We start from the raw sequence: 144,179 nt of genomic DNA on the forward strand, positions 1-144,179 counted from the left end.
TCATCAAAGCGCCTGAATTTTAGTGATTTTAAGAGTAAAATTTAACCATATAATTAGCCTTCATAGGTGAAGTTACATCTCCTCTTACAAACAGATACACGCCTTTATCAACACTACTCAAACGAGGCAAAATTTATCATCAGTAAATTTCTTTCTAGTCAAACTTATTTGCTCGTCATTGAGCTGTGATTTGAGTCCATCTATTTGTATTTCTTGAAATTGAATCCCCCCCTACACACAACTCATAGGCAGATCCAGGAATTTGTGAAAGGGGGTGGGGGGTCCTAGCACTTGATCGATCTTTTAGCTACTTTTCACGACCTCCAACCCCACCCATTTACACTTTTTTGCTTGTGTGCATAACATTTTAGGGAGATCTTGAGACAGTTTATACATGCAAATGATTTCGTTTTTACTACTTGTTTATCACGTTCTAGTCATTTTTATCCCTATACTCAGATCTGATTTTAAATCTATAAAAAGAAGAGCTGATTTAAAGGTTACTCCCAATAGGTCAGGGGTCTGGGGACAGCCTAGGCCCCCAAAAGCTCTGCGGTAAATGGTGCAAAATCCTGCATTCTGAGCATTTCCTGGCACTTCTTTTTCACTTTTAACGTAGTTCCACACTCCTGTGACGTCATAGGATTTTGCAAAGTCAATGATTTAATGTCAGGAACATAAATTTTGTTGGAATCTTTTTCAATAGTTATTGTAAAAAATCTTGTTAGCCATAAAATATTTTTAAAGTCTTAGTTATATTTGAATAGTCAATTATATGTTTCAAAATATTGAATCCAAGGACAATAACTCTGTTTTTATTAGATTATTTATCAAGTCCATAATGCGATAGATTTCCTTTATTTTTGACAAACATTTTACCAAGGTGATAAGGAATCATTATCTGTGTCTTTTCATGAAATTACATAAAATGTTAATCCCGAGTAATTTTAAATAGCTCAGCTGTATGGTTCCAGCTGTATGGGGGTATACATATTCTGGAAGCTATAGATTTGAAATTATTAAGGAAAGGTATGGATTTTTCCCCATAAATAACTATAACAGATGTAACTTTACTAATATAAACAGAAAAAATGATATGTAAACCATGCTATAAGGAAAATGCGTCCACATTTGTTTGTTTTTTAACATTTTGGAGAATAACGCTAATTCAATAATTCTGCACTTATTATTGTAAAACTTGATGAACATATTGAAAATGACATGTGTTTTAGTTATTGACATGTTTCCCGATAAATAAATGCAATTCAAAAAATATTTTGTTGTTTTTATATTAAAATTACAACAAATAACTGTTTCCAATGAATTTCATAAAAATCTACATCGGGGTACATGACTTTAGTGGTGTATGCAATGAAAATTAGTATGGAAATCCTTAACTGTTTTGCCTTTTCTCATATCTCTGAATGTTAATTTATTGATTCCAAACAAAAAAATGCTACCTAAACCCGAAAAATCCAGGACTAAGGACCCACCTTAAATTGTCTGCTTCTTAAACAAAGCTTTTACGTTACATATACTTTTCAAAGAATTTTAAGTGATATTTGTATCTGACGAAAATATTGTAAATATTTATCAGTGTTTCGTCTTATTCATCGTGGAATTAAATGATATACTGATGTTGATAAATTTGAATGATGCTATTACATGCAAGTATCCACCTTTCATATCATTTCGACGCAAAGTCTCGTTAAAATTGAATAACTTAAATTTTGTTTTGGTCCGCAAAAAGGGTTTGCACCTTTTCATTACATGTTACGCCTCTTGCCTCAACAGATGTTTCTCGATTTTGAAATAAGAATTGTAGATTTTTAAAAAAAAATTATAATAGCCAATAAAAAGTTAATGCATGATTTTGGGGAGGGAAGGAGGGACTGCAATTTTTTTTTTACCAAGGTATATACATGTATAAACAATTCTCAAGAAACGCATACCAGTATTTCTATTGAAAAAATATAATAATCTCGGAATCTCTATACAGTTATTTATATATGTGACAATATTAGAGCAAGATATAATGCTTATTTCTCCTACTTATATATGTAGGCCTAAAATACGGAGTTAGGGACTTTATGTATTTTGACATTCACCTTTTAGAATCAATTATTATAGATATGATTTGATTTTCCCTCTTTTTATAGTATGCACTGATTTGTAACCTAAACTTTGGAAATTTTAGGGGGGGGGGGGGGGGGGGGGAGCGTGCACCCCCCACCCCTCTAAATCCGCCAGTGCCTGTGAATAATATTTGTTAAGAAAATGCTGAAAATTTGTCAAGCGGAGATAACACACGAAAAAGTATACGAAAAATGTTCATATAGTAAACCATATAAGTTTAATCATCCGAAGTGGTGATTTAATGATCATCCAACGCAAGGAATATACAGAGTGAATCTGATCGAAAGAACTTCAGTACGAGTTATCTAGCCCCAGAGCAATGGACTTGTCAAAAAATTATCTGCTATGATGTAAACTTGTTAGAATCCCTATATTGGTAGCGTATTTAGCCAGATTGGAGGGAACCATGGACAGGTACAAAGCCCAGAGACTGAAGAAACACAGGTTTCGGCGGGATAAGACCGAGGTCAGCTGCTGTATGAAATACCTGATGTTCGGATTTAACGTATTGTTTTGGGTAAGAAAGGAAATTTATCTTAACTGGCTAATGAAGTATTAATAATTTATGTTATGAGATTTAGTCTTCCCATCGAAGTTGCCTGTGTGAGGAGTATGTATACGTAGTTATATGGATTATATGTTGATAATATTCTTTAGGGGGTACAAGATTTTCTCCTTTGTTTTCTTAAATTTGATCTTGTACTAGGCTAAACAGAAACGCAGGTTCCATATGTTGGATCTTTTGTTATTTGTATTTTGTACGGTGCATTGTAGTAAATAGTAGGAATGTGTTGATTTTAAGGCATTTGTCATAAACATATATAGATTACAGTGATAAACAACACTTTCTCTGATGTATTTACCCTTTACACCCTGATCTCATTTCAATGATTTACCAGTCTGAACAATAAGATATACAGTTGCCTTTTATTGTTCAAATTTTTTTATGGTCAAAACCTTCAGACTGGCCAATTTCAGAAACCTTGGAATTGGAATCCAAGAACTTAAAAAAAATTAATGTCCGAAAATCTGCTGAAGTCGTCGATTTGGCTGAGTTTTATGTCTCCTTCTGGTTTTGCCTTTATATTAAATGCTCTGAAGAAGTGATATCCAGAGACGAGAAAAATTAAAAACAAAAAAATTCGTTAGTACTTATAAATCAAAGTTAAATCATCCTAATAACGTTTAATAATTCTGTTTGATAATTTTATTGATTGAAGCAAATTTTCCCGCAATTTTCATATCTCATTGAATTGTTTGTATTATGATGTCACAAATATAACATCACGATTTAGATTTGATCATTCCATGAATTATTTTGTAATGTTACTTTGCTACTAATGTTATTTATAATTTAAAAAATTGAAAATGAAAGGTTTTGCCTTTCCTGTGTTATATATTCTCGTTTTACATATATGTACATGTCTGTGTCTCTGTCTGTCTCTCTCTATCTGTCTCCCTACAATTTGACACGTATCGTGAAATGTGCTACATGTAAATGAACAAAAGCTATTTGTTGCATACCTTATATAGATTTATGGCACACTTTATATATATATATATATATACACACAATGCTTCTTTCTGTGTTTCTTCGTGAAAGTTCCCTTACTGTAGTGAAATATTTATGTGTTGCCTGTAGATGTACAGATGTACAGGTAAATGCAGGTAAACTGTCTACCTGACAGATATATATATACACAGAACAGAGACAACTAGAAATCCCTTGCCACGTGAGTCACACTCGACTCCATGGAGACAATACAGATAAACAAGATAAAATAATCTTATGATCAATAAAAGGAGAATGATAAAAGAATATCTATCTTTCATTATTAAAAAAAGAAGTAACAGAATTTTAAATTGACAGGGTCAATGTTCCCATAATTTACTACAGTGTCAGTTTGTGTAAGTGTTTTACTTGTAATATGTAAACAGAGGTCTGGTTGTTGTTCCTGTATATAGATTTTTAGCAATTTTATGGATGTATGGAGATTGCTGAAATTTTTTTTTTGGTGTAAAAGTATATTTAAAAGAAAATGTGATCATTAAGTATTTTTAGTACTAAAGTAGTGGTTCACAATATTTTGTTGCCGACAAACATGTAAAAATAACATGAATAAAATGCAAGGATAATATGCACAAACATTTCAGCCTGCAAATGATGTGCATTTAATCAATTAATTTCCATCTATGTTTGTAGATTTAATCAATTAGAAGATCAATACAAAACACTTGCAATTACTTACCATCTTTTATTACCTGTGAAAAATAACAAAATTATGAACTTTTAATTGTGTAATATTTGTGTGCACTTTGAAATCAGATGATTCAATAATATGATAATAATGAAATTAAACTTGCTATATATAAACATAATTATTGTTGAGTGTATATATTTAAGGAATGAAAGTAATTTGTGTTTTTATTTTATACAATATAAAGTAAGTTGGGGCAGTTTATGCATCATAAACCGCTTCGCAGTTTATAATATTGTGTAAGCTGTCCAAACTTACTTTATATCATATAAAACAAATATTCCTTATAATTTAATTTAGTCAACCTTGTTTGATATTATTTGGTAAATAATTCTAAAGAAAATATCAATTTTATATGACGCGGACCAATATCGCTGTAGCAACAAAATGGAAACTGAACGTCCTAACATTTTGTGACGTCATTCCTATAACGTCATATAGCGGGACTAAAGGGCAACTTTGTTTATACGATATAAAGAATGTTGATAGAGTGAAATGAACCAATCAAATTGCGTGTAACAAGTAAAATCAAATTATTCAACAATAAACAGAATGGTAACCTATGTGTTAACATTAGATTTATTTTTCATTAATTGATTGATTGTATCTTGTTTAACATTCCTCTCAAGAATTTTTCACTCATATGAAGACGTCACCAATAATGGCGAAGGGCTTCAAATTTAGGCCTATGCTCCGTGCTTACAGCCATTGAGCATTGAGGGTTTTTTAGCGTGCCCCACCTACTGCGATACAGGATATTCATTTTTAAGGTCATCTCCTTAAATGTGACATTCATTGTAGAAAACTTGTAACCTGAAAAATCAATAGAGGTCATCTGCTAGTCATGACCGACCTGCCAATGAAGTTTGATGACCAGTGTTCAAAACTTCAATCGATTTCTAATAATTGGACAACATATTATGTCTGCCAATTGATAAATGTAACACTATATATCCCTTTTCTTCAAAGAATGATAAATTAACAAGTTTTTGTTTAACTAACTGCCTCTATTATCTCAGCTTGATTCGAGTATTTGTGCAGACATTCAATGGATTTCATTCTGATTTGGTTTTATTTTAGCTGGTTGGTGCAGGGCTTTGTGCAATAGGACTATGGGCTTGGACAGAGAAGGACATGTTCAACAACATAGGGAAGGTCACCAGTATGACCCTTGACCCTGCCCTGGCATTCATCGTCACCGGTGGGGTGATGTTTATCATCGGATTCTGTGGCTGTATTGGTGCCCTCAGGGAGAACACAGTGCTCCTTCTGATCGTAAGTCTGTCTATCTGCCCAAATATAGATAACACTAAATGACTACAGGAATCATTACATCAGTAGAAATGGGGCCAGCTTGTATTTTCCCATCAACCTGCGTCTGTTTATGTAATTAACTTCTGTGTACTTCAATTTCATCTTTCTCTGCAGCATGGGAACATTTTTAGATACAAGCAATTCATCAGGATTATATTTTTCAGAAGCCCACATTCTGGTATATGTATATTAGGACAGAGAGATTACCATACAATATATTTCCTACATGCACTACCATCCATAGATGTATGTCCTGTGTTTACACCGAGTTATAGAGGAAACATTGATTACATTTATTTGCATCAGGGAAAAAATTGGTTAATGGAGAAAAATAAATGCTATTACACTGGAACACAATTTGTATGACAAACAGATCTATCAGATCTAAAGTAGTACTTGTACACAATAGCTTTTTAATAATTTTTTTAAAATTCTATAGTCGAATATCACTTTAGACACAATTTTGTTTTGATTTACATTTTTCTGCCCTTGAGGCACCAGGTATCTGTCCTATCAGTCTGCTACTTTTGTGTACTGACTTGCAAAAGAAATGCAACCTCCAATTTGTGGTAATGTTGTTATTATTTCTGTAAAATGTATCATTCAACTTTTTACAACTAATGGAAGATACACAGAAGAGTCAACCATCAACACTTGAGCAAAAAATGTTAAGCCTGGAGAGGTGTTACCAGCCATTGAAAGTTTCCTACTTCAATTACAAATATGCCACATCCTCCTTAGCATTTGTTGCTCAGAGATGTAGCCATTTGAATTTTCCTACTTCAGTAACAAATATGCCCCCCCCCCCCCCCCCCCCCACCTAGGCTTTTGTTGCTGCTCAGATTTTGAGATTTATAGAGTTTGTTACACAGTTTGTTTGTACCATAGGGATGTTCTAGCATTCCTCCAGAAGTGCTTAATGCAAAGTGGGTAGAGAGAGAGAGATTTAGACTGTATGGAAGGTAAGGTAGGGTGTTGACATTTTGATGAAGATAGTCCATTACTTATTGTGCCATGTGACAGTTGACACTGTTGAAAAATTGAATTGTGCTAGTGGACAAATGGCACAGGAACAGATTGTAGAACCACTGAGCTGTCAAATTGCCTTCGATAATGACCAGGTGGGTTTTACGGTCAATACAGATCCCACACCAAAACACTACCACCACCAAATTAACTGTTGTGAAGGTCTAAATGTAGAGCGTTATCCCCACATGCGGAAGGTCAGGGTTCGAATCCTGGTCGCAACAGACCTAAATTGTTAAAACAGGTAGTGACAGTCCCATCGCCAAACACTCGACATCAGATGTAAATGTCAAGGTCCTTGGAGATGACCTTACAAATGGATGTCACAGTAGTTGTGACACGCTAAAGAACCCTCACTGCTCAATGGCCGTAAGCGCCGAGTATAGACTTAAATTTGAATCCCTTCACCGTTATTGGTGACATCTCCACATGAGTGAAAAATTCTTGAGAGGGACGTAAAACAAAACACAATCATCCACCACCAAATCTGTCACATTCCACCCTGCAGTTATCATTATAACATTCACTGCGACAGTGAAAAACACACCAATACTCATCTGAGCAGTGAAGTGGGAATCTTGACTTCTCAGAGAAAAGTGCACAGCACCATCTTTGCATAGAAAGCATGTATGTATGATGTCATCACAATCATTAGAGTCTGACTCATGTTGATGATGATTACCACTGCAGCAAAATGCGGCTTGTTACCGTAAGAACGGAGACACCTCAGCTCAGTATCTCGGCTTTTCATGGGACCCTAGTGTCTCATTTGCAGTTTGTTGTGCAGTTATAACCCAGTTGCACAAACGTTGCAACCTCATGAACCAATCCTGATGAAGTCTTTGTAATCTTCAGGCTGATTGTTTGAGGACAGTCAGCAGTTGTATCTGTCAATGTAAGATATTTGTAGAGATGAAATATTGTGCTTTTGTGGACATTTGAAACTCTTGCCACAGCGTTTTGGGTGTTTTCAGCCAACAGTAACTGCACTGCCCTGTTGCGTGCATCATTTGGTAGCCTAGGCATCCTTTACACAATATGGGAAACGGATTTCAGTATTAGATACCTGAAGGATAACAACATGTCTAAGATGCATGAAATGCTGTCGCATGTATCCGTGTGCATGCTAATCGAGGAATGTATTGATGTCTCCTGGATGTTAGATTGCATAGTGTAACCAATTTCAATCAAGTGTGAATTGCTCGGGAATGTGTATGATATTATACAATTCAAAATTGCTAGCAGTAAATAATGATTGAAGTTGAAGTTGTTTTTCTTTTGCATGTCAGTATATTTGGTAATAACTGTTGAACTGTAAGAGATACAGACATCATATTTACTTCCTATAAAAGTTTGTCTCTGGAGTGACAAGGTCAAAGGGTGTGACCTGTTACTAAAATTAGATTGTTGGTTTCAGAAATTTTCCAAAAAGGATGTGTTCATATTTACATCACTGGTTGGTATAATGAAAACATTGAGCAAGATAGCCTTTTGGTGACAGGTCAAAGGGCATGACCCCTTTACTAAACACAGTGACATCACAACTAAAAAATGATATTTTGTCTCTCAGGAACAATTTGAAAAGTGTGTGATGTTAGATGTTAATATTTTGCACCATGTTTTGTCTTCTAAAAAGGTTCTCGATCTGTGCTTTCCTATGGGGTTGTGAAGTCAAAGGGCAAGCTATGTTACTAAAAATAGATAATAGATATTATGATGTGACCTTGTTACTCGATATCCTGTTGTAATCTTAAGTAAAAATACATGTTGCTATTCTCTAAAAAAGGAAAGATGTCTTCATCCCAGAGGGGTTGAAATATTGTGAAGTGAACATCAAGCTGACATCATACCTTGTGTTATCAACAATACAAAATGGACAAGTGTTATAGAGTTCTTTTATGGGTAGATGGTGTAGTCACCTAGATAATCAAAGTGTTACTGATCAATAAATCTTGCATTGTAGTGTTTGCTTTGAAGACTGTCGGTTACAATTTATTTTTTTTGAAACCTTTTAAAAGTCAATGCTACATATTGATTTTGCAGACAACTCAATCGATAATGATTTGGTAGAGTACTTTCCATATGGATGTTTTTCTAGGTCCTACATAATTTATGGGTCATGGTGACTTGAACTTTTTGTTTGTGAGTGTTGTTTAAAGGGCTAGGACTTTACAAACCCCTACATTCCAATCTAAACCAGTGGATATGGAGTATTTTATATGTATGTAAATTTAACAGTATCCATACAACAAGCACTCTCAGATAAGTAAGGGGGAAAAGTGTCCAAATACTCTGGTTACATACATGTAAAACATGTAGAAGTCTATTTTCAGCTCTAGGTTTAAAGGGACAGGACAGTCATATAATGACAGCCTTTTGTATGTAATTTGCCCAACTCTATAATTTTGTATTGCTTTTAGTTCTCATCGTAGCTAGCCAAGGGTTTTCGGTCCGAAAACCCTTGGCTAGTGAAGATGAGGAGTTATGAGAATTACCGTTGTTTGTTATCTTCACCTTTCATTCTTTTATATTTTAAAGTTGCTCAAATAACTTCCATTTTAAAAAAAATTCAACTTAGTTGTTTATTGAACTTGATATTGATGAATTGAGAGACAGTCAACATAGAAAGTCATACCAAAGTCAGACAATATGATCTACGTTTGAACATTTCACCAATGAATATTCATAACAGAATATGAGTTGAAAATGTGTGATGTGTAAATTCCATGCTCCAGATCATTCATAGATGTAGAAATATACTTTTGTTTGCAAACATGACTATGTGATTAGTAGTCATTGTTCAAAGTGACTCCAAAATTAAAGCATTGTTAATTTCCTCCTTTTGAGGTTGACCTGGAAAAAATACCAAAGTTCTCGAAATATTTTCAAATACCTATAAAACATTTAGAATTCAATATTTTGGATGGACATATTTTGCAATATGAGTGTTGCTCTTGTTCGTCTAGAAAACAGTTGAGTGCAGGCTTGGACAAACTTCTTATTTATATGTATACCATAAATTTATCATTTTCAGTGCCCATATGTGAGAGTAAAATTTTGTTTCCTGAAAGAAAAAACAGTCACAACAAATAACATTTTCTCTGACAGGGACCAATTATATTGCACTATATTGGACATAATATCTTTCTGAAATAAAAAGGTTTATTTTTTTTTTTAAAGTTTTAAATTTTTTTGTTTTATAGGGGCCTAAAAAGACTTATCCTGCATAGTCTTCACTATCTAAATGCATCCAGTTTAATATTAAATTTAATAATGATCCACATACTGGTTTCTTCCAGTTAGGAAGTGCTAAAGATTTGTGCCAATTAATGCACAGTAACAGTTATACAACTCAACACCTCTTCTTGAAAGTCTACATATAATTTATTAGATGAAGGAAATATATGCACAAAATTCTTTGATGAAATGAAAATAGGTCAAACTCCACAGTTTCTCAGAGTATGTTTTACAAATTTGTAATCCAACTGCAGTTTTCTCCCTTGTTGCATTAACAATACATGTAGTATTAATTTTGTGGATGTGGTTAAAGTTTTTATATATATCATATTGCATATTATTCTTGTATCTGGAAACTTTTATCCCTCTATTTAATGTATACTACATGCATATAGTTTTATTAGGCAGTATTAGATTTTTTCCTTATGTCCATATACATTAAAGCTCTGGTTGCCAATAATAAATAAATCATTATTTCACAATGTTTCTTAAAATATATACTTTATTAATTAAATGGATTTAATATCATATGTCAAACTCCAATTTTGAGCAAAGCCACAATCAAGTGATCAACAATGAACATTGTTATGAATGAATAAAAGAAAGTTGTGCATGAATTAACAGTCCAACAAAATTGTATTATTTTAAAATTATTATTTTTATTTATTTATTTATTCTGTTTTATATATTTTTTTTTTGATGTTGGAAAAACCATGAAATTTTGAAGCCCATGAAAAGTAACAAAACCACAGCAACTTTCTTTCATGGGTTACTTTCGAACATATTATCAGCAGTAAATGAATTGTAAATTTTAATGTCTGAAATGGGATCGCAAGTTTTACCCAGTACGACAGTTACAACAAATTATTCGTAAGGAAGGTGTGTTCTAAAAACCATGGCAACTCAATACCATGAAAATAAATGATTATGCAATATACAGAAACTCACTTTAATGTGTTTGTTTATGGAGAAATGTAAATTATATAAATTTTATGTATTCATTTTCAGTTTTCTGTGTTAGTTGGACTGATTTTTGCAGCAGAACTTCTGTTTGGCATCCTCGCATTTGCATACAAAGATTGGGTAAGCAGATTTATATCATTTTGAAAAAAAGATTTATTTTTTTTAAAAAAAAGAAAAAAAGTAAGAAAAAATAAACATCAACAATAAGATTCATATTGACAGGAAAAATGTTAATAATTGTTTATTAGATGATTGAATAATTTTAAAATTCCAGTTACTAGAGCTTGCAAAATGTTACCTGGGTGGCCATCTCTGTATACAGCTAAACTATGATACACAGTCAAATGATTAGAGGTGCTAGCTAGACCGCGATACACAGTCATGTGATTAGAGGTGATAGCTAGACCACGATACACAGTCATGTGATTAGAGGTGATAGCTAGACCGCGATACACAATCAAGTGATTAGAGGTGATAGCTAGACCATGATACACAATCAAGTGATTAGAGGTGATAGCTAGACCGCGATACACAGTCATGTGATTATAGGTGATAGCTAGACCACGATACACAGTCATGTGATTAAAGTTGCTAACTAGACCGCGATACACAGTCATGTGATTAGAGGTGATAGCTAGACCACGATACACAATCAAGTGATTAGAGGTGATAGCTAGACCACGATACACAGTCAAGTGATTATAGGTGATAGCTAGACTGCTATACACAGTTATGTGATTATAAGTGATAGCTAGACCTAGCTGCAGAACTGTAGCTCTCTGAAAAAATGTTTTGACATAACAGAGAGCTACAGAGCCACCCCTTATAAAAACCTTAGATTTACGGCGCACAAAAAGCTGCGCACGGTTTAGGCCTTATATCGTTGTATTCTTGAGTTGCTGTCTCATAAATTTAATATAAAAAAATTCTTAACATATTTTCCTACTATACTTGAGTCTAAACATACCTTCAAATATTCATTAAAGCCCCATACGACCTGAAAACTCCAAGCTTCAAATGATTTCGTTTGTTGACGTAGCCATGTTAGGTAGCCGGTCAATTCGTACCCTGTTGTTGTTGGTATATATTAATAAAATTCGTTATATGTTATGTATTTGCTCTTCATTTATTATCAATACGAATAATTTATAGAAATTTAAAAAAATAAAGTTTTTCTAAAGGTAAAATAAGCTCTTGATTCATGAAAATGCTACTAAAGTCCTCAACACTCGTGTGGCAGGGATGGCGACCGGACCAGACTAATGAAAGCCGCATTGCCGTGAGTTTAGCTATTTGAATAATTATTATTTAAAGGCACTGGGGTGATATATTATTTAAAATATTTAGCAAAAATATTTGTGGGGATATTAGTTCACATCTAGACGTTATTGTGCAAGTATGGAAATTAACCAGGATTCGAATTGACCAGCTACCTAACATGGCTACGTCAACAAACGAAATCATTTGAAGCTTGGAGTTTTCAGGTCGTATGGGGCTTTAATGAATATTTGAAGGTATGTTTAGACACAAGTATAGTAGGAAAATATGTTAAGAATTTTTTTATATTAAATTTATGAGACAGCAACTCAAGAATTCAACGATATAAGGCCTAAATCGTGCGCAGCTTTTTGTGCGCCGTAAATCGAAGGTTTTTATAAGGGGTGGCTCTGTAGCTCTCTGTTATGTCAAAATATTTTTTCAGAGAGCTACAGTTCTGCAGCTAAGCTAGACCACGATACACAGTCAAGTGATTAGAGGTGATAGCTAGACCGCGATACACAGTCATGTGATTAGAGGTGATAGCTAGACCATGATACACAATCAAGTGATTAGAGGTGATAGCTAGACCATGATACACAATCATGTGATTAGAGGTGATAGCTAGACCATGATACACAATCATGTGATTAGAGGTGATAGCTAGACCGCGATACACAGTCATGTGATTAGAGGTGATAGCTAGACCATGATACACAATCAAGTGATTAGAGGTGATAGCTAGACTGCGATACACAGTCATGTGATTAGAGGTGATAGCTAGACTGCGATACACAGTCATGTGATTATAGGTGATAGCTAGACCACGATACACAGTCATGTGATTATAGGTGATAGCTAGACCACGATACACAGTCATGTGATTATAGGTGATAGCTATTATTTGATATATGACTAAATAATTTCACACATCAAAACTGGTGACTAGAACACTTAGAACTTAACAAACGATACATGATTGGTCATCTTTATATCAGACTCAATGTTACCATAATTTAACAATTGTTACTCTGGTTTGTAATACAAGTCACCCTATTCTTAGATTTTACAATTACAGTGCAAGATATCAAAAATGAGCAGAGATGTGAGTTTTCATTGATTGATAAAAAATAATATTTGATCATAATTATCAATTTTGAAATTCCCAATCAATTTTTTATACGTCCCGTCTTAGACAGGTGAAAGAAATCTAAATACATGAAGAAAAATGAAATATGGTTATTTGAACAATTGAAGATATTATATATTGTTTTAAGTCAATTGTTGTACCAAGGTTAACATGATTTTGACCCTTGCACACTCATCTGTTTATGATCATAATACACAATTAACGGGTCTATCATGTGCTGTTGTAGTGCACTTTAATCCTCAATGTTGGAGAAATCAAACGTTTCATTCACCGTGAAGGCACGTGCAGGAGAACATCATCGTAACCTATTTTTCCTACACAGAATTATTCGCGATATTTGTAGTTGAGGAAGTCTGGGGGAAGATTTTGATTTCCAAACTTTCCTGGATATGATTTATTGTAATCTTTAAGCAATAACCAGAATGTACACTTAAATAAATAGATTACTGCAAAATTCAAGTTGATAAAGTTGTTACTATTTACACCTTCACTGAGGAGGTCTCTGTGTGATTATATAAAGCTACGTAGTTCATTTACAAAAAGATAAAAAGATATGGGGGGATTACCCTTCATGGACCACTATCCTACTTCGTTAATTTTAAAGAAAGGTAGGGGATTTGATATTGACTATTACTTTATCATTGTTCTTACAGATAAAAAATCAAATAGAGTCTCAGGTGCAGAATATGATCATCAACTACAGAGAAGACTCCGATTTAGAGAACCTTATAGACTGGGTCCAGCAGGACTGGGTAAATGCTCCATTATCTCTCACAGACTCAGATTTACAGAATCTCACAGACTTTTACATCACACAGACTCAGATTTACAGAATCTCACAGACTTTTACCTCACACAGACTCAGATTTACAGTACCTTATAGACTTTTACCTCACACAGACTCAGATTTACAGAACCTTATAGACTGGGTCAAGCAGGACAGGGTAAATGTTCCAGTATCTCACACAGACTCAGATTTACAGAATCTCACAGACTTTTACATCACACAGACTCAGATTTACAGAACCTTATAGACTGGGTCCAGCAGGACTGAGTAAATGCTCCATTATCTCACACAGACTCAGATTTACAGAACCTTATAGACTTTTACCTCACACAGACTCAGATTTACAGAACCTTATAGACTGGGTCAAGCAGGACAGGGTAAATGCTCCATTATCTCTCACAGACTCAGATTTACAGAATCTCACAGACTTTTACATCACACAGACTCAGATTTACAGAATCTTACAGACTTTTACCTCACAGACTCAGATTTACAGAACCTTATAGACTGGGTCCAGCAGGACTGAGTAAATGCTCCATTATCTCACACAGACTCAGATTTACAGAATCTTACAGACTTTTACCTCACACAGATTTAAATTTACAGAATCTTGTAGACTTTTACCTCACACAGACTTAAACTTCAGAATGTGATAGAATTTGTCTGACTTCCATTATCTTTCAGCTAAAATGTTGTGGAGTAAAGAGCTATGCGGACTGGGAATTGAATCGTTACTTTAACTGTTCCTCTAAAGGCAGTATAGATGCGTGCGGGGTCCCATTCTCGTGCTGTAAACCCACCGGAGTAAGTAATTATTAATACATATGTACCGGTCTGTTCAGTAGCTCTCTCTTTATCAATTCAATAACTAGACCTTTTAGCTCAAGTGAGCTTTTCTAATCGAAATTTGTCCATTGTCTATTGTCAAATTTGTTCAGATCATGACCCAGGGGGTAGGTTACAATAGGGGATCAAAGTTTTACATGCAGATATACAGGTAAATCTCCAGAACCACTGTGCCAAGTTCAATCAAACTTGGAACAAATCATGAAGGGGATTCAAGTTTGTTGAAATAAAGGGACTCTCTTTAAAAGAGAGATTATCACAAAAATGCAAAAATAGGATGGGGTCATTTAAAAAATTTCTTTTCAAGAACCACTGGGCCAGAAAAGCTGAAATTTACATGAAAGCTTCCTGTCACATAGTGGAGATTCAAGTTTATTAAAAATAATATTCCCTAGGGGTAGAATGGGGCCACAATAGGGGATCAAAGTTATACATTCGAATATATAGGGGAAATCTTCTCAAGAACCACCAGGCTATAAGAGTGGAGATTTAAGTGAAAGCTTTCTGATAGAGAGTAGATTAAAATTTGTTCAAATCATGGCCCTCAAGGGTGTGGTGGGGACACATCAGGGGATCAAAGTTTTACATGCTGATATATAGGTAAATCTTCTCCAGAAGCACTGGACCAATTTCAATCAAACTTGATACAAATCATCCTTAGGTGAAGGGGATTCAAGTTTGTTTAGAATAAGGACTATGTCCCCTTTAAAGGGGGAACAATCACAAAAATGCAGAAATGGAATGGGATCATTTAAAAATCTTTAAGAACCACTTGGCCAGAAAAACTGAAATTTACATGAATGGAGGTTTGAAAATGATAGATTTCAATTCTTTCATTACATTTTTTTCTTTGCTGTGTAATGGGAAGGACATCCTTGGAAAACTATTTGATTTTGGAGATACATTTGTGCCACAATACTTGTACAGCAGAAACAATTCTTTGTGGAAGGATGTTCTAGATTCATGGCTATGTTTTATGACGGTATTGGATAAACAAGAAAATTTTAAAAACAATTTCCACATATCCCTGTATGGTACAACTCCAATGTTAAAATTGCAAATAAATCTGTATTTTTCAAAACTTGGTATGATAAAGGAGTCAAGGTTGTACAAGATTTTTAGGTCACCTGAATTCATTCAGGTGACCTATTGCTATCTGTTTTTGTCCGTCGTCGTGCGTTAACATTTGAACATTTTCAGCTTCTTCTCTGAAACCCCTGAACCAATTTCAACCAATTTTGGCATATAGCATCTGTGGGTGAAGGGGAACAGAAATTGTGAAATTCGTAGTCCCTGCCCCCCTGGGGCCTGAGGGGTGGGGCAAAAACCATCAAAATGAGTGTAATTTTAAAAAATCTTCTTCTTTACTCCTGGACATCAAGAAGCCAAACTGTGGGCATAATTATAATGAGCGTTGAGCCCTCTACCAAAATTGTGAAATTCATGGCCCCTGGGGCAGGGGTTCTTGTGTTAGGGTGGGGCTCTATTGGTCATATAGTGAAAATGTAGAAATTCTTTGAAAATCTTCTTCTCTGTCTCTGGGTATTAAGTAGACAAACTAATAGCATGGTAATGATGAGCAAGGATGCCTCTTTATACCCCCCGCAACAAGTTGTGGGGGGGATATACTGGAATTGGGTTGTCCGTCTGTCCGTCCGTCCATCTGTGGACGCAATGGTTTCCGGGCTCTAAAGCATTATCCTTTCCACCTACCGTCACCATATCATATATATGGACTACCCATGGGATGAAGATGTTCCCTATCGATTTTGGTGTCAAAAGGTCAAAGGTCAAGCACACTGGACATCGAAGTAGCAATATGGTTTCCGGGCTCTAAAGTGTTATCCTTTCCACCTACAGTCACCATATCATACATATGGACTACCCATGGGATGAAGATGTTCCCTATCGATTTTGGGGTCAAAAGGTCAAAGGTCAAGCGCACTGGACATTGAAGTAGCAATATGGTTTCCGAGCTCTAAAGTGTTATCCTTTCCACCTACAGTCACCATATCAAACATATGGACTACCCATGGGATGAAGATGTTCCCTATTGATTTTGGGGTCAAAAGGTCAAAGGTCAAGCACACTGGACATTGAAGTAGCAATATGGTTTCCGGGCTCTAAAGCGTTATCCTTTCCACCTACAGTCACCATATCATACATATGGACTACCCATGGGATGAAGATGTTCCCTATCGATTTTGGGGTCAAAAGGTCAAAGGTCATGCGCACTGGACATCGAAGTAGCAACACTCAGAAAAGAGGTAGTTTATACCTATTACCAACACCCTTTGGGAGATTGGGGTAAGCGGGGGAGTATTCTTAGTGAGCATTGCTCACAGTACCTCTTGTTAAAAATTGTGAAATTCATGGCCCCAGGATCAGGGGTTCTGGTGCTAGGGTGGGGCTCTATAAGTCATATAGTGAAAATGCATTATTTCTTTGAAAATCTTCTTCTCTGTCCTTGGGTATTAAGTAGACAAACCAATAGCATGGTTATGATGAGCAAGGATGCCTCTTTCAAAATTGTGAAATTCATGGCCCCTGGGTCAGGGGTTCTGGTATTAGGGTGGGGCCCTATTGATCATATAGTGAAAATGCATTTTATTTCTTTGAAAATCTCCTCTGCTGCTGGGTATTAAGTAGACAAACTAATAGTATGATAATGATGATCAAGGATGCTTCTTTCAAAACTGAAATTTATGGCCCCTGGGTCAGGGGTTCTGGTGCAAAGGCGGGGCTGACCACATAGCTATTCAATGTTTCTTCCATCCAAAAGTAAAATTCTTATATTTAAATACAAACCTAATTCAAACATTGGAAGGTTGTTACATGATACTCAGGTGACCTATAAGGCCCCTGGGCCTCTTGTTTAGATGAAGATGGCAATTTTTTATCCTGTGTTGTATTTCAACATTTACATAATCTTGATGATTTCTGTACTAGGAAATATAATAGCGTTAAATCAGCAATTTCAAAATATTTGAAACTATTGTCCATCGACAAAACTTCTATCAGAAGATTTCCTATTCCATGTTTGCTTATATATTTTGAACCTACTTTAATGGTAGAAAAACGTTCCAAGATCATTTACAACTTTTTGAATGTGAAAGATGTTAATCCAGCTTCTATAAACAAATGGAAGCAACAATTAATTGTATATGGAGTAAATACTGTTTCACTTAAAGATATTTTTAAAGTTTGTTTTAAAACAACATGTGATTCAGCTGTACAGTGGTTGCAATTTAGAATTTTACATAGATTACTCCCTGATGGGTATTACCTAAAGAAAATAAGTATTAATTCCACAGATTGTTGAAGATTTTGTAAGGAAAATGTGGAAACAATTGTAAATGTTTTTACTTTTTGTGAAAAAACTCCACCATTATGGAGTGAGTTGAGCCTTCACATTTACAGAAAGACGCATGAAAGAGTTGGTTTCAATGTATCGAACATAATTTTTGATGAAATTCCGGTATCTTCTCGTAACAAAGTCATTAATTGTATTATTCTCTATGCTAAGCAATATATTTTCATTTGTTTATTGCAAAATAAAATGTCAAATCTATATGGATTATTATGTCATTTAAAGATAAAATATAAAGTGGAAAAATATGCTGCAAGTCAAAATTTTAGATTGAAAAGTTTTGAAAAACAGTGGTCATTGTTTCAAAGTATTTTGTTATTACACATATTTCATTCATTACTGCTGTTATTACTTTTTTCCTTTTCATATAGTGTATAGACTTTGTTATAAACAACGCAAGTAACCACTTAACGAGATCTGTTCTTTTATGTGTACAGTATGTATGCACTCTTTGAAAGTGTTCAGGTGTAGAGAGTCAAGAGTGAGGGTGGTATGTGTGTGTGTGTGTGGGTGTGGGTGTGTTTTCAAAACAAATGCTATTGATATTGACTTCAATGTTTGTTTGTTATTATGAAAGAAAAATAAAGAAATTACAAAAGAAATTTTTTTTACATGAATGCTTCCTGACAAAATGGAGATTCGAGTTTGTAAAAATCACGACCCCTGGGGTTATAATGGTGTCACAATAGGGTATCAAAGTTTGAAGTGCGAATATATAGGGAACCAAACTTGGCACAAAGCATCCTTAGATGAAATTTGTTAATATGAAAGGCCATACCTGTCTACAAGGCCATATGCTAATGAATTTATAGTCAAGTTTAATAATTAAGTTTCATAATTAATGAATTTTTAGTCGTTACCTTTGAAAAGTTTTTCTGAATCTGTGATTCGTTCGTCGTATGAAGTAGTTCATTGGTTAGATGCTATTTGAGGAGCATCTATCCATTTACTGATAGTTTTGGTTTTTATTTGTAGGATGTGATAAAGAATCGTCACTGTGGATTCGGAATGATCATTGTAAGTATTCAGTAACATTACAGTTCCTCTAGTCATGTGTCATTTTACACTTATTAGTTACAGATATTGGTTGCTTCTGTACCTACTAATTACACATGTAATGTTCAAATGACATTCTCCAGTCTTTGTTTGATACCTAAATTTTGGTCCCAGGGCCATAAAAATTTGACAAGCTCACTTTCAATCTCAGTCCCAAGTGAGGCTTAAATCATATGAAAAGTGAACTCATCTAAGTGTCATGGCCCTGGGACCTGATGTGGTCTTAGAGGGAGGGCTCCTAGTTTGTTGGTCATTAAAGGGAGGGCTCCTAGTTTGTTGGTCATTAAAGGGAGGGCTCCTAGTTTGTTGGTCATTAGAGGGAGGGCTCCTAGTTTGGGGGTCATTAGAGGGAGGACTCCTAGTTTGAGGGTCATTAGAGGGAGGACTCCTAGTTTGAGGGTCATTAGAGGGAGGGCTACTAGTTTGAAGGTCATTAGAGGGAGGGCTCCTAGTTTGAGGGTCATTAGAGGGAGGGGTCCTAGTTTGAGGGTCATTAGAGGGAGGGGTCCTAGTTTGAGGGTCATTAGAGGGAGGGCTACTAGTTTGAGGGTCATTAGAGGGAGGGCTCCTAGTTTGAGGGTCATTAAAGGGAGAGTTCCTAGTTTGAGGGTCATTAGAGGGAGAGGTCCTAGTTTGAGGGTCATTAGAGGGAGGGGTCCTAGTTTGAGGGTCATTAGAGGGAGGGGTCCTAGTTTGAGGGTCATTAGAGGGAGGGGTCCTAGTTTGAGGGTCATTAAAAGGAGAGTTCCTAGTTTGAGGGTCATTAGAGGGAGGGCTCCTAGTTTGAGGGTCATTAGAGGGAGGGCTCCTAGTTTGAGGGTCATTAGAGGGATGGGCCTTGGTGGTAGAGTCCTTAGAGGGAGATTTCTAGAGGCAGTATTTTCCTCATAAATCTTAAAAGCTACCCTATGTGCTATTGATTTGAGAAAATCACTTGGACATTGGGAACATTTTAATGTTGAATCCTTCATAGATAGAAAAATTATGTAACTATATATTTTTTTTTAACTATACTTTTTGGCTCAACTTTATCACATAATACTTCAAAGATATTTGACATGCCACATGTGTCATAAAATTAACATTATACAAGGTCCCAAAACGCTTCATTAAATGATAAAAATATCCTTCACTGTCTAATATTCTCTCACATCAAGAAGCAATAGTAGGTCATGCTTAAAATATTCGTTACAAAATTAGTTTCATTAAGTTTAACTAAACCTTTAATCTAATCCTTGGGAAATTATGACACCATTATAGGGAATTTTTGTCAATTTTTGCGAGGAGAAACTCCCTAAGTTCTCTACTAATTCCTATATAAGAACACTGAGAGGCAGGAGTAGGTTCTTAGTGGAGATATGAGAGGGAATAACGCTAAAACTTGCCACTAAATAAACAGTAATTAGTAGTAATGTTGAATGGCAAGTTGATATGTATAGATTTACCCCCGTATCCTGACTTATCACGTCGTGTTTTATTAGAATACTGACAGGGAAACAAAGATTTACACCGAGGGTTGTATCCCCTCAGGGGAGAAGTGGCTGGAAACCAACCTCATCCCTGTGGCATCTGTGGCAGTGGGCATTGCTGTTCTGCAGGTTAGATTGTCCAACAGTGTTGATGATTTATCATTATAAAGCAACTTGAAAATTGTGTAATTTAACAAGCTTGTTGTTTTGAAATAAATGATATTAAGATTTAAATGTTTACTTTGCAGATACTAGGCATCTGTTTTGCATCGATTTTGAGGTGTGATGTGAAAGCCCAGAAAGCAAAATGGGGTTACGATGAATGATAGTCAGCAGCTATTCACAAAACATGATTCATTGAACATTTAGCACTGCAGGACTCTTTGTACTAGGTTACTAGGAAGCCTAGTCAGATGCATTATGGGATTGCAGTAGGTTAGGTTTGTGACCTTTGTGACTCATTCCTTTTTTATATATAAAAGTTTGATAATTTATTACAAAACCAGATTTTACCCAATACTTTAGTAGAATTACTAGTCATTTACTAGTTGATTATTTACTATATTTAGTACATGTATATTGTTTACTATACCAGCTAATTTGTGAATTACTTGTTAATTATTTTTTTTATATCTGTATCTCACGATCCTAGTCTTCATTGTGCATTTACCCCAAAACTTTATACATACATGTTTTAAGTACTTAATTTTGTATAGAAACAGTGCAAATTTTTAACAGAAACAGAACTGTGTGTAAATGAAAACAAGCAAGGGTTACCTACCTTGATTTCTGGTTCCTGTCCATTAATCATCAGTCAGCAATTTACAGTTGTTTTCTTTGTGTGCTTTTTCTTTCTGTTTTGAGTTTATATATCCAATTAAGTACATGGTTGTTTATTCCACTATACATACATGGATTGCTTCCCTTGGATAGATATGGTTTTATATTTATAATTTTTATTTTGTTATTTGACTTTTATACCTTGACATTTTTTTTTTTTTTTTTTTGGAGTTAAGTTTATAACCATTTTGTTTTTGGTTGTAAAAATCAAAATATCAAAAACTAATTTGTGTTGTGCTTTGTACATATAGGAAAAATTATTGTAACGATATTTACATCCTTGTTTGCATGTGCTTTTTTTTTTGTCATGCAGTATGTGTAATAATAATGCACATATGGTTATTTACACAATGCAGAATTAGGGATTTAAGAGCTCAGACTGTAGGACTGGCAGTCACTCTGTGGAGGCCCAGCGAGCAGAGATTCCGCTCCGGAGATATTCCGTCCTCCCGGTTCTACAGTGTTGAGGCAAAGTGTGGTTTTTAGCAATTCTTTACATTGCATTTTGTATACACTCATAGAGACATACAGTCTAGTCCACTTATATTAAACTTTCTGTTATACTGAATATTGAAGTAAAACATAAATCCTCAGTAACATTATTTATATGGTTTAAGATCGGTATGTTGAACTATGGATATAATGAACAAATCAGGTTGGTCACCTGAATTTCAATATATCTGGAGTAGACTGTATATACATACATATATATAGTTATATATACACACACACACACACACAAAGCACTAAAATTACCAATGACAAGAACAAATAGAAGGTCAAATTTTCGGGACGATCTGTCTGTTCCTCAGGACAAATGAAAAGGTTTACATAAGTTGGCTAAAGATATACAAAGGAAAAAACACTAGCACTAAAACTACACTAAATCTACAAACGTACTTACAAAAACAACACTAGCACTAAAACTACACTAAATCTACAAACGTACTTACAAAAACAACACTAGCACTAAAACTACATTAAATCTACAAACGTACTTACGCTGCAGATTACACAGTTGTGGATCAGCCCATTGGACAAATAGGATGTGTCCTTACACGCTCCTCAGAAAACATTGATTAGCAAGTCAAAAACAACAAACGTGTAATTTGAATATCTAATTGTTCCTGTCATAGGTCATTTTAGTGCTTTGTATAATTCTTGTATTTGACCTTGTATCCACGTTGTGGATCCGACACTTGTTGGTATCGGGTGTTGTTGGAATCAGTGCTTATATACATATATGTACATTGTATATATGTTAACCCTTGATTTGGTAAGTGAAATCGTGTTGGAATTTGAAGGTTCACTTTTGTAGGTACAGTCTATGTACCATGTATTGAAATTGAGTGTTTCAAATCTTCAGGAAATGGTATATTTTACTTGTGTAAGTAATGATACAATGTACATGCATATTGTAAAATAAAAGTGATTAAGTTTCTAAATTTTTTGGAAGCAGAAAGCCTAAAGTGGTATGCACATCATTTTTGAACAAAGGTCAGAAAGTAGTAATGCTGTCACTGATAGTGTTTCTGTGTTCCCACTTTGTACATATATATGTTTGTATGTATAATGCATGGGTGAAAAAATTCTCCAGAGCTCTGTAAAATTCTTAATAAATATTCGGATATATTTTGTACATATGTGTTTTTTTCACTGAATTCTTTATTCGCTGTTCATGGCATACTCCTGCATCGTCGGATACCCACGACTGATAATTCCTCTCTCCAGTGTGATCCACCGTGGGTATCCGACGATGACCCTCCTGCTCTACTCCACAACTAGACAAAGATTCATGTAAGATGAGGTATGTAAGGAACAACAGAGCGATAACCAAGGCTCTCTCTTGTAGGAGTCTGCTGTCCACCCTTCGGTCTCTTTCGTTGTGAGTTGGAATGCTCTGTGGGCGTGTTTTGGAGTTAACTCTGCTGCCATTATTAATTCATGGTGACAATTTAAAACCATTTTGTCATGTTTTGTTTGTTAACATCTGTCAGATCAGATTCTCAACTTTTTGTTTACTACAAAATTGGCATATAATGTTATTGGGTTGTCAATTGGGAAGGGGAGGTGTCACAGTCCCTAAACAAAATAAATACATGTTTACCAAGATAGCTCGTCGGGACGAATGTCCAGAGATCTTGTCAGGACTCCAGTGCCGGCTCTACCTTGGCTATATCATTTGAACTAAGAAGGATAGGGCTTTGATATTTTGCATAGATTTTCATTTATAGACTCCTCAGGACCGTATAGGAGTGCCAAATTAACATAAACTCAAATGAGATATCTTTCATTATTTGAAGATGATCTCTTCCAATGATTGATGAGATCTTCCATTCTGAATAATTGCAATCATTAATTGAATTATTTAGTCTGCTAAATTGATGCAAGCTATAATTAAATTGTTGCTATCATTAAATGAATTGATGATATCAACAATTGAATCATTGCTCTCTTCAGTTGAATTAATGATATCATTAATTCAATTGATATGCTCAGTACACTGTAATTGAATTAGTTCAATTATTGCTCTCTTCAATTAATGATGTCTTTAATTCATTTGAAGAGAGAAATAATTCTTTTATAGCAACTATATAATTAAAGATATATTCAATTCAACATCCACAATTGAATTTATGATCTCTTATCGATATGTTGCTCTCTTTTAAAGAATTGATGTGCGCATTAATTCCTTATACAAAAGCATAAAAAATTGTAAATGATTAAAAATGTCTTCAATTGAATTAAAAAGAGATCACCAAATCATTTATACCATGCTCTAAATTAATTTTTGCAAACAATATATCCCATGGCATCACATTGATGCTCTCATCAATTAAATTGCACTATCAAATCATTAATTATTTGAAGATATCATAAATTCAATTATTGTTCTCATTAATCGAATAAATGCACATATCATTTGAATTGATGAGAGCAATAAAATTGAATTGATGCACGCTTGGAGTTTTATATGAGCAGTCAAAATCTGAAGCAAAATCTCAGTCCCAAGTTTCTTTGGAGAAATCCAGGCCAGACTTTTATTTGGTACCAAGACTTGTAACCTTTTCAAAAACTCTAACCTTGGCTATATCTTTTGAAACCAAGGGGGTTAGAGTAAATACAGTCACAGTTGTCTGTTTAAAATCATCTTTAGCAGACAGACTACATGGTCATGATGAGCAAGAATGTGAAATGTATGGCCTTTACGTCAGAGGTTTTTGCCCTAATACCAGGCTTTATGACTCATAACACTAAATGTTTTGTTTTATTTTCTGGACTCCTATGTTCATAAAACTTTATAAGGAAAGTGACCTCTTCCAAAATTGTGAAATTAAGACTCCTGGGTAAGGTGTACTGGTGCGGGGGGGGGGGGGGGGGGGGGTTACAATGTTTTTGCCTTCTGGACACCAAACTGAGTACATAATAGTAAGAATTAGGACGACGGCAGTAATTTTTTTTTTTTAAAGTACAGATCGTGACAGGTTAATGGATTTTTTTGTGTGTGTGCTTCACCTCCTATTTGAGAATTAATGCCATAGTGGTGAGGAGCGGTTAGACGGTTTGCTTCGTGGGTTCGAATCCCGTTCCTGTCTTGGCCGCATCCGGCCTATGTCACTTCCCTCCCCTTCGGCAGGAGCAGTGAATAGTAATGGAAATGTTAGTCTGAACCCGTTTACTGAAGGATAAACTGTGCCCCCCCCCCCTTCTTGGATTCTGAGGTTTGGGCAGATCTTTCCCTCATTTTTGTCTTGAAAAGAATTCCCAGACAATGATGAAGTTAAGTTCTTCTCCGGTCCCCCTCCTCCACTTCGAAAAACAATGCTACGTGCCTAAATGTTATAAAATACATGCGATTAAGTTAATTATCACGTATTCAAAAACAATTTACTTCGTACTGTTCAGTGATCTGCCAATACATCTTATTTTGCATGTGAAAATAACGGGAAATGGACGTTGTTAAAAACGCGCATGGAGGGGCATCCCCCTGGTCCTATGGAGCGCTCAGAGAATTGAAGATATATTTAATATTTTGAAGATATCACCAATTTAATTATTGCGCGAAATGACTAAATTAATGCGCGCATCAATTCAATTGAAGAGAGCAATATTTCATTTGATGTGCGCATTAATGTTCAATTTATGAGAGCAATAATTGATTTCATGCGCACATCAATGTTGTAGAATTATTGCTCGCATAATTGCATTTGGAGCTCGGTATAAATGACTAGATGATTGAAAGAGAGTAACATTTCAATTAAAGAGATCTGGATCTGCTTCTTCAACAAAAATGGAAAACGGAAATATTCATACCTAGTGATCAGTCATCCAATATAGTATTTTGTTAAATACCACTCCGATTCCACGCAAGAGTACCCTGAAGTTGAAATAAAAAATATGCTCATTGAAAATTATCTTCGATCGTGGTCTTTAGTGATCAGGTCTTCCAATAGTCTTCTGGAATTGCCATGGACACGAATTGTGCTCCTTTGTTAGCGGACTGTTTTTATATTCACACGAAGCGAATTTATTCAAAACTTCTACATGAGAAGAAAAAGTTCTTGCTGTGGCCTTCAATTCGACATTTAGATATATCAACGACGTTTTATCTATCAACAATAATAACTTTCATTCATATGACGATTCTATATATCCCTGTGAGTTCGAAATAAAAGACACCAAAGTCGTCCACTTCTGCTTCATACTTAGATATTTTATTAAAAGTATATATGAACGGCAAACAAACAACTCAACTTTATGACAAACGGTATGATTTCAGGTTCTCCATCGTCAACTTACCATATTTATGTAGCAATATTCCATTATCACCTGAATATGGTGTTTATATCTTTCAACTGATTCGAAGGGGGGGGGGGGGGGGGGGGCTCCGTAGCCGAGTGGTTAGAGCATTGCGCTTAAAATCACACGGCCTCTCACCTCCGGTGGGCGCGGGTTCGAATCCCGCTCGCGCCGGTAAGTGAGAAAGTTTCCCAGTTTACTTTCGGAAGGTCGGTGGTCTCTTCCCAGGTACATTGTATCTGAGCTCTCTCTTCCACCAATAAAAACTGGACGTCAACAGATACCTGAAAAATTGTTGAGTGTGGCGAAAAACAGCAGAACTCAATCAACTGATTCAATACGCAAAAGCTTGTTCTGTGTATGGTCAGTTTTTAGATCGAGGCAAGCTACTGACAAACAAGTTGATGATACAGGGGTTTCAACAGTTTCCTGTAAAGTCAGCCTTTCGCAAATTCTATGGTCGTTATAACGATCTAGTTTGCCAATTATATACAACCTATCATTGGTTCAAATGCTGTCTGACGTGTTTCATACCGTTCTTTGCACACTGATTTTGACTACGGATAATTCCGTTTACCTGTCGTTAAGGGGATGTTTACTCCTCTCTGGCACCTGATCCCGCCTCTTGTTTGTCCAATGGCCCGTGTTTGCCCAACTATCTATTTGTATTGTTTATAGGAGTTAAGAGGTTGATCACGGTTTGTTATCTTCACCTTTCATCTGGATATGTTGAATTAAAGATATATCTAATTATATAAATGCTGTCTCTAAAAGAATTAATTGTGCGCATCAATTGAATTAATGGTATCATTAATTCAATTGAAGAGATATGTAGATTCAATATTGTGCGCATTAATTAAATTGATACTATATCCTATATATACAGTATATGGTTGAATAATTCCGAGTGTTTTGATTGGCCAAGATCCAACAAAGTAAAAAAAAAAAAAAGTATGTTATTATATTCACCTTCACGAGCATGTGCCTTCGACGTGAATATAACATTTGATTTTTTCCAACATCGAACAAAAAAATGAGTTGGGGATACGAGAGGTTATTATTTTTCAGTTGTCTACTGTAAACTTTCGCTACTCCCGAGGTACAATGGGAAATAAACTATTGTCTATTGTAAGGAAAAGTATTCGAACATGTTATATGATAAGCCCCACTAAGTACTCACATGTAAATATTTAATGACGCCACCACACACTAAGTACTCACATGTAAATATTTAATGACGCCACCACACACTAAGTACTCACATGTAAATATTTAATGACGCCACCACACACTAAGTACTCACATGTAAATATTTAATGACTCCACCACACACCTTTCGTATTGTTTTGATGATGCTTGCGTATAAATAAATGATAAAGAGAGGTGGTGGGTCGCCTAACATCTCTGTAGTTGCAGATGGTAAGGAAACAGAAAATATTACGCCGATTGCCCCCTGCTTAGTCAGCAGAGGAAACAACGTTTTCAAATGTGCAAAATTCAACTATATATACTACCATCCCCACAACGTCAGAACCGCTAAACTACTTTTCCGATCGAATGTGCAATATTGAACTACATGCATATACCACAAGCAATTATATCGCCTGGGTTCCAATTTACTATTAAATACTCTTTAATGATAGTAAATTAAAACCCAAGCGACATAACTGTCTGTGCTATACACGACTATCCCCACCACGTCAGGACTCCTGAAAATGTTATATAAACGACAGTACTTAACGACCCCCCCCCCTAAAATTTTCAAATTTAAGGTAAATCATGGTATCTTGTGTAGAAAAATATATTATAAAAAACGATAAAAGAGGCCATAATTTCTTCCATTCTCAGAGAAATAAATGATAAAATCTTTTGATTTCATGAATTACTTTATTGGGAGAATTCATTCCCCCCCCCCCCCCCCCAACCCTTAAAATTAGCTTCATTTTACTAATTTCACCATATTAAAAATTATAGAAAAATAGTACAAATGACTTAAATAGGAGACATATTTCAAGCCCATAAAGAACAATATCATAGAAAAAAAAATCATAACCAAAGTTAAAATTGGTAGACTCTCTCTCTCTCTCTCTCTCTCTCTCTCTCTCTCTCTCATATCTTTGAATATAGAACAGTCATAGATAAATTATGATTCGTCTTCTAATACAGATTTGCAAACATTGACAATATCGAGACTCCATGGTATACAACTAATACAAGATTTCAAATATCCACCAGTTCAATTTCTATTTAGAAATTAGAATGTAGATGTATAAAGGATGTTACGAGATTCTAAGTTTTGTTAAGTGATCTCATAACTTTCTTGATCGGGAATTTCAGATACTCTTGGAGTTCATAGTCTTTCCTAATTTGACTTAAAATTTTGTGTAAATTGATATTGAAATCCAAATAGAGATTGTCATTGTTCACTGAAACATCACATATACAATATATATATATATATATATATATATATACATGTGTATATATATATATATATATATATATATATATATACATACATACACACACACACACACACACACACACACACACATATATATATATATATATATATATATATATATATAAAAGCACAAAAACCCAACAACACCCTACTTTCTTAAAGTGTCGGATCTGAGAAGATACAAGGCCAGTAAAGAAATTTATAAAAGCACTGAAAAGGCCACGACACTGTTGGTTATTTAAAACTCAAATTTTCGACGCAAATGTAGTTTATCGATACTTGTCGTTTTTGTGTGTTATTTGTTTATGTAATTTATGTCTCTTGATAAAGACGCGGGTTGCGTCGAAAATTTGAGTTTTAAATAACCAACAGTGTCGTGGCCTTTTCAGTGCTTTTATATATATGTGTGTGTGTGTGTGTGTGTGTGTGTGTGTGTGTGTGTGATATAGGAGCCTATATATTTTAGTAATCACCATATGGCGCAACGTTCGAAATATGGTGCCCAATGCATGTAAAAAAATTTTTAGGACTTTCAAAAATCTCATCACTCGGGGTTTATTTGTTTGATAGGGGGAAGAGGTTAATGGAGCTTGTGTGTTTGTGTGTGTGTGTGTGTAACGGGGGGGGGGGGGGGGGGGGGGATGAAGCAAAATTATTCAGTACGTGGTGAATACAGGATTTCTTAAAAGGAGGTTGGGCCGAGTTTTGAAGTTGCTTAATTCGTGGGTTATTTTATCTACACTTTATGCAGTATAAAATCGATGAATAACAACAAGTAATTGACTTGTTTGTATGCTTAATCTTATGGTATGGTACTAATTTAGGGGAGGGGGTGTACAAAAAGGAGGCGCCCCATTTAATCCGCCACTACTATCAGATCTTGTAAAAAAAAAAAAAAAATGAAACAAATACATCCAAATGCACTTCCATGACTTCGGCTACCGAATATTGATAATAATTATCTAAGTTCATGAACATGAAGGTGTTGTTGTGTTGAATATGAGAGGAAGTTGTAAACATTGCCTATGACGATAGTCCTCGAACTTCGTCTCTAAGTTTCACGTTCTTTAATTGGCTAAATTTATCGAATGTTAGACACACCTAATTTCGCATTATCCAATCAACAAGAGTGTTACATAGGTTGTTTCAAGGTTATATTGGAGGAAAGTGAAAGAAGCCGTTTGGTTGTGAATTGTGACATTAAACGTCGAGAAAATGCTGCGATCGGTATCGACGGAGGCATTGAGAACTGTTTCAAAATGGGGAGGAAGAAGTAATCTGGCAAATTCTGCCGGAATTTTGTCACAGAAAGGTCATTACAGTACTGGAGTTGATGATGACAGTTTAACTTTCTCACAAACGGTGGACAAATTTTATGACAGAGCATCGGCATTGATAGAAAATGACTTGGCAAAAGATATGGGAAGCCGTGTTTCAATGGAAGAAAAGATTAAAAAGGTACAGGGCATATTGAAGATTATTAAACCTGCAAACCACATGATTGAAATCACCTTCCCTTTGAAGCGGGACAATGGCGAGTATGAAATCATTGAAGCCTGGCGAGCACAGCACAGCCAGCATCGTACACCCTGCAAGGGAGGTAAATATCCTTCTAGTTATTTATAACAGAGACTGCAGTGTGAATTAAGGTAGTACTCTACATCGTCATAATGGCTGACTTCCTGTAAAAACATGGATGAAAAAATCGATATCAGCAATATTTGACTTTTCCTTTTCATTTTCAATACCTAGCCAAGTAGCTCAGTAGGTTTGAATACCGACTGCTGAACTGTAGGTCACAGGTTCGAGTCCAGCAGGGGTTTTAATTTTTTTCCAGATTACTTTCTACTAAAACTGTATTTTTTGACAAAATTAAGTAAATTTGAAAATTTTTAACTTCTGAATATTGTTGTACATATCCTCCACTTTTCATCCACATCAAATTTCTCTGGTGTAGCATACATCCTTAAAGCACTTTATATTTAAATGTTATTGTTTGCATGGTTTACTACAAACTACACGAGAAATCAAATTAAAAATGGCAAATAATGTGTAGATTTATCACATAATGCCACAAAAGATCTAATTTATTTAAATCATGATTTGGTGGACAGTTGATATGAAAAGTTCATATTTAGTTCAAGGGTTAAAAACTTGGAGTATAATAACCGTAGTCTCTTATCTTCAAATTTGTAGATATCAATGTTGGTATGTTTGCAAACTGACTTTTACCAGCAATGCATTAGCAGAGCAGATAAAATGGATGTTTGTGACCATCAAACTAGCATTACCATCCTTATCGCAATTCACCTTTGAATTAGAACGCTTTGGCCGATATAGTATTGCGTTGTGTGACGATTCAATTGAATCCGTTTGTAATACAATTGCGAAATGCAACAGACACTCTCATTGGTTCATATGTATAAGTCCGCCCAAATTCCCTTATACGGGAGTAGTCAGCATTTGAAAACATGACGGCCAGATGCTAGATGGAAAAAAACTTCAAAGGAAGAAAGAGAAAAAGTTGTATTCTTGTGTTGTTATCTCATGAATTTAATATAAAAAAAAAAATCCTAACATATTTTCCTACTATACTTGTGTCCAAACATACCTTCAAATATTTATTAAAGCCCCATACGACCCAAAAACTCGATCACAGCTTTAGATGATTTCGTTCGTAGACGTAGCCATCTTTGGTAGCCAGTCAATTTGAATCCCGGTTCATTTTCATACTGGCACAATAACGTCTAGATGTGTACTAATACTCCACAAATATTTTAGCTAAATAGTTTAAATAATATACCACCCCAGTCCTATTAAATGATAATTATTCAAATAGCTAAACTCACAGCAATGCGGCTTTCATTAGTCAAGAGTGGTCGCGCCGGCCGATCTCCATCTAATGGGCTTATGTAGCATTTTCATTAATCAAGAGCTTATTTTACCTTTACAAAGACTGGTACAAAAAATGTTTTAATTTCTATTAATTATTCGTGTTGATAATAAATGAAGAGCGAATACATAAATTACAACCGATTTTATGAATAGATACCAATAGCAAGAGTTCGAATTGACCGGCTACCTAACATGGCTACGTCAACAAACGAAATCATTTGAAGCTGCGAGTTTTCGGGTCGTGTGTGGCTTTAATGAATATTTGAAGGTATGTTTGGACACAAGTAGATCTATATAGTAGGAAAATATGTTTAGATTTTTATGTTCCCCAAACAAAGTTTGGGAACATATTGTTTTTACTCTGTTTCTTATTATGTTCCCCAAACAAAGTTTGGGAACATATTGTTTTTACTCTGTTTCTTATTAAGGTCTTCCGTCTCCTGCGGAAGACCTTACTATTATTGTTCGCGTTCTTCTTCTTCATTAAGGTCTTCCGTCTCCTGCGGAAGACCTTACTATTATTGTTCGCGTTCTTCTTCTTCATTATTATTATTATTATTTTCCTTGGTAGTACACGCGTTTTTCTCAGCCATTTCTCGATCGATTTTCACGAAATTTTCAGGAAAGATGTGTTTTGGTGACGAGACTTTGCTTGCAAAATTTCGTGCTTGACGTCACTTCCAGTCAGGAGTTATCTCTCTTTTAGTGACTTTTTGAAGGGCCTTGTTGTCCACACATCTCCTCCGTTAGTTTTGAAGCTAGAGTCTTGAAATTTCTACACAAGATAGAGTAAACATTTTAGAAGATTTGTGGGGGATTCGATTTTACCGGAGGCGATTTGCCTAAACGCTCGCCTGGACCTGAAAAAATGGATGCCAAAATTTATCGCCGATTTCGGCGATTTTTGACCTTTGATCTCCAATATCTTTTTTCTTGCAAATATTTTGTTAAGACATGTAGAACAAAAGTTATGCACATTTACGAGATCTTTTCGAAAATATGTTTAGGGGCTAGCCCCTTAAATTAGGGATCTAGAAGGGCTCAAAGTCTAGATCAAATATCTCGAAAATCCTTAATATTTTGGTATAAGTCAAAGAACAAAAAATGTTCATCTCAACAATCCAAATCTATTCATATAAAAATTTAGGTCATATGTTACGTAATAAGGGATTTTAAGGGCCAAAACCATAAATTTTTTACCCCTTGTATCTCGAAAACGACAAATATTTTGAAAAGCAATAAAGAACAAAAGTTGTTCAGAATGATGATCTGAACAATATGCATATTTCGTTTTTACCCTATGTGGCCCCGTTAGGGAGCTACAGTTTGGCCCCTAAAAATTACTTCTAGAAATAACTCGAGAACGGTAAAGAATTTCTAAATACTTGTTGAACAAAAAATGTTTGAAATGTCATGACCTTTCTTACGATATCAAGCAAAAGGGGCTGACCCTTTACATTAGGGGCCCAGAAGGGTCCAAAGGTTTATGAGAATATCTCAGAAACTATTAATATTTTGTAATAAGTCATTGAAGCGGAAATGTTCATCTAAACGAGCTTGTTCTTATCAAATCAAAAAGTAGGTCATATGTTACGTAATAAGGGATTTTAAGGGCCAAAATCATAAATAATTGACGCCTCATATCTTGAAAACGACAAATATTTTGAAAAGCATTATTGAACAAAAGTTGTTCAGAATGATAATCTAAACAATATGTACATTTCGTTTTTTCCCTATGTGGCCCCGTTAGGGAGCTACAGTTTGGCCCCTAAATATTTCTTGTAGAGATAACTCGAGAACGGTAAAGAATTTCTAAATACTTGTTGAGCAAAAAATGTTTAAAATGACAAGGCCTTTCTTACGATATCAAGCAAAACGGGCTGGCCCTTTAAATTAGGGGTTCAAAAGGGTCCAAATGTTTTTGAGAATATCTCAGAAACTATTAATATTTTAAGTTGTAGAAGCGGAAATGTTCATCTCAACGAGCTTGATCTTATCAAATCAAAAAGTAGGTCATATGTTACGTAATTAGAGATTTTAAGGGCCAAAATCGTAAATATTTGACGCCTCATATCTTTAAAACGACATATTTTTTGAAAAGCATTATTGAACAAAAGTTGTTCAATGTGTCATAACCTATCGATCAATATCAAAAAATGGGTCTGTGGGCCTCATGGCTCGCCTGTAGAGTCGATTTTTGTCGATATCAGTCGATTTCAAAAACTTGTAACTGGTAAATATTTTGTAAGGACATATTGAACAAAAGTTGTTCAGTTTATCGAGATCTATCGATTGATATCAAGAAATAGGCCTATGGTCCTAATGGCTCGCCTGTAGAGTCGATTTTTTGTCGATATCGGTCGATCTCAATAACTTTTTACAGGTAAATATTTTGTAAAGACATATAGAACTAAAGTTGTTGAGTCTATAGAGGGCTAACAAATGACATCAAGAAATAGGCCCGCGGGCCTTATGGCTCGCCTGGAGAGTCGAATTTCAAACGAATTTCACCGCAACTTTGCTTCAGAAGCTTATGATATGAAAAATTGATTATATCTAAAGTGTCTTAAAGTCGGAAACTAAATTGGGACTCATTTGTCTTTTTTTTTTTTTTCTTTAACTCCGAGTGCATCAACAAATCGGACGGAAGACCTACTCGTTGCTCGCAACGAGATCGTGTCTAGTTATTATTATTATTATTTTCCTTGGTAGTACACACGTTTTTCTCAGCCATTTCTCGATCGATTTTCACGAAATTTTCAGGAAAGATGTCTTTTGGTGACGAGACTTTGCTTGCAAAATTTCGTGCTTGACGTCACTTCCGGTCAGGAGTTATCTCTCTTTTAGTGACTTTTTGAAGGGCCTTGTTGTCCACACATCTCCTCCGTTAGTTTTGAAGCTAGAGTCTTGAAATTTCTACACAAGATAGAGTAAACATTTTAGAAGATTTGTGGGGGATTCGATTTTACCGGAGGCGATTTGCCTAAACGCTCGCCTGGACCTGAAAAAATGGATGCCAAAATTTTTCGCCGATTTCGGCGATTTTTGACCTTTGATCTCCAATATCTTTTTTCTTGCAAATATTTTGTTAAGACATGTAGAACAAAAGTTGTGCACATTTACGAGATCTTTTCGAAAATATCAAGATTTAGGGGCTAGCCCCTTCAATTAGGGATCTAGAAGAGCTCAAAGTCTAGATCAAATATCTCAAAAATCGTTAATATTTTGGTATAAGTCAAAGAACAAAAAATGTTCATCTCAACAATCCAAATCTATTCATATAAAAATTTAGGTCATATGTTACGTAATAAGGGATTTTAAGGGCCAAAACCATAATTTTTTTACCCCTTGTATCTCGAAAACGACAAATATTTTGAAAAGCAATAAAGAACAAAAGTTGTTCAGAATGATGATCTGAACAATATGCATATTTCGTTTTTACCCTATGTGGCCCCGTTAGGGAGCTACAGTTTGGCCCCTAAAAATTACTTCTAGAAATAACTCGAGAACGGTAAAGAATTTCTAAATACTTGTTGAACAAAAAATGTTTGAAATGTCATGACCTTTCTTACGATATCAAGCAAAATGGGCTGACCCTTTAAATTAGGGGCCCAGAAGGGTCCAAATGTTTTTGAGAATATCTCAGAAACTATTAATATTTTATAATAAGTTGTAGAAGCGGAAATGTTCATCTCAACGAGCTTGATCTTATCAAATCAAAAAGTAGGTCATATGTTACGTAATTAGAGATTTTAAGGGCCAAAATCGTAAATATTTGACGCCTCATATCTTTAAAACGACATATTTTTTGAAAAGCATTATTGAACAAAAGTTGTTCAGAATGATAATCTGAACAATATGTACATTTCGTTTTTTCCCTATGTGGCCCCGTTAGGGAGCTACAGTTTGGCCCCTAAATATTTCTTGTAGAGATAACTCGAGAACGGTAAAGAATTTCTAAATACTTGTTGAGCAAAAAATGTTTAAAATGACAAGGCCTTTCTTACGATATCAAGCAAAACGGGCTGGCCCTTTAAATTAGGGGTTCAGAAGGGTCCAAATGTTTTTGAGAATATCTCAGAAACTATTAATATTTTATAATAAGTTGTAGAAGCGGAAATGTTCATCTCAACGAGCTTGATCTTATCAAATCAGAAAAGTAGGTCATATGTTACGTAATTAGAGATTTTAAGGGCCAAAATCGTAAATATTTGACGCCTCATATCTTTAAAACGACATATTTTTTGAAAAGCATTATTGAACAAAAGTTGTTCAATGTGTCATAACCTATCGATCAATATCAAAAAATGGGTCTGTGGGCCTCATGGCTCGCCTGTAGAGTCGATTTTTGTCGATATCAGTCGATTTCAAAAACTTGTAACTGGTAAATATTTTGTAAGGACATATTGAACAAAAGTTGTTCAGTTTATCGAGATCTATCGATTGATATCAAGAAATAGGCCTATGGTCCTAATGGCTCGCCTGTAGAGTCGATTTTTTGTCGATATCGGTCGATCTCAATAACTTTTTACAGGTAAATATTTTGTAAAGACATATAGAACTAAAGTTGTTGAGTCTATAGAGGGCTAACAAATGACATCAAGAAATAGGCCCGCGGGCCTTATGGCTCGCCTGGAGAGTCGAATTTCAAACGAATTTCACCGCAACTTTGCTTCAGAAGCTTATGATATGAAAAATTGATTATATCTAAAGTGTCTTAAAGTCGGAAACTAAATTGGGACTCATTTGTCTTTTTTTTTTTTTTCTTTAACTCCGAGTGCATCAACAAATCGGACGGAAGACCTACTCGTTGCTCACAACGAGATCGTGTCTAGTTATTATTATTATTATTATTCTTTTTCTCCGGTACTTTTTTGTCCGGTAGTGTTCTCAGAAACTACAAAAGGGATCGATATGAAACTTTCCAGGATGATAGTATAGCGTTTGTAGATGTGCATAGTGATAGTCATTTTGTCTGCACTTGCATGCACGCGCACTCACGTGCATTGCAATTTTGGTACAAAAAATGGAAAATCAGAATATTGAAGGAAGCGATATAAAACCTAAATAGGATGATAGTATATCATTTGTACATATGAAAAATAATAGTTATTTTGTCAACACGCACACGCATGCGCGTGCATGCGCATTACGAAATTTGTACACTAACTTTGGAATCAGTCTAACTTTTTTGTTGTTCATTGAAATGGCTTGAAATTCATATCATAGGTAGATATTGAGACCCTTAACTGATTTGCATGGTCAAAATTACCAATTTGTACTCGCATGCATGTGCGCTTCATTTTGATTGGATAATACTAAAACGTTTGTAACTATCTTATCTATGAAGCGAATGAGATGATATTCACAGCATACGTAGACAATATGTGTATCTATATATTGGTGTAGCAAAAAAATGCCCACGCGCATGCGCGTGCAACGTTTTTTAAATGTTCAATTTTTAAAGGACGATAACGTTTTTGTTTTTCATCAAATTCTATTGATATTAATGGTTTAAATGTGTCTTGGTACTCCTTACAAATTGCTGTGGTTAGAATTACTGCTCAGCACGTGCATGCACGTGTACTGAATTCTGATTGGACGATTTTAAAATCGCTATAACTTCCTTATATTTGGTGGAAACGTTATGAAATTCACACTGTGGGTATATGATACACATGCCTGTTGAACAACATCAACAAAAATTCGGATTCATACACGCGTGCGCGTGTATGCGCGTGCAACGCTTTCTTTCATTTTTTTGGTACTGAAATGACCATATTGAACGTACTACATGTAATTAAAGGCTAAAATAAAATGATTTTTTCCTATAGATTCACAAGTACATCACTTTTTAATTGGGGGAGGTTTGGGGAACATATGTAACGGTCCCCGTTACAATTAGAACTAGTTATTATTAAGGTCTTCCGTTTCCAACGGAAGACCTTCTAGTGATTCTACTGTTTATTATTATTATTATTATTTTTTTTTTTTTTTTCCCTTTCGTCTCCTAGACCGTTGGATGGATTTTCCTGAAACTTTCACAGGTTATAGACAACGATGGTACCTCGAGGCATTTTTATCATTTTTTCAAAATTCACTTCCGGTCGCAAGATATGTCCAATTTTCGTCTTTTTACAAGATATCTTGTCCAGCGTTTTTCTCAGAAACGGTAAAAGATAGAGTCACCTAATTTTCAGAGTTAATAGATCTCACTTCGTAGGCGTGCAGTAGGGGGTTAAAAATGTCGGCCGTCACTTCCGGTCGTCACCGGAAGTGATTAAAGGAATCATGAATTTCAAACTTTTTTCTTTCAAATTGAAACCTATTTCGGTTTACTATATCTCGTTCTAATTCTCAAAAAATGTTGACCCCACCGGAAGTTGAATCTTCAACTTCCGGTTATATCAAATAAAGACTATTCATTATATCATTTTTCAGTGCCATAAATCTCGGTCATGAAACTAGTTAATGAGTTGAGTTTTACATATATTATAGTCACTATAAATGTCTAGAGTAACGTCAAATATTTTTGTAAAATTTACTTCCGGTCGGCAAATACGGCTTATTAGCTGTTTTCGTTGTCCAGCGTTTTTCTCAGACACGGTAAAAGATAGTCACCAAATTTTCAGAGTTGATAGATCTCACTTTGTAGGCGTGCAGTAGGGGGTTAAGAATGTTGGCCGTCACTTCCGGTCGTCACCGGAAGTGATTGATGAATCATAAATTTCAAACTTTTTTCTTTCAAACTGAAACCTATATCGGTTTACTAGGTCTTGTTGTAATTTTCAAAAAATGTTGACCCCACCGGAAGTTGAAACTCCAACTTCCGGTTATATCAAAGAAAGATTATTCATTCTCTCATTTTTCAGTGCCATAAATCTCGGTCATAAAACAAGTTAATGATTTGAATTTTACGTATGTTAGAGACAATATAATTGTCTAGATTATATTTAAATATTTTTGTAAAATTCACTTCCGGTCGTGAGATATGGGGTGGACATATTCAAACCTTGTTTTTTCAGTTTCTCAATAATGAATATAGATAGACGTTTGAAACTTGTAGAGTTGATCAACTAGCATTAGTCCATTGTACACATACATTCAATTTTTTCCTCCGTCACTTCCGGTCTATACCGGAAGTATTTGAAAAAATGTCGATTTTCCAATTTCTTCTAGTGATTTCTCAGAGATGGCTGGATATATTTTCTTGAAATTTTCAGGAATAATGTCTGATGAAATGACCTTGCTATAGGTATTTTTGTTTTACAAAATTCACTTCCGGTCGGAAAATAGGGCCGATTTTCTGTTTCTCAAAAGGAATTTTGTCCAGCACTTTTCTTGGAAAAGGTAAAATATAGGTTCATCATATATTCAGGAATGACCAATCTCCGTTTGTAAGCGTGCAGTAGGGAGTTGAACATGTCGACCGTCACTTCCTGTCGTCACCGGAAGTGATGGAAAGAATCGCAAATTTCAAACTTTTTCTTTTAAATTGAAACCTATACTAGTTTATCAACTCTCTTTCAAAGTGTCAAAATAATATTGAGTTTGTCGGTGGTCAAAACGACTACTTCCGATTTCTTGATAAAATATCTTTTTACTTTTCGTCTCTTTGTCCCCATAAATCTCGCTTATATTTGAAGTCTTTCATATGATTTTCACATGTCTTAATAAAAGTATAAACTTCTAGAGTTTTGATAATTTTGTTTTTCAAAATTGACTTCCGGTCGGTAGTAACCTGCTACTTTTTCTTTCTTTAGTCTACTTGTTTTTGTTAAGAACTCTTTCAGATAGAGACGTGAAATTTTCAGGGAATATAGACAGTAAAGAATCGATGTCATTTATAGGAAAACGCATCTGAATAGTACTTCCGGTCGTCACCGGAAGTTACGAGAAAGGAGTAAAAAATTCGATAATACATTTCTCATTCATTGTTAAGGCACATTTTCTGATACATTTAAATGGTTTTCGTAGGAATAGAAAGCTCTTTACCGGAAGTGGTCTAATGGAAGACCTACTCATTACTAGTAATGAGTGTCTAGTTATTATTCTTTTTCTCCGGTACTTTTTTGTCCGGTAGTGTTCTCAGAAACTACAAAAGGGATCAATATGAAACTTTCCAGGATGATAGTATAGCGTTTGTAGATGTGCATAGTGATAGTCATTTTGTTTGCACGTGCATGCACGCGCGCTCACGTGCATTGCAATTTTGGTACAAAAAATGGAAAATCAGAATATTGAAGGAAGCGATATAAAACCTAAATAGGATGATAGTATATCATTTGTACATATGAAAAATAATAGTTATTTTGCCAGCACGTGCACGCGCATTACAAAATCTGTACGCTAACTTTGGAATCAGTCTAACTTTTTTGTTGTTCATTGAAATGGCTTGAAATTCATATCATAGGTAGATATTGAGACCCTTAACTGATTTACATGGTCAAAATTACCAATTTGCACGCGCATGCACGTGCGCTTCATTTTGATTGGATAATGCTAAAACGTTTGTAACTATCTTATTTATGAAGCGAATGAGATGATATTCACAGCATATGTAGACAATATGTGTATCTATATGTTGGTGTAACAAAAAATGCCAACGCACACGCGCATGCGTGTGCAACGCTTTTTAAATGTTCAATTTTTAAAGGACGATAACGTTTTTGTTTTTCATCAAATTCTATTCATATTAGGGGTTTAGATGTATCTTGGTACTCCTTACAAATTGCTGTGGTTAGAATTACTGCTCAGCACGTGCATGCACGTGTGCTGATTTCTGATTGGACGATTTTAAAATCACTATAACTTCCTTATATTTGGTGGAAACGTTATGAAATTCATACTGTGGGTATATGATACAAATGCCTGTTGAACGACATCAACAAAAATTCTGAATCATACACGCGTGCGCGTGTATGCGCGTGCAACGCTTTCTTTCATTTCTTGGTACTGAAATGACCATATTGAACGTACTACATGTAATTAAAGGCTAAAATAAAATGATTTTTTCCTATAGATTCACAAGGACATCACTTTTTAATTGGGGGAGGTTTGGGGAACATATGTAACGGTCCCCGTTACAATTAGAACTAGTTTTATATTGAGTTTATGAGACAGCAACACAAGAATACACCGATATCAGGCCTCAACCGTCCGCAGCTTTTTGTGGCCCGTAAATCGAAGGTTTTTATAAGAGGTGGATCTTTTCAGAGAGCTATGTACAGTTCTCCAGCTACACTAAATCCGCTCGAGAAAGTGGGCGGGCTGTAATCGGCCAATGAAAACTCTTGTTGTATGACATCAAACATGTCATTCAAATTGTTCAATCGTCTCATTCAATTGTGTCGTCACACAATGCAATACTATATCGGGTAAAGAGTTCTAATTCAAAGGTGAATTGCGATAAATCTAAAGATAAGGACTGTACTAATGATCATTCTAATGCAGGAATTTTGCTTGATGTTTACCTCTTTGTTTGTTTTGAGGCGAGTTGTGACAAAGCTTGGTGAATGACACCTATATATCACCCTCACAATGTCAAGGTTTTGTGATTATGTACCTGCGGAAGGAATGTAATCACAAAACCTTGACATTGTGAGGTTGCCTGTATATGAATCAGGGCTCAACATTAACTTTTTTTCTTACTTGTCCGAACTTCAACTTCATTTGTCCGAAAAATTTTCAAAAAAGATCTAATAACTGTATTTAATTTACTTAAGATATAGTCCATGTTTATACCTGCTTGATTGATTTTTGATCTTATTCTCTTGATAAAAAACAACAAATGCATAAAACAAAATTTTATCTAGACTTCCTGTCTTGAATCAATGAGTTCGTAAGATCAATGGATGGTTGAAAGCAGTACGGAATAAGTGAACACCGATCCAGATCGAGTGTGACTCAATTACATAGCGATTGATATCGGGATCGAAGTTCATTTTTCATGCATTACTTCTGACTCTGAACTACCGATAAACTTTTCACCAAATTGTTTGAAGACTTCTTTACATAAAAAAGCACTTGTCCAATCGGACAAGTACCTATTAATTAATATTTACTTGTCCGAAATGTTTTTCCACTGGTACCGGACAAGCGTTAATGTTGACCCCTGTGAATCCCTGTGTCTGTCTGTCGCCCTGTCATGTCTCACTATTTTTTGTTAGGGCAACACTTTGTAATGGAATTCAAAGATTTTAGAGGCTCATATATGGTATTTAGGTTGTGTGTCATGACTCTGACCTAAAGCTATTTGGCCAAAGCCACGAGTAAAAAGATTTTTTCTGGGACATAACTTTGTGATGGAGAAATAGCGGAAGTTCATACTTGGCACAATGATTGTTTAGTCTCCTTAGAATTGCCATATTTTCCTTATTCTCTAACAGTTTTTGTGTCTTGTGTCTATATATAAGATTTGCTTTTTTTTTTTTTTTTTTTTTTAATACATCACATAATGTTACATTTCAATCTGATTAAAATCATCTCCTAGATCTTCTCCTTTCTTCTTGTGTTGTAGGAACAACATTAAAATAAAGGACCGGATCAAGCTGATTTTAATAATATTGGTTACATTTTGATTTTACATCACTCTAGTATGATGTCACCCCCCCCAAAAAGAAGAAGAAAAAGAACTATTTTGTCAATGCTCATTTAACTGTCTCAAACCATAGTGCAAAAACCAGTCAAAATGCAAATTATGAAACAGTTGCATTAGAATGAATTCTAATGGTTATTTGAGAATGTGTAAAACAATTTGCAGTCAATTGTTAGGTCTGCCATGCGTGCAGCAAGCCAGTTACCTGGAAGGGAGCCCACTGCTGTGGAAGATGCACCTAATCCTGCACGTTAATCAAAATGATGATGATGATGATTTGTGATTTTATTAATAGTGTTATTGTTTGAAATACGTTGTTTATGTTGGAATATAGGTATAAGGTACAGCTTGGATGTATGTGAGGACGAGGTAAAGGCTTTGGCCGCCTTAATGACTTACAAATGTGCTGTGGTGGATGTCCCGTTTGGTGGCGCCAAGGCTGGTGTCAAAATTAATCCTGCCAACTATTCTGAAAAGGAGCTGGAGAAAATCACCAGGAGATTGGCTGTAGAGCTAGCAAAGAAAGGGTTTATAGGTTTGTGCCATATAGAACAATAATCTGTAGATAGAATAATATATTAATATTGCATGTAGTTGAGGGTAACATTGAAAATTTTCACCCCGAGAAAACCATTGTCAACCGAGGCGTAGCCAAGGTTGACAATGGTTTTTCGAGGGGTGAAAATTTTCAATGTTACCCTCAACTACATGCAATATTTGTTTTATTATACTGAATGCTATATAAACAACAAAGCAGAAAGACTTAAGTCTGTTGACATTTGATCAATCACTGTCATGTGATTTTTCGTATATCGATGCGGGTATTCGTGTTTATTACAAACGCTCAAACGACGTCGTCTAACAATCTACGGCGAACCGAACGTGCATAAATTTGACGCATGTGATAATTTTTATAATATCACCCGTTATCAAGTACTGTTACCTGTTAAATTGCTAGATACTATCACCCTGGAGGGTGTGCTTTCTGTTCTCAAGAGGGTAACAATATGTTTTTTCCAATGCTTCTCGACCAATCGGATTCGAGTATTTTACATGAAAGTATAATAACCTATAATGACAATAATCTGTAGATAGAATAACATTGATGGGAAATTCTTGTATGCTATTGATGTTCCACTGATGGGGAAACGTTTCAATTTTCCAGGTCCTGGTATTGATGTTCCTGCCCCAGACATGGGGACAGGAGAACGAGAGATGAGCTGGATCGCAGACACGTATGCTAACACTCTAGGTATGAAACATTGGATTTTGGATTTTATGATTCTGAAGTTTTGATTCATTATTAGTGGATGTTAATACTATGGAATAACGTTTGTGTGTACAAAGTGTGAAAGATAATAAATTTTTCAATTTGTACATAACATATTTATGTACCCAGTTTAATATTGTTCAGTATGATAATATTATAACCATTCAGATTTTTGCTAGAATGACATATCAGCCCATTTTCTCTTTATACAGGTTTTAATGATATTAATGCACATGCCTGCATCACAGGAAAACCAATCACACAGGGAGGAATTCACGGTCGTATTTCTGCCACGGGTCGCGTAAGTGCCATTACAAATTTCGTACACAAAGTTCTGGCCAAGTCATTGATTTGGACATGAACAGTGTGTCCTCTTTCATAACATCATAATTTATCCATCTTTTGATTTAATATAGGGGGTGTTTCATGGAATCGAGAACTTTATAAATGAGGCCAGTTACATGAGCATGATTGGTCTCATGCCAGGTTTTGGAGAAAAGACTTTCATCGTTCAGGTACAGAGAGGAAAATGTCATATCTTTTTATAACAATTTTTTGTCGAAATAAGAAGTTAAGAAGAAGCATATCTTGATATGTATACAGCACAGATTTTTATGTGGCACAAATTGATAATAAATTTGAATTTCAACATATTGACTTGAGCATGGAGAGGCTATTTGAGTATGCCAACTTAAAATCGGAACATTTATTGACTGTTCAGGGATTTGGTAATGTGGGACTACACACTATGAGATACCTGCATCGAGCCGGTGCTAAATGTATAGGTGTGAAGGAAATAGATGCCAGTATATACAATGCAAACGGAATAGATCCTAAGGAGTTAGAAGACTACAAACTGGTAAGAAACTTCAAGCTTCAAGGTCAACTATGTTGTGAAGGTCATTTTATTCACTGCAGACCTGTGATGTCTGAAATTCTTTGAATCTGAACCCAATTATGTTTTGATCAGGAAAATGGCACCATAAAAGGTTTCCCCAATTCTGAGCCTTATGATGGTGATCTTCTGTTAGCTGAATGTGATATCCTGGTGCCTGCTGCCAGTGAGAGACAACTAACCCAGGATAATGCACATGAAGTCAAGGCCAAGGTATTGTTATCTGAGCAGCACAATAAACATTTATATGGTAATTTGTATTGTTATGTTTACATCTTGTCTACTGATTCTAATATGTATTACATATGTACATGTATGTGAGTAGAGACAGTATGAATAGTCGATGTCAGATGATATGAACTCTGTAGAGTACTCTGTACATGTACGCCCCACTTTCAGATTATTGCTGAAGGCGCCAATGGTCCAACAACAATGGGAGCAGACAAAATCTTCCTGGAGAGGAAAATCCTAGTTATTCCTGTAAGTGATCTGTTAGTCTAGACATTCAATGATAATTGTAATGACTATTATTACATACCCATCGATGTTTCGTAATTAAATTGATCGAGTTGATTTCGCAGAGTGTGATCCAATTTTCTGGATCACCACACTGTGGACTCTGAAACTGAAGACGTCACAATGCATCAACGCAACGTTTTTTGTTGAAAATAGCGACCTTGTCACAAACAAAATGGTGTACACAAAAAATAATTTCACTGTATTTCTGTGTTTTTGATAATTTTGAATACATTTATTATCTAATAAATGTGGATTTAAAAGTACGTAAGGGGGTTTATAATAGATTTATCATTACTACTAATATCGATTAAAAGAAAATATCGCTCCAATATTTGATAACAGAAGCACACAATTGTAATCAACCTAATTTTCACTATCATTTGAGCGAATGAGTCACACGACTCAAAACGAAGCTCGACAGTTTGTTAAAATGTTTTCAAGAGACTGTTGTGATGAAAGAACCCATAAAATCGATATCAGTAAGTACAAGAAGCATTGTTTTATTGATTAATTATGATTTTAATATTGAATTCGGCTCGCAAGTTATTAAAATCGGCCTGAGAATGCTGCCTCCAACTGGAGGCGACGAAATTTTCAGTTAACATAATGGTGCCAGTTCTTATGTTTTCCTGGCACAATAAATATCAAAATCATAAAAAAGCCAGGAAAACGTCATTTGGACTAGGAAATAGTATACCATAAACAACACTGTTTCCTTTAACCATGTATGTATATGTCCCCAGCTGTATGATTATCAATGAATGTTCTTTGTTTTAAATTTCTCTCTAGGATTTGTACATCAATGCAGGTGGTGTGACTGTCTCGTATTTTGAGTGGCTGAAAAATCTGAATCATGTTAGTTATGGACGTCTGACCTTTAAGTATGAGAGAGATTCTAATTATTATCTACTAGGTGAGTTTTATTCTTTCATCTGTGCATTTTTATATATATCTGGTCTGATTCTATTTTTTTTTTTTACATCAGGTAAAAATTTTTAAAAGCTACATGGTAGGAAATAAAAAAAAAATTAAGAATTCTAAAAACTTAGAGAATGAAATATGTGTTTAGTGTGCGTCTTAACAAACTGATGAAGATGTAAAATAGCTTTGTTGATGCTAACCAAAAATCCCAAAGGAAAGATAAAGATAGTATTTTTACCAACATATCACAAACAAATAAAGCTTGTATTTTCAAAATACTGAGAAATTTATTAAGGACTCTCTCTCTCTATATATATATATTGAAAGAAAGAAAATAACACACAAAGTTATAATTCTAACGTGAGCGCTTTCATTTTATAATCCTCAGGCGTTAAATTAAATTTGTTTGAAATACATGTAGTCTGATGCCATAATGGCATTTTGACATTTCACCTACATGTATGTAAGGACACCATAAATGAATGAAAGGAACAGGTTTTTTACGTAAAGCATATTATGAAGTCATAGACGATAAAGAGTAAACAATTTCACAATAAGCTATTGAGAGCAGTTTCTAAAGTCTGAATAAAGTGTCTTTCTTTTTCTCGTTGGGAAATAGTATTTTCTGTGTAAAGTTTATAATGCTTACTGTGAAATTGTTTTCTTCCCTTCATTCTTTTATGACTTCTTTACCTCAGTGAAATGTTGAAACGCCATTATGACGTCAGACTATTTCAAAGCTAATTTAAGATGTAACGCCTGAGGATTATAAAATGAAAGCGCTTGCGTTAAGAATTTTAACTTTGTGTGTTATTTTATTTTTTTTCAATATCTTATACTGGACTCTGTGTGTGTGTGTATATATATATATATATATATATATATATATATATATAAACTGGAATTGACATCTTGAATATAGCTTACTGAATATTTCTTCATTTAATTCAGTATTATATGTGCCATGTTTGTAGTTGATATGAATTAAAGTAATGTATTCAATGTTCTCTTGTACAGAAAGTGTTCAGCAGTCTCTAGAGAGGAAGTTTGGGGGAGGAAAGAAAGAATCGGTGCCTATTGTACCCTCTCCAGAATTCCAGAACAGAATCTCTGTAAGTAAGACACCCCCCACCCACCACTTAATAGGTAAACAGTGAAGTAGGAAGTTTCAGATATGAATCATTACTTTTTCTTCTTGATTTTAGGGAGCATCAGAGAAGGACATAGTACATTCAGGATTGGAATACACCATGATGAGATCCGCTAGGGTAGGTAGAATTGACTGAACCAGATTTATAGTACACAATGATGAGATCTGATTGGGTAGAACCAGGTTAGTACACAATGATGAGATCTGATTGGGTAGAACCAGATTAGTATACAATGATGAGATCTGATTGGGTAGAACCAGGTTAGTACACGATGATGAGCTCTGATTGGGTAGAACCAGATTAGTACACAATGATGAGATCTGATTGGGTAGAACCAGATTAGTACATGATGAGATCTGATTGGGTAGAACCAGGTTAGTACATGATGAGATCTGATTTAGTAGAACCAGGTTAGTACATGATGGCAAGGTCTGAATGGTGGAATTCACCGAATCACACGAGGGAAAAGTGATGCAAAAGGTAGGGTACCTAGGAATGTGGACTGTAAAGGGTATTTTTGGAATGTTTTAGCAGATACAAAATTCGAGATAAACCAAATTCGAGATACAGATATTTTACTGTATGTGAATTGAAAAAAAAAAAGTCTTTGATGGTGTTGACTTGTATTTAGGACATTGGAAGTTGTACATTTACATGCTGTATATCATTCCTCTTGTCATGTTAATTTTGTTCTTGTAGATATTGATTTAACAAATAGAAATATATTATTGCATGGATGTTATAAAGTGCGAAGTTCGATGGATCAATTTTCTTGCAGTATGTTAATGAGTCAGTGTCTTTGCACTAACCTCATATTGTGTATTGTTCGTTGTTAATGGATACCTTGAGCGAGCACGTGGTTTCTGTTTCAGAATATCATGGACACTGCCATGACCTACAACCTCAGTTTGGATCTCCGTACAGCAGCCTACATTACCTCAATCAAGAAGATCTTCAAGGTCTACGAGAAAGCTGGTCTGACCTTCACCTAGACACAAGGCCATTCAGATGGGCATTACATCATACTGTGGCCTATATTACAGAGCTTTCATTCATAACATTTGCATTTTGCACAGATATTTTGTCTTGTCCTCTGTGACCCTTTGTATGTGTTTGTGAATGGTAATGCTATGTTATCAGAAGAGGAACTGTTGATTTATGTGTTGTTATACAATGGAGGGACTATAATTCTAGAAGGAAGAAATTTTCCATGGGATATTTAATCATTAGGTTGCTAGAGTAGTTAGACAGTTTTTTTGTTGTTTTTTTTATTAATTATTATTATTTAGATATGCATTTTTTATTTGCCACAAATTAATTAAGAGCCTGAACACAATATATGTTATCTTAATAAGTCACTTGTATACAGACTTGTATGAGTCATAGTAACAAGCATTTACTGATAAACCATACAGTTATAGTAAATGTACTGTATTTTTCAAAATGAGATGATTGTACTGTGTAAAATGAAAATCTATGGGAATATTGGTAATTTACAAGACACCGAGAACTGAGGGGACTCAACACAGAAGACTTTTCTGGAAAAGCTGGCAAAAGAAAGAAATCCAGAAAAAAAGTGGAGAAAAAAAACGACTAGCAATAAACTAATACTCAGTTATAAGTGGAATCTGAACAGGCAGCTCAATTCTCCAAATTGTCCGGAATATCTCCATTACTTATTGCATAGAATTGCTGTGTACGATCTGCTTTTTTTAAATAATGTGTTCTTTTATCACAGAATTTTATTTTGCAATTCATGCCTGTCTCTTTAGAGTATTTTCAAGTGAGTGGTGTATGCTGATGAAAATGATATTTTCTTAATAAGTTTTTTTTATCTGTTTTGTTTTTGCACAAAGCCTAGTTACACTATACACTTAGCATATAAAATGATAATTTTGTGTTTTTGTTTTTTGTTTCACTTGACATGTCCCTGTAGCACATCCCAGATAGAAATGGAGTGTATTGAAATAAAAGTGTGAAAGATTATATTTAATGAATTTTGTGGATGATGCAATACATGTAGGTAAGAGTTGTCCATTTTGAATTGTATTCTCAACTGATTGATATGCCATTATAAAGATTTTACAAAAAATGAATAAGCAGTTGTGTGTTCACTTGAGAATGATGCAAATATTTATAAGGATTTCTTGTCTTTGGAACACAGTAACTATGGTTTCATGGTCCTTCAAGATTTCTGGAATACATGGCGATTTGTACATAAACAGACATGAAGTGATCTTTTAGAAGCTGCTTGCAGACACACTGTGACTTTCTAACTTGCGTGTTACTGATTTTATGCACCGCTACTGAATTCATTTGATTTTCTTCCTTTATGGGTAATGAATTTTGAAAGTGGCTGCTGATAAACATGTGATTCGCAAATTAAACCTGATGTAAAAAAAAAGTCAAATATGCACAGGTCACAACACAAAGAGTACCATGAACAGTACATAATACACCCAACCAAAGCTTATGTAGTATGTTGCAATGGAGCTTGTTTTCTATGATATTGGTTGGCACACGTGGCAAAAATGCCACTAGTTGGAGAACTTTACTTGGGGTAGTATCAGCAATCATTAAGCTGTGATGTACGTTCTTTTACAATGTATCAATGAAAAGTCCTGGTTAAAAACTAGTTCTAGTGAATGAGGACTGCAATCTAATACACAACTTCCGAGATATCAGCTCTTCTGTGATGGAGGTACGTTCAGTGTTCTGTTGAATGCTTGGGTGGGTACAAGATGTATACATATACTATAGACTAGCTATGTCAATACGAATAAAAGTAATGAATGTGTAAATTTTGCTTATATCAGCCGTTGGTATACATTAAACTGACCATATCAAGAATAATATTTGTTTGAATTAGGCCATTAGATTAAATATGAAATTATTTTTTTATTTCCTACTCTGTACGAGTGATATTTTAATCAAAGAACAAGATGTGTTTGTGAAACACAAATGTCCCGATAATGGCCAATTCCGAAGATGGCCAAGGTCACGAGGGCAAATATTTTGGTACCAGTAGAAAGATCTTGTCAAAAGAAATGCTCATGTACAATATGAAAGCTCTAATATTTACCATTTAGAAGTTATGACCAATGTAAAAAAAATTTTAAAGTAGGTCAAATGTCAAGGTCAAAAGGTTCAATACCAACAGAAAGATCTTGTAACAAGGAATACTCATGTGAAATATCAAAGCTCTATCTCTTACTGTTCAAAAGTTATTAGCAAGGTTAAAGTTTTCAAAAAGTAGGTCAAACTCCAAGGTCAAGGTCACAGAGTCAGAAATGTTGGTACCCACGGAAAGGTATTGTCACAAGGAATACTCATGTGAAATACCAAAGCTCTATCACTTACTGTTCAAAAGGTATTAGCAAGGTTAAAGTTTTCAAAAAGTAGGTCAAATTCCAAGGTCAATACCAACGGAAAGATCTTGTAACAAGGAATACTAATGTGAAATATCAAAGCTCTATCACTTACTGTTCAAAAGTTATTAGCAATTAAGGTTAAAGTTTCAGACAGAATGACAGAATTATAGAATTACAAAATGACAGACAGGACAAAAACAATATGCCCCCCGATCTTCGATCTCGGGGGGCATAAAAATGGTAATTATCGATTTTTGTTTGAGCTAATTTATTACTAAATACCAATAAACTTAATAATATTGTGTTTCCCTGCAGATTGGGTGGTTGCATGATGTCTGATAATCGGCCTTTAGGCAATATATGAAGGCAGCGATAAGCATTTGTACCCACCGCGTGTGGACGATAGTATGTTTTGCGTCTCACTGTGCGTAAGAATTCCACAAAGGGAAAGAACTATTGGGCAACTCGGAAATTGCGTATTAAAATCAGACTTCTTAGATCCACTCCGTATACTCTGCGTAAGAAGATCTGACATAACCCGACTAGGAGTCATGTTCAATTGAACTTTATGTTAGCCAATCAGCACGTCGCCAGTGAAATTGTCGGTGTTCACAATTTAAGGAAAATGGATGTGATTGTTTGGTTTAAGGTTGATCGATCCTCATGTGATGTCAGGTTTTTGCAAAATCTTCATTTAATTAAATTTTGCGCATGATAGAAATATATCTTTCAGAGGAATTTCATTCACTGAATAAAATAAAAAATTTGGTAAACTTTTGATACTGAAAAAGTTTTTATTTTCCATAGATAATCAATTATTTATAATTTTAAAAATGTTGTCTAGGGCAATAACTCCTATGCTCGAATTTCCTCTACTGCATGTCTATGACACAATGATTTCCCCAATATCCACAATTAATTTTTATATATCTATGAATTAGCTGTTTTCTTAAACTGTTGACATTTAAAATTTGTCATTTCAGCAAGTTTTTATTAATTTTCATTATTCTGTTTAACGAAAATGTGTGATTTTTTATGTTGATATATATATATATATATGTTTTTGTATGTCTGACATCTTTAAAAAGGTGGCAACATACACATTTTCTTTGGTTATTGATTAAATTAAACTATATTGAGTGGAAATTAATACAGTTTTTCCACTTTTAACCATTCATATTGATAAGTCACATGAGGATCGATCCACCTTAAAAGAAAACACTTCGCAGCTAGATGTGATGTCACAATGCACCGTTTAGTACGTAGACTGGCGTTATATTCCTCGCGTTTAATTAAGTAAACTATCTTGAAAACTATTCAAATCGTACCCATTCCTATTCATACATAAATCGCAATTCACAATTAATTTGATTTGGGTGTATTTTATATCGTACTTTTTGTTTGTATGAACGAAATAGATTAGGCATTATTGCGAAAGTTTAAAATTCCTTATGTGAGAATATACAATTTTATAGTGTGAAATAAACTTCATGAGAGGGAGAATACTGCAACTTATTTACAAATTGCTGGGAACCGCTTAAATAGCCATCATTGTCTGTATGATGCAATCTTGAAGGGCTGATAGTTCTCATGAATATTCCAAGCGAAAGGTCATACGGACGTGACCTATGGGATTATGTCAGATCCTATTGTAGTGATTGTGAGTGTATCTTAGGATCTGATTTTAATTAGATTGATTAGGACTGTTATGGATGTTCCCCAAACACCACCCCCACCATTTAAGTTGTGTCATTGTGCTTCTGCATTTAGGCTTTCAAGTGACTTTTTGTGCACCCAAAACATGTTTTGTAAATACGTTGCAGTATTCTCCCTCACATGAAGTTTATATAAAATTGTATATTCTCACATAAGGAATTTTAATGGAAACCAAAAATGTTATGCTCCTTCAAATGACAGTGTAAGTGTGTGTGCATTAAGGCATTTCTATTATACCAATCTATAGATATCTACTATGCTGTGAATATCTCATTTGCTTTATTCATAAGAAATTATGAACATTTTTTAATGATCCAATCAAATTGAAGCACTGTACGTGCATGCACATGCAGAATACTAAATTTGACAATGCCAATCGGTTAAGGGTTTCAATATATACCTACAATACAAATCTCAAACAATTTTATTGAAAAACGGAAAAGATAGATTGATTCCAAAGTTAGTGTACAAGAAATACCATGCACATGCACGCATGTTCAGACAATAAGACATTAGTTCTGCACATCTACAAATGGTATACTATCATTCTAACGAGAGTTCTACAAATGGTACATCATAAGCTCGTCGGACAGTGATGCCAATATTTCGGAGCATATGCATCCATGAGAAAATGTCCAGGAAACTATTTGACCTACTTTTAGTCCTAAAGTAGATAATGGTGCACCAAACCAGCTGAAATGCAAATTCAACTTGTATTCCTCCGAGAGGACGCTTGTGACTGAATTTCAGGGCAATATCTGTATCCGTAACGAAAAAAATTAAGAAGTGTTTGACCTACTTTTAGCCCTGAGACTAAATTTCAACGTTGGACATGCATCTGTTATGGAAAAAAGTCTGGAAAACATGACCTCAAATGGTCCGATCCAACTGAAGTGCAAACTGAATTTGGATTTCTCCGAGAGAAAGTTCAGGGCACATCTATATCCATAACAAAAAAGTCTGGGAAACTGTTTGGCATACTTTTAGCCCTAAAGTACATGTAGGTCATAGTGCACCAATCCAGCTGAAACTCTTATGATTCTTGAGGAAGAAATTATTTCAACACTATACATACATCTGTTACAGAAAGCAGTCCGGCAAACATGACCTCAGATGGACGGACAGTGCCATATACGTAATGCGATCCGTCTGATGACAGGCTTATAGAAAGGATTCATTTTAATCCCTTGTGTACTTTCAGAGAACAGTCCTGGATAAAAAAGAACAATATTTGTTGAAGTTTGGGGAACATAAATAGAATATTGTTGGGAATCAAAATCCTTGCAATGAGCACATATTCAAGTTGTATACAAAGGTCTTGGCTTTATTTTATCAGTGAGAGGAGTTACATGTGAATAGACAAACCATGTACTCACTTTGTAAAAATTCCTCAAAACTGACCTCAAAAGTTCAACACACCATTATTTTATCAAAAATTGAAGAAAATCAAAATTCTTGTCATATGCAAATGTTCGATACCCATACAAACACTTTGTAAAATAAGAATTCTAGGTCCTAGCCTGAAAACTGCACATATGACACTGGAGATTCTTACAACCCCCGAGTAATATTAAACATTTGTTAACAACTACAAGACAATGTTAGACAGACAAATCATGTACCCTCCGCATCACAATTTCAAATAAAGGAGTAAAACTGCAAGAAAGGTTGAAATGGATCAAAATTGCAACACACAAAGAAGCTACACAACAACAGCTTGATGTGAGGCAGGGAAATGAAAATAGGGACAGAAAACCCAAACAGATGGACATGCAGATATTGCTGAACCATAATAAAGTGGACAATTGATGGGTCATCTATAATAAAGTGGACAATTGATGGGTCATCTTATAAAGTGGACAATTGATGGGTCATCTTATAAAGTGGACAATTGATGGGTCATCTATAATAAAGTGGACAATTGATGGGTCATCTATCATAAGTGGACAATTGATGGGTCATCTATCATAAGTGGACAATTGATGGGTCATCTATAATAAAGTGGACAATTGATGGGTCATCTAATAAAGTGGACAATTGATGGGTCATCTATAATAAAGTGAACAATTGATGGGTCATCTATAATAAAGTGGACAATTGATGGGTCATCTGATAAAGTGGACAATTGATGGGTCAAATAATAAAGTTAACAAATGATGCATCATTTAAAGGGACTGATTCACGATTTTCCCCAAAATTATGTTTTTCACTTTTAATGATCAAAATCTATTGTCTAGTGTGTTTAAAAGATATCACCATAAAAATTAAGGTTATACATCATCACAGAAGCTCATTTTAGAGAGTTTATTATTTGGTTTGTAAACAAGGATTGCAGTATGTTATTGTTTACGAAATTTTCAAAAGAAATGGATATCGATTTGAGTTTATCATATCTTTCACATTTCAAGCATTCTTTGGGTAAAATGTGTCATCTCAAAGTTAAAATTTGTGCCTATGCAAAAGTAAGATGCTTTATATTACAAAATTAACATTTCACTGGTTAGTTTGTATACATGAAAAGACTCGAGTCTTTGTTTACACAACACAGATTTAAGGCTAAAATATTGCTTTTATTCTTGTGTTCAGAAGGTCAAAAGTTTGGCTGACAACACTAAATCAGTTATATTTTTAATGTTTAACACCAAAAATGAAAAATATTTTTTTCAAAAATCGTGAACCAGTCCCTTTAAGTGAAAGGAAAGAATTTCAGTGAATGAAAGGTGGACATTTGAGAAGATGATTTTTAGGACATCTGAACATATCGTTGGAGGAGATGCTGAGCATGTCTTTAGGACATCTGAACATATCGTTGGAGGAGATGCTGAGCATGTCTGCAAGCACTGATAAAAAGAAGCTAGACAGGTGCCACAAAATATTTCAAGGTCAATGACAAGAAGCTAGATCTCAGTTTTAAAACGAGGTACCATTCCTGAAAATTGGATAATAAATGTAACATACACATTATAATAGACAATTTTGGAATTTCCATAATCCAGCGACCTTGGCCTTGAAAATGAAGGAATCCTGATCTAGGCACAAGGTATTTTTCCTTAAAATGTTCTGATAAAAAAAAAAAAACACATTAGAATCTAGTATCCCCCCCCCCCTTTTTAAAAAAAAATTTTCATGGTAAATTGTTCATATTACAACCAAACTAAACCAAATATGTATCGCTCCATGCATCCATTTTTTTCTATCAAGTGTCCTAAATGAAATCCTGTACAGAACAGAACAAATGAATTAGCAAGTTACTATAGATTGTACCATCGCAGGTTTGTAGCGAGGGGATAAGAGAGACAACATTGTAATATACCTGAATATCACACATCTTTAATTAGTCAGCACATAACAATAACACAATACACATGTAATCATTCACTATTGACTTGCTTCCAGTTTCTTTTTTGTTTCAGTATCTTTTTGTGGTGTTTGTTTAACTGTTTTCACAAAACGTCTCAGTTCCGCGTCTTGTAACTTAAGTTGTTCTGGACAGGGCGGTACCAGCAACCTCGCTGAGGTCACAAAATCCTCTGCATGAAACAAATCACATGACTTTACATAACGTTCACATGTATTTTTAAAAACACATCCAGGTATTTATCGTCAAAAGAAAAGTGGCTTTTTATTCTTATTTTACCATGTGTAATCGTAAACTTGTCTTACGACTTCTAGGGCATATGTTACAATATCAGATTATGAAAGTCCATTTCAGTGTTTTAATTAAACAACAAAATGCTTTCTTTGTTGTTTTATCAGGTGATGAAGGTAGCAAGCATTGCGAAAAAAATTCACAACCCACAATGTTATTGGCAATGTTCTAAAATATGAATAAGTAAAATCATTTACCTCCAGGTTTGACCTGTGCTGCCTTGGGGTTGTTTAACAAAGTCAGGAAGAAGAAATCAAAATTCTCTATTATCTTATCTATTCCCATACTCAGCTGAAAAACAAACCATTATTTCTAAAGACGTAGTTATTGTGTTCAGTTAGAGATCGTGGACAGGTCCTTCAGTAATACCAAAAGTGGAAGACAAAATAAAGTACATGCAATCCTATATGTTGTACAGTAGTGACACAGGTGATCACATGACATAACTACATAGCCTGAATGATGACGGCCTTCAATTTGATGAAAAAGTTCACTGGACTGATGTAACAGCCTCACTGGATTAATGGAACAACCTCATTGGACTGATAGAACAGCCTTACTGATCTGATGAAACAGTGTGCCTACCTGTATGATCAGTTTCTGTATCTTACATGTATCAGTAGTTTGTTTACCTGTGCTATCAGGACCTGTGTTATATCAGTAATGCATTTACCTGTGCTATCATGACCTGTGTTATATCAGTAATGTATTTACCTGTGCTTTCAGGACCTGTGTTTTATCAGTAGTTTGTTTACCTGTGCTTTCAGGACCTGTGTTTTATCAGTGATTTGTTTACCTGTGCTATCAGGACCTGTGTTTTATCAGTGGTTTGTTTACCTGTGCTATCAGGACCTGTGTTTTATCAATAATTTGTTTACCTGTGCTATCAGGACCTGTATTTTATCAGTAGTTTGTTTACCTGTGCTTTCAGGACCTGTATTTTATCAGTAGTTTGTTTACCTGTGCTTTCAGGACCTGTGTTTTATCAGTGGTTTGTTTACCTGTGCTATTATGACCTGTGTTTTATCAGTGGTTTGTTTACCTGTGCTATCGGGACCTGTATTTTCCCTAGACTTCCCTCTTTTTTACAGTTATAAAGGACACTATCTTTCTGTTTCAGCATCATTTTCTCAATGTCTGCATCTAATGTGACTGCAAAAGCACAAACAGTACAGTTACCAGGGACGTAAAATTCATGCTTCTTTACTCGTTAAATATGACCAGATGACAGCATATTTCATCGACTCACATGTCTCAGTTGAAGGGTATACATCTCTCAATGCGTTACGCCACGGAAGTAGGGCCTCCTGCATTTCTGGGGTACAGAGAATGATGTCAAAGTCATTTCTTGTCAAATCTCCTTTTTTCCGATCCAACTGCAAAGATACACAAAAGTAACAATGGTAATCAGACAGTCTACAATGAGTTACTGTAAGCAGCCTTATATTTCACCATTAGTTTAATTTTTGCTGTATTCATCATAGACAGCTCATGCTGTGAAATCAAAATTGCAACAAATACAGTCTGACTAAAGCCAGCCTCATCTATTTTACTGCATCTAGTACTAACACAGTGAAACAGTCAGAAAGCTGAATCTAAAATTGCATTAAAAGAGAAGACACAATGAATATGATCAGAGCTTTAATAATGGATACAGTTTATATGACAAAGGCCTGAATTGACCCTTAAAAATATAAAAATTCATGTGAAGTTATCAAAATCTGCAAAAAATGACTTTTAAAAAATTTATGATCATTTTCATGCTGTTTCTTGTCATCTGTTGTCAGAAATGCAGCATTCTACAATTACCATCTGCTACCATATAATCATCTGCCATCATTTTTCAATACAAATGTCACTTTTAACGCTGAATTACAAAAACATCAAGTGTGCAAGAGAAAATTTTCCCTCTTTCAATATTGACCTATTTCCAGAGTTATACATCAGAGGTAACAAAATAAATCTTATTCTTTAAGGTGATTTACGCTATAGAAAGGTGAAGAAACTGTATATAGCTGTACTTCATAAAAACTTACAAAATCACAAAAGGTTATATATTTATGATGTCATATCATAAGATCCCCAATGTTTTGCTATAAATATCATTTTATCATGATATCAGAAAGTTGTGTGTACGATCTTCATCTGAACTTAGCTTCAAAACATCAAAAGTCTTTTCACAGGGCCAAATTAGGTTTCTACTATACATCTAGTTCTTCATGCATGAATTATTAGTCTTACCCGCTGTAGCAGTTTAGTAGTCTTATGTCCCACTGTAGCAGTTTAGTAGTCTTACCCGCTGTAGCAGTTTAGTAGTCTTACCCGCTGTAGCAGTTTAGTAGTCTTACCCACTGTAGCAGTTTAGTAGTCTTACCCGCTGTAGCAGTTAAGTAGTCTTACCCGCTGTAGCAGTTTAGTAGTCTTACCCACTGTAGCAGTTTAGTAGTCTTACCCGCTGTAGCAGTTAAGTAGTCTTACCCGCTGTAGCAGTTTAGTAGTCTTACCCGCTGTAGCAGTTTAGTAGTCTTACCCACTGTAGCAGTTTAGTAGTCTTACCCACTGTAGCAGTTTAGTAGTCTTACCCGCTGTAGCAGTTTTTCGTCCCCTGCATACACCGCCCCTAATCTCTGTGCTGTTAATGACTCTTCATCTGTCTGAAATAGACCACATGTGTATATTACATACATCATACATCACATGTGTAGTGTTAAAAATCTAGGATCTAGAGAGGGCACACATATCATATGTTCAAAAGGGCACTTTTCGTCGTGGCAAGACAATTTCAGGGCACTTTCATTGTATCATACTATGATAGTAATAGAATAATCATTTAACCTCTTTAAAAGTTAATACCTGCTGCCTTGATTTTAAACTTTTTAATCAATCTTGTGAAATAAAGAACAATTGTTTATATTAAAATTCAGTTCCTCACTGACTGTCCATTCTATGTTGAAGAGAGAAATATGTTTTTTAATGGTATATACATGTACAAGCTCAACAATTTTTTTTATCTATTTAACAAATAAGGACAAATTTACTTGGTTGATGATTAATGAAGACAAACCAGTAATTGTCAAATTGAGCGAATATTTAGTTCAAACTTTCAGGAAAAGAAGTGATGCTTTAAAACTGCAAAAATCATTATAGTTTATTATTCATATGTTGGTATAATACTGATATTGTCCATATACTTGTGTATACACCTGATTAGCAATTCATATATGTATGTACTTGTTTCCCCAACATGCTGCATCCACATGCAGTTTGCAGTCTATGTAACCTGTAGTTAATGTTGTAAACTTTCTTCCTTTTTTAAAATTTCCTTCTTTATTATCTGTCTTGCTTTTATGCCCTCTGGGCCCAAAATTGGAATAAAACTTATCTTATCTAACAAATATTTTAAAAAAAATTTATAGAGAAAAAAGGGCATGGTGCAATTAAAAAGGGCATGGCACCAGCCAAAAAGGGCATGGCGTGACACCATGCTAGTTTGCTTTAGATTTAACACTACATGTGTAGTATATTGATCACACACTCTACTCCGGATATATTGAAATTCAGTGGCCCAACTTGAATTGTTCATTATATCTAAAGTTCAATATCACTGATATTGAACTACATAGTTACTGGGGATTTATTTCCACTTCAATATAAGTGGCTTCAGTATAAGTGGCTTCAGTATCAGTGACTTCAATATAAGTGGCTTCAATATAAGTGACTTCAGTATAAGTGACTTCAATATAAGTGACTTCAGTATAAGTGACTTCAATATAAGTGGCTTCAGTATAAGTGACTTCAATATAAGTGACTTCAGTATAAGTGACTTCAATATAAGTGACTTCAGTATAAGTGACTTCAATATAAGTGACTTCAATATAAGTGACTTCAGTATAAGTGGCTTCAATATAAGTGACTTCAATATAAGTGACTTCAGTATAAGTGACTTCAATATAAGTGACTTCAATATAAGTGACTTCAGTATAAGTGACTTCAGTATAAGTGACTTCAATATAAGTGACTTCAGTATAAGTGACTTCATTATAAGTGACTTCAATATAAGTGGCTTCAGTATAAGTGACTTCAATATAAGTGACTTCAGTATAAGTGACTTCAATATAAGTGACTTCAATATAAGTGACTTCAATATAAGTGATTTCAATATAAGTGACTTCAATATAAGTGACTTCAGTATAAGTGACTTCAATATAAGTGACTTCAGTATAAGTGACTTCAATATAAGTGACTTCAATATAAGTGGCTTAAATATAATTGACTTCAATATAAGTGGCTTCAATATAAGTGATTTCAATATAAGTGGCTTCAGTATAAGTGACTTCAATATAAGTGGCTTCAATATAAGTGGCTTCAGTATCAGTGACTTCAATATAAGTGGCTTCAATATAAGTGGCTTCTGTATAAGTGGCTTCAGTATAAGTGACTTCAATATAAGTGACTTCAGTATAAGTGACTTCAGTATAAGTGACTTCAATATAAGTGGCTTCAATATAAGTGACTTCAATATAAGTGGCTTAAATATAATTGACTTCAATATAAGTGGCTTCAATATAAGTGGCTTCAGTATAAGTGACTTCAATATAAGTGGCTTCAATATAAGTGACTTCAATATAAGTGACTTCAATATAAGTGGAGCAGAGTGTATGTAGTACATGTACAAAACATACTTACTCAGATTTACATATGTAGCACTTAGGACCACATGTAGTACTTAATCTATTTATACATCACTGTGTACCTCTTGATCCACACCTGTGTCATATTTTATACATCACATGTGTAGTACTTGATCCACACCTGTGTCGTATTTTATACATCACTGTGTACCTCTTGATCCACACCTATGTTGTATTTTATACATCACATGTGTACTACTTGATCCACATCTATGTCGTATTTTATACATCACTTGACGTGCAGTACTTACACTACATATATGTGTTGTGTATAATACTTAGACTACATACACATGTATGTAACATTTATGCCTTGTTTACACGGATGCGCATTAAATTTTACTTCACATTAAATCTAATGCAAAGTAAAATAATGCACATAAAATCAATTACATGTATACGATTTAAATAGTGTTCACACTGTGGTAATGCAAAGTAAACTACCGTAATGCGCATCAAATTTGTACGCATTTCTAAATAATCGGATGCGCTAAATAAATATAAAGAAATAGACTACATTGATAAAAAATATTTTTATAGCTATTTAAACAAGATGTACTGTGAGCAATGCTCACTAAGAATACCGCCCGCTTACCCCAATCTCCCAAAGGGTGTTGTTAATAGGTATAAATTACCTCTTTCCTGAGTGTAAAAATATGGTATGCATTTGTAGAAGAAAATGGAAGATATAGTCCGAACACAAATCCATGGCATAAACCTATAATTTTGACCTTGAGATCAAAGGTCAAAGTCATAAAGAGGTCATGAATGTACATGACACATCGTCTCATGGTGATACACTCATGTGTCAAATATGGTATGCCTATGTCAAAGAACAAAGAAGTTATGGCCCGGACACAAATCCATTGTAAAAAACCTTTAATTTTGACCTTGAGGTCAAGGATCAAGGTCATATAGAGGTCATGAAGGTACTTGACACATCGTCTCATGGTGATACACTCATGTGTCAAATATGGTATGCCTATGTCAAAGAACAAAGAAGTTATGGCCCGGACACAAATCCATTGTAAAAACCTTTAATTTTGACCTTGAGGTCAAGGTCATATGGAGGTCATGAAGGTACATGACACATCGTCTTATGGTGATACATTCATGTGTCAAATATGGTATGCCTATGTCAAAGAACAAAGAAGTTATGGCCTGGACACGAATCCATTGTAAAACACCTTTAATTTTGACCTTGAGGTCAAGGGTCAAGGTCATATGGAGGTCATGAAGGTACATGACACATCGTCTCATGGTGATACACTCATGTGTCAAATATGGTATGCCTATGTCAAAGAACAAAGAAGTTATGGCCCGGACACGAATCCATTGTAAACAACCTTTAATTTTGACCTTGAGGTCAAGGGTCAAGGTCATATAGAGGTCATGAAGGTACTTGACACATCATCTCATGGTGATCTACCTGTGTGCCAAATATGGTATGCCTAAGTCAAAGAACAAAGAAGTTATGGCCCGGACACGAATCTGCACAGACAGACAGACGGACGGACGGACAGACGGACAGACAGACAGAGTGATTCCTATATACCCCCCAGAACTTCGTTCGGGGGGTATAATGAATATTGTGTATACATACAGAATGTTTTGTTCAAAGCACTGTATGGCGTACTACATATACATGCTTACAATGTTCACGTAACTGATCTACACACAACGAATTTATAGTGTTTGTTTTTGTAGGTTTCAAAGAAATTACTTATTTCCTCGGACAACCAGCATTCAACCAAAACAATATATTGCTTCTTCGTGAGCCTAGTTAACACCTCGGAACGTCTCTATCACCATTCTGCTGACTAATGTTGTCACAGTGATGTAATTTTTAATTACAGATATGTTTTAACAAACTTGAATCTGCACTATGTCAGGATGCTTTCATGTGAATTTACTTTCCTGGCCCAGTGGTTTTTAAGAAGATTTTCAAAGATTTTACCTATATATTCACATGTAAAATTTTGATTCCTTATTGTGGACCCATCCAGTGCTTCTTGAGAAGATTTTTAAATGACCCCATTCTGTTGATATGCAGATTTAAAAGCTTCTAATATTGATTAATATTTTCTAACAATTCATTCCACAGCTGTGAGACATATATATATGTGTCTCACAGTTGTGGAATGAATTGTTAGAAAATATTAATCAATATTAGAAGCTTTTAAATCTGCATATCAATAGAATATATATGTAATTGTAAAAGATCTTCTAAAACACTGTGTTTCTGCCCTCAGAATATATACACGGCTTTCACTTAATCTAGTAGGTCTACCGCTAATTTCACGAACATATTGAAAAACATCTAAATAATCTAAATGTAATTAAACCCTTAAAAACGAGAATGAGAGTCCTATAAACAAAATGCTTGGCTAGGAGGATCCATTTAAGTTGCTGTAGCATTTCTGACGATCGTCTACATAAGGGTGTAAAATTTCCCATTTAAGGACATGCAGGACGATGTGGCCAAAAATAATTCGTCAATGAATATTTGTTCTTTTTTTCAAGAAGCACCATCAAGATGTCCTTTACAATGTGTATAAATTTCATGGCCTGAACTTTCTAGGTATACAAGGGAGATAATACACTTTGAATTACCCCCCTTTTCGAAAATGTGAATTTTACAAGATCATTCTTTGTGCCTGATTTGGAATACATTGTTAGAAACTATATTTGTTTTGAACCTATCGAAATATTTAGAATTTTCATGATTATGGTACAAAAATTGAGTTAATGAAAACAAATTAAGATTTTAATCTTTTTTTAAATATACATGTATATATTATACATGACTTTGGACAAAACGTCTAGCTCTACAATTCGTCTTCCTTCAAACCACGGGGTTAGATCTAGTTAACGTAAGTATAAGCTACTACTTTGTTTACAAGATCAACAGTACTTCTGCGGCCAGGGTAGCTAGTGTCGCTTATGACTCGGATTGTCTCCATCCTATTTTTCAAGGAATTCATGTGTCGCACACGTTGTGACTTTGCACTTTTTTTTTTTACACGTCTGCTTCTCGCTTTCCGACGTGTATCATATTTACTACATTAGTTACCATTTTCGCAGCAGTGTTTCGTAAAGTTAGTAAAAATAATTTGTAATATAAGATAGTTTGAGAAATAAAGCATGAAAATGCTTGGGAAATCAAACATTCCTAGCATGGACATTAAGATTTGACAAAAAGTATCGACCTTCGGCATATGGGGGGTAGGGGTGGGGTATTTTTCGCAAACAATGATCGATTATAAAAGCACCAGACTAGTTCATACGTTTCCCAAGCAAGATTCGGTACCAACAAACGATCATCATCTTACACTTGCACCGGGTCATTGTTTACGTACAATTTACTTTCTTTTTGTAAATGCCTAGATTCAAATTGCATGTACATGTAGGAGCTATATACTATCAAAATTACTGTGGCGCATACTGTATTCATAATATATACAATGTATATGAAAAGGAAGACTTGTAATCAATCATCCTCACAAGTCAAGGTTTTTGTGATAACGTACTCTCCACACTCTGTGTAATCACAAAACCTTGACTTGTGAGGATGGTAATCAATATGAAATAGAAATGAAAATTATCATTTGACAAGAATTCAATCAACAGATTTACACATGACACTTGGCAGCGGTAGCAAATTACGACAAAATATGATGACATTTTCAGCTGCGTACAACATCGTGACGTACTTTTTTATTGTGACGTCATATAGTGTGTCTGTAGAGCATTGTGATTTTTCTCGGGAAACTTTAACTACGCTGCGTCCGGTTCTAAATTTATAATAAATTCGCAATCATCATGTGATCATCGTCCCGCATATCCTTAAGATCACTTTAGTGGCTTGCTTATGAAGTTTACATAATCTGCCAAGAGCTTGTTTTTGTTTTCCATTTTGCCCTACACAATATTAGCAGAACATGAGGAGAGACAGTTGTATTGAGCTCAGTTGTCATGAGTGAACATAATCTAGACATTACATCTATTTTGCTTGCAATTGTTTTTTTTTTAATAGGAAACAAACATATTCAGACCAGGTAAGACACCTGTCAATATAAACAAGTAGTTTTTCAATAACAATACTACCCAACATCTTCGCTAGCCAAGGGTTCCCTACAGAAAAGTGGAGCAGACCGTAAACTCTTGGCTAGCGAAGATGACAACCCACTTGTATGGATAAATTTCTACAATACCTTCCTTAACATTTGTTCCATACCAACAACCATACACTGAGCTTTTTAGATTGATTGTAAGCTTGTCTTATATATCACTGCAATAGCCAGGTCAGATGCAATAAAGTGTGTGTTGTTTAACCAAGTTATAAATTGCTTTGTTGTAATTAAGTTCTAGTGTGACTGTGCCGAGAAAATCTGATTCATTAGTAGGATTTATCACTGTGTATTGCAAGAGACAGGTCTGGATTAATTTCTTGGTGGCGGGACAGTTTTCCCCCTTATCAAATTCAATTACGGTAGTCAATTAACACATACTCCATTGTTTTGATTCACATCTTGACCAGTGAACAGCGAAGCTAGTCATTTGGTATTGGGTTAGTACATTTTGACAAGCACTAGTTACAACCATGTACAAAATGCTGTAGTAAGAAGACTCATTTTTTCTGGAGGAATTACTTTACAAATGGGAATCGTTAACTGCTGAAAATGTGAAATTAAATCACTATGAATCTTGTAACATTCAAGTGCTGTAATATTCAAGTACTGTATTGTAATATTCCAGCATTGTAAAATTCAAACAATGAAACATATTGAGGTCAAGTACTGCTCATGCCATGGCAACATTAAGTCCAAGACATAAATCTAGGTATTGATTGCTCTTTGCCAAATGCCTGGCATTCGGAAGTGAGAATCTTTTAGATATATGACCTTGAAAACAGAAGTTCCATGTCACAGTAGTACATGGGAAAAATTCTCAAACAGATGTATAATAAACAAAAGAAATAATCAACTACTATAATATTCAACTTTAAGTTACTGTACCATAAAATTCAAGGACTATAAAAAAGTACTGTAAAATTCAATGACTGATATTCAAGAGCTGTTTACCTTACAGATAACAAAACATCTCCTTGGACATTCAACTTCAAAGGTGTGAGGGAAAAATAACCTTTCAGAGAACTCTGATATAAACCTGGTCTGAAAAGAAATAGTTTGAAATTAATACATGTATAAAATCAATGTTTTAATATAATTGTATTCATTTTTATTGAACCATACATGGACACAAGTGACAAATACTGCATACTCCTAAATATACAAGAGGAATTTGTTATTGTCACGTAAGTTAGCAAGAAACATCACTCCCAAAATAAAATTACTTTTTGATATTGTTGAAATACATAATATGTAAACTCTTGATCAACAGCCCTCTTGCGAATTCATGTTCTTGCAATTTGATGTCTTCCAGCCATTTTATGATATCAAATACTTGCATAAAATAGGAATATACAGTAGTTATGATTGAGAGTTAATATACACACTGTATATACATATATATATATAATGCATGAGAGAGAAAGAGAGAGAGAGAGAGAGAGAGAGAGAGAGAGAGAGAGAGAGAGAAGGGATTTTTTAGGTTCTGTAGGGGGCTGAAATAAGGCCCCATTCCCAAAGCTAAAAAGCAGGTATTTTTCCCAATTTTTGCTTTGAAATTCCAAAAAATGAAAACAAATAAAGCAGGGTAACCAAATCATTCATAAATCTTCTTCACAGGTCCACAGATTACAATTTTTGCTTCAAAGTTCTTAGGAAACCTAATTTTTGGCCTCTGCTTATTTGAATGAGGTAAGCTTTGACCAAATTGAAAGTAAGAAGGAGCCCAATTATACCTTAAAGCACTCTGAATTGGGTTTTTCCCTATTTCTTTGTATGATACATTTTCCCCTATTTCAAGCAAATGTTGCTATTTTTCCGAACTGGAAATGCCCTGGCCCTTGAAATCAAGACCTTAAAAAAAAAAACCTGGAGAGAGAGAGAGAGAGAGAGAGAGAGAGAGAGAGAGAGAGAGAGAGAGAGAGAGAGAAAGAGAGAGAGAATGAATAATGTATATAATAGCAAAACATAGTTCATTGTGATAACTGTCATTGGTTTTTGTTTCACTTTGTATTTTGTAAGAGATGTTTTAGGGTTTCTCTAGGATTTCGTCAACATATATCCTGACCAGTCTATTCATTTTTGAAAAGGTTAATGAGTCCCAAAAATGTTTGACGAGTCCCAGTAAATTTTGCCAAGTCCAGAAGTTAAAATGTCCATATATAAAGTAGCCTTGTCAGTACAATTATGTTGATTTATCATGTTTATGACTATGCGATGAATCAATACCCAAATAATGTTTTCAGTTTTTTGCTATGGTTCAAAATCATCATTTCAGCAGAATTTTTAGTAAGAATCTAATTTTGACATTAACAGCGAAAGTGACGAGATCACTAAAATTGAATATCGCTAACAATTTATTTCATATCGAGGTAATGGTTACCTTTCCTGAAATTATAAAGTCACTAAAATTAGCTCTCACTACATATATACAATGTACACCCATTTTTATGGGAAAATTGCTAATTTTGTGTCTCGCTAAAAATTCCACTTAAATATAATACAGTAATATGAATGAAATATTGAGATAAGATTGTGAGAAATGGCTGAGTGAGACATTGAGATAAGATTGTGAGATTTGACTGATATATGGAGATAAGATTGAGAAATGTCTGAGATATTAAGATAATATTGTGAGAAATGACTGAGATATTGAGATGAGATAGCTTGTGATTGAATGTCTACCTGCTTCTTTGTTTTCATGTTACAGAGGATGTCAAGATAAACCACTCCTTTCGCATTGTTGAGAATCATGGGATCCGCATAATCTTGCTGCAGTTTAATGGCATCCTCTACGGAGAACTCAGTTTCTGGGAAGAACTCCATGAAATAGATGCTGTCATCAGGAACTCGCATTGTGAACTCGCTATCCTCTTTTTTCTCCTCAAAAATCGTTTTCTTCATTCTGTATATAGATGAGACATGAAATATTTAATTTTTTATTATATTCTAAAGTCCTCCCCAAAATACATGCCATTTTAAAAACAATTTTAATCTTAAAAGTCATTTTGAATTCTTCCCCAAAATACATGATATATTTTCAAATGCATAAACACAGGCATTCAAACAGAAAATAATACACAGTAATATGAACATAAAAAAACAACTGAAGTTAGGAAGATCTGATCAATATAAACAATGCACAACTACTGTTACATAATCCTGCAGCAGGGAAGATGACAGAGCAATAAGGCTCCAAATATTTTATGTCTTTAGAAAGTCATCATGAATTTTTAATTTTTTTTAATCTTATTTTCTATTGTCAGATATATGTTAGTCTTAGAAATCTTAATGCAGTTATCCTGATTATATGACATCATAAATATTACCAAATATATTTCTCTGTCAAAAAAATCACAGTCACTATGTTGTCTGATTCGCTTTGGTTTAATAAATTCATTGTCATCAAAAAAACCAATCATTATTGTTACTCTCTGAAAGTAACAATGATAATTTCCTTGAAATATTCTTCATAGAAATTTTGCTAAAATGATAAAAAATTGATTGAATTCTTATATCATAGTTCAGTTTTCTTTTGGGAATTTTATGGGCAATTTGGGAAAATAAATGGTGTTTTTGATGGGGAATGGGGTTTTATTTTCGGTCTGCAATTCTATACAGTGTGAAAAATAGAATTGTAGACAATGTCCTCTTTCAAATTTGGCATAGAAAGGTAAAAGTTCATAAAATTTATATACATTTACTCATTTTCTCAAAATCACTTTGGTAGGAAGTTTTGTAAACCTGAAAATAAAATTTTGAAAATACCTCAGAAGTGTTTGAAGAGAATTCTTACTTTCTGGTCCATATTTTCTTGCCGTCCTGTTCTTTATAAGTCTTGACCCTGGCTTTGCCTTTGCTTCCCTTGTTTAATGAACATGAAGGCACCACGCCTGGGATCGTGGCATTCAGGAGTTTCGAAATGGACCGTACACGAGATAAATTGTGCACTGAAAATAATAAATCTATCTTTGCATTCTGTCCACATAATGTGTTTACACAGTACTATTGGAGAATTGAGGAAATGTGTGCCCTGAATAATTTCATGATTATATCAATGTGCATACTGGAATTTCCAATAGTCTTGTCATAGTCAAGATGTAATTGACTCAATTAAAGCAAGAAATGTTTTAGAAACATATATATACCCCTACGTGGCAATAGTAAAAAAATTTAATGCATGAAACGATAGCAAAAATATAGGTTATCTACTAGTCAAGGGTAACCACAATATGAAATTTGATCTCTATCGGGCAAAACGTTCTAATTGAAAAATATTGAGTGCACAATATTTTCTTATGTCCAAAGTAGTTTGACCCTTGAACTTTGTCCCTGTAACCTGAAAAAATGAATTGGGATCATCTATGTTTTGTAGGATGAACCTGAGTGTCAATCAAAGGGTTCTCATGATATTGTGATCTTCCTGAGTGTGTTTGAGATCACTGTTCCTGTTGTTCTCGTGCTCAGCTCTTCGAGTCGAGAATGACGAGAACAAGTGTACATGAACATGTTCTTTGTTCTTCAACCACACTACCTACAGAAGTGGTGTGAGTTCTTGTGATACACACTACCTACAGAAGTGGTGTGAGTTCTTGTGATACACACTACCTACAGAAGTGGTGTGAGTTCTTGTGATACACACTACCTACAGAAGTGGTGTGAGTTCTTGTGATACACACTACCTACAGAAGTGGTGTGAGTTCTTGTGATACACACTACCTACAGAAGTGGTGTGAGTTCTTGTGATACACACTACCTACAGAAGTGGTGTGAGTTCTTGTGATACACACTACCTACAGAAGTGGTGTGAGTTCTTGTGATACACACTACCTACAGAAGTGGTGTGAGTTCTTGTGATACACACTACCTACAGAAGTGGTGTGAGTTCTTGTGATACACACTACCTACAGAAGTGGTGTGAGTTCTTGTGATACACACTACCTACAGAAGTGGTGTGAGTTCTTGTGATACACACTACCTACAGAAGTGGTGTGAGTTCTTGTGATACACACTACCTACAGAAGTGGTGTGAGTTCTTGTGATACACACTACCTACAGAAGTGGTGTGAGTTCTTGTGATACACACTACCTACAGAAGTGGTGTGAGTTCTTGTGATACACACTACCTACAGAAGTGGTGTGAGTTCTTGTGATACACACTACCTACAGAAGTGGTGTGAGTTCTTGTGATACACACTACCTACAGAAGTGGTGTGAGTTCTTGTGATACACACTACCTACAGAAGTGGTGTGAGTTCTTGTGATACACACTACCTACAGAAGTGGTGTGAGTTCTTGTGATACACACTACCTACAGAAGTGGTGTGAGTTCTTGTGATACACACTACCTACAGAAGTGGTGTGAGTTCTTGTGATACACACTACCTACAGAAGTGGTGTGAGTTCTTGTGATACACACTACCTACAGAAGTGGTGTGAGTTCTTGTGATACACACTACCTACAGAAGTGGTGTGAGTTCTTGTGATACACACTACCTACAGAAGTGGTGTGAGTTCTTGTGATACACACTACCTACAGAAGTGGTGTGAGTTCTTGTGATACACACTACCTACAGAAGTGGTGTGAGTTCTTGTGATACACACTACCTACAGAAGTGGTGTGAGTTCTTGTGATACACACTACCTACAGAAGTGGTGTGAGTTCTTGTGATACACACTACCTACAGAAGTGGTGTGAGTTCTTGTGATACACACTACCTACAGAAGTGGTGTGAGTTCTTGTGATACACACTACCTACAGAAGTGGTGTGAGTTCTTGTGATACACACTACCTACAGAAGTGGTGTGAGTTCTTGTGATACACACTACCTACAGAAGTGGTGTGAGTTCTTGTGATACACACTACCTACAGAAGTGGTGTGAGTTCTTGTGATACACACTACCTACAGAAGTGGTGTGAGTTCTTGTGATACACACTACCTACAGAAGTGGTGTGAGTTCTTGTGATACACACTACCTACAGAAGTGGTGTGAGTTCTTGTGATACACACTACCTACAGAAGTGGTGTGAGTTCTTGTGATACACACTACCTACAGAAGTGGTGTGAGTTCTTGTGATACACACTACCTACAGAAGTGGTGTGAGTTCTTGTGATACACACTACCTACAGAAGTGGTGTGAGTTCTTGTGATACACACTACCTACAGAAGTGGTGTGAGTTCTTGTGATACACACTACCTACAGAAGTGGTGTGAGTTCTTGTGATACACACTACCTACAGAAGTGGTGTGAGTTCTTGTGATACACACTACCTACAGAAGTGGTGTGAGTTCTTGTGATACACACTACCTACAGAAGTGGTGTGAGTTCTTGTGATACGTACTCGGCAATCGGGATTGGCAGGAATTTGTACACATGCAAGAATGGTGGTCTCAAACACATTCCCTATGTCCAGAGTGGATTGACCTTTAACTTTGTGACTTCAAACATCTACTTTTTATGGGAAATCAGTATAACATTAAGTGTAACGTCTGTCAAGAAAATGGTTCTTAAAATACTGAGCAGACAAGACATGATCTACTGACTGACCAATTGACATACTGACCAACAGGTGCAAATATGCCCCCCCCTCCCCCTTTTTCAACTTGGTTATGAGACAAATCGATCTTAATAGTCAAGGGTGAAAAATCAAATTAATTTGTAAATAAGTGATTTCTAGTATTAGAATGAATTTGTGTGTAACACGAGATGATGGAGACGCTATATAATTTATTTTCCAGAAATTATGTGTAAAATCATACATTCACAAATTCCATGTTAAGTAGAACAATTAACAAGTAAACAAAGAAAAATTAAGTGATTATACATTCTAAACTTGCTATAACTCTTAGACACTTTACAACTGATTAATATGTTGACACTGTGCCATCATTGTTCAGGGGACTTTTTTTTTTAAAAATTTGAATTAATATGAGAAAATAGCAGATATGGACAGGTCAATGCTAGCAAAACTCTGTATACTGCGCTCAAGCTTCCTCAATATCTATAGAATGACTGTTACTGTTATAACATCATAAATTTCACAATCAGATATCAAACAATAATTTGCACATTAATTTCTAAAACTAGTAGCTTATTGAAGTAATTTATATCATTGATTTATGATAGCTCTATATTTATTAAAGAAATTATTCATTGACCCCAAAAAATACCCTATGGTTTCTTCATGGATCACTGGATGTGGGTGGAGCTCATCTATGGTCATTGTTATTTACCTGGAATTTACTTGGCAAATAGAGCAGGGTGTTGTGTATAGTTTTGATATACACAGGACTCAGTGCTGTTTGCAGAGTTTCTGTGGTCATAGTAATTGTATAATGGTTGTATTCCTAAGGTAACTAACACACAGTGTACAATCACTCTCCCCTTTCTTTCTCTCAGTCATTGACTCAACATGCTCAATGAATAATTTCTTTTATAAATATAGAGCAATCTAATTAAAAGTAGATGTTAGATCCGCTCGCGTACTCGTATGCGAGTACGCGAGCGGATCTAACATCTAATTTTAATTAGATTGAAATATAGAGGTATCATCAATTGATAACATAAATTATTTCATTAAGTCACCATTTTTAGAAATTAAGGTGCAAATTATTCTTTGATTTCTGATTGTATAATTTATAATACTATTATATCAAAATTGCATTGTTCAGGGGTCTCTTTCAAAATTTTGAATTACAAGAAAGTAGCAGTTGTGGAGAGATCAATACAATCGAAACACAGACAGTCACACATAGGATCAACATATTCTTCCTCATTAAATTATGCAACCACAGGACACACTGTGATAATGACGAAGTTCGCGATTCTGAACCATCTCAATGTTTCGGAGACCCCATACTACACTACAATAGTTCAAAAAGAGCTACACAAATTAAGAAAAGTTTCGAAAGTTGAAATTCCTAGGTCTTTGTAAAAACGAATTTTCGAGACAATGGAGTCATTTCTGACGGCACTCGTCCTGTTCACACTTATGCTCCCCTTTTCTCTTAGTTGCACAATATATTGACTATCACCAAGAGATGTATTGCAAATTCAAGTGTTCTATCACTACCTGAAAATTAAAAAGTCGATGCAATTCACTTGTGAAGGACAAATGCCCAACGCTTGACTTACTAACTCAGCTGGAAATTATACTCATGTATGTACAATTAAAAGCTAAGTTCAAGGCCGTTCTTGTCATGGCCGCATCAAACCTAAGATGCGATTACTCTCTCACCAAACGCTCGATATTTCGAAGTGAAAACCATGGGTCTTTCGAATATGACCTTTAAAAACGGAGATCCCATGTCGCGACAGACGTTGGCACGTTAAAAATCATTACAAGTCGTATTTCACCTACAACTACAAACATTACATAAACGTTTGAAGGAGTATTAATTGATAAGAGATACGTTTTTGTTGTTCTTATGTTTTTGCGACATTTAACGCTAAACATGATCAACTTGCAATGGCAAAAACTGCTTTCAATACTTTTTTGTTTTGTTGTTAGCGAGAGCTTACATATTAATATGATATTTTTGATTTGGAGAGAAGTTAGACTCCAATATTTTATATTTTTCAAATTGTAGTTCTTTGATAATATGATCACTTGGATTTAGATGCTTTGGAACCGATGTCTGTAAGAATCAGACATAATATGGATAGTATACATAGAATATCATATAACGTTGAACTTCATTAATTAGCTTTTATACAACGTCAATTTTTTTTCGTATGAAAATGTAATTAGTGGTCAAAAATTAGCACATGCCTGAAACAAACTAGCGTTTTAGAGGATGAAATTGACTTACCAGTATATATGCAGTACTACAAAGAGCATCTACATAACTTCAATTATCTCCCTTGTAAACTCTTCTGCGTCTATGGAAGCCATGCCGTAACAAAGTTTATGCTATGAAAATGTGCTAATTTAAATTAGCAAATCGACGACTTTCCCCTCTCTCGATTTTTTATACGATCATTATAAGCATATTCCACTACAAGTTTCGCAAAAACCATTTCTGTTGCAATTAGTTTGTGGTAAAACAGTAGAATGACTAGACTTAACTTTCATTGTATCATATTATGATAGTAATAGAATGATCATTTAATTAGCCTCTTTAAAGGATAATACCTGCTACCTTATGATTTTAAACTTTCCAATCAACCTTGTGAAATAAAGAACAATTGTTTAAATAATTAACAGATATTTTTTAAAAAATTTATAGAGAAAAAAGGGCATGCACAGCGGGGTTAAGGTGTCCCGAGTAAAATAACAAGTAATAACAGCATATTCATATAAAAGTAAAATTCTTTCAAGCGTCGCATATTTTTAGTAAAAATCGTTTGTCAATAAATAAACAAACATCGTATCACTTGGGGAAATCCTTTGCTTAACTATTACGTCGTCATACAAGTGACGTAGAGCTATTTTTATCCGCTAGACTTTTAGTTGTTTATCACCTCGGTACAGAAGAAAGATGCACTCAAATCATTTGCAGTTTGGGCTTGATATGTCGACATTGATATGGTAAATTTAAAGAGTGATACGTATCAGTACAATATCCTCTCAAATATAGCAATTTCCATTTATATCTCAACTCAAATGTTGGGCATTTTCCACATTCAAATCCAAATCGTATCTAAACGAGGCAAAATATTGTACCTTCCGTATCAAAATCCTAAATCTGCAATTAGTTACCTTTCTGAATATGCCTTGATCGAAATAAAATATCGTCATCTTTCACCTGCATGAAGTCGATATGTACATGCGTTGGTTTTCTTTATTCCAAATAACTATACACATCGGGGACGATATCAAGGCCACAAAGTGATGTAAAGATTACTTTACAGTCTTTCGTGCACATACTATATATAAAAATATGAGACTTATATATTATCGAAGAAAACTGGGGGAAAAAATCATCTGACAAACAGATTTAAACACATACAGCTTGAACACTAGATAACGGCAATAAATAGCAAGAAAATATTATGACATTTTCCCCGCGATACAACTATAGACCTGTACGTCGTGACGTACTTTTATATTGTGACGTCATATGTAGTATGAAGTACACCGAGGTACAGTTTATGATGCTTGTTTTAACTTTACTCGGGACACCTTAACCCTGCTGCGTGGCACAGCACCATTTCAGTTTGCTTTAGATTTAACATTACACATATATACATGTTTAGGCCACATCAATTTGTAAAATAGTTCTTCGGATTTCAAACAAAAAATTTGAGGCGAGAAGGCGAAATAATTTTACAAATATTATTTTTCATTTTGGAGATAAAAATTATGAGGCTAGAGAATACAAGAAATATATATATTCTTAAACGAATTAAGTGTGATTTTAAAAAGCGAGCCCTTAAAATAAAGACCTAAAATCATCAGATATCATAATTTTGGCACATCGGAGTCGAAAGGTCGGTCGAAGCATAAACCGTCACCGACTCCGACATTTACACGTTTTTCAGAATCAAAACATGAATGCTTGCGAAGAGAAGTTGATGAAGGCTATTTTTACCTACTTTTTCCTTTATTTGCATTTCGTGGCCAAACGCAGGCACTGCGCAATATGGTGTATACCAAATTTCTTGATTCACTTCCACTGACGATGAAATTTACCAAAAAAATATTTGAGAAAAAATTATTACTTTCTAACTTTTCAAATTTGCATCAATAACTGCACCCAGTACCATTTTCTAGGAGCTAAACGGGATCACAGCTACTTGATAAAAAGTCTAGAATGTCTTACAAATCTGTATTAATTTTAAAGTTTACCTTCATGCATTTTTACATTGAAGGTTTTGGGGGAGATTTTTCATGCATTTCCTCTACATTCTCCACCCTCATTAAGTACTCTTTACACTCTGAATTTTGCACAACATGAATACATAAAACAACTGACCTGTTTAAAAGATGTGTCATAATTATTATTTATTTATATTTTTAAAAACAGGTAAAAGTAGGTAGAAGTAGCTACTTTAAGTACGTTTAAATACCTAAGTAGCTATTAATAGAGGGCAAAGCCCTCTCATGGCCCAAAGGGCCATGAGAGCGGAGCTCTCCCTATAGGTAACACGTATATGTATAAATGTTTAAAAGGAAAATATAGGAAAATAATGAAAATTAAACCATACCTATGGAGCTTGAAAATTTTGGTCCCAATGGCGTCGATTCGAATTTTAGTGCATGGACATGTATTCCTCTATTTTGAATCTTGTCTACCCGGCTAGTTCACGTCGTTCTGAGATATGTTACATAAAATCCGTAAAAGCATGTAAATCTTATTTCTTATAAATCATATATATAGGCCTAATCATTCCTCGATTAACGCCATATCTCCTGTGTTTGTAAATTTGCTAAATAACGACGCTGAATATGACGTCATAATGTACTGCTTACATCAATATTGCGTTATATTTCCAGCGTGCAATATATAGGCGGATCAAATGTCCAAAATTAGGATGCTTTGATACAGCTCTGTCCTCATGCTAACTTCTGGGTTTTTTTGGGTCCTGTTTTGGATATAGATACTAATGCCAATACCTTTTTGCTTCGCCCTCAAACACGGTCACGCCATAAAACATATTATTAGCTATCAATAGACTGGACCTGTTAAAAATGCATGGGATGGAACCACTTCCATGAAGCCGGATATTTCTAGATCCATTTATATGTTCATGTGCCTGCGCTTGTACTAGCAGTAGCTCCGTCAACATGTTACAAAAGACGGGCATATCGAAATAAATTAATTGATGGGAAACTGTGCACTTATTTTAAGCTTAAGGAGCACTTTGGTTTTGAGAACTATCTTAATAAAATTAAAAATTTTGATATTAGAAGATTTATTTGTAAGTTACGGATATCAGCTCAAAAATTAATGATTGAAGTTGGTAGATATTCTGGTATTACTAGGAATGAACGAATATGTAACAAATGCAACTCTGGTTTATTAGGTGATGAGATTCATTTTTTGATTAAATGGGAAAAGTTTGCTGATGAAAGAAAATCTTTTTGTGGTGCTATAGAAAAAAAAACCAGTTAATTTTTTTTTTTTTACCAAACTCAATGATGAACAAAAATGCATTTACATACTATGGTCTGAAGAGCCATCCATTCTAAATATAACTGGAAAAATTATTTTGAACAATATATGACACTGTATTTGTATATAAGTTAACTATGTGTTATGTAATCACTTCTTTCTTTACTTGTATATGTATATTATTTGTATGTATTTTCATGCTGCCCCTTGAGGGCCCTTGATTGGAAATAAATATAGTTAGTTAGTTATAAAACTAATATTTTTAAGATTTCGAATTTCCTCAGATTGTTCTTTGCAACTGGTCTTAATGGGTACAAATAATAAATCAGAACCTAGCGCATCAACATTAGAATGTGTACGTAATAATCGTAATTTTGTTTTCAAACTGTTAGCAATTTTTCTACAACTATAGGTAAATATATCTTTTAAAAAACGTGGCATATTCTTGAAAAATATCTACAAACCTATGGAGGCCGCCATTTTAATCTCTGAATTACTTCGATCGTAAATCAATTCTCTTCATATTTGGTTTGTTTGATTTACATAATTCACGAGACAATTCGTATAAGAATATTAAGCATGCTTTATAATGGGGTCTAATTCAAAATCGGAAATTTCTGAAATCAAAGGATATACCAATCATGAATCGCGTGTAATGACAGAATGTCGGTCAATCCGGCCCTAAGGTCAATTCGGCCCCAGTCGATCCGGCCCCTGTTGATCCGGCCCAAAGTAATTCCGGCCACAATTACCGTAGTTAGTCCGTCCCCATATACGTTTTATAGACATTTTCTGTTTATAATCTATGTAATGGGGTGGGAAGTACATTTATGTTTTATAAATGATGAAACATTGTTTAATATGATAAATAAAAAATGTATCAATTCATCAAATTTCATTTAAAGCAATACAAGTTAAATTTATTCAAAATAAAAGATCAAATAGAATAACATAGACAATTCTATTGACAATTAATTCATTATCAAAATTTCATTTGAGTGGCACGTTTGCTATTTATTATTTCCTCATACTTTTAATACTCAAAATTTACATGATGTAATATTTTAAAACAAATAAAATGTGTAGGCATGAGGATTATATTAGTCAATAATTGTTGTATTATATTAGTCATACCGGGGTGGGTGTAAATGTAGTCCGGGACATATGTCCCGCGATGTCCGATATTGATGTTTGCCGATTTATCGTTATACATTAGTTTTTCTTCAATTATCTTACTGAATGTGTTTTAAGACGATCACCAAGAGCCTTCATTGTGAATTTGGTGTATGGAAATTGCCTAATTATTTAATAAATGGCTTTTATTTTTTCTTCAGGGTGTAAAGGTAGTCCCGAAGATTTTACGAAGAAAACGCATTTCCGGTTTTGGTTTTTGCCTCGATAATATACTATTTTATCTGGTTATTTGAAATAATCTCACTAATCAATACATTAAACGGGTTTTTATATCCTTTTTTTTTTCTCGGGACATCGCAGTTAAATGAGATACTAATGAGAGAATCGGACTGATATGAAAACATTAAATCCGAATTCATCTAAAGACTAATTTATTATTATTATTATTACTATCCAAAAGCAATGTTAGACGTTTAAATTAAATGTAATTTGAAATTCATATACAATATCGTGGAAAGATCAATAAAATTGATATTGGGGTTGTTAGCCGTAAGTTAATTAAACATGTAAAGTATGCCCAGCTCTTGCCACGTGGAGGCCACCCCTCTAAAGAGTCATAGTTTTATTAATTTGATATTTTGCTAAATCTGCACCGAATCATATATTTACTTTTTACTGATACTTTATTTTAAAAATGAAATATATTTATTATTAATTTAATATTTTGCTAATCTGCACCAAATCATATATTTACTTTTTTCTGATACTTTATTTTCAAAATGAAATATATAGATTTTTAATTTCGGCAATGTGATTAAAGAGTTTTCTTATGTTTATAAACAAACCAGTGAGATGTTAATTTTGTAATTTAAAGCATCTTAAAATTTGAAAAAGCAAGAAAATTTTGATCATTAAAGGTGGGGAAAAAATTAGTATTTTAGAATGAAATTATTTATGTTCTGCCTGTTTTAATTTAAAATTTCTTTAGCACTATTATACACACTAAAAATAAATACTGCAGTAGGTCTACTGTTAATGCTACATGTATAAGCACTAAGAACAACATTCGCAACACTGTGAAGCTGCTTAAAACTCTCTTATGATGACAGTTGTTGGTGTTAGGAAATCCTCTATAAATTAAATATATACTTTATACTTTTTAGAGAAGCTTTGTGAATAATCGCCTTGAAAATTCACGCAACGATTGTGGTACGACTTTTCACAGATGTCGCATGATGTCATATTGTCAAAGATGTCAGGTAGATTTCAATCAAGTCCTATAAAATCCAGACCCCCCTGCCTCATAAAGTGCCCCCCCCCCTCCCCGTAACCACAATTCCTGGATCCGTCCCTGTTCATTACAAAATGCAACATCTACATTAACTGTAGATATTCCATAGAGAGGGCAGTTTATATATATTTACATGTATTTCTATTCAGGTATAAAATATCACAGAATGTCATGGTTGTAAATTTAAAATAACAAATTGAAACCCGGCATAATCTATAGCACTATTCAGTTATAACAGTTAAAAAATAAGTGACTGTATGAATAACATAACAAAATATATTGATACCAAATCTTATTATTTATGGTACTTTAAATATCAGTTGTAATTAATTTTCCTTACTAGATATATTACACTTCAAATCACGTGTATAGCTATTCATAATACGGGTTGAAACTGTCACCTTATTACGGTTTTAATTTTACACTCTTCGTGTCGAGTCAACCACCGAAGCGATGTCCCATAAAAAGAAGGACGAGCATTCATATAACATGCTGAATATTTCGTAAATCTTTCTATCATGCTATCAAACAATAACTAAACAAGAGCAAAAGCAACATAAAACACAGAAAAGGTTTTACTTCAATTATTAACAAGGCAAAAACAAAAACCATAAATGCGTTTTCTTCCTAAAATCTTCGGGACTACCGTTATACCCTGAAGAAAAAATAAAAGCCATTTATTAAATGATTAGGCAATTTCCACACACCAAATTCACAATGAAGACTCTTGGTGATCGTCTTAAAACACATTCAGTAAGATAATTGAAGAAAATCTAACGTATAACGATAAATCGGCAAACATCAATATCGGACATCGCGGGACATATGTCCCGGGACATATGTCCCGGACTACATTTACACCCACCCGTCATACCGATAGGTGTTAATATTGGTGCAGACTATTGTGATAGTTTAAAGTACCACCAGTTAATTACAGCTTTTATTGCTTTAACATATAGCAATTATCACTTACAAATTGAAAAAAAAAAAGATGTAAAGAAATACAAATTCTAGAACTTCCGTAGTGTTCCAAACAGATAACGTACACGTCACGCACATGTACATGTTACAAACAAATCTTTAATCTAAATCATGGTTATAATCACTACAAACAATATAATCATATTGATGTTTGGATGAAAATTATAGCATTAACTGTAAATAAGAAGACAGTAAAAGCTTTATAAACCTGGGGGCCGGATTGACTGGGGCCGGATCAACTGGGGCCGGATCAACTAGGGACGGAACGACTTAAGGACGGAACGACTAGGGGACGGATTAGTTTTGGGGCCGGAACGACCTGTTACCGTAATGACACACTCGACTGTGTTTATAAACAAGTTATCTAAATATTTAACATTTACTTAAAATTTTGTTTATCTAAAATTTCAAATTAACAAAATTTTCCTATATGTTGATCATTTGGTTAATTTTGTTGTTTTTATCGGATTTTGTAAACAGTGATTTTCCAAGGTAAATGCAAGAGAGACTACGAAGTATCCCGGAGCCATTTTCTTTTTGATCTGCTGTTGAATGCACTTTATCAAAGAATTAGGAAAAAATACCATTATACTAGGAATTCTCTTGCAGATTTCGATGAAGGTATTTGTTTTATATTGGATATTTAGATATTCGACCGATAGGGTCGTGACTGCCTTAAATGATTATCATGTCGATTTATAACACATTGCATTGCGCACTGCATAATTTCTAATTTCACTTTTTGTTTATTGTTGGAGTTGAGGTTTAAACCGACAATACCGTCTGACCAGTGGACATTTTTAAAAAAAAAATTGAATTTGATATATTATTTCAATATGTTTATTCACCAATCAAAGGCCTTCAGGGTTCAGACATTTAAACATTATTTTGATTATTAATAAATGAAATTTTTATTTTATCAAACAGATGGTCAGACATACTTAAAGAAATCTGTGGCATACAACAATGCAATATCGAGTATCAATGCCCACTGAAGTGTTGCAAATTCTCTCTGTGCTCTTGTGTCATCTAAATTCAAGAAGATGAACATTTTTTTCTGAGAATAAACAAAATTTTTACATTTATGAGACTCAGTAAAAAAAAAAGAAGAGAGAGAGCCTGCACAGCTGTCACCATCAGAAGTTTTATTAATTTTTTAATTTGATCTATTACCACCTGAAGAAATTCTGTTCAAGATTTTTATATCATATGAGACATATTTGCATGATAACATTTAATCATTAGTGTTGAATAATCGGAAAAATTTCATAATCGGAAGAACTATCGATCAATGATCGATATAATCGGTATTTACATTTTGGGGTTATTTCTCTTTAGTTTTATTAGTCCGAAATATCTGACATTTTCCTGACTTTTTATGATTTTGATATTTACCGTGCCAGGAAAACGTCAGAATCGACGCCATTACGTAAACTGGAAATTCGCCGCCTCCAGCTGGAGGCGGCATTCTCAGGCCGATTTTAAATACTTTGTAGTCGAATTCAATGTTAAGCTCATAATCAATAAAACGATACTTCTTGTACTTACTAAATTAAGGATTATCTCTCTCTCTTGCATAGCTCTGATCGTTGGACGAATTTGACTTCAATTATTGGCACTCGATCTTTTTTTTTCTCCAATTCTTCAAAGTTTATTATCATTTCGGATTTCCAACGTTTTAGGCTTCAGCATTACTGAAGGGACATTATTGACATTATTTGTCGAAATGCGCATCTGGTGCATCAAAATTGGTACCGTTTAAGTTTTACATTAAATCAAGGAACACTGTTCAATTTTAATTCTGTACTATATTTTTACTACAATACAGATGATCCAGTATATTAACACAAAAACTAATACACAACTGACACAGTTCATATATAAAGAAAAAGCACTAGATGATATTGCATACCAATGATAATGGTACCTTCACACTCATGGATTTTTCTTACGCATCCTTACGTATTCCACAAATCCGTAGAAGTACACGGATTGTTACAATTTAGACACTTTAAAGAGCTGTTTAAGAACGTTTTAAGAGTATTTATGAGTATTTACGGGCCATTAACGGTTAATTGCGAGTTCTTGCGATGCATTTACGGCCCACATTTACGATTTAGGGATTGTTAAGAGTATTTTATGGAAACTTACGATTTAGCTTAGCTTTTACGTGTAAATCACCACCTGCTAACGTGTTGATAACGTGCTGAAACATTAACGTTACGAATAGTTAAGAGTTTGTAACGATTGTTTACGTTTTTGACTCAAAAGTGTTCGCAATTGGCTTTGTATCATCATTTGACAACTGACATTACTTGTAACAGCATGTATGTATATTGTATGCACTTGATGTGTAACTTCTTTGATGTCTTGATAACAACTGAAAGAAATTTTGCGTCTTTTATACCTTTTCTTAATCGTAAAGTTTAAAGTATACTCATAAAGTAATCATGTCTATACGTAAAGTGCTCATAATGACTCTGAACTGTCCGCAAAGCGATTGTAACCCGACGTGAATGAAATCGTAAATATCACTTAGACATTCGCAATAATCCGTAAACAACTTGTAAACTCTCCGTATGGTAAACTAACAGCAAAGATTCCTAAAGAAAACTTTTTACGAGTGTTTTACAGATTCTTACAAATGTATGAGCAGTTTCGTGTTCTTGCGATCAGTTTACGATACTTACGGATTGTTACAAGTTATTTACAGAAAATGAAATTTGTGGACAATCGTGAATTTTTTTTGACGTGTCAAAAAATTTGCCCCTAATTTCACGGATCCTTACGAGTGTGTGTGAGTTGTGACGAGTTATTAACGGATACCGACCAGTGATTTACGAATGCTTGCGATTGACTACGAGTCGGAGATCCGTAAGGACTCATAAGAAAAATCCGTGAGTGTGAAGGTGGTATAAGGCATGTTAAATGTGAAATTTGATATTATCTGTATAACGAAATTTGTTTCAAAATTAATCTCTGTAGTTCCGCTGCAGTCAGCACATGTCCACTCAAAACTCTCTTGATGAGATTTGAGTGGTTCAAGCTTAATTCACATAACGCAAGGAATTTATTTTTTGTTTTTTTTTTTGTTTAATTTATAATTTACCATAATACTTGTGCATTTCATGTACCTGAATTACATGTTCGGTGTTGCCAACGTTCATACTGTATAGCTTCCTGTCGAGGTTGTACAACCCACTGGCACTTGATACAGTTGTCTACAAAATAGAAAAAGGAATATGAGAGAAAGAGTGAGAGAGAGACAGACATGGAGTTGTAATAATTCTAAAACTGTCTACTGGTGAATGTTACCGTATATAGGATCACAAAATCCATTTTTATCATCATCGACAATTGATACCATCAATATGGTGTTCACTTCTGTAACTGTTAGGGTCATCAATGTTTATTAACTTTTTCCATTAATAGAGTGCTTAACTATTGACATCATATATTTTATTTTTTAAGAGAAAATGTTTGGGGTGGGTTTTTTTTTCACCAAAAACTAACACAATTTAAAAAAAACTACTAAAAGATCTAAAGATCTAAAAAATATTTTAGAATATTTTAGCAATAAGGAACAATGTGCTGCATATATGTTCACATGTACACATGTGACATACAACTAAATATGTATACACTGTACAACAAAATTTATCTGAAATTGAAATTGATGACGAGTTATCCATCATATTTTTTGTCAATGTTCGTTAGTTAAAATGCTTAAAACAAAGCTGGTATAATCTATAACAATCCAACCATCGAGTGGAACATAAAAATAAGATATACTATATCCTTTTTATTCAATTTGAATATATATATATTAAATCAAATATATATATATATATATATATACATGTATAATTCAATTCATACTGACCTGACATCATTGGTTTTCTCTTCAAAACTCTCTTCAAAAATGAGGTGTGAAGCCCTCATTGTGTACCATGGGCTCTTCATTATCTCCTCCTAATTAGCACCTAGTCACAGGATAGGGAGAAGGATATGGGTGTTGTTGTTTTTACAATTTACACATTCAATGGAGGGCCCATCTAAATTGCTTTGTTATACAATTATCCTAAGTTTGTATATAATAGCAAATTAATGTATGATATAAAATTCAGATTAAAATAAAATGATATGTTATCAGAAAGAAAACTAAATTATTATGATATAAAAAAGAAAGAATTGTTGGTGCCAAATAAAAAATAATTGTTGGTGCTGAAACGTCTTAATTAATGTAAATACCGAAACGTCTTGGTGCCGAAACATCTTGGTGCCGAAACATCTTGGTGCCGAAACGTATTAATAATAAAGTGCCGAAACGTCCTGGTGCCGAAAAGTCCTGCACCCCACTGCAGAAGGGGACATAAAGATACCAGTGTCTGTCCATCCCACTTGACTTTGTGGACCCAAATCCTCCAAAACCACTTGACAGATTTTTGTTCAGATTTTGCAGGATTGTTATTCACTATTTAAAAGTTGATCATTTTGCACTGCCATTTTGATTTGACAAATTTTACAGGAGATATGGGACTTTGTTGAATTTGTATGCTATACTATAGGAACACTTTGTGGACTCAACTCCTCCAAAAGTACTCAACAGATTTTGTTCAAATTTTGTAGGATTGTTAGTCACCATATGTAGTTGATGACATTTTGATTCAACAAAATTTACAGGAGTTGTGGGACTTCTGTGCTTCAAATTTTTTTTTGCGGCAATGGAGGACATATATGGCTACGCGTAACAATCTTGTCATATTAACATAGAGCACTACATATATTCTGATAGCTCTGTTCTTGTTCCAGAAATGTTAAACATTAAAAAAATTGTACAAAAGTATTCTTTTACACTTCACTACTCCATTCTGGCACCATTGCGGCATTTAATACTGCCCACAGTATTTGGAGACAAGAAAAACCCTGACACCCTTTTTTGACAAATATTAACTCACCTGAGCTGAAAGTTCAAGTGAGCTTTTCTGATCACCTATTGTCTGTCGTCTGTCTGTCTGTAAACTTTTCATACTTTCAACTTCTTCTCCAAAACCACTGGGCCAATTTCAACCAAACTTTGTACAAATCATCCTTGGGTAAAGAGGATTCAAGTTGGTTTATATGAAGGACCATACCCCCTTCAAAGGGGAGATAATCACAAAAATAGGATGGGATCATTTAAAAATAGTCTTTTTAAGAATCACTGGGCCAGTATAGCTGAAATTTACATGAAAGCTTCTTGATATAGTGGAGATTCAATTTTGTTAAAATCATGACCCCCCCCCCCCCCCCCCCCCCCCCCCCCCCCCCCCCCGGGGTAGAGTTGGGCCACAATAGGGGATCAAATGTTTTACATGTGAATATAAAGGGAAAATCTTTTAAGTTTTCTTCTCAAGAACCACTAGCAGGCCATAACAGTGGAGATTTACTTCAAAGCTTCTTGGTATAAAGTAGGTTAAAGTTTGTTCAAATCATGGCCCATGGAGGTAGGGTCGGGCTACAATAGTGGATCAAAGTCTTGCATGCTGATATATAGGAAAATCATCTTCTCCAGAACTAATGGGCCAAATTCAACCAAACTTGGTACAAATCATCCTTGTGTGAAGGGGATTCAAGTTTGTTCAAATGATAAGTGTATTTCTTGTATGAAATTATTTTTATCTCAAAACTATTGAGGATTTAATTTTTCTTGGAGATAATACGAACAGATGTATATCATCTGGAATGCTTATCCAACTGTATACATGTAGAGCAAATCAGTTTTACAACAAATTCATTATTGTGATTTATTACACTTATTTTTATAGAATGTCCGCAGAATTTCGCTATATCAGAGTTTTAGTGTATCGAGGAATAATGACTTTATAGGTTTATAGGGCTGGAAAACAGTCGAACTCCGCATGTTGTAGCTGCAGTTCTATAGCTCTCTGGTAGTAAAAATAAAATCTAGATGTCCCAAATCAAATCTGACTGATTTGAATAAATATTTAATGTAGTAACAAAAGAAAAGTTTGTATCTGATCCTGTTGAGAACTTGATCACAATATAGGAAAGAAAATTTTAAGTTGTAGAAAAGATTGGAGCTCAGACATTCCAGTGGAACAGAAATGTTCTGAGTTCTTTGTTAATGCTTACCACCCTATTTGAACAGAAGAGTGTGGATGATTGAAGTATATCTAGTTTATAGGTAGAGCTACGTGTGTGATGAATGCAAGGAATGTTAGAGGACTATACTCCTATCAACTAGGACTCAAAGTAGGGATGGGGTCAATTACATACTAAAGTATGGTAATGGGATGTTTCGTCCCAAGATGGTCACCCCAATTTGCAGTTCGAGACATCCCTTTTGGCAAGCATTTTCCAATTGTAGTGTGTGGTGTTTGATAGGATTGCATGTTTATTTTCTGTCTAGGCAATGTTTTACAAGTTTAATTTCTATGTCAATTATTGAGTTTTATTTTAAAGTTGTACTTGCTGTCATTACTCTGTTTAAGATATGTACTCGATTTATTTCATTAATGAATAAGAATCGTTGTCTGGGAATAGTGTCTTTATAACAGTTATCAACGCCTTGGACCACAAACAGCACACTTGACCACTGTACGTAGATTTGATCCTTTTTATAAATATAGATAATTTATTCTTAAGGTTGATTCATCCTCATGTGATGTCATAGGTTTTTGCAAAATCTTTATTTAATCAAATGTTTTGCATGATTGAAATATATCTTTCACAGGAATTTTATTCACTGAATAAAATAAAAAATCTGGTAAACTTTTGATACTGAAAAAGTTTTTATTTTCCATAGATAATCAATTATTTATAATTTTAAAAATGTTGTCAAGGGCTATAACTCCTATGCTGAAATTTCCTCTACTGCATGTCTATGACAATGATTTCACTAATATCCACAATTAATTTTTATATATCGATGAATTATCAGATTTCTTCAACTGTTGACATTTAAAATTTGTCATTTCAACAAGTTTTTATTAATTTTCATCATTCTATTTAACGAAAATGTGCGATTTTTTTTATGTTGATATATGCTTCTGTTTTTGTATGTCTGACATCTTTAAAAGGGTGGCAACATACACATTTTCTTTGGTTATTGGTTAGATTAAACTATAATGAGTGGAAATTAATACAGTTTTTCCACTTTTAACCATTAATATTGATAAGTCACCTGAGGATCGACCCACCTTAACAGTGACTGATTGAGAAAATTATCAATGGGGAATTGGGATTGCAACTCAAATTTTGTACCTTTTCCAAAGGGGGTGGTTGCAACTCCATGTAATCCCCCTATAGATCTGCTACTGAATGTAATATGTACCATAAAAAAATATTCCGTTTGCTTGTATATTTAGACATGTACATCAAGGGTTCTCAATGTATGTGTTTGACCCTCCAAGAGACAAAGCACTTCTATAGTATTACTGCAATTACAGATGTAAAAAAATTTATTAAAATAACTTTGCCAAAATCTTCATTTAAATTACAGTTGCTGCAATTTACAGATGCAGTTAATCAAATTACAATTACTTTGCTAATGATTTATTTAAAAAGTATAAATTACATTTTTGTCATTTAAAAAAAAAATATTAACAAAGGTTTATACAAAATTATACACATGTGGAAAGCAAATAATTTTTTCCTTGCAATACAAGTACTTGAAAAAGTTCTTTATTGCACTTATAAGCGTTATGTCATTGACTCAGCAATTGTCAGGATGTAGGATATTTCCTGTCCCACTGAGAAGTTTGTTTAGAGAACTATTAACGACCACCACCCCTGAAAAGATGCAAGCCTGCATCACAAGGGAGTGTTTAATGGTAATCCAGGTAAGGGGTTGTCAATGAATAGAACAGGTTTGGTGAGGTCATTTAATCTTTAGACTCTAATACCAATGTACTAACACCAGAACAATGAAGATTTATTCATTTCTGTATTGCTGAAAAGTATATATTTAGTGTCAACATATATTTATAAATAATGATTATGTAAACTTTGTGAAATAACAAGATAAAGAATGAATGGTTTATAATTCTTCATAAAAGTTTTGATTTTATTTAAGATTGGGCTACATCATAATACATGTAATTGATATGTAATTGAAATTACCTTGGATTTTGCATTGTAATTATTATAAATTTACTAGTATGTAAGTGAAAAAAAAGATGTTACCTTCAATTAATATTTGAAAATTTGTAATTAATTACACCCTGTTAAAATTACATTTTCAATTACTTCATCCCTAGTGCAATGTTTGTCTCCTTGTTAATTGCCTTAGTACAGGTGCATCTTTAGAGTTCTGTTTTAGTTGATATTAATCCCTTTTTAAAGTTGATCAAAAATATTAACGGAAAGGGAGGAAGGGGGCAAGACAAATTGGAATAAAAATAATATTTCCAATGTACAGTATTTATCATTTTCTTAATCAGGTTAGAAGATGCCTAGAGACAAATATGATAAGTATGACTCACCTAATCCAAGACGGACTCATACGTTCATGTCTGCAGAAGATGTAGCAGCTGGAAAAAAGTCCACATGGACTGAACTGGAAATCACAGGTAAGTGTAGGTGTGGATTTATTATTGTACAGATAGAAATCACAGGTAAGTGTAGGTGTGAATTTATTATTGTACAGATAGTAATCACAGGTAAGTGTAAGTGTGAATTTATTATTGTACAGATAGTAATCACAGGTAAGTGTAGGTGTGAATTTATTATTGTACAGATAGTAATCACAGGTAAGTGTAGGTTTGGATTTATTATTGTACAGATAGTAATCACAGGTAAGTGTAGGTGTGAATTTATTATTGTACAGATAGTAATCACAGGTAAGTGTAGGTGTGGATTTATTATTGTACAGATAGAAATCACAGGTAAGTGTAGGTGTGGATTTATTATTGTACAGATAGAAATCACAGGTAAGTGTAGGTGTGGATTTATTATTGTACAGATAGAAATCACAGGTAAGTGTAGGTGTGAATTTATTATTGTACAGATAGTAAAGGTGACTAAGAGGTGACCAGTCAGTCTCTTCCAGAGGACACTAAGTTACAAAAATTTTGTAAAATGAGTAACTGACAAGTAGTGTTATCTGGTAGAAATTGCAATTCTGGAGTACAGTAAATTGCACGTGTATCATTATTTAATATTTTGTGTGTGTGTGTGTGTGTGTGTGTGTGTGTGTATATATATATATATATATATATATATATATATATTTGACATTGTTCACAAAGACCTTATTTTTACGTAAGGGTCAGTCTCACCAATTTATGGAAAAATGATAGTTTTTCTCAGTTAAGGTCGATTGATCCTCATGTGACTTATCAAAAATAATGGTTAAAAGTGCAAAAACTGTATTAATTTCCATTCAATATAGTTAAATTTAATCAATAACCAAAGAAAATGTGTATGTCGCCACATTTTTAAAGACGTCAGACATAAAAAAAAAACCGGAAGTATATGTTGACATCAAAAAATCACACATTTTCGTTGTACAGAATAATTAGAATAGATAAAAACTTGTTGAAATGACAAATTTTAAATGTCAACAGTTAAAAAAACTGTTAATTCATAAATATGTATAAATTAATTGTGGATATTAGGGAAATCATGCATAATAGACATGCAGTAGAAGAAATACCAGCATAGGAGTTATTGCCCTTGACAACATTTTTTTAATTATAAAGAATTCATTATCTCTAGAAAATATACACTTTTTCAATATCAATAGTTTACCAGATTTTTTATATTATGCAGTGAATAAAATTCCTCTGAAAGATATATTTCTATCATGTGCAAAGTTTAATTTGATAAAGATTTTGCAAAAACCTATGACATCGCACGAGGATCGATTAACCTTAAATAATGATTTATGGTACCAAAGAAAACAGGGATGTCAGTTACTGTCTTTGTATAATGTGTACTCCTGAACTGCTATAGTACAATTGGAGATGTAGGCATATTGACAAAATGTTTGAACATTTGATTAAAGAGCTAGTAAAACATTTTTCTGGTTCATTTGTACACTTTAGTGTTAGAAAACCAATGCTTAGTCACTTACACATTTGAATTTCATTGTATCTATGGTTAGGAGGGTGTGAGTGAGGTGGATGGAATAGATTGTATCACCTGATGTTGTGGTTAGGAGGGGGTGAGTAAGATGGATGGAATAGATTGTGTCATCTGATGTTGTGATTAGGAGGGGTTGAGTGAGGTGGATGGAATAGATTGTGTCACCTGATGTTGTAGTTAGGAGGGGGTGAGTGAGGTGGATGGAATAGATTGTGTCACCTGATGTTGTGGTTAGGAGGGGTGAGTGAGGTGGATGGAATAGATTGTGTCACCTGATGTTGTGGTTAGGAGAGGGTGAGTGAGGTGGATGGAATTGATTGCGTCATCTGTTGTTGATTACTTTCAGGAACTGTTAGAAATTTGGGTCCAGATTTATGGAAGCTACAGCATTTGACATCTCTATACCTAAACCTGAACAGCATCACAAGAATCCCTCCAGAAATCAACAGGTTGACCATGCTGACCTACTTGGACCTGTCAAGCAATAAGCTGAGGAGTTTGCCATCTGAGCTTGGTGACCTTTCTCAACTCAGGGAACTCCTGCTCAACAACAACCTGATCAGGATGCTTCCGTTCGAGCTTGGGAAGCTGTTTAATTTACAGACATTAGGTATCTTTGATATAGATGTATTGAATGTAAAAAAAAAAATAATTAAAAAACAGACACGGGAGACTACTGTCACTAGATGTAAAATGAAGTGTACAGGCTGCTGAATACAAGTTTCATTTGCCTATGCTAGCATTTACCATCCCTGTGAGAAAGATAGATTTGAAATTGAAGGTACCATTCCTGATTAGTGAAAGGCTCTTTACTTTTGGCCAAAAGTATAAATATCAAATAGCGACACTCAAATTCTATGATCATGCCAACTTCAAGTCAAGTCACAAAAGAGAAAAAGTGATAAGACCTCCTTTAAAAATAGCTGTTGAATCTTTCTTGACATTATTTTGTAGGTTGTGTGAGATTGTACTCTTTCTGCCTAGACTTATAAATAAAGAAAATGTTTATTCAGTATATACATATATTCATACAAATATACGTAAACACCAAGGATAACCGTTGAATGCTCAACAGTTTATTTCCATTGGGGTCCTTTGATGCACGAATGTTGGCACTAGGGTCATTATTTGGGAGGAAATCTGAATACCCGGAGGAAACCCATGTGTTCGAGTGGGTGACCACAATATCCTGTCATACAACCACTGTTGCTCACAGGGATCGAACTCGGACTTCAGCGGTGAGAAACAAGAGTGTTACTTCGCCACTATCCAGACACCCTAAACAGTGGCCTTCACAGCTGTACGTTATAGGGCTGTCACGGTTCAGGAGGCTGACCGGTTTGGAGGGGGTAGTGTTTAGGGCTGTCACGGTTTAGGAGGCTGAACGGTTTGGAGGGGTAATGTTTAGGGCTGTCACGGTTCAGGAGGCTGACCGGTTTGGAGGGGTAGTGTTTAGGTCTGTCACGGTTGAGGAGGCTAACTGGTTTGGAGGGGTAGTGTTTAGGGCTGTCACGGTTCAGGAGGCTGACCGGTTTGGAGGGGGTAGTTTAGGGCTGTCACCGTTCAGACATATTTCGGTTTGGTTCAGGAAACAAATCTTCGGTTTTGGGGGGGGGGGGTTGGCTTTTTTTTTTAGTTTGATTTTATTTTCTGGTAGTTGAATGAATTTAAGAAATAATAAAAAACTTGCTGGCCAGTTGTTAGTAGTTTAAGTTATATTAAAGGTTATGGCTAAGGTTATGGGGTTGGATAAGAGACTGAACTAGTCTTGTGGTTGAGGACTGTTGTCAGCATTGACAGAGTGGACGGTACAATATAAATCCAACTTGATATTGTCAACTTTGCGGTGTCATAAATGTCAATAATGCATATCCGTCATACTCCCCCATTAGCACACAACTTGTCCTGTAAATTATACCATCTTTAGGGATGACAAAATTACTATAGAAGTTTTACTGTCCCATAAAGTTCAAATGCACAATTTCATTTGTTATATTTATCACCTGAATGACAGACTGATAGATATAATCTTTTTGATAATTATCAAAGTAAACCATCAAATACTGGTGTAGGAGACATAGAGAGGATTAGGTAGACTGCAAAGGCAGGTGCTCTTTTGTTTAGACACCACTGCTGTGTATTGAGTGTTTTCAGTTCAGTCTCTTAATTTTGATAATGTTGGTACATGTATCCACTACATATGACCACCGGGTTAGAATAGGTCCTCAGTACCCCTTGCTTGTCTTAAGAGGCGACTAAATGGGGCGGTCCTTCAGATGAGACCGCAAAAACCGAGGTCCCGTGTCACAGCAAGTGTGGCATGATAAAGATCCCTCCCTGCTCAATGGCCATAAGCGCCGAGCATAGGCCTAAATTTTGCAGCCCTTCACCGGCAGTGGTGACGTCTCCATATGAGCGAAATATTCTTGAGAGGAACGTAAAACAATATTCAATCAATCAATCAAAATGAATGCCTGTGATGTTTTGAAGGCAAACATGGTGAAATGGAAAACAGGGAAGAGAATATGGAAAGAAAAACTCAAAGGAAGCACAAGAAATTTGAGGAGAAAAAGAAAAGGACTTTTTAATAAACATGGCTTTCGTACAATTGTTACTTGGACCTAACGTTTCGCACATAGTGCAAAGAAAATAACTACCATGACTTGCAAATTGAAACAGAATAGAATGTTGCATTTAATTTTGGATTTCAATTTGGGTTAGTTAAAAAGTCAAATCCACTAGTAGATTGGCTACTAGAGGCTTAGAAAATTGTTCATGAAGACTGTTTTAGTGTACTCTCAGAGTTAAACAAATGGAGACATCTATTGGGCAACCTATAAATTGCATATTGGATTTTTAAATTTTTTTTTTTTTTTTGCAATAAAAGCAAAGTCTTAGTAGTGTGTGAGAAGTTACTTGGAAACTGGTTTTCTGCAGGTACTTTGGTTTCCTTCCACATCAATGGCTTCTTTGCACAAATATCCAAGTTGACAAGAAGCATTTATATAAATTGTAGAACTTGTTTGTAAATCTTCTTAACATTAATAAAGTTTACTTAAACTTAAACTTGTATAAAAGCTATAACCATGGATGACCTTATCTCCTAACTTTTTCCTAGGTTATGGTTGTACTAGAGGGTAGCAGTGACTTGATTAGGTTCCCCTTCAATTTTTCTTCTTCAGAGAATAGGTTGTATTATATAAACATAAAAATTCATAGTTTGTGATAATTGTTGATTATTCTTTACTGCTTTTAAGCTTTACTGACAGAACTTCTGAATTATGATAATGTTTGAAATCAAAATAGATCTGTGTCACGTGTGGTAAATCCTATTGATGAAATGTGGCCAATGTTAGTACATGTTTAATTGAATGATCTGTGCACAGCAACATGACCTCATGTGATCTATATTTTAAGCTGTTATTTGCCTATTGCTTGTTTTGGGCAAGTGTATTTGATATGTGTCTCTAGGATCAGCAGATCCCACATGTCAAGGGAAGATAACCTGTACATGACAGTTTTACATAAGAGTTATGGGACTTTGGAGAAAGACTTCAGACTTTCTAACATGGCATTGTACAATTTCCTGACCCACCACATAAGTATTAATATAATGTTGGTAACACCTTGAGCCTTGCTTTATTTTTCATTAGATCATCCTGCTCTGTGTTTTACAGGTTTAAAGGGAAACCCCCTGAGTCCCGAGATTCTCAGTATTTACAACCAATCCAATGGAACACAGAAACTGCTCAGCTACATGTTAGACAATTTACCAAGTAGGTTTCATTTTTGTCACACAGCCATTTGTCATTTTTAAGCTAATTCATGGTTTTTGTTGTTTTATCATTCATTTAATTGTGTGGCTGCTGAACTGTGGCTCCTTAGGGGGGTGGGGGGGGATTGGGATAAACAAGAGAGCTACAGGTCCATCTCTTATAAAAGCAATCGATTTACAGTGTTCTTTTATCTGCGCATAATTCGCATTAAATTAAGGGTTCAAATTGAATTGCAACTTAAAATGATCACTACATAAGGTGTTAATGATTTGATCTAATTTTAAATTGGTCCAAAGTAATTCTTTGCTACCTTAAGGTATTAAATGTATGTATTTATGTTAGCCCAGTTTTAAATTTGCTCATCTCTGATATTAGCAAAAGGGTTGAAAATAAGACAGGAGCAAAATTTACCTTTACAATAAACAGGCAAACTTCGTTGTAGCTGTCAATTTTCATTTTTGATGAATGATGGATGTTTTAAGGTAGTGGGAAAATATGTTCAGAATATTTTTTGTATTAAAATCTCAAGGCAGCGATGTGAAATTGTGAAGATAAAAGACTGAATAGCATGTACCAAAAAAAGTTGCATTGTAAATCTGAAGTTTGTATAAGAAATAAATCTGTAGCCCTATGGTCATCTCAATATTTACCGGAGAGCTACAGATTAGCAGGTATCATTTGTCGTTTCACTGCGAGTAGTTTAAGTGAAATATCGATTATCTCATGCAAATTAATACAATTTAAGTCTTTAGATTTGATCACAGGAAGTGTATTTTCAAATATGCACGAAGGCTATAAATTATTTATGTTAAGTGGGGTGCATATTTTATCAGTGAAGAAAAATAATTGCAAAAAGGGATAAAAATAAAAGAAACTGAAAATTCCAAAATAATTATTGTATAAATGCTCATAAATTATTTATGTATTCATGAGTTTAGCATATATATTTTTTTTTATTAAAAAATGCAAATTCCGAAGATAAAATTGTTAGAAATGCTTGTATGGTGCATTTGTTTTTGTTATTGCATGTTAATATGATTAAAATTCACCTTACAAAGCCAATTTTCAGATGAATACATGAAATATAACACCAATATTGTAATAAAAAAATATTACTTATAAGTTTTTTTTATTGATAAGATGTAATGATTGTTTAAGCTGATTAACAGTTATTAGTAACCTGTTTTAGTCCAGGAGTAGTTATTTTGTTCCTCCATTTACTTACAGCGACAAGCCAAGGCTGTGAGTATGATACACCATTTCTTGTTGTACTGCTGGGTCAGCACTTCTGTGTCAGTTATAGAACCACAATAGACTAATTTAGTTCTGTAGAAGAATGGGGCTCAGTATCATACATCAGTTCTTGGTGTAGGGTCAGTTATAGAACCACAATAGACTAATGGGGCTCAGTATGATACATCCATTTCTTGTACTACTGGGTCAGTTATAGAACCACAATAGACTGATGGTAGACCTTATTAGTACTATAGAAGGATGAGACCCAAGCAGTCTAAAGTGGGTGTCCACAGAAGTTAAGTTATAAAGTACTGAAGCAACCAACAAAAAAAAAAAATCAACAAAAATCTCAAATTATAAACAGCAATTGTAAGTCCAGGTTTTGCAGGGTATGATCAGGCCCTGGAATCTTGACAAACATAGATTTAAATCAGAATTTCTGTCAGCTACAGGATGATTATTAAATGTAAAGCTGAAACTTGCATCCTGATTTAACAACACTCTGGTGAGTGATATGATGTTATAAAACATTTTATATTGTTTGACTACTGTGTAGTGTTTGTGTGGTACACAGATTTTGTCTGACGCACAAAATGTATTTCGTAATCTTTGGACCTGAACATACAATTTGTATATGGTTTGTCTAGGTGGGCATTTGGTTTTTAAAGATTCTTTGATTGTGTAAGCAGACAGATTAAGGTATGAAATTCCACAGACCATTAGCAGGTGGGCGGGGGATTATAGACATTTACAGTGCTTATTGTCTCCCATTAAGTATAAGGTAATTAAATATACATCAGAATGTCAAGTGTATTTGGTTACAAAATCCAATAATACATTTCTTTAAAACAGTAGGATACCAAAAACTAAATAGCATCTACACAATACCCATTATCTAAGTAAATAGGTTTCATTAGTTAGCATTGACATATGTTGTGGTTGTTTTGGTTGTTTTTTTGTTTTTTTTTATGTGTTATAGAGGTGTTGATTGCTCTGAAGTTTGAAATAGGTTTCATTAGTTTCTTATTCCAGAGCTTATTTGTGTTACTTAAATGTCAGTTAACATAAAAAGCACCAGAAGTATCAGAAATATTCTGCAATAAGGAAGTTTTCATTGGAACAAACTTTATATCACTGTGTCCTTTTCATTTTATGAAATTTTTCAATTATAAAACCAACCTTTTTCACAAATTGTATGGATCACATGGGGATTTATTTCATCTTTGATCACTATAACTCTTGAGATTGAAAACCAGAAACCCACACTCGTGGTCAAATTGTTCATGGCATTTCTGATGCAATTTTGTGTAAAATGCTTTATTATTCTTCCTGACAATGCATGGAAGTGGGGGAACATATAGATTTGGTAGTGAATTTGTGGTATTTTATGACCAACATAACATATATATGACATCTAAACGCAGTGGAAATTCCATATCAGTCACATGTAATAACTGGGGAAATGTTGTATCAGGTCACATGTAACAGCAGGGGAAATTCCATATTAGGTCATGTGTATGAGCAGAGGGAAATTTCATATTAGGTTACATGTAATAGCAGGGAAATGTCATATCGGGTCAATTGCGATATGTGGCAGAATTCCATATTAGGTGATGTGTAATAGCTAGGGAAATTCTCTATCAGGTCACATGTAATACGGGGGAAATTCCATATTTAAAGTCATATGTAATAACATGAAATTTTATATTGGGCTTAATGATTGGGAATGATAGAAGAAATTTCATACCAAGATATATGTAAAAGGGGGAATTATGACATCTCAGGCTCCATGAACACAAACTGAGATTATATAGATATATGTTAATATTTTAAATAGATTTAATCCATAAAATTTTCTTATTTACCAGTCAGTTAAATTCATGCTGAGTGTAGATTTCAGATATGATTCAAATATCATTAAAGTATTTGTGTGATTTGATATATACAATATCTAATTTTTATACGCCCGTCGAAGACGGGACGTATTATGGTATGGCGTCGTCCGTCTGTCTGTCCGGACCTTGTGGGCAGGATACAGACTGAACCACAAGCCCTAGGACTTTACAACTTGGTACATTTGATCACCATGATGAGAGGAAGATGCCTATTGTTTTTCAAGGTCGAAGGTCAAGGTCGTAGTATCACTTATTAGGAAAACCTTGTGGGCAGGATACAAACCGAACCATAAGCTCCAGGATATTATAACTTGGTATATTTGATCACCATGATGAGAGGAAGATGCCTATTGTTTTTCAAGGTCGAAGGTCAAGGTCGTAGTATCACTTATTAGGAAAACCTTGTGGGCAGGATACAAACCGAACCGTAAGCTCCAGGATATTATAACTTGGTATATTTGATCACCATGATGAGAAGAAGGTGCCTATTGTTTTTCAAGGTCAAAGATCAAGGTCATAGTATCACTTATTAGGAAAACCTTGTGGGCAGGATACAAACAGAACCGTTAGCATATTTATGAAGTAGCGCATTCTAAGGCTATCCCTCTTTATATCTTGATATCCATTTCTACAAGCATAATAATGAATTAGCTCACAGAGGACAGTGCTAACTTCACTAAAATATGAATCCCACTAAAATATGTTTTCCTTGAGCAAAATCTACGGGTGTATTATGCCACGTTGGCGTTGCTCTTGTTGACTTATAAAGTCTATTCGTAGTAAATGGTGATGGAGCCCGGTCATGTGTAATAAGAAGGGAAAATCCATGAATAGTTACCTGACAATTAGGATATTAGTGCACATGTAAATACACTCTAGATTGTTTTTGATTGATTATTATTGAAGAGACAGGGTCGAATCTCTTTTAATCACTTCAGCATTCTTCTGTCGTCTGCCAAATATTTGCAAGTCTTGAGACTTTAAAAATTTTCACATATTTAGTTTGTTTTCACTAACTGTGTCTGTGTGATGTGTCATATTAATAATTTATAGTAATAAAGTGCTTGACCTAGACTTCAAAATTGATTATATATTCAGTTATTTTATTTGGTGAAACACTTGTGGTATCTACCAAGTGTGATTTTTGTTGTTTTTATTATTTTATTTTTTACACCTTTGTTATTTACTCGAGTTCCTAGATATAATGTGAATTAAGAATGAATTGTTTACTGCATCTGAACTAACGTGATGTATAATTGTGTAATTTTATTGGCAAATTAATCGATAAAAAAAACAGAAATATCACCAAGATTAGTAATTATTAATTAAGGAAATTGATAAAATTAATTTAACAATATAATACAGCAGTATATTAAATAGAAAATTGGGCTTAAAGTTCCTATTCATATAGTTTAATTCAAACGAATTTACAAGGTAACTGACTCTGTGGTCTCTGGAGAGTTGCCTTTGTATAGAACTATCATACAAATAGGATGACTTATATCCCTTTGTTGTCAATGAAGCCCATTGTGATGCTCTGGTGGCTTGTTTATTCTAAACGTGAACAATACATTGTTGATTTGTTATCTATTGTTCATTAAACTGGTTCTGTGTGTGGCACACAACAGTAATGTTTGAAGTCAGAAGGGTGTTTCAGTATACTTGCTCCCAAAGGATCCAAAGTTTGGGAAATCTATGCTGAAACCACTTCACAATCACCAAGTTTTTGAAGATGATCAGCCAGTATTCATGGCTGAACAATTTGAAATAAATCATGATTTAGCTGGAAAGTGCAGCTAGATCTTCAACCAGATGCTATACCAGCTCTCCTTAACATGCTTACAGATGTGACAAAGAAGGAGAAAAATCAGTGTTTACATGCATTATTTCTGTGGGCTGGCTGGTTATAAGCAGGGCTGACAGGTTATTTGAGTATAGTCAGCTCTGCTGGTCCATCGGAATTTTTTGAGTTTAACACAGCATTCCCTGTTCCAATAGCTTTTATCTAAAATGCAGATTGATTGAAAATGAATTTAAAGTGACCCCCCCCCCCCCCCCCCCCCCCGAGAAATATCCATCTATTAGAATTTTTTGCAAGACAAACACACACACACCCTATCTAAGCCAGTTTTCGATCAAACGAAATGAAGGAAAGGATTAAATATTAAATTTAAATAAAATGAAAGTAAGCTGAATTTTTTATCACTGAAATTATTTTTAGGGCAGTGATACAATTAAAATTCGATTTCATATCTTTGTGTGTGAATGCCTTTTTGTTTAGTGAGTATGCGAGTGGATCAAACATCATTTTAAAGATGTATTTCCATCTTAATTACTTGTATAGTACACCTTTCATTCACGCTCTCATAAAAAGTATATTAGTCTACGCGATGTTTTAATTCATAACTTGAAATTGGGCTCTTTAGACATCCAAATATTGGGAAATCAAGAACCATAATCAGACGAGAGATTTCACTTAGTTGGTTAACTCTGTGCTCTGATTTCTTCATGTTGACATCATGAATAAATTTGGTTTGAAACGTTTAATTAACTCTCTGTGTTTCAAAGTTATTATTCACAGTGGAGAAAACTACTGGTACAATCCTCTTGCCTTTACAGCCTGACAGACCTTGATCTAGCTGTGTCTTATAGGGGATGGTTATCCTATTCCGATGCCTTTATGTATTATTCTTTGATATATATTGATATGCTATTCTCCTCTTCCCAGCAGCTATTGAACATCATTTGACATATAACGAACAGCTGCTAAACTTAGGTGAAAATCAAATAATATTGGGATTTCCTTTTGTGATTGTTAATGAATTTGAGTACAAGTCTTTCTTAAAAAGCATATAGACATTTGATGTTGAACTTGCTGGTGTAGATAGCCAGAGGAATAGGGGATCTATTATCTTCATGTTGTAAATGTCTCCTCATTTGTAAATTGACTTTTACTCTGATGCTGTATTGCCATGGGACATGAATTTTTAGTTGCCATTGTCAAAAGTTTAAAATTTTCATCGTAATAACCTGAATAATTGTTATAGTACAATGTATTATATCATCTAACTAGTTTCCTTTGGTTTTGAGTCATTAAAACGAAGGAACATCTTTTCTTTTGATTTAAAGACTTTATGAAGGTCATAAAAGTACTACTATACTCAGTATGTTATTGCAAATGTGCCTCTGATTTGAATAACTAGCTTGTTTCTGCATCCTACTGTGTAGACATAACAAGGGAAGGCAATGATTTATCTGCCTCATCCCCCTGTCAAAGTGGAGTCCATCTCTGCATACAGATCTGCCCATTAACTGACTTACTATTCCGCATCCTAACCATACAGGGGCACTGCACAGATTTGTTGCCTTTATCTATCAAAAATGATTTGTGTCATTTAATTTTGTGTGTCTATTCCGGTTGAATGATTTATTAGAAATTTTTTTATCTTTGTTTCTAAGAATACAAGTATGTTAGATTTTGAAATTCAGTGCGCAATTTTTCATTGAAGAATGAAAAATTATTAGAAAGGTCACCCAATGGACAAGGGAGAATATCTCTGTATTGTAGCCATACCCATATTTCTGACATTTTACAAAATGACCTAAACTTTTGGGAAATGACCATGATTCAAGGCCATTATACACATCCTATTTATGTGAAGGAAGTCATTTTCCTTTTACAGCTCTAAAGAACAGACCAAACTGTTTGGCTCTTTTGTTACATAGATCTTCAATATACTTATGTGACCTCAAGTCAAATTCATGTCAAAGGTCTTGTGTGAATTCTGAAAGACAACATGGTGATTCACTGATTCTAAGGTCAAAATAAATTACAAGCCTGATAGTATTGATATACTTAAGAAATGAATATCACTTTTGAGCTGTTCATGGTCAGTATGAACGGATTTGGATTTGAGGCAAATTCTGTGAATCGCGCTAGCGATTCACAGAGAATTTGCCTCAAATCCAAATCCGTTCATATTGACCATGAACAGCTCAAAAGTGATGTTCATTTCTTATATTTATATTCATTTACTAAAACACTGTTTGTTTACATTGCTTCTATTTTGTTGCATAAAACGAACGCCTAGCCTCTATCACAGTAGTTATTGTGACGTACGTCAACACATAGACATGGCGTCACATTTCGTCTCGCCCTGCCTTTTATCAACATTGCAAGGTGCACTGTATTTTGAAGGTAGGAGACCGCAAGATTGGGATGATAATCCACGTAAGTTTACAATCTTAATCCAAAGGTGTGACTTGCGAGATCTTTGTAACAGATATTCTATTTTTTTCCAAACCATTACGCTCTCTTGGTTGCGTGCTTTAAGCTAGTTCATAATCCGTTCATAGTCAATGTGAACGGATTGTGTCTCGCGCTGAAATTGGTTGGTTCATAGAGGAAAATGATATTTGCAATATAAATATATAGTGATGATTGGGCAGACAGGTAAAGAAAGAGACAGATATATATGAAAGGAAAGACAGACATGGTGAGGCATTTTCTTCTGTGGTGTCTATATACAGCATTTTTCTCAATAGGTCAGGGTCATGAGAGACCAGATACTGTAAATTCTTTACATTATTTAGTTTGGTGAAATCGCCATTCGGAGTCAAACCGGGTTAACCTGGAGTGACAAGTGTTTTATTCCAAAGGATTTAAATCTACGTACATTTATAGTGACGAGTAGATTAAAGCAAACCTTAAAATTGTGCAAGAGAGACAATTACGATTTACAGCTGTACACGTAATTGGAATAGTAATTACATATATTAATGAAATTGAAAAGTATTGCTGGATGAGCTCTTGGACCTTCAAAGTGCAACAAGTTGGTGCCGTTTCAGACCGCCAGTACAAAAACAGCACCATTATTATACCTTGTGTGACATCACAGATAAAAACGGCCAAACTCTGTGTGCCACAATAATCTAACCTTTCCAGAAATAACCTTGTGGCTTTAAAGACATGAATTTGACAGCCATAATGGTTGTGACCATGCTTCAAGATCATGACAAATCCATTTATGCAAGAACAACTTTTTTGTAAAGTATGAAGTGAGTGAAATGACCATAAGAGAACAACATCTGTTCTTAGGACAAAGAAATTACGAGCTGGATATATTTTGTCAATGGATGGATAAACAAATATCTGGAAGAATATGCATGCTCCTTCAAACCTGTTAAAGCTATGGTTTAAAATGCGATTTATGTAATTAATAATTTCTTACATGTGTACAATGTATACTTGTATGGTTTTACCTATTTAAAACTGTTGAACTTAATATATTCTGCTATTGAATACTTTAAGGCAAAAATTCCAACGAATATTCATCAGAAGAGCAAATCGTGTATAGGCAGCAGGAGAGGTCACCCAATGTTTTCAGTCTGTCCTAGGCAGCAGGAAAAGACACCCAATGTTGTCAGTCTGTCCTAGGCAGCAGGAAAAGACACCCAACATTGTCAGTCTGTCCTAGGCAGCAGGAGAGGTCACCCAATGTTGTCAGTCTGTCAAAATATGTACCTGATAAATTGCATTATTACAAAATGTTATTAGATTTAATCAGTCTCTCATCAACATCAAAACAATCTAAAATATCTAAATATCTGCCATTATTTAAGGTGGATGATGTAAAGTCGAATTTAAACCACCTCTACCCTAGGTTCAAAATTTACAGTAAATATGAGATGTACTGGCATAAGCCTTACCTGTGTGCAACAAATAAACCTGGATTTATTTTACCCTCAAATCAATGATGTGCAACCAGCCATTTGAGATTGAAGGTTGAATTAAAACAGGAAATTAAAGTTCTGACCATTAGGATTTTATAGTGACACAAAGTGTATATTTGTAACATCTATGAGGATGAGAATATTCATTGACTTGTCTAAAAGTTATTTTGTCTCATTGTCATGTCAAAACAAACTGAAAATTTCACAGCATTATATAGCTGTCCGGTAGTCCTTGAAATTGTACAATTATACAATTAATTATCGTCCCCCAAAACAAAGCACAGGTGTAACATTGAAACTGACAATTCGTGCAACTGTTTGCAACATTTTAAAAGAAAAATAAACACAACTTTTCAAACTCTCTCAACTTGGCAAAGCAGTGATTGGTTAAATCAGGTCTCATGATTATTCATTATCTTGGGTCACCACAACATGACCCTTAATGTGTTGATGATATTGTAACAGTCGACGTATGCAGACAAATCTAACATCTGATTTCAATTAGATGACATGTTCTATGCATTGTAATTGCTTGCAGTTTGAGACCATTCAAATTTACATCTGCAATGACTGCCATTTAATTTAAATAAGGATCAATGCATCAATTCCACTTGTGCTGTGGTCAAAGGATCAATGCACTAAGTGATGAGATTTGGAACCCAGAGTATGGGAAAAAGTCTGTATTCTTTTTGTACTAGACATATTGAACAATGTCTTGAGAGCAGGGTTGGTATATTATATCACAGGAAAGTCTTACATAAAGCAGAGTAACACTAGCTTTATCTGTGAGACGTGGGTCTATCGGATTTATTTCTATTGAAAATCATATGCAGGTCAATTTACAATTTTGTATACAGTCAAAAACACCCCAACCACCAAAACATGTGTCAATGTTTTCTGCTTCTATCGAATGTCAAACTACCTTTTTTGTATAGATTTGTTCGGTAGAAAACCCTTCAAATGTTGGTATAAGTTATGTAACAATTCGTTATTGATAAAGTTGTTACTTATTTGTTTGAATTTTCCCTTGTGTTGACTTTTGTCGTCATTTTTCCAGGTAATAGGTCATATGCCAAAGTCACGTGATTCACCACCGTGTTATGGTGTATATTAAAAATACATTATTGTACAATAACAGTGTGCAAAACTAACTTTAAAGTTCTATAGACTTTCGGTCCATAGTCATTTCATTTCCTATAAACCACAACAAATTCCTATAGACCAAAATTTAACATGCAATATTTATTGTTAATAAAAAATGAATAATAGACACAAATTTGATTTTGGTAATTCGTTCATGATAGTTTAATTATATTCTTTTTCAATTTCACACACAAGCTTTTCAATTAGAATTCCGTTTTATTTTTCATTTTGTTCCAGCTCAGTTTCAGTCCGATTCCTCATCTGAGTCACTTCTACTACGTTTCATATTCTCATTATTTTCTGTTACTTTAGCCTTGCTGAAACTTGTTGTACTGACCACTTTCCTTTTGATTCCAGGGCGTGCACCTTCCACATATTTTAACCGTTCGAAAAAGAACATTGCGAATTTGCACCAAAATGGCATACATTGAAGTAAACCCCCCCCCCCAACGCCCCCCCGTTGAAAATGGAATAATCTCATTCGAATGATTTGTAATTATTACATTGTGGAACATTTTATTACAGCTAAGGGCTGAACAGAAACATCAGCATAATATATATGAACTGGTCCTGCTTCTCATATATGTTTAATAAGCGGCAGGGAACCAGTTTTTTACTCAGAATTCCTATAGACAAGTCGGTCTGTAACTATTTCGATCATTATAGACCTATTCGGTTTTCTATAGACATTGTCTATCGGTCCATGGTTAATTTCGCACACTGCAATAATCATAATGTAATTCATCTATAAAATTTTGATTACAATTCAAAGGTAAAAAATGGTAACTGAAATGTTCCAAATCTCCTAGCTTAAGTGCACTGATCCTTTGTGGAGAAGAGCGATTGAAATGTGTTTTAGACAGGCAGTATTACACTGATGTAATGTCAAACAGGCAGCATTAAGGTGACAAAATCCACTCAGGCAATATTGAACTGACATAAATCCAGACATATTGAACTGGACGCAGATCCAGACAGGAGTAGATGTATTAAGCTTATTCCAGACAGGCAGTGTTGAAGACCCATTATTTTTAGTCACCACCCCTAAAATTCATCTTGTCAAGATCAAAGTTAAGCCGCCTGTTATTGAAATTTTCAACAATAAAGCTGCAATTGATTGACAGACAAAAAGACCATGGTCATCATCTACCTGAGTTAGGCATTAATGACCAAAAAGAACCTAACAATTATCGGCATTCTTAGATCATGAAACTGAGGGTTACCTTTTTTGGATGTTACATCGCAGCCCGCTGTTGCTTTTTTCCATTAGCTTGATCAACAGATAAATTAATGCTATGATTAAAATTATTTCAATGTAGAAGTCCATAATTATGAATTATAACATACAAAGCATGTTCCTCTATTTCAATTCTTTTCATGAATTATGCAAAATTATTTTAATGCAGCACATGGGCAGTCGGCGATGAGTCTTGCATATTCATTGAAATTTTACATGCCAATTTTAAATCTAATATTCACATCAGTCTCAAAAAAGGTATTTTGAATATTTGCATAATCATTAAATGATAGTGTAGCAGAGTAATTTGTTTGATTAGACATTTCAGTCCCGAACATATTGTTATTTAAAAGAATAGTACATTGTACTACTTATTTTTTTTTAAAAACCCAATAAAAGTATGATTGTGAATGAAATAAATATTGAGAGGTATTAATTTCGTAGTGTAATTGCATTTTGAATTTTCATTTTGATTGTTTTATTCAATGAATAATTAGAGGTCCTTTCTATTTCCTGTGTATTTCAGTAACTGCAGACTTTAACTTTATACACATGCAATATCTGTATGAAGGTTAGTGTCTCCCCAGATCCTGAGCACTCCAGGTAAAAATAGATCATGCCTACTTTTCGGGTAACTGTACAGTAAAAAAAAAATTGTTCTTAAAACTGATATAATTCCAGATAGGCACCATTAAGCTGACATAGATCCAGGCAATAATAAGCTGACATAAAAATATTGTTCTTAAAACTGATATAATTCCAGATAGGCACCATTAAGCTGACATAGATCCAGGCAATAATAAGCTGACATAAATAGACAGGCAATAATAAGCTGACATAAATAGACAGGCAGTATTAAGCTGACATAAATACAGACAGGCAATATTAAGCTGACATAAATACAGACAGGCAGTATTAAGCTGACATAAATACAGACAGGCAATATTAAGCTGAAATAAATACAGACAGGCAGTATTAAGCTGACATAAATACAGACAGGCAATATTAAGTTGACATAAATACAGACAGGCAATATTAAGCTGAAATAAATACAGACAGGCAGTATTAAGTTGACATAAATACAGACAGGCAGTATTAAGCTGACATAAATACAGACAGGCAATATTAAGCTGAAATAAATACAGACAGGCAATATTAAGTTGACATAAATACAGACAGGCAATATTAAGCTGAAATAAATACAGACAGGCAGTATTAAGTTGACATAAATACAGACAGGCAGTATTAAGCTGACATAAATACAGACAGGCAATATTAAGCTGAAATAAATACAGACAGGCAGTATTAAGTTGACATAAATACAGACAGGCAGTATTAAGCTGACATAAATACAGACAGGCAATATTAAGCTGAAATAAATACAGACAGGCAATATTAAGCTGATTTAAATCCAGACAGGCTCTAATTAAGGTGATGTAATTCCAGCCAGACAGTATTTAGCTGACTACATTGGTCCATATGTCAGATAAAGTTATATGCACTCCTTGAAATGGACTCAGAAAGAAAATGAAATGGGATGGTTTTATCTTATTTTGGCTTTATTTAGATGATATTGGAGACTGTCAGAGAGCCAGAGGTGTGTAAATGATTGTTGCTTTTGACAAATAAGTAATAGTAGTCGGACCACAAGGGTAAGGTATTTAGACTTCAGTGTATTGTTACTTTAAATTCCGTCTACCAACATCTGAAAATGGTGTGACAGGAAAACAATGAATTAACGTAACTGCTAGGTCCTGGATTATGTCATCCAAATTAAATTACGGAGTAGAAGCTGTAATTGTATAGAACCTTTATGTGTATAAGAACATAATAATACTGAAGTCCTGATGTCTGTGGGCATTGTGAGTTTTTCTAAATATTGAGGCATTTTAAGACCAAATGCATATGTTTGTAGAACGTGTCAGTGACATATCTTATGCATTATAAAACATAGATGTTTTTAAAACGTAGCAATGATGGCTTTTGGTGAATGACCTTAATACATCCTTTGCCTGTCATTGTCAAGTTGCAAAAGCTAGCAGTAAATAGCCAAACTTTTAGTATATTTAATGTGGTAGACTACATAGATTATATTTACCGGTAATATGCAAATAAGGACGCTAATGAGGTACGATATTTCCATGTGGTTTATGTGGATACTTGTGTAATGCTTTGGGTGAACCCATGATACATTGACAACAAATGGAGATGACAATTTATCAGTGATGAGCTTGTGAGTCACAACATTAGGAAACCAAGGTCTAATCTTTGTTACATTGGCTTTATCCTGATAACAAGGCCTTATTTTTGGTCACCAAAAATTGGATAAACCCAAGAGACCTTGTGGTAGGCGTTAAGACGGACTAAGGAGAATCGGAACTCCCATGGGGTCTTTTACCGAATCCTGCTAATTAAGATTCAAGAATTATGTTGTCAGAATGTCACAATAAGATATAATTAGAAAAAAAACTCTTAAAGTTTGGTAATATTTTTGACATTGAAAATAAATGAGAGGCTATACTTGAAGTACGGAATAGCTAGTCCTGTAAATTTAGGTACCTCTGTGATTTATGTGTTTTCTGCTTTTTAATGTTTAAGAAATGAAAGATTTTTCAAAAAATGACGCAGCCTAATTTGATGTTAAATTTGATATTTGATGTCAGCATTCATAATGTATATAATGCTAATCAGATGTGAAGTGGCAGGCATTAAAGAATTTATTATATTAATATGCATTAAGGCCTTCAGGGTAGATTTGGCTTAAAATAACAGTTTCTTTTTTGATTGATAGTAAGGAGGAACATTTATCCAGTATCAGCCTATGGCTTGATATTGTGGTTCCTTTTATGGGTCTTGTCTTCATTATCAAACATTACATGGCAAACATTACACTACTTCTCTCAAGTTAACAGCTAAGTTCAGACGTTTTACTTTGTCTTCTGAAAACCTAGTGCTAAAATGTCAAATGTCCATTTGTTTTAAGGGCCTTTTGTCCTTCATACAGGGAATCTTCATTGTTTTCAACTGATCTGTGTGTCTGTCCATTCATTATTACCAATTCTACAGAATTTTTTTTAACTTCAGTGATTTTTCAACATTTTGATCTAATTGGGAAAACATAGTCATTAATGTATATATATGCTAAATATATCGTATCAAACAAGAAATCAAATGCAAATTGATGTCATGCTTCTATTATTTTAAATATTTAATTTTCTTTTCTTTATGCTCTTAAATTTTTTACTATTCTTTCTAAATCATCTAGAATTGATGCGTCTTTGTCATGTCATACATAAACTATTCACATTGAACATACATTTCACCAGATATGTTTTTCGCCAGTTTTCATTATTGGGAAAAGTGCAAGTTAAATTGAGGGAAAAACGGGTAAGTTTTTGGAGGGGAATTTTTTAAGAGCAGATATTCGGACCTAAAATGGGTCTTAAAAAATCACTGAACATCAATGAAATGTTTCACCTTATTTCAGATATTTTGGGATTTTACATTTTAGAGCTGTCAGTCATTGATTGATTGATTGAATATTGTTTAAAAGTCCCTCTTGAGAATATTTTACTCATATGGAGATGTCACCACTGCCGGTGAAGGGCTGCAAAATTTAGGCCTATGCGCGGCACTTATGACCATTGAGCAGGGAGGGATCTTTATCGTGTCTCACCTGCTGTGACACGGGACCTCGGTTTTTGCAGTCTCATCCAAAGGACCGCCCCATTTAGTTGCCTCTTACGACACGCAAGGGGTACTGAGGACCTATTCTAACCCAGATCCCCACGGGATGTTAGACATTGAATGTCAAAATATAAATTACTAATGCGTTATATATCATGGAATCAATCACTTATTTTTTTGCAATTTCGCAAGTATTGTAGACAACAATTCACCTGTGATATAGGAATTCATTCTAAAAATAGACAATTTATAGGTTGCTTATAGAAATAGCAGTTAGTAGGAGTTATCCCCCTTTTATGAATTGAGGCCAGCTGCTTCCACAATCCTTCTTCTAAAGTAAAAGTTGGTCTAGACCATAGAAATCTGTCTTCATGCCATGAGGATCAAAGCTTGTGGCATATTGGTTTGCCTCTTGTCTCTTCCTCCCCAACTTTAACCTTGGTCATAACTCATGAACCTTGCCGAACAGACATTCTATGAGATCAACTGAAAGGTTAATACTAGTACATAAGAGCTAAGTGGCTCTTAAAGGTCCAAGGTCAGTCATCAAGGACAAGTCAAAATTTGTCAAATTTGAATGTTGCCATATATGAGGGCAGTGTTTCACAGACACAATTCACTGTTAAATAGTGTATACTGTCATACACTATAATGATCTGAATAGTTAGACATGCTCCATTGCCTTTATTTCTTACACCTACAGTGACGTAGCAATTAGATGAAGAGGCATTGTAGTCTACTTTTTAAAAAACTCATGTATTTAATTTTTTTAGTATCATTGACAACCACTAGTAACCATTTCCAAGAAGTATTTGACTTCATTTTATGAAATGCTGAGGTAATAGCTAGGATGATTTCTGATTTGGATTAATTTTGATCACAAGGGGCCCCTAAATCATATTCCTGACATATGTGAATAGTGCAATTATATGTATGTTGACTGTTTGAGGGGTCTGACCCTGGAAATCATTGAAATGCAGGGCCTCTGTATTCAGTGTGGTGTCAGTCACAGCTTCATGAATTATTGATACCATTTTTTATGCCATTTCTAACAGAGCCATCATTATATGTAAATTACACAATGTCGTCAAAACCTTATGGTCATTATGGTGAATAAAAAGGTTTTATAAATTTCGTACTCTTTTCAATTGGATGAATTTTTTATTACTAGGTAAAGCTTAGGGAACAAGTGCAAATGTTTAAAATATTATTTTTTTTAGGGCATGTAATTACAGCTATCATGAAAATGGTATGCGCAAGTAATGCTGCCATAATACACTTTATAAAGGTTAATTTAAACGTGAAGGTTAACCACTCCGGGGACGAATATTATTACACGAAAATCCAACATGATTTGTGATAACTTGTGCAAATTCTCCTGAGACACTATTTTACTGTATGCTAATCTTTTTTTTTTACCCCCTCTCAATAATCTGTTTTAATGAAAGCTGAGTACTTTATGGGTATATTTTTGCTGCCATTTAATTTCATGGTTTTGTTCTTCAGTGAAATGAAAACTGCATTGAAAACAAGCCTGTAGACTCTTCGTCAACTAAAATTGTGGATTTCATGGTCCCTACTCCTTGAGGTCTTTAGCCAAACCCCCTAAAATTGTGCAATCTTTAAGGAGGTACAATCTACATCATCATAATGGCTGACTTATTTGGGACGTTAAACATCATACAATCAATCAATCCTTTAAATTTAATAGTCTAGCTGGGTACGTAGCTCAGTCAGTTAACGTGTCATGATTTGTAGATTGCTTGTGCAAATCCAGCAGAGGTTTTAAAAAAATTTGATAACTTTCTACTTAAAGGTCAAGTGTAATAAAAATAGATTTGAAAATAAAGTTTATAATTCATTAAAACCCGTTTTGAAAAGTTTATTGATGTGTTTATTATTTTTTTTAAATCCAGGTAAATGCGCAAAATCGTTGTTTATAGAAACGAACGAAGGAATTATCACCCTTTCTTATAACGTCATCTGAGACAATTGTAGTTGTTTACGCCTGTATATATCATCGTTTTATTTTCCAGTTTTAGCAACACCGTGGATAGTGACGGTGAAATACCGTAGATACACTTGAGTTTAGGGATTCAACCTTTTATATTTGTACCTGCACCCGTTTCGAAACCATCCGATAGTCTATGTTCGACAAATATCTCATAGGAATCTCAGTTAGAAATTATTTACCGAGCCAGTCCATAGAAAAATGGGAATGATATTGGAAAAAATGTTCTATCAAAAGATAACCTTTGTATTTTACACAATCTAGGCTAATCAAAATCAGACTTCATAAATACTCGCCGTATACTCTATTGTAGCGATTGTGAGCGTATTTAACTAGATTGACTCTCACGTTTGTATTTTTTTAAAGGAATTTACTGGTATGAGATTGATCAGATTCAGATTATAATGTGTTTAGCTAGATATATATTTAATTGAAAAATGCCTTTTTGAAAAAAGAACAACAAAAGACAAAAGAAAAAAAAACCTATTGTGCATAACGTTATTTGTAACCCCCCCTTTTTTTAAAAAAGAAAAACATCTACATGTAGATACAATATCATAAAATGTAAATTAGGCCTATTAGTACATGTAATTTCTTCACAACACACATCAAATGCGAAATTAAAATATTACGGCACAAAGTTAACGAATTGTAGCATTTTGAGGTGTGAAATTTTGCCTTAATGATTCATGATATATTAATTAATGTAGCACTTAAAACCATATTAGGAAAAGGAAAAACTTGTACTTGTTTTCATAATGAACTTGAAGAAAAGGCTTTGGAAATTGGACTGACCTAATAAATAAGGTTTTATCAAAATGGGTTTTTTAAATTGAATTCATTTCCATTTTTACTATATTTTATTTTTTCAAAATATATATAGTGAAGAAATGAAATGATGAGTCCCTTATAAATATAGTATGAGTACGACAATATTCGAAAGATATTTCATTTAATAAAAGAAATAAAATCAATTTGAACTAGGTAATGGGTGACATTAATTTTTATGTGCAATCGCAAACCCATTGAATACAATGTCGCATTAAAGCATTCAGTGGTGGATGTAGAGAGGGGTGGATTGCATCCCCCATTAATTTGGGTTGAACTTTTTATATAATTAAAATACATCCCTCCACTTGTTTTGTAGGATGTCCAGTTAATCATCACTTTGCACTTTGTTTATAGTCAAACAGGATGATGCGTTGGGGTTGATGGAAACCTGATCCTCGTTAATTAAAGTGTCACTCACTGATCCTCGTGGCTTGTCACAAATCCCAGTGTCTCTTTTCAGTTTCAGTGTCCAAATTCTTCGAAATTTAGGGTCTTTTGGGAAAAGAAACATACTTAATCCCTGTCCCGATTTGACATTGCAGTTCAAAGCAGCACATTGTACCATGAATACAGGACTTTTCTATGTAAACACTATAAAACCCTATCAATGCAATCGAAAGTTGTCTCAGATGACGTCATAAGCTACGAGCGATAACTCACGTCACGACACATTTATCGATCGCTCAGGTAAAAGTTTGATAGCGCCGTGTACTTCACGCCAAGTGATTTTTATCAAAATTGCCATGGAAATTAATCCATAAGTGTACGACAGACATTTTTCTCTGTAAAAGTCCAGTTTTAGGAAAATCACTGTACTTGACCTTTAAACTGCATTTTTGACTATATAGATGAAGTAAATTTTGAGAGTTTTCAATTTCAAAATATTATTTCACATATCTTCCACTTTTTATCCATATTAAATTTTTTCCATGTGTTATTCCTCCTTAAAAAACACTCATGACATGAAGATCTGTGCATGTTATTATGATGAACAAGGAAATCTTTTTCCAAATTCAAAACTTGATAACTATAATTTAAACAGTATTTTATTATGTTTAGCATGATAGCAAAGCAGAGCCTTATATATAAGTCTTTCTCCTTTAGGGTACAAGGTATAATGTCCACATAATGATATATGGGAGAAATTACAACATATATGATAATTAATAATAGTATCTCGATATGTTTGAAATAAAAAGATAATTATCACACAAAGCACAATGATAATATAGGGATTATGATTACTTCATATGCATGATAAACTAACAAAACAGAAAAATGGGGGAAAACTTTAGGAGGGGTGGTTAATGGGAACTCAGGAAGACAAAAGATTGAATTAAAAATTGATAGCCCTTGGGTATAGGACTTGGGGTTTCTGTGCTTCCTACATTGAAAATCCTTATTTTACAATTTTTTTAAAAATTCTAGAAAACCTATTATACAAACTTGTTACATAATTTGGATAAGCTGGAAATACTTTTTAAAACAGTAGCCCTTTACATAATCCATGGTTATGATACAGTAAGGGCATAAATGCGTTAATTTTTCCGTGGCATTAGTTTTAGAAATGCTTACTTGTGGAAAGAGCATCTATTTGCTTGAGGACTTAGAAAGTATATTTTCCCCCTGAGGTGCAGCCCTGGGAAATAGTGGTCTGTTGAGGGGGACAATAAACTTGTATTGTTTAAATAACCAGTAAATAGTTATTTGTTACGTCTAATAAATTAAACTAGAAGAAACATTGACTTTCATTGCCATAGAGGGTCATAGAGAGGTGTTGCTGACTTTGATAGCATCACACTTGATGACACGGGAAAAGTTCCCAGAGAAATTATCGGCCTGGTAAATAATTTCAACTATTCATCTCATGAAGCTATTTAGCAACAAATGAAATTGCTGATTTATTCTCTAAAACATTTTTATAGAAAAAGAATGAACGTATAATGAAAACACTTCAGCACACTAATATCATGTAAATACATGTACTTTCTCGTTTGTTTTCCCAACACAGATTTATCTTAAAAACTGTGATGAAGTTGGTGTTTCCAGACAAATGATATTTATTTTAAAACCCTGTTATGTTAAGCATGGTGATAAAATATTCCATTTACATATTTCTCTCAGATGTATTTTATTTACCTGATGTTTGTTGAAGCTGGTGCATTTGAGACTATTCTGTTTGTTGTGTTCATTGTCACACGTGAGTTACCCTCGAATGTCTCGAAGTCGTCACACGTGAGTTACCCTCGAATGTCTCGAAGTCGTTTGAGAACTAACGTGTGTCAGATGCCCAAATATACAGTTTCGGTCTATTATATAGTACAAACATGACAGAAATGAAATCAAGATTTATCAGTATTATTAATACTGATCAATTAATAAATGCTTTACGTTAAGAGGGTAATTCAATTAGTTATGCATAAGCACTATTCTTCGGGGGTGGGGGTGGGGGGTCTCTCAGAATTTCAATAAGTGAATAATTAAAACTGAACACAATACGAAAAAGAGAATATTGTGAATAACAGTAGTGGCGTATTGAAATGTACTCAACACAATATACTGATAGTCAAAATAGGCTACGTACATGAAAATTATGATGCTTAAAACTAATGAAATAGAGGCCAACTACATGGAACCCTATGTGTTAAATCGAAACTTCCTTGTTAAATTGAAACTTCCTGCATGTATTGCAACCAAGCAAGTTAAACAATGCTCATAAAAGAAGAAAACAAGTTCATAAGAATTGGGGGGGGGGGGGGGGGCACCATATGACGGGTGTCTGATGGGGATGACTCTGTGTCTGTCCATCAGCATCCTCTGTAGCATGTGATCACTCAAGTTTCCTTTGGAAGATTTTCGTAAATTTTAAATATATAATTATACATAATACTAGGATTAGGTAGAAAGTGACCCCTTTAGATTTTCAGATTTATCAACTTTGTCGTTTTGAAGTTATGGGACTAAGAAGTTCTTAGTATTAATGGTATAATAGTACTTTCTATGGCACACAAGAACACATTGATTTGAGAATATTTTCATAGAATTTAAAGGTACCGCGGTAATGCTTATATTGTGGAAAGGAAGACCCCTTTCGATTTTAAGATTTATCGGCTTTGTTGTTTAATAAAGAATTGTTTATATTTATGTTCTTTGCGGGGCCCTATCTCAGACTTGCCTATTTTCTAGTTGTTGGATAAAATATAGACTCACAATTTTTTCAGAAGAGAAATAACTTGAATGATTTAGGGCAATACATTAAGGCAACACATTGACAACTTAGTGCCAACAGATGATAGTTTTAAATTTAAACAGATACTGAATTAATGTGACATTTTGAGTTATGATAGATTGGCACCATCAGGATAACGCTGATGTTGTATAGGTCACTGAATGTGTAAAAAATAAATATTGTAAATATAATGGTGACCTATCATTGGCAGGGTTTTAATTACTAAAATTTAAAACTGATCACCCTCATGGGTACGGTGTGGGTAGAGATGGGGAAGTTATCTAGGAGTCGGTGATCAATAAAAATTCAAAGCTATAGAAAGGTTTGTTTCTGTGTACATCGTTTTAAATTACATCAAGATTTATAAGATTGTATAGCTTTCCAGACTTTTCTCCCCTATGATAAATTAGGAAATTGAAATTGGCTTCATTACCCTAATAACTTCACACTAGTGGTATAAATAGCTTTGAATGTCTAGTTGAATGGGATGCTGAATGTAATTTCTACATTTTTCATTCGGTTGACCTAGTTAAAATAGAAGAGTTGCTTGGACCAAACTGCATGTTGATGACAAGCTGCAGATAAGGATGCAGATTGTGACCTATAATTTCAGCTTGATTCAGACTTGGTTATAAAGTGTGTTTATAGGTCAGTTGTATGCTTGAAGATACTGAGATACTTTCAGCAAGGTAAATGGTGGCCACTGGACTTCAGCAAGCAAGTTATGTGATGAGTTATAGAATGGAAATTTATTCCCATTGGCTGAATTTAATGGCTATACACTGTTTTTACTTGGTTGCTGGTAGGGGGCATTTGTGTTGCATCAACACATTTAGATTCGGTATTCAATTCTGGGCTATTCCCCTTCTTTTCAACAAAAAATTTAATGTGTGGGGGAACAATTGGAAGGCCCTTGAGAAATAAATGTTATTGCTTTGCAAATATTACAGTTGCATTAAATATGGATTGGAAAGATAATTTTGTCATTGATGAATGGTGTTTATAATCTACTTTTGTATATGTCCACATTTGTTAGACAGCCTTGGATGATTTATATCTACTGAAATGAATTCTTTTAACTGTTTTCGGTACAGCTTATTCACAGAACTATAAAAAGGTTTTGTTTGAAGCATTACAAGTTTGATGATTGGAGAGGCTGTGAATCAATAGCCTGTGCTGATGATGGTGTGGTAATGGCACTTTTATGATGTGTTCCATTTTACACGTCATTGGTCCAAGCGGCTGGTCTCTCACACCAGTTCCTACAGGAAGGGGACCTGAAGGTAACCTCTGTAAACTTCAGCATGGTGCTTTTGTATGACAAGACCATTAAAACCAATCTGATGGATGATCCAAGAAAACGGATTAAACTGCAACCATTACTGCTTAGAACATTTCATTAGATGTTGCAAAGAGGTTCAAGGAAAGGAGAAAAAAGAGATGATGAATGCTGTTTGGAATTGCTGGATTCACTTCTGGAAATGCAAAAAAAGTTTTCAGTAGTGAAGGATGCTTAATTGCAGAGTGGAAAATTTGTGAGAATCTTGTAAATGTCGCCCAATAACAACTTAGCCAGAATGACCACGATATAGATTTATAAAATAAAAGTCTGACAAAATCAACTTTTTGTGTTTGCATTGATTCTTTAACATATACTGCACGACTGCAGATTTAATTTTGTTTAGTTGAAAGCCCTAAATGACTATGTAGTTTTCTGAAATTATCTTTTCAGAAATGTATGATAATTAAGGGTTTTTTTCCCCCAGCAATTCTTTTTAGATAAAGCAGTGACCTTTTTAACTTTACATAGAATAAGCAATAAATGTCAAGGTCATAAAATGATAAAAACATTGAGATAATCTGCAAATTACAGCATCCCTATTGTTTATATACCTCCGTAATACAAACAATCTAGATGTTTCTGCCAAAGTAAATAAATGATTGATGTAAGCTAATATGACCTTGACCTCCAGATCCCCATCTGCTGTTGTGGGTAATATTTTAAAGAATTTTCAAAGATGAAAGCTTGTGTTTTATTATTCACAAGAACTGTTAATTTCTTACAGGAAGTTTACCGTGCCTAAAGATTTCTGTCGATTTTATTTGTAAAGCAATTAATGGTTAATATATAATCATTTTGAAAGATATGATTAGAAAATAATTTGAGAGATACAATGTGAATCTCTCTAGTAATGTACTGTATATCTGTTTGAATATTTGTTATAGCTATCAGTTTGTTACAAGCATGTTCATGTCTATTAAAGGTGATATGGACTGCAAAATGTCAGAGCTAAGGTTTCATAGAAAGAACATAATTCTATGTTTTAATTATGAAATTTGGGTGACTGGTCTTTAATGCAGCCAGATAATTTCATTTTTCTGCATTTTCTACAGATTAAGAGTCACTTGACCCGTTACATTAACTTTTATTCTTGTTCGGATTCTTATTAACCGGCTTGTTTCCTAAGAAAATTGACGTAAGTGTCAGTGATCTTATGCAAACAGTTATATCAATTCACAGCCCACACACCATTATCTTCCCAGCACAGTTTTTAATGTCAGTAGACAATCATAGCCTTGATTAAGTAGATTGGTTTTATTTTGGTACGTGTGTATGTCAATTCAAAATAGTGCATCATAAAGGGCATTCCAGAGAGATCATTAAACTCTTATTGGGAAGTTGTAGAGCAATGTGCATATTGTGTGCATGTATAATTGATAATTTATGCTTGATTGAAAGCTGAAGCAGTGTATTTGTTAATAACACTGAAGATATTGTAAGATGCACTAGTAATTGACATGAGAAGGAATTCATCGTAATGTTGAAAATCATTCTTGTCTTGCTATTTATTACATCTTTCTTGTTTTGCCATTTACTGTATTTTGAATATGAATTTCAATGGTGGTGTACAAATTTATAGTATGTCAGAAAAATGCAGCCTCAAAGAAATGCTGCCTCCATTGTAAACACTGTCTTTGAGATCCATGACTTTGACGAAGTCACTGATGATGTTTCTTGAAGAATTGCTTTGTTTCATTTTCATTGTCACCTTTAAGTAATATTTCAATTTTCCTTACAGGTTTAAGAAATTAATAATACATCATAGCTGACTGTGTATAAATATTTCTCAGATAGAGCCACAGGTCAACAGAATATTGATAGTGATATTGCAAAATGTCTATGTCAATGACCAGAGAAAGTCTTCTGTTAATTTTCTGTGTCAGTACAATGACCCGATTCATAGATCTATGCCACAGCGGAACTTTCCTCAAAATATTCGGTATTGGATTTTCCAAAGAGTACGCTTGACATATGGAGGATTGATGAATTTGGCATTGTGTTTCTCTCTATTGATTTTCATAGACAACAATATCATTAATTAAAACTGGTAGCAATCTGTCTTATTCTTTAATAAACAGTCTACCATGTGACTGTTAGAACTACATGCATTAGCATACATTAGCCATGTCAGGCAGCCTCTATTGTGTGCTATCATCTTTGGGTCATGTGATCTGATGCTAATTATGATGTCGTCAGCGCAGGTGCTTTCCCTTGGCTTGGAAGAGAGAAGTTGGATTCCACCATTTTTCTGTGTGTTGCTGGAGTAAGATGACAGGAGAGTGGTGACTCTATGTTGAATGCTTTCATACTGAGAGAGAGAGAATAGCTCGGGGCATGTCACAGACAAGGGACTTTGTCAGTGCTATCTTACACATCTAGCTTAAGACATTGACTTATCTGTTTTTTTGTATCTCTCCTAGAAGACAATGTCTTAATTAGATTGGTGTACTTAACAGGACTGTGTAGAGCAAAGTATTACCTGGCTGTCTGTGTTTGTATCCTAGGAGAGTGATATTTACGTGAATCAAGCAACTTACACACACAGTTGTTGAATAAGTAATCATTGAAGATGCCGGGCTTGTGTCATTTCATGTCAATCAGGAGAATTTGACTTGACAGGGCAAACTCAGGTGTTTAAATGAAGAGGTTTCGTCATATCAGGATCACAGTTCCAACTGCAAGGTGAAGAAATAACAACATGTGTTTTTAGTGGTAGTGTAACCTCAAATGCCAGAAGTGTTTTCCATTCAGCAGAGAAATCTGAATAATGACAGCTCATAGAGGAATTATAAGGTGTGTTATTGACTTAGTGTTACAAACAGAGAGGAGATATGAGGAGAATTTGATGGCTTGATAAGAGATATTACTACAAGGTGATAGTAATACAGACCAACACGTGTTAACCTGCGTATAAAGTACACTGATTTTTAATTATTTTTTTTTACAAGTCTGATCCTGTGGTGTTAAAAACTGGATTATTATTTACAGATTGTTTATCCGTCACTTGGCTTATATATATAAACTTGATATTTTTTAAAAAACATTTACAAGGATCATTTACCGTGTTTGGACTTGACGTTCCACCTAGTTAGTTACCTTGCTTATTAAAAGGAATATGATTGGAGCGCATGCAGTATACACTGTGTTGTGAAGAATGACAGATTATTGTTGATTGGAACAGTGTATCCCACATGTGACAGAGTAAAGGAGCTGATTTTCTTGCCCCTGGGTCTGTAGAAGGCTGCTGACCCCGTACAGTCACCACAGTGATCTTCAGAGGAGCTCTAACTGACCAGTCAGTAAACCCCATGTGTGATAATTAGATACAGATATATGTACATCTTCAATCTCCTCAGGATATCCTGGAGGCAGCCTTAAACCTGAGGCCATCAGGGTTCTTAACCTGATTCAGAACTGTTCAGGGTAGGTAAACAATTTATGTGCACACATGATGTAACTGCCCATGGGTACAGACTATCTTCTCTACCTGTTAATCCTTTGTGTAATATAAAATTCATGGGACATTGATCCACCCAGCTCAAACAAAGGAATTCAGGTGTCATGGTCTATATGACTAATGATCACTCTATTACTAAGGGCCAATCTGCCACAGATTCTATGAGCCTGTGACCTTCTTTGTGTGTGTATATTTTTAGGTGGAAACATGGATGAGTGATTTTAAACCCAGGATATAAATACAGGAAGGGCAGATTTGAACTTCTTTGTTAACATGTTTGGAGACAGAAAGAACGTGTTCCTTCCTGTTGAGAGCTTTTTCTTGTGGAGAGTTTATTTTCTTTAATATTTGGGATCTGCTCTCCACACAAGGATGTTTTATTCCAGCTTTGTTTAGTGTCAGAGTTTGTTAATCGTTGTGTGGTTATTTCTTTATTTAGAATGGAGTGTCAGCCAGGAGACACAACCACGTGTGTTAAGCGGGAGGTGGTGAGCATTACTGGAGCCATCCAGCTCGAATATAAAGACATACCCACCGCTCAAAACAATGCGTATAGGCTCTCCGCCTCATCTTGCAAAAAATGTCTTAGAGAAAGAACGGGCAAAAACAACAAATGGAGACAGAAGCAGCTACGGAAGCAGACCAAAGCAAATAGCCCGATCGTGATCCAGTTAAAGGACACGTTAAAGGCAGCTTTAAAACAGAAGCAGCGCACCCTGCACAAGTCCAAACACCGAGAGGAGTCTGAGGACTGGAAGTTAAGCAACAGTGATGTTAGTGTGGTGTCTGATGAGGAAACCGCGAGTAGCAAGGAAATCAAAACGAAAAAGGACGTTAAAAATTTAAGTGCCTTGATCTCAGTTATAGAAAAAACTCACCGAAAAGACAAAAAATTTCATGTGGGGTCTAACAATCTCGCAAGAAATACTCAAACAAAAAACTCGGAGTTTGTGGCAGATTATGTTCTAAACAATGCCACTTACTCCTCCGAAAACTCGGACCAAGTCAGTAGTAAGCCTAGAAGTATTGCCGAATGTGAAAATGTGGAGATCATTTGTAATGATTTAAATGAGAGTGACAGAAGTTCTAATGTGGAGGATACTGAGAGTGATACTGTTTCAACCATCTCAAGTTCTGAATCCCAATGCGACTCAGAGATCTCTAACTCACAGCCAGAAACCATGGACTCAGAAATGACTCAGGAGGAGCTGGAGAAGCTAGCACAGTACACAACAGGATGTCCCCTGATCCGCTACGACTGTCCACCTTCTGAGTGTCCACAGTGTCTGTCAGAGTTCTACTACAATTACCAGTATTACTATGACCAGGGACTCCTTCACACTTACCAGGTGCCCCCTGAAACCAAGGACGTGGTGGAGGAGAGCCCAGAGGCAGATCTGGAGGAGGGAGAGGACCCAGAAGGGGTGGAGGAGCCCCCTCCCGCTGAAAAGATGGACACAAACAGTTCATCAGAGAAGTTAGACTCCAAAGAGGAGCAAGGAAGGAAAGCCCCACCCAAGCAACTTCTGGAAATTGGCATCAAGTCTTCACAGGAGTCCTATTCAGATGACGTGTATGTGGACCTGACAGACACTGATGTGACTTTTACTGTGTACTACCATCATGACCTCGCAGCAGAGGACACTGAGAGTAACTATGCAAATACACCTACCTTTTTACCCCCCATGGTGCCATATCATATGATGACCCCTTATACAACGAATCCCTATTTCTCTGTGCCATACTGTTACTGGCCCTGTGTGTACCCTCCGTCTTACAGCTTAAGGAGTCCGCTCTATTTACCGGAGGACACAGAGTCCATCCCTAAAACACACATGATTCCTCCTAAGGAACTGGAGAAATGTAAGTCCACTCACCTTTGCATATAAATGTAAGTTCTTTCATACTGACTTACATTAAGAGATCTTTGTTTACAAAAACAAAAGAGGTATATTTTGATCATATATATATCTGTATGTGCCATTTACTGATATAAACAATAATTTGTTTTTACACAAGAATATTAACAGCTTTGAACTTTAATCTCATCTCTATAAATAACTTTTTAACAGTGGAGAAAAAGAGTTGATTGATCTACCTACTTTCCATCTGGGTAGTGAAGTGTGTCATAGTGTCATTGATGATCTAATTACGAAGTCTGATTGAATATTTAATGTAAAGAGTATACTTAAAAACAAGCTAAAGAGATAATGTAACATATGTGGGGTTTATGATTCATGTATTTAATGGCTAACGTTAGGATGATAAGTCATCCACAGCATGTAGCAGGTTTAATAAGTATTCATGACGTGGGTTTTTGTTTTTTTTTTGGTTTTTTTTTTTTGGTGAAACACAGTTTGCATTGACGATCCTGTCTTTTATATTTACGTCAATAACACCACCTTGTAATATTTTTACAGAACAAAAATTCTTTGGTGAAAATATATTTGAGTGAGAGTGTTTGAGTGCTTCTTTATCCTCATCTATTATTTTTGACCCAGTTCTATAAATTCCATTTATAGGAAATTTTAAAGAAAAATAAACTTTGCCACAATTCAGGTTAATAAACGTCTAGGTTTATGGGGTATGACAAGTTGCTATCGCTGTATATAATGAAGTTAAGAAGCCTTCTTATGATGCTCTAGTTCCTATTAACAAAGAATATTTTACCTGTAAAGCCCAAAACATTTAAACTCCGCACCCTTATCTCCGAATTTTCAATTCTTCCTTGTGTAGTAATTTCAGGCTTAAGCTACACAACTAGAATGTACTCTGTGCCACCAAATATTTATATTTACATGCCAATATGTTTTTCTATAGAAAATCATCAAAATCTCAAAGATGTTATAGGACAACAATATCCGTACATCAAAAGTGCTGGATGACCCCACAAAGCAAATGCTGGATAACTGTAATGTTGACCTCACCATGCAGTTGTGACCAATTATGTTCATAGAAAGCAGTTATGAAATCTGAATTTACAAAGATATCTTTCGAACATCAAGTGTGAAATGTAGGCATTAAATCATTTTTATTTATTTATTTTTTTTTTTTTTCACATTTATTACTCTATAACTAGATACATACAAATTGGGCTTTTTTTTTTTATTTCATAGTGTAATGGAGCACAAAGAAAGAAAAAAGATCATTTAATGCTTATTTTGACAATTTGCTGGCTGAAATAGGTCATTGAACAAATCAATGTTGGATGTTTAAAACTATGTAATGATGATAAAAAAAAATCTTTGTGGATTTCACACAAAATCTTATTGAACATATATATATATATTAAGAAAACTCGGGAGAAAATAGTTTTCTTTAGCCAAGCATGAAGACACATGATGTATTTTCAAATATACTGTTACTCCTCACCAATCATCAAAAACCAAATGCTTCAAATTTTCTGGAAAGGCCTGCAGTGATCATTTACTGAAGGGAAAACTTTTACTATTAGGATATGGTGGTAAGAGTTGTTTGTTGTCTAAGCCTGGTCAAGGCCAGTGTACCCTCTGCACATCAATAAGTATATTCCTCTGCTCTAGACAATAGCAACACAAAACAAAAGGCGTACGAGATTAAATAATAAACTACTCAGGTGTCGAAGCTCTGTTCTCTTGCCAATTTCTCTTTTGTTCATCATTTGCAGTTCTTAAGGGTTTTTTTTTTTAAAAGTTGGCTGCCTAACAAATCTCTCGTTATGAATATAATAGCATCATATAACTCATGAAAACAGAAATATATGTACTCTGTACAGCAAGGCTTTGTTTATCCAGATACCAAACATTTAGAGAATGTACTCTATACAGTCAGCCTTTGTTGATTTTTAGAGAACTCTATTCAGTTGGCCTTTATTGATATTTAGAGAACTCTTTACAGTTGGCCTTTGTTGATATTTAGAGAACTCTTTACAGTTGGCCTTTGTTGATTTTTAGAGAACTCTAAACATTTGGCCTTTGTTGATATATAGAAAACTTTTTACAGTTATGCTTTATCTATCTGGTATTTTGTACAGTGGGTCTTTATTAATAGGAGTATGCCTTGTTTATGCTTCAGATTCTGGATGAAGTCATGTTTATTGTTTAAATATATACTGTACACAGGAATATAACAGACCCGCATGTATGTTCATGTAAATAGCAAGTGCATAGCAAAACATGAATTCATCCAATATCGAAATTTTTATGGGGATTCTTTATCAGCCATCCTTTGTGATATATATATATATACTTGTATCCTCAGGACTGAAAAAGGTTTTTGTCCTTAGATAACCTGAATATATAAGTGTTTGACCATTAAGCAGAGGGCTGTATATTGATGAACAGTTCCGGTGTAAAACGAAATAAATAGACGTGTACTGGGAGGTAGAATAAGAGAGAGTATATCAGTGTCGGGACATCGAGCGAATTCTCACACGAAAAATTTATCATTTGTATTACTTTGATTTTATTGAATATTGTGACAATTTTAAAATGAATGATAATGATGATTTGACAACATCCGATTTGACTTCATTTGTTAAGTTTTGAAAATACTAGTACACCATGTAAAGCAACTGAAAGGCCTCATGTGAAACCATTTCTGTGACAGGTCGCTCAGAACGTGTTTTGTGCTTCATTTGTGGTGTTGAACATGGTTTATGAAATTACAAATTTCTTTTTAATTTGCATATGATAATTTTTTTTCACTGATCCTTTACAAGGAAATTGTAGACAGATCATAATTAATCCAAAATAATGACGTTTCACTGGTATTACATGACTCTTTCATTAAATTTGACACAGGATAAAACTTACAGAGTGCTTAACATTATATTAGATATCAATGCAGAATTTGGTGTATAAATTAGATAAAATCCATAAAAAGATCTTCTTAATTAATAGGTTTTATTTGTAGTCTTTTGCGTGTTGTATATGATTGGAGACAATTTGGCAGAATTCTTTTAGTTTATTTGAATTATGAATGTGAAATAGTGACAGCTGTCAAATTTTACACTAGAGCGGCATTCTCGAGCTGGCAGAAGAGAATTACAAGTACATACTTCAATTTTATTGTCTCAAATGAAAGAAAAGTGGTTTTACGCACTAGATTAGTTGTTTGCTACTTCAAAAAAGAAAATGATGAAGGTTTTTTTTTTTATACAGATACTGATATCAAAACTAAATGACATTTTTTTCTCATGTTAACAAAATAGTGTGGCCTGCTATTTCATACCCTGCAGCGGTGATGAGGTTTGCTCATTAAACTGAAATGTTAATCTGTTGGATAATATTATATGACTGAACTTTTTTTTTATCCAACTGTTGATTCATATGTGCTGATCCAGTAAGTAAATATTTGTGCCATCTTGTATGTCTTAAGTATGAGGATGTAAATTTCATACATAGATAATTGGTTTAGTTTTTTATTAAAGTGTATGTCTTACACCAGCAGAATATCTTTAAGTTAAGTACATATTTTTTTCTTTGCAGTCAATTCCTCTGCACCATCTGTGCGGCCATGGATCCCAGTCAAGGCAGCAGAAAAGAGCAGATCAAGTGGTACGTAAGCTGCAGTATTGTTACTAGGCAACCACCTAGTAAAACGCAGGTCTCATGGTTAAATTTTTCTTCTGTAACTTGATGAGGAAGGCAGACATATAGTACTATTTTCACAATTCACTGATATGATACTGTCACACGAGCCTGCATATTTTCCCCCCTCCGTCATCCTACCGTAAGGTTTAGCCCTAAAGATGTAACATGATATTTGTGGCTGTCTGCTTCTCGACAATTCAAATGAAACTCCATTTTTGACATTTCACAATTATTTATTTTATGCGTGGAAAATAGCTCTAGTGTTTTGAATATAAATATCTTATGGTGGTCAGAGTTGAAATTTTTTAGCAGTAGAGAGAATGCTTCATTGCTAACCACATGGTCCTGGAGAAATTAGAATGTGGAGTCATTTGATATGTATTTTAATCAGAGTTATATTTATCTTGCAGAGTTATTTGGTAAAACTGTTGAAATTCATTTAATGAATAGACGTAGAAGAATAATGTTTTGGCTATTTAGATCATTAATTAAGGTTTAAATGTGTTTTCTAAGCAAATTAGACAAGTTCAACATAAGTGTTATTATTTCTACCTGCCAAATGTTTACAGTAAGATTGTGACAAGACAAGGATGACCTCTGCTGGTCATTGTTGTGACGACATTTTCTGTCCATTAAATTTTTACATCCATCTTGGAGGTTGTTGACTGTTTTCATATTGTTAGTCTGCCATGATGGATTTTATCTTGCAAAAAAAAAAATGTATAAAAATAATGGGAAGTAATAAAATCAATGAAATGTGATCCGGTAATTGCCACTTCCATACTCTTTTTATCTTTTATGATGTATATACTCATTATACTGTATTAATTAAATTTGGAAAGTGGAGAAATTTTTGGTTTGGTTCTCCAGGATAAAATCTGTGGAGGGCAATTGATTGACCATGGACTGGCCTTTCAAATGACCAGTACACATAACCAGGCAGGACTATGTTTTCCATTTTTTTCAATCAAAATTAATAATCCAAAGCCTGGGATTCAGTTGTTGCCAAATTGCAGGCTTTTAGTTTGAGCAATTTGGATTGTTGATTTTTAAATATTTACCGTAGTTTGGTTAAACAGATTGCCTGAATGTATTGGATCATTGATCATTAGAAGAGAACTGGTTTAATGACAAACCAACTTTAAATAGCAGTAGTAAATACATTTCATCAATTCTTTTCATTCCTTGACAAATATGAAATTATTTAACAGCATTCATTGATCTGACTGTTATGTTAAATTCTCAGTGTCTAGAAAATTCTTATAGTATTTATCATGTTTATTTTTGAAATTGTGCAGTAATAACAAGGAGTGCACACTGGGTCTTATGTAGCACAATGAAGAATGATGTGCACATAAATTGAATGAAAGCCTTTACTATTAGAAGAGGAACTGTCAGATTAGAAATTAGATTTGCTTCCTATTTTCTTTTTCAGCCATTTTCACAGTGATGTGCTACAATGTGCTGTGTGACAAGTATTGTACTCGTCAGATGTATGGGTATTGTCCCTCCTGGGCCCTTAACTGGGAGTACCGCAAAAAAGGAATCATAGACGAGATCAGACACGGTGCAGCCGACATAATCAGTCTGCAGGTGAGGGCACCAATTTACAGTTCTGAAATGTGTCTGGTTCTCGATCAGTTGTGTGTAAAGGGTATTTTGATTAGGGTATGGGTGAAGTCGGGTTTTGTGTAAAGGTTTTTTTTATTAGTGTATGGGTGAAGTAGAGCTATAGAATTTTCCGATGGATAAAATGGCTGTTTAAATGATGATAATGGGAAAAAACTATCCCTGAATTTAAGTCACGACAATTTAGCAAGAAAAAATACATCACTTGACTAAGGATGTTGTCCTGCAGACGTCAACATGCAGTTGTAAAATTGACGTCATTGTTCACAAGCCAGGATGTGGTTTGCTTATGGTAGTCAGGAGATACAAGACCATTGACACACTTCAGTTCAGGATTCTAGCCCACTTTATTGCATTAGTAGGAATTATAGTCTCTATTCCATCATTCATATAGAAACACACCTGCTATGACTGGATAGGTGGGGGGATCACCTAGGACTGAAATAGGTGCAGCTCCCCGCATGGCCTACATCCTCATGATATGTTTGTTTGTCCATCCATCATTTCATCTCAAGTAGCCTGTAAATTGTTTTAAGACCACATTTTTGTATACTTTCTATAAGGTTGTTAGAAATTTTTGAAAATGGACAGTGTAAATAAATGTGGAAATCTGTTTTTGAAACACCTTGGAAATAAGAATGGCTAACTTTTATAAGGAAGATAGTGCAATATTTAACACAGAAATTCTACTTCTTTTTCGGAGATTTTTTCAAAATTGGCACAAAGTTGTTGTTATACAGTCTGAGGTTTTTGTCTTGGGTTGTCTTACTTGAAATATTAATGCACAAACTTAGCAATTAAAGTGTTTAAATGTCCTAGTATTTTTTCTAGTGAAGTAATGTAGTAACTTTGACTATGACCTGGTTCGTGTATAAAATTAATATGCTGTTGCGGTCTCGTGAAGAGTACTAAAAGTACAAGTCAGATATTCTTGGATAACACAAGCAGAATTCTCAGAGCTGTGTTGAATTAGTTGTTTAAACACACCTCTCTCAGATCCAACAAGCACTGACCCCGCTGTAGTTCCTGTCTGTCCATTGATTGTCTCTGTGTTACGGGCTGTGTACTGTTTGTCAGTAGTTGCTGTAATATACCTTCTGATGAAGCAGGGAAATGTCCTAACATAGATAGGAAGCTAGCGACAGTTTTCTTCTATCACTCTGACATTGAAATCGAAGGGTTGTCAGCCAATCAATATTTGATCAGTTGTGCGACGAGTTACCTTGTGAACATTTCATTTACAGATTGATAAATAAGAATTAACTCTTGTCAATGGAACAATTGCCCTTTTCATCTGCACATTTAGCAGTCATATATCACATTAGGAAACCACTAACAACAAAAATAGTTCTGTGAAACTTAAGAGGTGTTTGTTTGATCACAAGAAAGACACGTTGTGACACGAACATTGATAATTTTTTATCAGTTTCAATCAAGTTGAACTGATGCTTTTGATCATTAATCAGTTTAATCAATCATGTTTTTAGTACATTTCTAGAGGATGATTGCTAGATTTAAATAAAATCTTAAAATAGGAAACAGAATAAATATGTAGATGTATTGATTATACAGATTCTGACTGTGTGGGTTTTTTAATGTATATTATTGGCTTCATTACAGGAAGTGGAAACTGATCAGTTCCACAACTTCTTTCTGCCAGAGCTCCGCAGAGACGGTTACGATGGAATCTTCTCTGCAAAATCACGAGCACGAACGATGACAGAGGCTGACAGAAAGCATGTGGATGGTTGTGCAATATTCTTCAAAACTAGCAAGTATGTGACAGAACCTGATAGGATTAGACAGCACACAGTCACTTGTCATAAGTGGTGGCAAAAAAATTTGCATGTTTATCAAATCAAGGTGTGGTCCGTTGTCTGCCATCACTGATAGGTTGTTGTTTTTGTTTTTTTTATCTCTTCAGATGTTTTTAAATGAGGGATTATAGAGATTTCATTGTAGTCCTGCTAAGATTGGGCTGCTGTTCCATATTGCAACAAAAAAGAAAGAAAAAGGGAAGATTAAATAAATGACACTCTCTCACATGCGTTGATTAATTAACGTACAGTGAATGAGTAATAATTAAATGGGCATACAGTGCATAGACCCTTAATTAAGTGACCTACATATAGATGAAGATGTCATGCAAGAAATAGACTTGGCTTATGTTCTAGAGGGCACCACCCAGATTAGAATTTTCTACTAGAATGTGATTGTGGTGTTGCTGTTGTCAGAACATGTAATTAAATTGACCTTCAACCAAATGATTAAAATGACCTTTAACTAGATTTGGATCACAATTGTTCTGTCGTGTATTGGTCCAGTCTCTTAAGCAGACTTTTGATCCAAACCTCATTGCATTGCCACAAGAATCTGAAATCCCCACAGAATCCTCCCAGAAAATGTCAATCAAAGAGCAATGACTGCAGATTCAATTACTGCTCTGGTAATTACCTGATACAAAAAATGAAAACTCGTAACAATACAGTCTGAAGTGGTGCTCATCATGGGGTGAAACTGAAGGACAGACATCGTAATGAAGAAAATTAATGAGTGGTTTTTTTAAACATTGAGGGCCGTGATGCCAGAACCTTAAAGGTAGCAGGCAGTGTACAGACGATCCCTGTAATTGTCTAACAGTTCCTTCATATACTAAGTCGGTCGTACTCTTTATGGGCAAGGTTATCTTATAAAACAGCTTGTTATTCAATTTTAAAAATCTGATGACACTTATCGTACTCCTTAGCTGGCGGCTACTGGAAAATTACGTTTCTATGTCATAATTTTTTAAGTCATAAGTGAAAGCTTATTTCACAATGAAAAATAAGAGCAAAGTATGTTTTAATAATGTTGTTGCGGTCTGTTTGATTAAGACAAATGGAAGTTACAATGTTTCCTTCTCTATGACGACTGTCTTGCTCGGTTTTGTGACATAATTTCTAGAGTGCTTCCTTTTTATGTTATTTACACAAAGGCACTTCGGAGACCATTTCTGCTGTTCTATAAATATTAATAAGATAAATTAATAATATGTCATAGCAATTAGGATTACAGTTTAAAAGTTGGAAGATAAAGGGTACCCATTTTGACTCCAGGTTCCACCTAGTGAAAGAGCATTGTGTTGAGTTCAACCAGCTGGCCATGGCTAATGCTGAGGGTTCAGATGACATGTTGAACCGTGTCATGACAAAGGATAACATCGGACTGGCAGCCATGTTGGAGATTAAGGAGGGAGCGTATGATAATGGTGAGTGCTTACTCTGCTGGTGTGACCCATTGCTAAAGACTTGCCCAGCCATTACTATTGCTAACAGAGTTAGAAACATCAGTCTTGTAATCTGTCGTTTAACAGAGCGTAGTAGGAATCGTAAAACATTCACATTGTAAGATGTTGCTGTCAGCAGATGTTGCGCTTGTGATGATTTGTAAAAAGTGAATATTTTTAAGAATCCGGATTTTTATGTACATTATGCTATATTATTTTTATCAATTGCTTCACAAAATTTGAATTCTGAAAGTTTGTGACAGATGGAGTTTATGACTGCAGTTTCAAATAGTATGGGTTATTTTTATTTGATGTTTCTGTGGTTTATACAGCAGGTGCCCTGAGTGAGATGCAGATGAAGCAACCCTTAGTTGTAGCCACGGCCCACATCCACTGGGACCCGGAGTTCTCGGACGTCAAGCTCATTCAGACCATGATGCTGATGTGGCGCCTCAAGAAAGTCATTGAGGAGAACTTCACCACCATGAACCAAGGGCTGGTCGATGTCACTCGTGTTCCCCTCATCTTATGTGGAGATCTCAACTCCCTCCCAGACTCAGGTCTGTATCTCAAAACTCAGCATCTCACACAAAGTACTCAATAGCTTTAGATTGGCAAACTCTGCTAACCCCTTAAGAGTAGGTGGCTCATATTGATTTTGAGGTCCCAAAGTTGAAGACCAGTGGCCCATTTTACAAAACAACTTCCGACAAAATCACAAGTCTTAAATTGTATTACACAGTTATTACTTTAAATAAATGAATTTAAACTTTTCTGAGACTTAATTTTGAACATTTTCTTAAAAAAATATTCTGCATTTGGAGTGAATGATCTAAGATAAGCTGGAAAATTCCAGTATGTAAAGTTTGTCGTAAGTTCTTTTGTAAAACGCAACCCAGGAGTCAAACTACTCCAGACATAAGAAAATATTGTCTACTCAGTATTATGAGAAACCTTTGCTATCAAGCCATCAGGTGGTTGCCAACGACTAATATGTGACCCTTGATTTTAACTATCATTTATATACAGTGAAACTTCTCTAAACCGGCCAGCTGTCGGACCGAAAAAAACGGCCGGTTTAGAGGGGTGGCCGGTATACCGAGAATTTAGCATTTAGAGACATTTCAGCTCAATTTTTATTAGATATTTCATTGACATACCACAAGCCATATAATATGGTGTTCAAGGACTATTATATCTCTATTGGAAATAAAACATAATAATTTACTAACATGTTTATTTTCAATTTATAGCACTAAAATAAACATTTTTACATTGACATGCATAAATAATGGAAAACATTCCGTTTAAATAAAACTGCATTTGATAATTGTATAGAAATCTGTAGACTAGCAGCATTTATGTAGAATTTCGTCTTATGTTTTAATAAACAAAACAAAACACATAGCCATTTGATTGCTGCAATTAATACACAGAGTAGGTACTGCTCACTTTGATATGGGGATCTATGATCAATTATCAGTGGAGATCAAACTAGTCCACTTGTACCTACAGGTAATTATTACAAGACAGTCTTGCTGCAATCATCTAATTTTAACTAAAAATTTATTACAGGATACATAAAGAAAAAACAGAGGCCTATATTATTGGAATTCCTCTTACCTATAAAAACTCTGTTTACATCCATTGCTTATATCGTTAACAAATTTGTTTTGACGTTTTTGAAAAGTACAGTAGTAAATATATAATTTTAATTTTGATGTTTCTTAGGAATTTTAAGTCTATGGAAACCTCCCCAAAATCATTCATCTATTGAAAATTATCATTAACAGGCATGGGTTTGTTGTTTATTAACTATCGCTTATATCCATGGTGCAACAATATGGCGTATTGAATCCCTATTGATTGTATTCATTCAATATGTGCATATCTGTTTATAACATTTCATACAGAAATTTGAAAGGGTCACTTGGATTAGCCAAGCACCAATTAACACCCTGGACAGCACAGGTAAACTATAGAACTTATAGAGGACACTGGTATTTTTCACACCTCCAGTGGATAATTTCCCACCTGGCCAGTAGGTCAGTCATTTTTCACACCTGGCCAGTCTTAATCACCTCTCTGGCCAAAATTTCTAGTCTTCAAATAGTGGCTGGTATTATAAGGGTAAATTACACATGTTTGTTAACAATTGTACTTTAAAAAGTGGCTGATGTCTGGTTTTCAGGGGTGGCCGGTTTTGTGAGACTTTCTTTGTAAGGAAATGTTAAGGTTTCTGCCGGGACTTTGAAAATCGACCGATATTCAGGGAGAACCGGTTTTCTGAGGGGCCGGTTTGGAGAAGTTTCACTGTAGACATTGTAAATTTAAAGTTGTCACATTTTCAATATTGCCTCATTTAATAAGGAGGGAGGATTGGATATGTTTCTAAAACTTTTCTTGTTTATATAAGGAGATTTTAGATAAAACAAATCATGCATGTATTTATGTTATCCACTACTGATTATCAAGAATAGATTATCTTTATCACAGTGGATCTACCTGATTTCCTTGTACCTATCCGGTACATTTTAGTTGATAGCGACTGTAAATGTTATGCAAGTTTTTTTGATAGGTCACCCAGAGTTGGTGGATAATTATTGATTGAGTCATCCAGTACAGGACTGGAGGGTTACAATAATCTCAGTGGTCCCTGTAAAATTATACCATGTTGGGGGTGGGATGTCATTTACTGTAACGTTGACATTTTCAAACTGCATGCTAAAAGTGTATATTATATGTCATCCATTACTAGCTGCACTCAATGATGCTATACTCAGAAAAGGGGGGCGGGATCTTATATCATTTATAAAATACAAATGTGCATGCATGTTTGCAATAATTCAGTAGGGTATACTGTTAGAGAGGTAAAGTACAGGTGATTTTGATGAATGATTTGATTCATTAGTGAAGCCTTTGCTTTCAATCATTTTATAAGATTGACATGATGTATGTTGGGATCTAGACTATACTCCTGGTGTTTGTTATTTAATATAATTTGCAATCCATCATTTGTGTAAGTTTTGATTACTTAATCTGTCTTGAGTGAAGACTTCAGGTTCTGACATTGTGGTGTTTTGTTCCTTTTGCTAGATAATTATCTCTGGCTGCTCTTAGGCACATTTTTAGCCAGGTACTACAAATTTTGATCTTTTTGAAAGGATGAATAACAGGACCTCTCAAAATTGTCGTGAAGAATGACCTACAGAATATGAATAATATTGTAATGGTGCTGGAAATGGTCAATTTGGCCTCGTGTTGTGAAAAATGCAATTTCTTTGTAATTTTATTAAAAAAAACTTTATGGGACTCAAATGGCAAACAGATTGCTTTGCTTGGATAACACCTTAATCTACTAAACTGACCTGAAGAGAGATGAAGAATACATTTTGTGTTGACTGGGTAGTGAAGTGACTGAAACACTCGCTGCTCACTGGTGTCATTCGAGTTCAATCTTCGTGATAGGTAGTGGTTGTATGTGAGTGGTCACTATGGTCAATCACTCGGACACACGAGCTTCACCCGATTACTTCAGTTTCCTCCCTCATCAACGGCCTTCTTGTCAATATCTGAGCCACCAAGATGCATTGATAGAAGTTGTATTACTTTTTGTTACTTGTTTGTTAATTGTCTAAGATAAAGGATGAATTTATGAATATCTGATTTTAATTTTTACTTCTATGGTGTACTTTTATTTGAAAAATTGTGAATATTATTCCTCCTTACAACCTTTTTTTTCTACTTTTGTTAATACATGCATAAATTATAATGTAATTGTATTAGTAACATCTACTGTCTACGCCTGTCCTTTTCTGATAGCATCTGATTTATAGATATTAGACTGTTATAAACACTCTGTATAGTGTTGGTCCTCTGTAGTATGGGTCTGTATTGTAGAATGGGGGATGGGAGGGTCAGTGATAAATTAATGGGAGAAGCAGTATTAGATTAATGGGAGGGGCAGTATTAGATTAATGGGAGGGGCAGTATTAGATTAATGGAAGGGGCAGTATTAGATTAATGGGAGGGGCAGTATTAGATTAATGGAAGGGGCAGTATTAGATTAATGGGAGGGACAGTATTAGATTAATATGTGGTCTAATATGCTGTGCTAGAAATTGAGGAATTATAGGAATATTTTGTACATGGACAATAAAATCCTTATCTATGTACTTTAATGTTTTCTGGACAAGAATGAGGTCAGTTGTGGGTGGAAAAACATGCCCTTGCACTAGGTTATTTATTCTCAAAACTCTAGGGTCATGGTCTTGATTTTGTAGTGACGTAACCAAGAATTTGACCACTGGGGTTTCATATTAATGAATGAGATGCTTCTAAATTGTTTTTGTTGTCTAAAAATCAGGTGCCACATAAGGCAGGTTTGATCAGTTTACAATTAGTGAGCTGGAGGAGTGTGCAAGGTGACCACCTCCATGCAGGATGACATGGCTTTGTGTTGTAAAAGCCAAGCAAACATCGTTAAGTTGTTACACTATCATTTCTATGATGTAAAAGACTAGTCTGCTCTGCTTGATTGTGTTTTACCACAGCCCACAAAAGCTTTTATGTTAACAAAGATGTCAACATTTTGTGGCGACGTCTCACGTCCCGGTGCCATGTTTTACACCTAGTCCTGTGGAGGATTTATGTTGTTGGCATTCTTCAGCAATGTTTGAAAATGTTCTTTTCTTTACAGGTGTTGTAGAATATCTTCTCTCAGGAAAGGTAGCTCGCACTCACATTGACTTCAAAGACATTGGTTATGAGGATGCCCTGCAGAAAATTCACGCGTCCAAGGACAAAGACTCATTTTGTCACGACTTTAGACTGAACACTGGTTATGAGAAAGACGTTATGCCATTTACCAATTATACGTAGGTGTCAATTGTTCATTAATCTCATAGGCATATTCGAAATGCATAGCTGTAATTCCACAACACTATAAATATTAAGTGCATAATTGAAAGGAATTGTTGAAAACAATTGCACCATTTCTATTTATTGTTTATTTATTCTTTTTTTCTCTTCATTTTACAGGTATGACTTCAAAGGAATCATTGACTACATATTTTATTCTAAGGAACACATGAATCTTATTGGTCTTTTGGGTCCACTGGATGAGGAATGGTTCCGCCAGAACAAAGTCGTGGGCTGTCCTCACCCCCACGTCCCTTCAGACCATTTCCCGTTGCTCGTCGAATTTGAAATGCCAGCTAGGAATCTCCCCAACAGCCAAGGAAACCCCCCGTTAATCCAGTATAGATAGTGGCCTGACTGACCACGTAAAGGGATCACTTTGCTAGTGCAATGAAGTTATTGTGATCTTTTGAATTCTTTGCAATGAATGATGTTTTTAAAAGGCCTTTCAGAAGCGTATCAGGGATACTTTATTTCCTATTTTTATATTAGCTGTACAAATTCCCAGGCAGTTGTCATACTACATAGTATCATTTCATGTTGACTGAGGGATGTTGATTAAAAAAATAGGGGTTTTTTTCTTTCATGACAACTTTTTGTAGCATGTGCATTTATTGTGATGATGAAAAAATATCAAAATTTGCTTGTTCAGTAATCTTTGCTTCATAATTTCATGTGATAAATTGTTTTTATATTTAATTTAAAATAAAATTATTTTTTAATGTTCAGAACATTGCAAAGAATATATGAACAAAGCGAAGGGGAGGCCATCCTTGTTGTACAATGGTTAGCTGTCCTCAAAATCATGACAAGAATAAAATAATCCTATCTTTTGATTTAGCATTTTTAACCTAAAGACTTTACAAAATCATTGTGCTGTGATTATGCAGATCATGTTCTCTCCATTCTTATGATATTGTAAGAATTAATTACTTTTATAAACAAAACAAAAATTGATTGGACTGATTTTCTGCTGTTCTCTTGTACAAATCGTATGTGAAAGCTTTATGTAGGCTACATTGTGTAATGCTTTTATTTTCAGTGTCTTTAAGTTGAGAGTTAATTATTTTTATCAAAAATCACCTAGTATTGAAGAGACCAAAAATACTCAAAACACCAGACCAAACTAACTTTTGTACTTGGAAGATTTTCTGTCTCTTTATGAATGCAAACTTCTCTTTTAAGAAAGAAATCAAACCTTTTTGCTGTAAATTGAAATGCTGTTTGAATGTTTTTAATGGTCTGGTATACGTTTTATTTGTACTATTTCAGTAAACCAAGGTGTAAGGTATTGATTGACATTGATAAGGTACATATTATGCTGTAAGTTATGCTTGTGTGTATGGTATTTATTTGTGTGTTTTGATTGGTCAGTTGGTGGCCAATAATATACAATGTTTGATAACGTGATCTCAGGCGTTGCTGCCCTTGCATCACTTGGCAATATACATATCTATCCATACATCATTGTAACCAGAAATATTCTTAGTTTTTAAAAGAAATGATTTTTTTAAATAGGAAATTTTGATTTAAAATTTGTATTCAGCATATACTTTCTTTTAAAAAAAAAAAACAATAACCCAAAAAACGAAAAACAAAACGCAATTATTATCAAACAAAACTTTGAACTTTCATTTGTTATCATTGTGTTACATGAATGCATACGATATCATTTTGTCAGTCATACCAGACCAGGCAGCTTATTAATAAGACATTGAGGTCACGTCGTGAATACATGACCGTTTTCTTCTGGCATGACTTGGGCGAGGAAACATTCCTGTTGTTCTGTTGTATTGTGTCTACATTCATTTGATATGGTGTATATTATAGAATTTCTATCGAGTACCAAACTTGATTTTAAAAACAATATAACATCAAACAACTGCAGTATTTTAGATTGCAGACAATTCACTTTATAGTTTCTTCCAAACTAGTTAAATGCATTTAATGCAGTTCTCCTAGACTTTGTTTAGGTAAGTAGTACTTTGACCCAGGGAAGAAGTACTTTGACCCTGGGAAGAAGTACTTTGAAGGTAGAAAGAAGTTGTATAAGCTATGTAATTCAACCCAAAGAAAGATGCAACTGACATTTATCAAGATTGGTGTGTAGTCCCGAGAACTATGTAATTGTAATAAACTAGTGCTTCAGAAACTGTTTAGAGTGGTAAAGCCTCACAAGATCTGACATCTGTGTCCATGGACATGACCCAACAGAAGGTCATTGCCGGCTACATTGTGTTAGGATTTCTTTTTTAACCTCTTTGGTGGAGTTTGTCAATTGTTTGTCTACAGAAAATCTCAAAGGAATACAAATAAATATACAAATTGAATTAGTGTTGTTTTCATTATAGAAGAGAGATTAGTGCATGGTAAGTGCAGAACTCTAGGTATGTGGGGAAATTAATAGATAGTATAGAAACCATTGATTAACATCGCAACTACTTCTGTGCACAATTCCATTCATATTTATGTTGTACGTGTATTTTTTTTTAAGTAAACACTTCAGAATTTGGTATCAAAAAATGCTCTCTGCACTTGTGTCAAGACATACTTTAAACATTTATTAAAGCCAACTCAGCTGAAGCATCCATTAAACCTTCTTTCAATCTGAAAATTCGGATTCAATAAATTTTATCTGTTTATGTAGCCAAGTTTGATTTATGTAGGTCGATTTGAACTATATGGTAGAAAATAACCCATCTGCAGTTAAGGACATGCTCGATGTTTCTCAAGAATATATAATTTTCTGTGACATATTTGGAACAATTCGCTTGCGTCCTATCTTGTTTCTGCAAAAAATCATGGGGTACATGTATATTACCAGGTCTGTTTTAGAGTTGGCATATTTTGATACACTCTTTAGTTCCTAATGATTGTAACCACTGAACCACCCTATCGGATATGGTAATATTACTACAATATAAAATTTAAACCTACGTGTATTTTGGAAATCGTACAAGACCTTAAATTCATATCAAGGAGATGAAAAAATAATTTAAGAGAAACACCGCACATCCTTAATATGCAAGGTGTTGCGACTGCCATCCAGTCTAGCTCAGAGTAGAATCTAATATTTAGTGGAGAGATGTGTATTGAAGTCCAGTCATTACACACAAGACTCTTTCCTTCACAAATTGTAAAAACTAAGATACGAGTCATAAACATGTCGGTTTATATCTCAAAAGGCACAAACTAGAAAGGTACAGTTTGTCAAATTAATAATCGAGCATCCTATGCCATCTTGAGAGAAATTATTTGTCAAGTCCTGTTACTTTGTGACAGATATCTTCCACTTTTATACTGTGTTTAGAAAACTGGACATCAGTTGCACACCACTGTTCTGTATCACCATGACAAATTGTAAACCTTCTCTCTGCTATAGTCAAGAGACTGCAACAGACTATCCATTTCAGACAACAGATTACCGTAGTTAAGGAGGTACAACACATCATCTTAAGGATGACTTTCTTATAAAACATGATTGACAAGAGGCCCATGGACCACATCACTCACCTGGGTCATCTTGGCCCATATTTAAAGATTTTCTCTATATATTCGCATGTAAAACTTCGATCCCTAATGTGGCCCAAACCACCCCTGGGGGCCATGATTTTTACAAACTTGAATCTGCACTATGTTAATTAAGAAGCTTTCATGTAAACTTTTCTGGCCCAGTGGTTCTTGAGAATTTTTAAAGATTTTCCCTATATATTTGTATATAAAACTTTGATCCCCTATTGTGGCCCAATCCTACCCTTGGGGGGCCATGATGTTAACATTTGAATCTGCATTATGTCATGAAGATTTTATGTAAATTTGTACTTTCCTGGCCCAGTGGTTCTAGAGAAAGATTTTTAAGGAAGTAATCTACAATGTCATAATGGCTGACTTCCTTTTAAAAATATAAATATAAGCAACATTCGCCTATTATTTCAAAAATCATCACCTAGCTAAGCTGCTCAGTAGGTTAGTACATTGACTACTGAACTGTAGATTGCAGTTTCAAGTCGAGAAGGGGTTTTAAAAAATAAATTTCAAACTTAAAAAAGTTTTCTACTAAATCTGCATTGTTTTGACTATAAAGTAAATTTGAAAGATTTAATTTCGAAATGTTATAGGACATATCCTCCACTTTTCAACAACATCAAATTTTTGTCCAGGTGAGCTAAAAGCAAAATGCACACCAACTGAAAACAACCCGATAAATACTGATTTCATTTTTTATTGTGCATTTTTCAACATATAGCAAAGTCCTTGAAGTATCCATTTGTATCTACTAAGATACTAATACCTCAAAATATTTGACAACTCTCTTAAGCATGATCAAAAATAAATCACGGTATAAATTAATCGAGCAAATCTACACAAACAAGTTTGGTTACAGCACGCTGGCATTATTACAGAACAACATTCTTTGCAATCCATAAGATTTGCCGTAATATTTTGAGAGAGAAAACAAACTCAGACTGGATTTTCGTTTCCAGGGCAATATTGGTTTCGTTCTCAAGAATTTATCACCATTTTAAAATCAAAAAGCATTATGAACACTTGCAAGTCATACACTAGCTTTGACGTTTCTCTTCTACTTTCACTACAGTCAACATGGGAATGTACAAATCGATGATTTAGAACTACTCACTTGGTACCAGGCTACAAACACAACTGTACGACATGTTTACCCTGAAAACAATGACATATAACACAACTATTCTTCGTATTTTTAACACTGTGGATGAGGACGATAACTTACAACATCTAAGTGAAAATTATTGTTGCAAAGTAATTTTTTTTCCCTTCATTAGTAACTTGGGCAGAGAATTGCAATAAAATATGTATACAAATGGTATACAATCAACAGTTTAATAACAACTTGAGGTTTTTCCTCTGTAAACATCAGTTCTTGTTAAAACATTCTAAACTTCCTCATTTGCTTCCAATACAGATAATAATGAAGGCCAGATGTAGGCCAGATCAGCTTTCAAATTTCAATCAACAGCTTCATTACTTCTGAACATCAATACGAACCTCTCCGTTTATTAAAAACGACCTCATAAAACAGCAGCATTTGACAGATACCAAAAAAATACATAAATTTATTTATGAAAGTTCTTTTTCAAAATCATTAGAGGAAATCCCACTATCTCCGTCACATAACACTTACATTGTGTTGTTTTTGTCAGCAAAATATATGGGCATTATGGAATTATCATCCATGTCTCAAAAATTCAAAGTCACAACATATGTAAATTTCTACATTTACAGCAAGGTATTTTATATCTCAAATAGCATAATTTCATCCCAAAACAAACTAAACATTGCCCAATCCATTTAGTCTAATAAAAGAATATGATATTCTGAGAACAATACAATTATAAATTTTTTGTTTTGGAAACTTAGGTAACAAATAAGAAGTAAATAAACCACAATGCTCACTTGAGTGAGCTAAATCTCATAGCCCTAACAATAATTGTGTAAAAATCAATTTCATATCTTCCAAACAGAGTCAATAAGCTAATTTGATCTCAAGCAATTAGAGAAAAAGTCAACCCTGTGTCATCCAATGACAAGCCATAGTGACCATGTCTGAATTCTGATCTTTCCAAACAATAACAAAATGTACTTTTCCCATTCAACAGCACTGAAGGTCTAATCTTTTATTCCAATGGGGACTTAAGAAGACTTTTAAACAGAGCTCTTTTTATTATGGAACTGGTTAAAACCAGTATCATGCAAGCTAAGCCAGTTGTTGCTATTCTGTCCATTTCATACATGTATATGTGCAAAGAGTTAGCAGTGAATACCCAAGCATTTTAATTAGAAATTGCAAATATAAGCATTGTTTTTGACATACAAATTGTGCAAATAACAAAACAATGTGAAGAACATATTATTACAACTCACATTAATTAAACAATACTTATCAGAATCTAATAACACGACTACGCATTTTTTAAAAAAAGTTTTGATACATAGCACTGTGATCTACATTAACACAAGAAATGTAATCACATTGCCATCTTGAATACCACTTTATGCCAGATTTGGTGTACTAGCATACCAGGCTTGCCAAGAAGTCAAAATATGAAGAAAAAATCAGCACTAGATGAACAGTCTCGCATATCTTCTAAAGACTGAAAAATCTTAACCCTGAAACAGCCATGCAGCACTTAAACCCGTTGGCTAAGATAAGATAAAAATTAGTTCTAGCACAAGGAGAATATATCATTTTACCAGAAAAATACACTCACATCCTATTTATATATGTATTGTTATGTATATACATTAATAAAATATTGTTCAAATCAAATTAAAGAGTATATAAACTTAAACTCAAAGGAAGTTACTGTTCCACTGAAACAGATTCTTTTAATATGCAAACCGGTTTGTATACTGAGATTCTGACCATATAAGTAGAGTTTTCAAATACATGTATAAATCTATATGCACAGAAAATAAATCTGTACGCATTGAAATAATATAAAATAATTCAGGAGTTAAAAGGGTGAGAAATAACAAATCTAAAAAGAGATCGTAACAAGAAAAGGTGTGTAACATGATCTGAAATATACACATCTTTGTAGTTATCCTATGTTCTTTCATTTTTTGTTTTCTTGCTGGCCTGTTAAATTGTTGATTGACAACAGTAATATTAATAATATACAATGCATAACTGATGATCAAATGTTCTGTTGGAGTTTAGAATTCATAATTAAAAGCAATCAATTTTCCATGACACCAAAAATAGTATTCATGACACTTGCCTTCAAAATTGATCCTGGTAACTTATAAGTAATGTCGGTTTTGAAAACAAATGATATGTATGAAAATGGAAAAAGACAATTTTTGCAAGGAATACAAATAATTTTGCTTATTTACAGGAAATAGTGTTCCTTACAAGGCGTTCTAGATTTCAATATCCATGTAGTATTCATCACACAAGATTAACCAAAATTAAAGTTAATTAAAAAAGGCTTAATCTTGCTTGAAATCTATTATTAAAAGAGGAAAGCTCATGAAAGTCATGATTTGGCCCGTATATTTTTCAAAAAATCATAACCTGCGTTATTTACTCTAAAATTCTGAAAAGTGCGTAAAATGTGCCAAATTTCTTAGGCTTTTGACAAAATGTTCATGTGTGCCACAACCTCTGATCCAGTATTTCTTACCACATGTTTATAAACATTAATGAAAGAATGATAATCAACACCAAAAAAATTTGGAACATAGGCTTGGGCGATAAAAATATTGGGTTCTTAAATGTCTGTAATTATGCTAGTTTTGAACAAAATGACAAAGGTTACAAAGTCTACTTGCATTCTACTTCAATAAATGAACTCCGCAGATAAATTTTTTGGTATGTATGGACAGACAAAATTTTCATCTGTGCAATTATGTAGAAAATTTACACACCCAACATTTCATAGAATTCTAAACAGGCCTGAATTACATGTATACCATTCATGAAGCTACGTCTTGAATATTCATTATAAATTCCCTTATGTATGTACACTGTATCTCCTGGCACTGTGTAAAAATAAAACTTTGTCATGTACTGATGATCTCCCCTGAGTCACACTTTACCCCAATAATCCATTTTAAAATACATGTACTGGTTTGTCTGTATATCAGATATACGTAACTTAACATACAGAATAATATATATTAGGTAGATCTACAGTGTATGTCATAAATTTATCATGGGTGGAATGAGATTCCTTTTTTAAAGGTTTCCTTCTAAACATCAATCATACCATTTCTAAAATCTCACCAAGACTATATATTCATATTACTGATAATATTATGCACCATCTGCTTAAAGTCAATGTCTGAAATACATGTCGTTATCATAACTTGATAACTATACAGAAGTTATTGAGAAAAATGTAATAACAACTGACTCGTTAAAATAAATATACAGATCACATTTTGATCATACTGGCATACACACACACACACAACACATTTACAATGAGCACTGTTGTGTGACAACACAGATGAAATACTACTGATGAGCGACTGTGATATCAAACTTCTAGGATCTCCTGCTGGTCAGCGAGGGAGAGGACCCCTGGGCCTCCCTCTGGGGGATTCAGTATACTGTCTTCTATATCTTCTTGTATATCGTCAAATCTAAAATTGAAGTAAATTATATGATAATAATGAAAAAAGAAAAACTGTGAACCTAACAAATTGACTGATTTGTCCTACACACAATGCTACACAATACCACACAACACAATATAAATGCAAATTTTCTATATCAGGCTTCAGATTTATAAAAAAAAAAAAAAAAAAAAAAAGAAGGGTTGATTACTTCAATTTCACACCAAATATATCAAATTGTCATTAAAAATACAATTGATGCATTTTTTAAAATTCCTCTTTCCTCTTTCTATCATCAAAATTCAATCTTATCAACAATAATGTTTGAAATATATAGTGGCAAACACAACTAATTATTCATTGTCCTAAAGCTAAATTTCATTTTATAGAATGTTAAACATTTAACATGCTTCATAGTAGTAGCAGCTCATACATGTATCCTCATGTATTTTCAACACTGAAATTCATATAATTAGTTCTTGAGAAGAGTTTTAAAATAATGCCACAAAATGTTCACTAATTCTTAACTATTTCCACTTCAAAAAAGGTGCGGTACTTCATATGAGCAAACTTGAATCCTCTTTACCCAAGCATGCTTCATGGCAAGCTTGGCTAAAATTAGCCCTGTGGTTCCGAAGAAGAAGTTGAATATGTTAAAAGTTTACAGACAGACATCAGGTGATCAGCTATCAGCTCAAGTGAGCTAAAAATGTAAATTTAAAGATTAAATGTAAGCTCTCTGAGTAAGCAAGAAACTGCAAGAATATCCTATTGTAATT

At 34.4% G+C, this 144,179-nt stretch overlaps 6 protein-coding genes and 1 long non-coding RNA gene across 18 annotated transcripts in view; 4 read left to right on the plus strand and 3 right to left on the minus strand.

Annotated features, from left to right (window-relative positions):
- The window catches only part of LOC125669914 (tetraspanin-5-like), a 26,147-nt gene extending 2,799 nt beyond the window's left edge, over nt 1-23,348 (plus strand). For 2 of the 6 annotated variants that reach the window (XM_048904749.2, XM_048904751.2), the window contains exons 2-10: nt 2,517-2,653; nt 5,475-5,669; nt 10,980-11,054; nt 13,270-13,296; nt 13,995-14,093; nt 14,813-14,932; nt 19,320-19,361; nt 20,882-20,998; nt 21,118-23,348. In XM_048904749.2, coding sequence (XP_048760706.2) covers nt 2,517-2,653; nt 5,475-5,669; nt 10,980-11,054; nt 13,270-13,296; nt 13,995-14,093; nt 14,813-14,932; nt 19,320-19,361; nt 20,882-20,998; nt 21,118-21,195 — 890 coding nt within the window. In that variant the 3' untranslated portion in view covers nt 21,196-23,348. Of the gene's footprint in view, nt 1-2,290; nt 2,654-5,474; nt 5,670-10,979; nt 11,055-13,269; nt 13,297-13,994; nt 14,094-14,812; nt 14,933-19,319; nt 19,362-20,881; nt 20,999-21,117 lie in introns of those variants that run through there. The other 4 variants (XM_048904750.2, XM_056162444.1, XM_056162443.1 and 1 more) reach the window with 4 other exon arrangements.
- A 6,725-nt stretch (nt 23,349-30,073) lies between these two features.
- LOC125669633 (glutamate dehydrogenase, mitochondrial-like) lies at nt 30,074-49,317 on the plus strand. Its single transcript, XM_048904309.2, has 12 exons — nt 30,074-30,573; nt 42,800-43,000; nt 43,631-43,717; nt 43,948-44,036; nt 44,152-44,250; nt 44,457-44,594; nt 44,706-44,843; nt 45,030-45,110; nt 45,939-46,062; nt 47,088-47,182; nt 47,276-47,338; nt 48,094-49,317. Exons 1-12 carry the CDS (start codon nt 30,189-30,191, stop codon nt 48,211-48,213), a joined length of 1,620 nt encoding a protein of 539 aa, XP_048760266.2. The 5' UTR covers nt 30,074-30,188; the 3' UTR covers nt 48,214-49,317.
- A 6,305-nt stretch (nt 49,318-55,622) lies between these two features.
- Nucleotides 55,623-84,426, minus strand: LOC125669640 (uncharacterized). 4 transcript variants are annotated; one of them, XM_056162437.1, is made up of 10 exons: nt 84,128-84,426; nt 83,379-83,465; nt 68,575-68,728; nt 67,464-67,683; nt 65,733-65,822; nt 58,540-58,611; nt 57,207-57,333; nt 57,000-57,109; nt 56,155-56,248; nt 55,623-55,838 (listed from the first exon to the last, which is right to left on the minus strand). In XM_056162437.1, exons 1-10 carry the CDS (start codon nt 84,135-84,137, stop codon nt 55,687-55,689), a joined length of 1,116 nt encoding a protein of 371 aa, XP_056018412.1. In that variant the 5' UTR covers nt 84,138-84,426; the 3' UTR covers nt 55,623-55,686. The 4 variants fall into 4 exon arrangements, with proteins under 4 accessions (XP_056018412.1, XP_056018411.1, XP_048760277.2 ...); XM_056162436.1 differs by lacking the exon at nt 84,128-84,426 and having other exon boundaries at nt 83,379-83,532; XM_048904320.2 differs by lacking the exons at nt 83,379-83,465; nt 84,128-84,426 and adding an exon at nt 77,303-77,439.
- LOC125669642 (CCR4-NOT transcription complex subunit 6-like) lies at nt 80,738-102,727 on the plus strand. Of its 3 annotated transcripts, XM_048904323.2 has the most exons (6): nt 80,738-80,865; nt 88,689-88,817; nt 90,680-90,943; nt 94,011-94,109; nt 95,337-95,351; nt 102,552-102,727. In XM_048904323.2, exons 2-6 carry the CDS (start codon nt 88,697-88,699, stop codon nt 102,635-102,637), a joined length of 585 nt encoding a protein of 194 aa, XP_048760280.1. In that variant the 5' UTR covers nt 80,738-80,865; nt 88,689-88,696; the 3' UTR covers nt 102,638-102,727. The 3 variants fall into 3 exon arrangements, with proteins under 3 accessions (XP_048760280.1, XP_048760281.1, XP_056018423.1); XM_048904324.2 differs by lacking the exons at nt 94,011-94,109; nt 95,337-95,351; nt 102,552-102,727 and adding an exon at nt 92,824-93,029; XM_056162448.1 differs by lacking the exons at nt 80,738-80,865; nt 94,011-94,109; nt 95,337-95,351; nt 102,552-102,727 and adding an exon at nt 87,972-88,088 and having other exon boundaries at nt 90,680-91,350.
- On the minus strand, nt 86,764-88,829 carry LOC130054075 (uncharacterized). The gene is made up of 2 exons (XR_008802341.1): nt 87,447-88,829; nt 86,764-86,886 (listed from the first exon to the last, which is right to left on the minus strand). It is a non-coding gene; the product is annotated as an uncharacterized LOC130054075 (long non-coding RNA).
- A 15,510-nt stretch (nt 102,728-118,237) lies between the features above and the next one.
- Nucleotides 118,238-137,627, plus strand: LOC125668153 (uncharacterized). The gene is made up of 8 exons (XM_056162429.1): nt 118,238-121,773; nt 125,379-125,447; nt 126,919-127,076; nt 128,733-128,887; nt 130,208-130,359; nt 130,710-130,937; nt 135,077-135,254; nt 135,418-137,627. Exons 1-8 carry the CDS (start codon nt 120,351-120,353, stop codon nt 135,644-135,646), a joined length of 2,592 nt encoding a protein of 863 aa, XP_056018404.1. The 5' UTR covers nt 118,238-120,350; the 3' UTR covers nt 135,647-137,627.
- Nucleotides 137,628-139,505: 1,878 nt separating this feature from the next.
- LOC125669643 (uncharacterized) overlaps nt 139,506-144,179 on the minus strand; it is a 17,743-nt gene continuing 13,069 nt past the window's right edge. For both annotated transcript variants that reach the window (XM_048904325.2, XM_048904326.2), the window contains exon 6: nt 139,506-143,427. In XM_048904325.2, coding sequence (XP_048760282.2) covers nt 143,322-143,427 — 106 coding nt within the window. In that variant the 3' untranslated portion in view covers nt 139,506-143,321. The remainder of the gene's footprint in view (nt 143,428-144,179) is intronic.

Source organism: Ostrea edulis, chromosome 4, assembly GCF_947568905.1.
Source record: "Ostrea edulis chromosome 4, xbOstEdul1.1, whole genome shotgun sequence".
NCBI classification, from domain to species: Eukaryota; Metazoa; Mollusca; class Bivalvia; order Ostreida; family Ostreidae; genus Ostrea; species Ostrea edulis.

Bases quoted from the DNA above. Each gene is read 5' to 3' on its own strand.
- LOC125669633 (XM_048904309.2), top strand. From the start codon at position 30,189: ATGCTGCGATCGGTATCGACGGAGGCATTGAGAACTGTTTCAAAATGG. The intron at 44,037-44,151 runs GTAAGTGCCATT...GATTTAATATAG, and splicing joins GTATTTCTGCCACGGGTCGC to GGGGTGTTTCATGGAATCGA. The intron at 44,251-44,456 runs GTACAGAGAGGA...TTGACTGTTCAG, and splicing joins AAAAGACTTTCATCGTTCAG to GGATTTGGTAATGTGGGACT.
- LOC125669640 (XM_056162436.1), bottom strand. From the start codon at position 83,517: ATGTCTGTCTCTCTCTCACTCTTTCTCTCATATTCCTTTTTCTATTTT. The intron at 58,612-65,732 runs GTAAACAGCTCT...GGTCTATTTCAG, and splicing joins GATGTTTTGTTATCTGTAAG to ACAGATGAAGAGTCATTAAC. The intron at 57,334-58,539 runs GTAAGACTACTA...GTATCTTTGCAG, and splicing joins ACGAAAAACTGCTACAGCGG to TTGGATCGGAAAAAAGGAGA.
- LOC125669642 (XM_048904323.2), top strand. From the start codon at position 88,697: ATGCCTAGAGACAAATATGATAAGTATGACTCACCTAATCCAAGACGG. The intron at 88,818-90,679 runs GTAAGTGTAGGT...GATTACTTTCAG, and splicing joins GACTGAACTGGAAATCACAG to GAACTGTTAGAAATTTGGGT. The intron at 90,944-94,010 runs GTATCTTTGATA...TGTGTTTTACAG, and splicing joins GTTTAATTTACAGACATTAG to GTTTAAAGGGAAACCCCCTG.
- LOC125668153 (XM_056162429.1), top strand. From the start codon at position 120,351: ATGGAGTGTCAGCCAGGAGACACAACCACGTGTGTTAAGCGGGAGGTG. The intron at 121,774-125,378 runs GTAAGTCCACTC...TTTTCTTTGCAG, and splicing joins TCCTAAGGAACTGGAGAAAT to TCAATTCCTCTGCACCATCT. The intron at 130,360-130,709 runs GTGAGTGCTTAC...TGGTTTATACAG, and splicing joins GGAGGGAGCGTATGATAATG to CAGGTGCCCTGAGTGAGATG.